The sequence below is a fragment of the Harpia harpyja genome, chromosome 6 (genome assembly GCF_026419915.1).
Source record: "Harpia harpyja isolate bHarHar1 chromosome 6, bHarHar1 primary haplotype, whole genome shotgun sequence".
Taxonomy (NCBI): domain Eukaryota; kingdom Metazoa; phylum Chordata; class Aves; order Accipitriformes; family Accipitridae; genus Harpia; species Harpia harpyja.
The window spans coordinates 9204104-9348282 of NC_068945.1; the positions used below are offsets into that span (position 1 = coordinate 9204104).

At 40.4% G+C, this 144179-nt stretch overlaps 1 protein-coding gene and 1 long non-coding RNA gene across 5 annotated transcripts; one reads left to right on the plus strand and one right to left on the minus strand.

Moving 5' to 3' along the window:
- Positions 1-13370: 13370 nt before the first annotated feature.
- Positions 13371-84027, minus strand: PRMT8 (protein arginine methyltransferase 8). Of its 4 annotated transcripts, none has more exons than XM_052789966.1 (11): positions 83725-84027; positions 82638-83050; positions 49638-49823; positions 43400-43555; positions 37330-37393; positions 33554-33696; positions 33076-33163; positions 29380-29495; positions 22371-22521; positions 16812-16933; positions 13371-14989 (listed from the first exon to the last, which is right to left on the minus strand). In XM_052789966.1, the coding sequence occupies exons 2-11, from the start codon at positions 82710-82712 to the stop codon at positions 14906-14908; spliced, it is 1185 nt and encodes a 394-aa protein (XP_052645926.1). In that variant the 5' UTR covers positions 82713-83050; positions 83725-84027; the 3' UTR covers positions 13371-14905. The 4 variants fall into 4 exon arrangements, with proteins under 4 accessions (XP_052645926.1, XP_052645928.1, XP_052645927.1 ...); XM_052789968.1 differs by lacking the exon at positions 83725-84027 and adding an exon at positions 83550-83566; XM_052789967.1 differs by lacking the exon at positions 83725-84027 and adding an exon at positions 83411-83429.
- Positions 81774-94878, plus strand: LOC128143084 (uncharacterized). Its single transcript, XR_008235601.1, has 2 exons — positions 81774-81973; positions 92414-94878. It is a non-coding gene; the product is annotated as an uncharacterized LOC128143084 (long non-coding RNA).
- Positions 94879-144179: the final 49301 nt, after the last annotated feature.

Below are 144179 nucleotides of genomic sequence, written 5' to 3' on the forward strand. Positions count from 1 at the left end.
TTCCTTGTTGATTTCTAAGAGTCTGCTCATCCAAATGAAAAAGACTCCCCTTGCTTTTAGTAGTGTGCTTAAGAACCCCTAACCCCCAAACCCCTAAAACCCAACTGGAGCAAAATGAGCATCCATTAATGAAAATCAGTAGGCTTTCTGTTCACTTCCCAGGGTTGCTTCTTGAAGTCTGTTACTGGTTGTGGAGGGATGAGTCACCTTATCAACTGTTATGTGTTATCCATCATGGAAATCTTCACAGAATTGAGTCACCTGTGTTCAGTCCTGGCTGGAGTTGGACTGATGCAAACCTCTAATTTAAACCTCAACAAAAACAACTGTTTATCCCAATTTCAATTAGGGAAGAAGTGTCATCAGTTTAAATATTGGCTTTGCTAATTGACTTTGAATGATCTGTTCCCCTGCAGTATGGTGTTTCCTACCCCATCAATATCAGAACTGCCAATATTTCTTCCAGCCTCTGTCAGCCTCAGGAAGACAGTTTGAAGGCTTAATTTCAGCTTTACTACCACTGACTCTAGCCTCACAAAACTCCAAATTCAGTTCCTTATTTTTTCGTTCCCTGAAGTTCATCTTCATTTTGGAGGAAAGTGACATGAGGTGTATCTTCTTTATGTGACTTCTACAGGATCATTTTTATTTGGACATCTTTCAGTGTGCACTGAGACCCTGCTAGCAGGATGTATAAAACATGAGGGTAGACAATGCTAAGGAGCAGCTGAATCCTGGGATGAAGGGGATTTCTTTTTCTTCATCTACTAGAGCCAAATCTGGTGTGGTCTAAGACCCAGGAGGTGTCTCCCATCTCAGACTGACAGCCGTGGCTGCTGCTGTTCCTTTTTGCAAGTCCAGCCAAAACCGAGGCTGAGTACGTATTGCGAAGATGCAGGTACACACACAACGCTAACATCAGCCACACAGACAACAGAGAGCTGTCTTGTCACCCATATACACACAAACAGCATTACCATAAATTTGAACACAGATAGCCCAATCCTTTTCTTCCTTTCCAACTGATCAAGATTGAAGTTTGCTGATGAAAATGTACACGTACACAACTCTATGACTTGCAGTCCTCTCTCTCCCCCTTTGCCCTCCCTCTCTCCCCAGGATCATGCAGAAATTTGGTAGAAAGATTTAATAAAAAGACTGGATAGCCTGCAGTTATGGAGTGCAGGCCTCAATCAGATAAATTCTGACCAGCAGCTTGCTTGCATACAGCTGGTCCCTTTTATTCTACCTTCACTTGAGTTTTTCCCATGCTTGTTCTTCCTCCATCCACCTTGACCCCTCCCTTTCTCTGCCCTTCATATCCCAAAGAAACAACTTGCCCCTAGTTGCTTTTTCCCCATTAGTCGCAGTTTTGCTACATCTGTACTCGCACACATCTTTTATTTCTTCTACCATTACCTAGGTCACTTTGGCTTTATGTGGTATTACTGATATAGTTACTTAGGGGCTGCTGGCCCTGCTAGTTTCCACTCCCCAAATAGTCCCTACTATTCCCCTCCAGTTATCTGTGAAGTTAGTCATGAAGATATCATATAACTCCCCCTTAACCACCTGTGAAGTCCAGTTGTAACTCACAGTGCTATCTGTAACTATTATCAGCTTCTCACTCTGTTATTATGTTCAGAGTCTCTCGCGTCATCTCCAGAGTTTCTTGTGGTCTGTTTGGTTAGCTCAGGCCAGATCCTAGTCATCTATCTGCACACCTTAACAAACAGCAATTATTTGTTGATTAATGCTCACACAAGATAGGTATGACTAATAAGGCTTTACTTCTGGACAGATTCTGCTGGCCAGGTGGTCATCAAGCTGGTGTGGGAATTGTCAGCTTCTGGTGTTCCTTGATGCTAACTGATCCTTTGTGTTGCTGGTTGCTGTCTTCTGACTCCACCAGGGATTTATACCTCCTGCCAGTATTTTTCTCAGATCCATCAGAAAGCTAATACTGGCTTAATAGCAATGAAGCTTTTTTTTTTTTTTTCCCAGTTTTGAATTAGCTTTAGCTTGCTTACAGCTCCCCCTCCCCCCCCAAAAAAACCAAACCAACCAAAACAAAACAGCTTTTTGGTAAAGATAAACCAAGATCATGAAACTGGACTCTGAGTCAAGTGTTCTCTTTTGGATTTCATAAGAGTTTTGGAAATATAGGTGATGTTTGTGTACTGAAAGAGAAATGAATCAAAAGGTAGTAGGCAGGGGAATACCAAGCAGAAGTGTATTTTGCCTATTCCTATTATGGTCTGAGAGCACAAAACCATCTTCATTTAGAAGTGACTGAAATCTTTGAATACAAGTATCTGCAATGCTACAGAACATTTTAGCTACAGAATGTTGTTTTTTTTCTTCTGTTAGACTCTTCCTAATAGTCTTTGGACAAAATTCATAGCTGGTGTAAGTTCGGTGACCATAGTATCTTATTTTAGGGATGTATATTATCCTTGAAAATTTCCCTTACTAGAGTGAAAAGTACCAACAATAGTGAATGAGAAATTCTGCTGAAAAATTGCTTCTTGCACTCAGCAGGCTTCGTCCTTCTCTCAAGTTCACTGATGTAACTCCTTGACTCACTAATGTTTCTTCTGGTGCCACCGCGTATGCAGTAAATCAGCTCAAAAGAAGTGCCACCTATGTAAACTCTTTGAGAGGATGATAGTTGGTAGGAGAAAGTGGGAGAAATAAATTTTCTCAGCCTGGTCAGGTACCCAATACTGACAGATCTTTGGGTATCACACACACTACAAAGCTCATTTGCCTGGGTATAACGCAGTGCTCCTAGCCCTTTGGAATGGGCATATGTTACAGGCTGTAAGTAGCAGTGGGCTGCACGGGGGACATAGATAGGAACTGCTGCGTGCCAGTCAAAACTGGTTCCAGCTTGCCCAGATGCAAGCCAAGCAACAGTAGAAAAAAAACATTGCACACTATAACCTTACCCAGAGAAGTGTGCAGCACCTCCCCACATAACATATTTAAGGAGTAATCTATAGCTGTTAACGTGGGGGACACTCCACACACAAGGAATGTGTGAGGAACAGACCACACTGGAGAAGAATTTGCTCCTGAGAGAACTGCAGCCAGTGGTCATTCCCCACGCTGGAGCAGGGACAACTAAAGAGGAGGACAACTGGAATCCCTATGCCCAAGACAACTGGAAGCATTGGGCACTGAGTGGCAGAAGCCATAATACTTGGGCTGGCAGAAAGTATTACGCGCACTGCCTCAGCTCCCGTGCTGCCTCTTGGCTCACTGGGTGAATCCTGACAGAGTGTGTACCTCACAGTGAAAATAAAGGAAGCTGAGAGTCAGGGGCAGAGGAGAGAAAAAAAAAGTACATCGCTATGTTTGTTTAATTGTTTGCATTCTTTTTCTTTCCCCAGTACCTGGATCAGGGATAAAAGATTTATGTTGGTTGGTAGTAAATTAACTCAGGTAAAATTCCCCAACTTCAGGCTGTTTTTGTTTGCAACATCTGTATATTGGCAGAATTTTCTACCATGTGAGATCATTATTGAATAAATCCGCTTCACCATCTGCACAAGTGGAAGCTTGTTTTAGAAAGCAGAAACATGCCCATAAAGCTCATCAGTAGCAACTTCCTGAATTCATCCACAGCTGTTGAAATAATGGGTCTTTTTGATTATTGAAATGACAGGAATTGCAATAGCACTCACATACACTTCTGAAAAAAACCAGAAAGATGGGTACTTTGACCTGTTTATACCTCAAACAACTAAAGTTCTTTTAATATGATACTGGTAAAAGACACCTGTTTTTTGTATGATGAAAATAGACATCTCAAGGAAAAAAAATCTGTAGGTTAAGTTTACAGTGCAGGAATAAAAGTGAATTCCTGTTACTTTACTACTGAGTTAATATGGGGAAGTACATACCAACTATCCTGAAATATTGTATCTAGTGACACTGATTCCTTCCAAATGTACTGGAAGTTAAAGGTCATCTGGTTAGTCAGATAAGCATTGCTTCTTTCCTTTCAAGCACTGAAGAGGAAAGTATTTCAAACAAGTTGAGCTATACTGGAAAACTGTGTTTAGCCTCTGCAGTTATCATCACTCTCCTTCTGATGCCTTTTCTGCAACATGCTCCTCCTGAGCACAACAATCATTGCAAGTCTTTTCCCATTCCCAGAAGAACCCAGATTCAGAGAGGCTTTCTCACTGGAAATGACTGATTTTCATAGCCTGAACAGGAAGGGAGTAGGGAAGCCAGTGGAACTGAGACATTCAAATAGAATATTATGTGGCTCTGAGTATTACTCAAGTACTCATATTACTTGAGCTGCTGTTTCTGTGTATGTGGGTGATGAGCAGTGACGACACTGCTCTCTGTGTTGTCTGTGTGGCTGGTGACATTAGTGGTGCACGTGTATCTGCACCTTTGCAATTTGTACTCAGCTTGAGTTTTGGCTGGACTTGCAAAAAGGAACAGCAGCAGCCACAGCTATCATCCCTCTGTGACACACTGTGTTGTGTGCCCTGTGTTTCCACATTTTATCTTGTGCCATCTTTATCTCGTGTGTTGCGAGATTTGTATTTTGCTCTGAGCATACATAATAGAGGTCTTTTCCAGGTCTTTTGCCACTGTATCCAGCTTCACCTTTTCTTGCCATCTTCTCAATGACCACATTGCAAAGTGAACATTATCAGCTTTAGAAAACCACAGTCTGCCTATTTGCAGGATTCAGTGCTCCTGCGTCACTAAGCTTAAATCTCGCCTTTGCAGAGCAAATCAAGTATATGAATCGGGAATGTGGATATTGCTGTACCTGTATAGCTGTTATTAAAGCTCAGGTGCTGTCTTTTTCAAGAGGGGAGAGTAGGAGAGTACAGGGTGGGTTTGCAACTTGCTGTCCCTGCCAGTCATTACTCCTCCATTTTACCTTTTATAAGTAAGTCATTAGAACTCTGCAATAAACCAGTTTATGTTACTGCCTTGGCAGAATCTCAAGGAGAAGGAAACAAAAGAAGACAGAGTTCTCTACTGCATTAGTGAACTGAACTAGCCCAGCAAAACCTGACAAATACTGGAGCTAGTGGGAGGATATGGGTAGGAAAATGCAGCTAAAAGATCACAGTTGTGAGAAAAGAAGTCTAGAGGGGTGGGCAGCCCATTTTCAGTAGCAGCAAGGTGTTTAATCGTCTCATCTGTTTGTAACTTCGTCATTAGATACAGATAAATGGAACTGGATGTGAACTGATTTACCATGATTCTTGGGTGGCTTGGGGAGCCAGTGCTGAGCTCAGTATTGCTGCAGCCAACCACCAGTTTGGATACCTCTGCTAGGGGCTGAAAAGCCTCAGGACTACCAGTGCATAGCTCAGAGAGATAGCACTCAGCTGCAAAGCTTGGTGTGGTTCCCCTGTAGGTGTGAGTGCACTGTTCTGTTTCTGCATTGCCTTGCTCCCAGTCGTTACAGGTGCAAATGACTGAACTATGTTGGACTGCACTACAAGACAGTTTTGATCAAGGTCCTTTGAATCTAGACTATGAAGGCTCATCAATTGTCATAGCAACCCTGTATTGTATGGTTTTGTATTATGAAGCTGTGATAAGGCTGTTGCTCATCTCTTTGAAATAAGTCATAAATCACTAATGCAGCTTCTCAGTGACAGGACTTCTTTAAGTATTATTCTAACAGAGAAACTGATTTGCATTAAATGACGTCTGTCAGCGGAGAAAGACAAACAAATGATGAGTGAAACTTTCTACGTGTATGCTATAGACATTTTTATTTGTAACCACACTGTAAAGTCACCTTCTACATTGAAATGCATTGGTGCCATTAAAAGCCCCAGGGAAGGTTGTGCAAGGAATTACTGAACTCAGATAGGACGTCTGAAGCTCTTGCTTTTGTCATGTCCATGCCCCATGTAGGGTGTGCTGTACAGAAGTTGAGTTCTGCTCACATCAAGGCAAATAGAGAACATAAACACAGATAGTTAAGTAGTGGACATTTTGTTTAATATTTTTTCATCATTGACACGATTCTTAGGGTTGTGTAGAACAGTGGCTAAAGTATCTTTTTGTCATTGCTGTGGAGGCAATGTAGCTGTGAAAACGTAGTATACTTAGACTTCCGTAGGGTGCCATTGATCAAGAAAGTGGAGTCATACAAAATCAGCATTACAGACATCTATCAAATGATTAAAAAATGTCTGCTGGCAGGTCTCAAAATATAATGCTAAATAAGCAATGCATGGTCTGTTGAGAAGGGGAATGTGTTTTATCAGATTTGCTGATAGCTTATAAAATCTCCATCCTTGGAAGTATTCAGGACAGATTTTACACAAAGCCACAGTGATTTGACACAGCTTTGGAGAAAGTTCTGTGTGGAGCAGTAAGTTGTATTAGAAACCTCCAAGGTTTACTTACAATCAGCATTTCTGTGATACAGATGGAAAAAAAAAACAGATGATCTTAGTTAAGCAAACCTTTCTGCATGTCTGCTTTGTATACCAACATTAAAGCCTAACAGTTAGTCTAAGACTGCTACAACACCTGCAACACAGCATCCAAGGGTGCTATGAAAGCACTCTGTGGTGCAAGACATTCGCAAGAAAGCAAATGTCAGTCCTATCTTCCAGAAGGGCAAGAAGGAGGATCCAGACAACTACAGGGCGGTAAGCCTTACCACAATTCCTGGGAAAGCGATGGAGCAACTAATCCTAGAAACCATTTCCAGACACATGAAGGACAAGATGGGGATCAGGAATAGTCAGCATAGAATTACAAGGGGGGAATTGAGCTTAACCAACCGGATAGTTCCTACAGTGAGATGGCTAGCTTGGTGGGTGAGGGGAGAGTCATGGATGTTGTTTACCTCAACTTTAGTAAGGCTTTTGACACTGTCTCCCATTAACATCCTCATTGACGAGGTGACAAAGTACCGCTTAGATACTTGGACAGGAAAGTGCTTTGAAAACTGGCTGAATGCCTGGGCCCAGAGGGTCTAAAGAAGAGAAAGCTCCAGAGGGATCTTATCAGTGTGTGTAAATACCTGATGGAGGTGGGGAATGAAGAGGAGGGAGCCAGACTCTTCTCAGGAGTGCCCAGTGACAGGACAAGAGGCTACAGGCACAAATTGAAACACATGAAATTCGTGTGAACACAAAATCATGTGAACACATGAAATTCACATGAACCCAAGAAAACAGGGTTTTTTTACTGTCGAGATGGTCAAACACTGGAATAGTTTTCCCAGAGAGGTTGTGGAGTGTCCATCCGTGGAGATACTCAAAACCCAACTGTAAACGGTCCTGGGCAACCTGCTCCAGCTTGTCCTGCTTCAGCAGTGGGGTTGGACAAGATGTTCTCAAGAGATTGGTAGATGACAGTAGTACTTTATGGCTCCTGAAATTCTGACTCTGTATAATTTTCAAAGCCCCATGGGCCTAGCAGGATCTCCAGGCTGACAAGATTTATCCTCAGTACCACAAGCAATTGCATGAGTGTGGACCATAATAAAAAGAACACATGACACAGAGGCAAATAAGAGATGAGGACAGCTTAGAAGAAAAGTTTGTTTTGGGTTTGGTTTTGATTTATAAGCGCATTCCCTTTTCTGTATAGCACTGAAGTACAAGCTAGAAACATCTCGAGATGAAGAAAAAGAAACAGTATATTGTGTCAGTACTGTTGAAAGAACAAGGATGGGGAGAAGATAACACAGTGTCAATGTTCTCGCAAGCAGAAGTGAATTTTGCATTTGGACCCATGAATATTAGGTTGGAAGGGTCTAGGCATTTGCCCAGATTGAGACCAGATGTCCCTCAGCTTAACAGAACTCCTACTTAATGGTATCATTTAGCAATAGAACTCAAATGGAAAGTTCTCCCAGAAAAAGTTATGCTTTAATGTCTCAGCTACATTTGTTAATGGGAGGTGTCAGACCAATTTACCTGGTCTTCTGAATATTTTCAGAAGTTCTTTTCTCAGTTATCTCCACATCTTTACTGGTAAAGGATACTTTCAGGTTTTGAATTCTGCCACTTCCATATCCTCAATTCATAGCTCAATATTTGTTGTCATCATGTGTTTCGTTGTTTTCTACTTGATATACAAATGCTATCCATCACATGCTGCTGCTTCAGCTTCTCACAACACTTACGTTGCTTGCCTGCCTACACTTACCCATAGGGAAGCAAGCAAAATAGTGAGCTAATTTTTCTGAGATGCTCTGTCAGTGGTGATAATAGCAATTATAGGATAATCAGACAATTATGGAAGTAAATAGCTTTTGCTTTAATCAGGTCTCATTAGCTAGTGACATTGATTTGTCATGCCGATAAATGTGAAAAATATGCCACTATGATGATAAAGTATTTCTAACTGATCAGCTTTACAAGTTACTGTTAATACAATGAGTTATGTATGCCTTTTTGGACTGCCGTTTCATGTTTCTGCATCAAAATGGTAGAGAATGTATGGTTTGTGATTAAATTCTGTTGTGACCTTAACACGGGGGTCCATTTCTGGTTCTAGGGCTGTGTTGTACTGGAAATGCTGATGGTTCATTTGAGGAAATGGAAATGGCTAGACATGAAAGCACAGAACTGAACTGCAAAAGAGGATGTTCTGTTTTCCACATGAGGATTCAGGGGTCAGCTCAGGCTTGATTTTGCTGACTGCTGTGCTTCTGAAAGAACATGTTTGATGATTCAGAGGAATGGCTTGGACTGTAGCCCAAACCTGTATGTTCTGTGAGGAATTAAGACCGATTTTTGGTTGTAGTTGTCATCTCAAAGCTAAGACTGTTTCTTTCTGTTTCACAATCACACTGTAGTTCTCTCCAAGCTTTCTCAAAAAATGCTATCTTCATATTGTTTGCATCATCACTTATCATCTCCAGTGTTTGTTTCTACTGAAAAATGAGAAAAATATCAAACATACTCAGAAAAGGGAAAGGGAGTCAGGGAAATTGTATCAGTACCTGCAGAGACTGGAAAGACAGGTAAAGAGAACAGCAGAGATTGTAACAATTTTGAGATAATAAAAAACCCTTTTCCTTTCCCTTCAGCAGAATCTGGACCCTGGAATAATTTTTTGTCTAAAGGACGGGTACTCTGCTTTAGCAGTCATCTGTGAGCAGTGATCTGCCTCTTTCTCCAGCTCAGCTATGTATAGCACATGTCTTTTTTACCCTTTTTGTGTCTATCCTCAGAAGCAGCAGCTATTTTGAGGAAACAGTCTACTGTCCTGGCTCACCTCAGTCAACATACTGTGCAGAAATACCAATATACTGGGGAATCTCTAGCTGATGATTCACATCCTCTTTATGCTAAAACAATATATGAAAAATGAATTTAATGTGGTTTTTTTCTTTTACAATAAGGCTATTAGAAAACAAACGTATTGTTAGATCAGATCTGAAACATTAGGTTTGTTTCTTTAGTTACTTTTGAAAAAGGTTTGTAAGTGCTGTAAATTCACACTAATTTTTAGGAAGTTTAGATATGATCTAAAAGATTTGTCTTCCTCCGACCTGCCTGTGTGCTTTGGGGATTAACATCTGAGATGATCTGTGAGAAACGTTGAAAGAAAATGTTTCAAAAAAGACTAAAACCCTCCCACTTTTCCAGTTGGAACTAGTCTCTGAATGCTTAATGCCTATTGAAAAAGAAATCACCTGGCTTTGTTGTATGTTCAAACTAGGCAAGTGCACACACTGGCATAAATTTACACCCCATATGCTAACCTGAAAATTATTGATAAAATGTGTTCTCCATGCCACCAACACAACATGGTAAGAGAACATGAAGTTCTTTTTAATTAGTGACCCTTGGAGTTACATTCTTTGCAAAACCCTTAGACACATTTGTTGAGCAGTGTGTGATGGCAGCAATACATACCTAGCCTCTGTTAGAAGGAAAAAGGCTGGGAAGGATTACAGGTGGATAGGTGGTGTAATTCCTATGAGAGGGTAGGATGCAATCAAGGCTTGTGTAGGGAAGAGAGGAGCTACCATGAGGGGACTAAGGTGCGAAGTAACTGTATCTTCCAGTATCTAAGTGAAAACAGAGCGGGGCTCTTCTCAGGGGCAAATGGTAAAAGAACAAGAGCCAACAGTCCCAAGTTATAACAAGAAAAATTCCAGTTGAACATAAAATGTTCCCTTGTAAGATTAGTACAGCACTGGAACAGCTGCCCAGAGAGGCTCGGGAGTCTCTGTTCTCAGAAATGTTCAGGACTTGTCTGGACAAGGCCCGGAGCAACATGAGTTAGCTCTGAAGTTAGCCCTACTCTGAGCAGGCAGTTAGACTAAAGACTTCCAGAAGTCTTTTCCATTACAAATTATTCTAAGCCTCTATGAGGTTCTATAGCAAAATAACTCCAGCTACTCTGTTTTTGGTGTCCCCTTTGCATTTTGAATGCCTTCTTTTTTCCCCCTTACCCGTCTTCTCCATATACAGCAGGAGTCATTGCTTGCAGCTAAAGTAATCTATTCAGCTGAGAAAGGAGTTCTGAGCCCCTCAACAAGGGAACTGACAGACTGGTAAGAGGTGGGTCACTCTGGTGCCTTCCTGCTCCACCACCCTCCCCACCCCTCTCTTCTGCTACTCCTGCCTGCAAAAGAAAAGCATGCTCACCAGTGACAGCAGCCTTCTAAAACCTAATGTCCCATTTCTGTAACACTCTTGGGGCTTTGTAATTTGCAAGTAATTATAATACTGTGTTGTTTTGTCCATTATACCAGTAACACTGGGACATGCTTTTGTTAAGTGAATCTTTCTTAAGTGTTATTTACACTTAAAAAAAAAAAAAAAAAAAAAGCTTGTGGTGTATTCTGCTCACAGAGAACATATTACATTTACCAGTATGCACAGTAGTTTAAGTTACTGATAACACAACACAGGCAGATTGTCCTCTATTACACTGAGTTCAATCCATATGAATTGGGCCACTTATAATGCTATTGACAAGATGTTGAAATGACAGCATATATATGTATTTTTAATGTAAGTAGTACGTGTGGGATGTATTTTACAGGTAAAGGAGAGTTACTGTTAGATTATCTTCTTAAAGAGGGGATTTATTCTTCATTATATACATAGACTACCATGTATACTTTATAAAATTACCTTCTAAGTGAAGGAAGTTTCTCTTGATTATTTACAATCAAATCTGTAGCTGGTAAATTAATTTATGAACTAATATTAAATTTAAGGCAAAACCTGTAAGAAATTATCTCTGAGAAGGTTCTTCAAACTAGCTTTGTCTCGGGTAATATTCTTGTCTATATTCTGGACCATTTCAACCCCTATTAAAAGGCTAAGGTAGTGTAAAAAGGCTCTAAACCTAATTCTGTGCATAAGCAGATCCCCAGAACAAGCCCTGCAAAAACCAAAGCAAACCAAACCTGTGAAACTTCATAACATCTGGCGAGGGCTAGTTGGTGCTGGGAATAAGAAATGCATGTGAGAATAGAGTCATACTATACCGTTCTGTAGAGAACCTTGGGAACACAGAGTGGCCCTCAACATTAGGGACTACCTCCCTAATCCTACAAGCACTGCAAGTGTGAATTGTGCACTGTGCCTTTTAGAGGCATGCTCACTATCTGGCTTTTGGGGATGCCGCTTTAGGTTTCAAGTGACAGGACAATCCCTGAGAACAGTTTTAATACTTTTGCCTTAAGATTAGAGTCAAGGCAGAAGCGATCTTCTTTCTCTTTTCTCCAGTGCTGTATTTGTTACTCATCAGGGACAGTCTTTTGTCCAAATACTGTATTTCAGTTTCTTTCTCATGCTCTATCCTCAACTCATGATCACAGAATCACGGAATGGTTTGGGTTGGAAGGGACCTTACGGATCACCTAGTCCAACCCCCCTGCCATGGGCAGGGACACCTTCCACTAGACCAGGTTGCTCAAAGCCCCATCCGACCTGGCCTTGAACGCTGCCAATGATGGGGCATCCACAGCTTCTCTGGGCAACCTGTGCCAGCGCCTCGCCACCCTCACAGTGAAGAACTTCTTCCTTACATCTAATCTAAATCTACCCTCAGTTTAAAGCCATTACCTGTCAGTGGGAAGGAAAAGAAAAGCTTTAAACATATGTCTGTTTCAGACGTCAACAGTCATTTTGTCATTAGTATTTACTGCAACGCTTTGAAGATCAGTGGCTTGGGTTCAACCCTGGAGTCCATGACAGACTTTCTTATTCAAGCCTTGAGAAGATTAGGCTCAGACTCTGTGGTAGTTACCCAGACTTGTTGGATTGCTGAGGAAAGCCTGTCAGTCAGTTGCACCTGGCCTGCAAGCTCTTTGCATACCTCTTTCACTAATGCTGACCTAACAGATCCTATGTATCTGAACTCATTGATGCTTTCAAAACCTTAGTGGTAGGTAACACCTTGGAAGCCTAAATTTTCTTTTTGATCACTGTGATTTGAAGATACTCAGCACTGCAGTAGGCACTCTCAGGTCTTTATGTGACGGAGAAATACATGGTATGTTTTTGACGTGAAGAAAAGCATAAGCCAGTTTCCCAGGGATGAATGTGACTGAAGTCTGGTCATCACCCCAGAACTGTGCCATTAACAATATCAGCAGGGACTTAATCTTGCAACACTGAAGTGAATGGGCACTTGTAGGCAAGGTGGCCACTGTTGAAGAGAGATCTACAGTTCACGGTCGTTAGGTGAAAGATGAGGCAGAAAGGACAGTACACAGCAGTGCTTAAAATACCTCTCAAACTGGTTAATGAGCTGTTCTGATCACATTTTCTTTGCTGTTTCTTGTCCAATGCTTTCTCTTGGGCAAAACCAACACATTCTCAGTAAAGGCAGGCAGACCCTTGTGAATTCTCTTTTTTTTTTTTTGGTGATTTGTCTTTTCTTTTTTTAAACAAGGTGGTTTTTTTTTCCTTCTTCATTATTCTTTTAATATTAAAGATATTAAAGAGTCATGCAGTGGGTAAGAGAAGTGGATGGTTTGAAGTGCTGTCAAAGTGTAAGTTAGACAAAGAAAGCAAGAGTCTTTCCTTTTCAGTTACAGTCAGCTCAGTGATTACTGGCAAAGGAGAACATGAAAACATTGTTTGAGTATCTGTATCTAAATGGAGGGGGCTGAGAAAAAAATCTGGTAGAATTCCTTACCTTAAAGTCCTAGAATCACAGAAGTGTTAGTGGAAAGGGACTTCTAGAGATTTTTCTGGTCCAGGCCATTACTGAAAGAGTAGCTGATCTAGCTATTAACTGATCCCTTGAAAATGACAGCACTATTTCACAGATAAAATCCTAGTCATTTTGTGAGGAAAGTTGTTCATCCTCATTCCAAGAAAATGAAAGAAAAGTACTTTAAAACAACAGTGATGAATTACACTGCAAACAGTATCTTTTACTGCTGAATTACAGTTTAATTTCATTCTACATAGATACCATGTGATACAATCCCTAGACCATAATCTTTAGACCATAAGAAAATGGAGGCACTGTACAGTTTTTGTGAAGGGAAAACCAATAGAAATACGTTTCTAAAAAGTGAAAAGTTGACAAATACTGGCAAAATACATCTTCAAGTATGCTTTATTTGCAGGTGATTAAAAAGATTTTTAGGCAAAAAACCTCGTCAATCTCATCCAATACATGATGGAACATGATTTAGTGCCTAATGCCAGACAGATGGGAAAATGGGTAGATAGGACTGATAATGCAGTTTTTGACAAATTACATGTGATTAAATGGTCAACATTCATATAGTAAAAAGACTTGATACATACGTATGAAGAATTATAAGCAGTTAATATTTTAACTGTAAGCAGGAGATATTGTAAGAAAAACAAAGGGTGTAAGGGGTTGGGGAAGCTACAGACATCTTAGTATCAGAAGCCATAGACATTTTTTTAAAGACATTAGCTTGTTCCTGCAAGTCACGGCACTCTTGAGAATAGTATTTGCAATTTAAAACTTATCTAAAACATCACCAAAAGGAAACACTAATTCCTATTTTTTTGAAAATTATTTTGTATTAAGAATCTTGCAAAGAACTGAAATAGGCATGGCCAAGAAACATGAATTACCCACCATTTCAGAGACTTTGCATTCGTCACATTTAAATACTAGGTGTCTGATTTCAGAAGGTCTCATGCAAAATCCAGCTATAAAAACTCACCACAGAATATTTTCAAGGATAAAAAGCTAATGTTTTTTAAAGCTCTGACAGACATCCAGTCATGAAGGTGAATTTTAAAACTAGTGGTCCACATTTTCCAGAGGACATTCAAAAAGATAGTTGTTGAACTTTCTGTAAATGCCCAGCTCTTATCTACACTTTGCATGGAATATTTACCAAAGCTATAACTTTGGACAGTTAATGGAATGTATCACTGCCTAGAGTAGTGCCAGAGGTAACATCATTATCTTGCCATAACTGCGTAATGAGAATTAAATAATCACAAAACAAATTCCTATTATGAAATGACTTTTTTTCTCATGTACACTATATATATTCATTTATATTGAATATAAGTCCAGTAATACTATCACAGTAATGTGCTGTAGTGGTCTTTCATAGTGAGAAAACTGCCCTAATCATCTTTAACATGCAAAGCTTGGAAGAACCAGAAATTCACAGTAAGTAGTACAATTTGTATATGCATCTTCTGCCATCCTAAAGTTAACCAGAACACTCAAGACTGTTGCTTATTTTTCCTATATGTTTGACAAAAGCTACAGTTCTGTATACTGTACATTCACAGTGGGATCCCAGCCCCCTGTACTATCTGCAAGAAGGATCAGGTTACCACTTTCCATCAGAGTAAACATTCTAGTATTTAATATAATAATCTTGTGAACAGTTGTTCCTAGCTTGAAGTTCAGCAGTTCAGGACTTGATAAAATTCTCCTTTTCATCTCTCTGAAAGGCTTCTTGCTAGCGCATTTTGTAGTCATTAGATACTGACATTTCACATAGCTGTCCTTTAAAATCCAAGTCTACTGTGAAATCCAGGTCACGCTGTAAAAAGATTTAAATGTAACATGTAAGTAGGACCAAAAGTTTAGTGTATGAATTCAGTTATCATTGCTCAGGTCGAACAGACCTGCAGATTCAAGAGATACCTACTGTGGTTTCCAGCTTCTTTTGTTTTCAAATGTTGTTAACACCCAAAAAGTGTGATACAGGATGTGTAATAACATTCACCATACAATTGATGTCTAGGGCATATTTGTGTATTCTTCTTAAGGCTGATTTAGTGTCCTGGTTACAACTAGGAAGCTTCTGAAATGCTGTGCTATCATATGTATTCTATAACAATTTTTTCAGGGTATCCCCCATTGAGATGCTCTTAATCTAGGGTAAAGGGCTTTCACACTAGGAGTTATTCCAGAACAGATCTAGTAAAATTCCCATTGTAGAGAAGCCCTCAGTCATTCTTCACCTTATAGTGACATGTTTTTTTGGAAAGAGGCACTACATAGCCCTACAAAGTGAAGCTGTCTCTACAAGCTTTTGAAAGGCTTCATGTTTCAGAAGAACAAAACACTAACAAATCCTTTTGAACCAAGGTGGTCTCTCTGTCTTTTGATAACTATCAAGAAGACATTAATTTTAGCACCTGAATCTGCATTCAGGTGCTTACAGTTGTGCAAACAAATGTGAAATATTTTCTTCATTTTTCCCTCAAAAGAAAATTGATACATTCAGCCCCAAAGAAAAAGTTCCATTCCCCCAAGGACAACATAAAGGTGGGAAACAGACTATTTTCCTCTACTTCCACAGCAACCAGTAGCTTCAGGAGTGAATGTGTTTGTTTTAATGCCAAATTTATTTTGTGTTTATTTCTTTCCCTGTATCAATACTACTATGAAAACCATACCCAATCTGTATGTGGTACAAAAAAGGAAAAGTAATGCAAGAAATGAATGCAATGAAATGTTAAGATTTGCTGCACTCAACAAATGCAATATTTCAACAGTTACAATAACTGCATGGATGGATTATAACCAGGTTATTTTAATGGCTGTATGTTGTAATAGAAAATGAAGAGATTCTGCTCAAGGTTTTTGGCAGAAAATGGTGCCACTGTTTTTCCCGGAAGCCATACTTCTCATGTCTTGCTCTTCTATACAGGCATGGGTTGTCCATCAGACAGTCTCCTTACAGTTAAAAGCAGCACTGAATAACTGACATACTTGGTGAGGGGTTCTGCCCATAGCAGAGAAATTGAGGATGTTTTCACCAGTCATGATAGTGTGCTTTAGCTTTAGCCTTAAATAAAATATCTGTATTTTCTGTGGAAAGCCACTATTTTTAAACAACCTTATCACTTGATTAGTGAGTTCAAGTACATTTGATGAGTGAGTTCATACAGATGTTAAGCAGAAATCTGTTACTTAATTTCCTAAAGGAGCGTTCTTGGGCACTGAGTGGGAAATCTGGCTATAGATGTGGAACTGAAGTACTTACTCTTGATCATCCTATGTTGGCAGAAGGGATCTTTTACCACTGATTTTAGTGACAGTATGAAGAGACCCTTGCCTACTTGTGTCACAAAATGTGAGCCAAGCTGATTGCAGAGGGCAGCTGACTTGGTGATGTACTTGAATCATTTCTTCCTTCCCATGCTAGCTTGTTTGCAGGCTGAGTTCTGTAACATTAGCACTGCATTATCATTGCTGTCACCAGCTTTGGTGAAGCTGTGACTAGAGCTCGTACTAATAAACATGAATTTAGAGCCTTTAGCATGCTCATTGTTTTACTGCTATGCATTTTATTTACTGTTGATTATAGTTTGTGATCAATAGAATCGGAATTAGAATCAGTGATGCTAACTCACCACATTTTTTGCATTTGGTTTCATGGATATAGTCCCATAGATTTCTTCTCCTCGTCTCACAGTTAAATAGTCCTCTAAGTAGAAGACAGTTTGCTTCCAGTGAGTATAGGGGGCATCAGGTGCTAAAAAATATATATGGGTATTATTTATAGAAATTTCATCTTTGTCTTACAAATCAAATTAAGACTTGGGAACAATTGAAAAAAGCTTTTCTTCTCATAGAATGCTTTAACTTATATACTATATTAGCAAACATGCTTTACAACAACACAATTCTATTGACTGTCAGTGGGTTGTCTTCTGATTTTTACTGGAATATGTCAGATATGAATCACACCCAGCAAGAAGGATTCCACAAAGGGGGTTACTGGGCATGATAGGCACTTTTTTGATGCTTTCCTTTCAACCCACACACACTCAAATTACGGAAGTCTTTACCACTAAGTGCTTTGAAAGTCAGAAGTCTAAATTAGTTCAAAAAACAATTACACAAAACCATGAAAGAAAGGTTCATCAAAAGCTATTAATCACAATGATATAGATGAAACCTTTGACTCATGATCCCAGAACAGCAGATTTTATAGTTTCCAGGAGGATACAGCTGGGGAAAGGCCACTTCCACCTTGACCTGGTTTTGGATTTTTAAAAGGCATATGCTATGGGCAATTTGCCAGAGATGGCTACTTGTCTAAATTAGTTTCTAGTCTTGCTTAGCAGAATCACTTTGATGACCTTCTGCTACAGATTTTTATTTTACTTATTTGTTTTTATTTCTGATTTAAATTCAAATCTTTGAGCAGTACCTAATGAACTTGCATTACTTCTTGTTCCTAGCATTCTTGCAGTTAACAGCATCTAGGAACCTAAGAATAGCTGCACAAGTTCAGAGACTTCCTGACCTGCCAAAAAAGCCTCTGATACATTTATTTTTCTTCCATTTGTTTCCCCACTCACTTTTTTGATGCGGACATGGGCCCACTGTATCGAATCACGCTAATTATATCTTAACACTGTTTAATAAAACAATGATTTAATTTCATTTCAACATCAATGTTTCAAAAAAATATTTGGCTTTAGAAATTGTTTGTGACTGGGGAAATAATGAAGCTCTTTTTTAAAACTGTCAGGACAGGAATTTTTAACAGTTCTTTTTTTCCAAAATTCTAGAATCAGAAGACTGATATAAACAAACTTTTGTCAGAAACTGTTTTGGCAAACTGATATCTTCCAAAGGAGAAGTGTTTTACCAGATAATTTCTGCCTATGTGTCTAGACAGTCTTAATGACTGTTAATCTCAATTGCTAAATGGAGAGATCTTCTTGCAGGAGTTCAGATCCAGAATCTGTTTTCCATTTGGACATGCCTCTGTAGAATTTCTAACTGAAAACATGTTAGACCAAAACTAAACTGAACTTAAATTTTAAATCATAACTGCTGTCTTGTACACACACATGTACATGTGCACATGCCTTTATGCAGAGCTATCTTCTCCTTAGCAAAGCCTGACATATCTGGAAACTTGTGCTCCATGAACAGAGTGTGTGTGTGTGGAATGTAGGCACAGGTCTTCAAGTCCACTCCAAATCACACACTTATTTTCTTCATAATTAAAAAAATGACATATCAGTGAAGTGGCACTTCCTCATGTCCTACAAACTTGGGTATTTTACTCAATTCAGTAGAGCTTTGCCAACAGACAGTAGCTGAGAATCCAGACCAGTCTTCTAGACAGTGGTGTCTACTCCTTCAGTTACAGAAGGCCAAATGAACTTTTTTATGAAGCAACTTGTCCCGCACCTATCTTACCACGATATGCTGAACAGAGGCAGAGAACCACTTCCCTCAACCTCCTGTCTACGCTAATGCTAATACAAGTCAGGATGATTGGCCAGATTTGCTGCAAAAGCATACTTCTAACCCATGTTCAGTTTGTTGCTCACCAGAATCCAAGAGTCTTTTCCAACAAAGCTGATTTCTATCCAGTTGGCCCAAGCAATAGCATGGAGTTGTTTGGCCCCAGCTGCAGGACTTTGCATTTGGCTTTGCTGAACTTTATAAGGTTCTCATCAGCCCATTTTGAACCTGTGTAAGTCTCTCTAAATAGCAGCCCTTTCTCTCCAGCCTATGCTCCTCCCAGTTTGGGATCATCAACAAATTTGCTGAGAGTACACTCTATCCCACCATCCAGCTCATTAATAAAGATGTGGAACAATACTGACCTCACTGTTGGCCATCTGTAGGATGCTACTAATAACTGGCTTCTGGTTTGATTTTGCTGATTGAGCCATTTTTGAGCCAGTTTTTCACCCATGTTATTGTTCATTTATCCAGTCTGTATCCCACCAATATAGCTGTAAGGATGCTATGAAAGGTTGTATAAAAGGCGTTGCTAAAGTCAAGGTATACAACAGCCACTGATCTTCCCTCATCCACACAGCTAGTCATCTAGAAGGCAATCAGGTTTGTCAGGTATAATTGGCTTTGGTAAAGCCATGCTAGCTGTTCTCAATCACCTTCTTGTCCTTCATATAGCTGGAAATAGTTTCCAAGTGGATTTGTGTCATAACCTTCCCAGGAACTGAGGTGAGATTGACTGGCCGCCTGTAGTTCCATGGATCCTGCTTATTGCATTTCTTGAAGATGGGTGTGATAGCTGCCTTTTCCTAATCATCAAGAACCTTCCCCCATCACCATGACCTTTTAAAGATGTTAGAGAGTAGCCTTATGATGACATTGATCAGCACCCTCAGCATACTTGGATGCCTCCTGTCTGGTCCTGTGGACTTGTTTAAGGTTCTGTAGTGCTGATGGCATTCCTTGAGGCACAACTCACATACTATCAGTTTCATGGTATAAAAACCCTTTTTCTCCAATGGCTGCAAGGCACCTCTCCCATTATTTTAGATACTTTGAATAACAATTAACTCTCCACATAAATAGTCCTTGTCTTAGTGCAATTAGAGAGGCACAACATGGGACCCAGAGGAAACCCTGGACCAAGTACTGTGCAAAGGAGTCACAACCAATTGGTTCCCCCAGGCTTTAGAGTGGTCCCTAGATCTGCTATACTTGGTGATATGGCTGTAGCCTCATTTGCATCAAAGAAGGTCAGAGTGACCTTTGGCTGTAGAAGAAGCTCTTGTCAAAAACACACAAAGAACTTGAGCATGGACTTGAAAACTCTTAAGAATTTCACTTTGCATGAATATCTGGCCAGCAGCTCTTCCTCCTTTGCATGTATGACATCCAACCTTTTTTATTTGGTGGGCCATACAGCCAGCTGGAGAAGTTAGCTACTGAAGTAAGATGTTCAGAGAATTGGCAATAAAGCAAAGAAAAGCATTCAATAGGAGAAATGTAGCATTTGCCAAGAGACAGGAGACAGAATCTGGAGACATAGGAAACCTCTCCAAGCAAGCCTCCAAGGAGGCTCAGCCACAAGCAGCTAAGAGAGATCTAGTTGCAGAAAGAATAATGAGAAAGAGCAAGTCATCAAAGCTGAAAGGATCCTAGAATGGGAGTGTATGACTAAGTATTCAGAACTGCTGAAGTAGCAGCCTGTGGAAGCTACAGGTAGTTTAGAGAAGCTAGGTTTTCAGGCACTGCTGATGAACCCCATTCTTGATAGAGGTTCAGAAATATTGGAGATTGTGACTCCCTTCCCCTCTTTTTTTATGACAGGTAGGCACAAAATACCTTGCACATACATTTGCTAGTTGAGATGGGTCTGCAAAAACGTCTCTGTAAGAAAGTTTGGCATACTTGGTATTTGCCCTAGGCTTTTGTCCAAATGTAGCCTCTTTTTCCTAATACTATTTAATCTCTCTCCTTCCTCAGGTTCTCACTTCCTGTGTGCTAAGGGACGCTAAGCCCACCTGTGGTGGTCTTGCAGAACATTTTCTGTCTAAGTGCCTGAGTGAGCCCTCTTTATTCCATGCACCCAAGAGGCAAGAAGAGGCAAGAAAGTCCTTACCCCAGCCACCTTTTTCTATACTGATACTGGAGCAAGTCTAAGTCTACTCTGCAGACAAGCAACTCCTTGCAATAACATAATGGGTCCTTTTCCTTGCCACTTTTGATGTCTATTCACTGGGATGTCTAAGAGTCAAGCAAAGAATGGCTGGGTTTGAGGGCCAGATTTGCTGATGGGACACATTTGACTGGAAAACATTAATCAAATATCCTAGTCTATTCAACAGATGTTTCTTAAAACATGTATGTTCATATGCACACATAAACCAGAAACGCATTCCATTATTCCTTTGCAGATGAAGCCACATTCTCAATGATATAAAAGACCTTTCAGGTAGTTCTGGCAATATAATTAGACCTCTTTTACTAAGGTAGGTTTCAGTTAACATCACAACACAGTAACTACACCTTTCATTCAAAGCTATTTTTTACAGAGAACTGGAGGTTTGACTATTTTACCTTTTAGAAAAGATTAATGGGCTGCCTTCTGCTGAAAAAATCAGCCTTCTGTGGAAAAAACAAATGCCTAAAACCTAAAGTGTTTACCACCGTAGATAATTTTGTTCAGCACGAACTCAGAAATAATAGCACTTCAGGATACCACCGCAGTGCCCCACAGATTGTTCATGTCTCCCTAGCTACACTTTGTTTCCCAGCACATACTGATGCCTATCATGGTGTGGAAAATACTATAGTATAACACATTTGTAGAATGACCAGGGAAAGATGGTAACTGAAATACATAAGAATACGAGGTACCAAATAACATCATCCATATGGTTATACTTCTAGAATCAAATATAAATAAGTACTCTAACAAAGTACTTTGAGATTTGAATCTCATATAAAGGGTTGAGAGCTCCTGTGAAGGGATAAAAAAAGAGATTTCTAATCGTATTTAACTTACATCAGGTCCCATTTACACCTGTCTGAGTTATGTAATGGTGCTAACTTTAACCAGCACCAAGTGTAATTTGTTGTTCTTGTCATTAAAGCAGTCATGAAGTTTTTACATTTCTTGCAACGCTGGCTGGTTTATTCACTCTGGTAAATGATGCCTTACAGGAATAGAGTTATTCCTTTAAATATCTGCTCACCGAGGTAAGTTAGAGTTTTACATTTGGGTTATTAGGGCCAATTTACATAAGCAGTATGTGTGTGGTTATATCTTGGAAAAAAACCGATGGTTTTGTTCTAGACTCTGAGACAAGCAAGAGCTTTTGTTGAGTTTCAGATCTGGGGGAAACTAGGATGCAGAGCTGCTATCTCTCACTGAGCCAACAATTCCCTGTCTAATCTGAGAAACTTGACACAGGATTTAGATATAACTGGTGATGGGCATAGACTCCTGGGTCATAATTCCCACTGAGTGTTAAGCTTGGTAGCCATTGTGAAATCCTGCCTCTGTTTTTGCAGAATTCCTACAAGCAGTTGTCCTTTCCCCATCTTGCTCACCTCCTCCAAAGTGACAATTGTTATCACTGAAATTCAAACCTGGTGGTACAGTAAACCTTCCTGTACCACCTGACCAGTAGCACTGATATAGTGATAGCAATAGAAATGAAATTAAAAGAAATACAGATTACCTGTAGAAAATCCCATCTTCTTGTGGCACTTTGTAAATTCAATATTAAAATAGGTGACCAAGGCATGAATGTAATCATTACGCTGAATTTGGAGGCAGAATGCAGAAGTAAATGCCAATTCTTCAGTCTTCACTGTATAAATATCTACTTCCTGTTTTGAGGAGAAAGAAAAAGACATTTACATGCAGATGTCTGTGACTCTAAGGTAAGTGTTAAGTGATGTACTTAAGTATTTTATTTAATAATTCACAAGACAACTGGCAGCCCTTTAACAGTGTAAGAAATCAATGGTACATCTGAATATATCAAATCATCAGCAAATGATCTCATTATCTAAGTTGACAGAGTGTGGTAAGAGAGGGCACTCACAGGAGAGTGTGTGTCCTTGGGAATGGTAGGGAGGGGCTGCAGGAGCTGGAGGAAATCAAGGTAAAAACGTGCTTTGACAAATATAGGCAAAATGGATGTTGAAATGGAGATAGAGGTCCCAGTTCTAAGACCTTCGATCAGTAGGGACTGTCAGCATGAGGAAAGATTGCACAGTTGAGTTTTTAATAAAAATAAACTTCTGATTTGTTTGAGCACCTCTGGAAGGGAATGTGCTTGACTGTGTCAAGCAGTCAAAACATCTGAGGCATGACAGGACCTGCTTTTTGCTGATAATGCTTTCTAGTCCTGTGTCAGATAACCAATTCCAGATAGTAAGCACAGGGATCTTACTCTTGAACTAGACAGAAGCAAATCGTGTAAATCGTACTATGGCTTGATTGCAGTAGTTGGGAGCAATGATGTAGTCTCCAAGATTACTTATTTCCATCAATATTTAAATCTCACTGTTCAAGGCTTAAACTGAGTTTTTTTAGGTGGATCTGATTTTCCCAGCTAGATACCGCTTTTATCTGGGTTGTTTCCAAAACTCGTAGTCATGATAAGGAGGATGTGAAGTCTGAAATAAATACTGAAATAAATAAATATTAATTGTATTCTAATGCTATGGGAAATGTTTCCTATCAGTGCACTTTCTGATATCCTCCTAAGTGTATTGGGCTTCACTGTCCTTATTGTCCTTGTCAGGGTGTATTTCGCAAGAGCCAGATACCCCCAAAATGTTTTTCTCTCTATTATTTGGAAAGTCAGTATGAACAACAAAACTGCTCATGCATACAGAGAAATAGAAGCTTTGTAGGCAGAAATCCAAATTTCCTCCACTCTACCAACATAAGCCAGGAATCATATCACTGACCTCACCAGCATTATGTCAGCCTCACACTGCAAAAACAGAGAGCAGAGTCTAGAATGCCCCTTAGAGAGCTCTTTTAGGGCACAAGAAAGGGCTCTTTTAGCAATTGCAGTCTATAATCTAAGAGAAGTCTTCAAAAATAGACATCAAATGATGCAGCCATATTTCAGTTACTGAGGTCTTTGCATGGACCACATACCATGTGTTTCTGAGACTTGAAATGAGATGATTTAAAGAAGCCTGTCTAATTAGCAACATTGTTCAAGAATAACTTAACCAAAATGAAAATTATTCTACTACATTGCAATGGCAACCTGAGTCACTGGTGTTTATAAGTGACCCATGCTTATAAGTGGTCATTTAAAGCTGGGATGGCCTTAAAATATTGTTCTTTTTTTTTTTTTTTCCCCTCATAAGAAGATAAAAAGAAAAAGGCATACTAGGAATAAGAATTTCTGAAGTCTCCTGGCAGACTTCCATAGCAGCCTGCAAAATTTGCTTTGACACACTAGGCTGGACTGGTGGGTGATAGCTGCAGATTTCTGTAATTTTTGGTGGCTTTCTCATGGTATCACTGTGGGGAAATTGTGAATTAAGTCCGATGACGAGGCACATGAAAGGGATCTAGCTCCCTCTCTCTGAGCTGTGCTGGCTGTGCAGGCTAAAATGGAATCAAAAGCAGTAGGAAATATATTTATTAGAGAAGTTAGTGGGAAAAGCTCAGAAATATTGAACAAATGTGCTGGATAAAATGGTGGCCACTTTTGCAGTCGGTTTTTTAAGAACAGAAACATGCTTTTTTTACTATGCAAGATTTGAGACAAATGTGGGGTTTTTTAATTAATTAATATAGTTTTGAAACTGGCCTGATCCTGTTTTGATGACGTCTTTGAATTGTACTCTGGCTACTGTATATTCTTATATTAAATGTCACTGCTTACTGAATGTTAATTACAGCTAACAGCACAGGGGACAAATGCTATCTTTGCATAAAATAAGTGGCAAAGTCATGATTTATCGGATTTCATTCAGATTTCAAAACAACAAAATGGGCATATAGTTAAGCAGGGATCTGACCAAAACACAGCTCTTAATCATACAATAAAAAAAAAAAAAGCGTTAAGCTGACCAACAATCGGAGTGTCAGAATTATCAGCTAAATAAGGAGGTCCGGATTGTGGCTGACACCGCATGAAAGAGCGTTAGACATCCCATGCTACATGTCCTTGTTGCAGAGACCGATAGAGGTCCAGTTTTTACATTCACTGCATAAAGAATGGTTCTTGGGCTGTCCTGTGGGACAAATTGCTTTAGGACTGAGCAAATGATGTATAGAAGATCATTTAGAAATCACAGGGGTGATGAAGTGAGGTTGAGCTGTGGTGTGCCAGCTGCTATGTATTTCTTGTTTGAATGGTATCACCCTAGCTGAAGGCAACCTAACTAACGAGAGGAACAGCCCTGAATCAGGTTTGCTGATGGGAAATTGCCGACTTGCTGCCTGACCCGTTTCCTCATGCAAATCATAATTAAGATCGCTTCTAAAGTGCCACTGCACCTCTTTTCTGATCCTCTTCCCAGCCAGTCAGTTTACTCAGCTAGGATTGTGTGAGCAAGGAGATAAGTTAAAGATTCAAACCTCAGTGAATGTCTGGTTTTGGTGGGCTTTTTTGTTTGTTTGTTTGGTTGGTTGGTTTTGGATTTGAAGTTGGGGTTTTCCCCCCTTTCCTCTCTTCCATTGCACCAGCTGTCTTGGTTTGGACAAAGAGGGAAATGGTCACGCCAACATAGGATGTGATGGTGAAGGCAGAACTAACCATAGCAGGTAACTGATATACGTAGAAGCTGGAGGACAGGTGGCATTGGTCCAAGCAGTATTGCCAGGTTCAGGAAAAGGATTGATCTGAAGGCTGAGAAACAAAATTAATTGCGAGGGAAAGGAGAAAGGGCCAAACCCTCTTTTCTGACAAGCATTGAGAAAATGACGTATATTGTCACTTGCGCACATGCATGCAGTTCTGAGGAGCGCAACAAATGCAACAGCCCCCAAAACAGGTTCACTTTTCCAAAAGAAAATGATTTTTCTGTTTTCTTTTTTTTTAAAGAGTGCAGAGAACTACAGTATTAATGTGGGGAGAGAAGAAACAACATTAAATTCTGGGTGTTTCGGGGGAGCAGTGAAAGGAAGAATGGAGTATCTGAGCTATTGTTTTGACTAGATATTGCAGCATGTGTTGGTTTTCTACTAGATAAAATAACAGGGAAGCAAGTGTAGCTATGGCTTCTAGATAACAGACACCTCAGCCTCCTGCCAGGACCCCTCTTCTGCCATCTTTTCCTGTTTGCATAGAAGGAAATGCCTGAAAATTACTACTGTGTTGTTTGTTTGGGTTGGGTTTTTTGGGGGGGAGGAAGGTTGAGTTAAATCTGAGGATGCTGAAAGTGAAAGGAAAGACTGTGGGGAGAACTGCTGGAAAGGTAAGAGTGACAGGGAAAGTCACTTAGGAAAGGGAAGGAAAATGTGAAGAAAAGAGTAGAGAAGAAAAATGAGAAAAATAGAGCCGTGTTTGAAGAAAGATGGAAAATGAGTGGCATAGGTGCCTCTTGCTTTACTTTAGGAGAAGCTGGGAGAAAGGAATGTGATTAGGGAGTTCGCTGAAGATGCAGTGGAGCAAGAGAAAAGTCTCATGAGGAACACCTTCTCCTAAATCTCATGGATGAAGATTACTGTGGGAGAAGAACATGGGACTCATCAGAGCTCACAGACAAGTGCCTCACCTGTGTGGATGGATCTCTCTGAGCAACAGTACCTTTTTCCAGTACAGGTGAATCATGATATTTCCAAAACAGTGGAAATTCCTCAAAGAACTGGATATTTGAGCATATAGGTCAATGGTTTTTTTCTATTATGCTGTGTTCTCTGATAAACAACAATGTTGCACAATTTTTTTTGTGCAGGGAAGGCAGTTTGTGCTTTAAGTAGCATTAAACTGTGAAATCTCAAAGTGGTGCGTGACCTGCAGGAGCTTTAAACTGTTTCTGGAAAGTGTGGGACAAATGGGAGCATAAAAGTAGATTTATTTCTTTTATTTTTGTTCTTTCTCTGTGGCTAGATAGGGGAAGATATTCAGGAAAGTCCAACAGTATTTTTTATTATAAACTGGATGTGGCATGTTCTTCATTCTTGCTTGGTGTTGTGAGTTTTTGCCACTCTCTCATTGCAGGCTTTTCTACAGCTGTGTGAACAATTGATTTATTGTTATCGTAGTCTCTGGTGCTGACACCAAATCAAAATTAACATGGAGAAAAAGTTTTGGGTCAGCCCAAACCCATTTGTACTTCTCTAATGGGCAAAGAGATCAGAGAAGAAAACACAACTGTTTCACTGAGTTTGAAACAAACTTTTCCATTTTTTCAGGCAATGTTACTGAAAGGAGTACGCCCTCAGAAGGACACTTTTACACTTTTCCTGAGGTCAGTTATTGACTCTGGTGGTTTGAAGATGTTTTGGTCCCACTACCCTCCCTGGCTGATTTGGTTTGGAATTTAAACAGAAGACTCCTACTTGCCAGGAAAATTCCTATGCCCCTGGGATATATTTAAGAGATCATTCAAAGGGGGATTGCTTCCACAACAGAGAAGATGCTGTATTCCCTGCATGCAGCACCCCCCAGTGCACCTGTGCCTTAGTGGCTAGAGTTCCCTGAAGGGTTCAAGACTTGGGTTACATCCAATTCCTGAAGAGTACAAATGAGAAAATTTTACTCAAGTCTCCAGCATTCTAGATAAGTGTCATGGTTACATAGCATGCAGGCGTTGTTGTCTTATTTTGCTGATTTTGCAGAACAATTCAGAGCATCTAAATCAGGAATTGAAATAACTGCAGAAGCACAGGGCTCTGACTTTTCTGTTAGGAATGCATCTAGTGACTAGTCCATCTACTGACTAATGTACAGGAACCCAGACACATCTGGTAGGCACCATAAGTTAGCTGGCTTTGGGTTGAATACACCCCTAAAAAAAATGCCTCTGTGAATCTGAGTAAGCTATGCCATCTTGAAATGCTATAATAAAACATTTGAATAATTAAACATTATTGCTTTGTTTATTCTCAAATGTTTTCTTAGGCTAATATTATCTGAATTCACAAATATTGTCAGGATCAAAGAAATGCACTTTATATAAATAAACCATGTGCAAAAGTAAATTAAATTAAAAAAAGAAATGCAGCCTCAGTTTTTCCTGCTTCCATATTGCTAGCTTGAAAAAAAGCCTCCCTCTTTCCCACCTTTCATTGACAACTTTCTTGTTTTTTAGTGATCAGTTTGTGAGATTAGGGACAGATTCTGGAAAAGAGAGTCATTTGCTCCCAAGGTGCTATTACATGGTAAAGCACCATTCAGTGTATGGACAAAAGATGTTAGGCCATGTAGAATTAAATATAAAACCTGAATACGAACAGTTTGAAAATTTTTGTCGTCTTAAACCCAATTACTTTCAAAGACCTTCTAAAGAAAGCATTAGATTTGCACTTCATTTAAGGGCATGCGGCTTTGATAACCTTTTGTTCCAAAGAAGCCAACCCATTTTGCCACCTGATCTCTTACTCTCCAGACACATTTTAAGCAGTCTAAATTGCTGTTTATTTTGTGTGTATTGCAATTTTAAATTGCTCTGGCTCAGGCTGTTTTTCAGACACAACCATCTTGTGTTCTGCTCAGTGCAGATGGACTGTGCATGCATAAGTACTCACACAAGAGTTTCTACTTCTGTTCCTTTTTGCTGCTTTCAGTAAAGGTTCTGCAGACTAAAGGTATATCTTTCCTTTTTGCATACGGGAATACTTAATGCTGTGTTTGCTACTGGCAAAAAGTGAAAGGGAAAAATTAGAACTGAGTCTTTGGGATAAAAGAGCACACTCTTGGATTCATTGACCTGATCCTACCACTGCTACCAATGCGGACAGCCTTATTCATGAGAGTAGTCCCACATGAGGAGGATTCCTTCACATGGAAGGAATTTTAGAGCTTTCATGTGTTTCTGCAGGCTATGGATTCTTAATCTGGTCTTGTGAACAGGGAGTAGTGACCATTCTGTCTTATATGTAGAACAGGGTACAAGCTAACCTCCGGCTGCAGATGTTGGGGCTGGAAAAGCACAGTAACATTCTGGATAAGGTTAAGAATTAGGAAGTTATACAAATAAATTAGGTTCCAATTCTGATCTCATGCTTTGGAGTAAATTAGAGTTGTTTCATCAGAGCTGACCAATTCAGAAACTGATGCTTGTCTTTTTTACTGCAAACAGAATTAATTTACCCCTTCTCCTCAGCAGCATTCCATCAGTAATTTCCAACCTCTATTTAAAAGAAGGTAGGGCAATTAAAATTCATATCTAAATACACCATGTCTCTATTTATCAATATTATCACATGTATAATTTGTAAGAGTCTTAAGTTACAGTGAGCAGTAGCCAGATGAGTACAGAGTCACATGGAGCATCTTGCTTTTGAGTGTTCCATAAGTGATCAAGGTATCAATGTTCATGCTTAGCTCAGGTAACAGTATTGGGCATGTGCAACATACTAGTACTGACTAATTTAAAACGGCACAACTTTCCTTCTTAGTGTGATAGCATTCTATGATGATGGCTTCTGCAGCTAGTTAGAAGCATACAAAGAGAATAGTAAAAACATAAGCAGCAGGTCTCCAAAGAATCCTACAGTTAGGTGTAAACATTCATAATTAGGTATATTTGGAATTACCAAACCTTTATTAAACAGGCATTGGTCACCACTTGCTTTGGATCTACTATGTCCACCAAAGGCTCCTTCATGGCAACATCCCTAATACAGGTCATGTCAAAGCCGTACACATTCTCCCACCCTGTCAATGCAAATGGATGTGTCAAAGATTAGCAGTAATAATAAAAATATTTTTTTGTTTCTTAAAGCATCTTTCATTTGAAAGAATTTCTACTATCCCCTAACTTTCAGCTCTCCTCTTTAGATCTTTGCTCCCTGCCCCAGTTGTCTATGTCATCATTGCTATTTTACAGATAATGCAATTGTGGCAAAAATAACCCCTCAATGTATATCTCTGAACAAGTGGCCCTTGGTTTTGGTGTTCCCCAAACTGTGTTATATGAGATTTGTCAATGATTTTCATGGCTTTAGACATTTGAGAGTGTTGCCCAAAATCATATAATATGTCAGGTTGAGACTTGGGAATTACTTGGGATTAACTAAGGTTAATCTATCCTTTCCTATCCATTCTGGTTAATATTTCCTTTTTTTATAGATTGGTATTCAATCAGCAGTTTGCATGCTGTTTTAATTATTTAAGTAGTCTTAGTTTCAGCAGGTGAATTACTGTCAGGAGTAGAATTACAGGTGTGTTTCAATATTTGGGACATCCAAGTTTTAATCTGCATGTACATCATGACAAAAAAGCAAAATGTCGTCTTTCTAAAAGATTTAAAAGCTACGCTGATCTTCTATATTTGAACTGTTCTTCTGATTGTGCCGATAAATGCTTCTTATCTTGCTGAGGTTTTTTTTTCCTTTTTTTTTTTTTCTTGAACAAAATGAAAACATTGAAACATTGAATAGGACACTGGCTTTGCTTTTAAGATTGCTTAACAAAATGAAAACAAAAACCTCCAAAAAAGTGAAATCTTAGTCTTATGAATCATATGAGTCAAGGACCATTCAGTGCTCCATCTGAAAGTGTAAACTGAATACTGTGAACATTTAAAAAATTGTTTGAACACAAGCAAGGTAAACTGATAAACAGCAATAGTGAACATGTTCAAAATGTCCCATTTTTTCAGAGCATATGAGCATAGCATTTGAGCTACTGGTGTTCCCAGAGGACTATGACTGAAAACGTAGTATGAGCAAAAAATGTGTGTATTTCTAAATTGGAACAAATCTGGATATGAACAGCTCTTTGATACGTCATCTCTTTATTGGGCTCAATATTTCAGGGGAGCTGGTGGTCAAAACTTTCATTTCAGGCATCATGAGCATGTGGGAACTTCAGATTATACTTATAGAAGCCATATGTTTTTACGTGGTTACTCAGAAAAGATTAACTAGGAAACCCTGAAGGAACAATTTATTAACAGAGTTGTTGGGGCCTCCATCACTTGATATACTTCAGCCTACATGGGATGTCACAGTCTGTATTAGACAGAGACCTGTCGCAGGAGTTAAAAGATAAAATTATATGTTTCACATTTTGCAGGAAATCAGAGTGATTGACTATAGTAGTACTCTGTGGCATTAATGAAGTTTGAGAAATCAGAAGTCAGATTTTTTTAGAAACCTCATATTGCATTATTTCTTAATCAATATGATGGTTCCTGAGTGCCCTTTGAAATGCTCAGCCTTGCATCTCATATGAAGCCAAGACCCTATCCACTTTATGAGAGAAAAAAGAAAGATGAAACATGGAAATGTAAGGAGAGACCATCAAGGATTTATAAACTGAAAAGAGAGACAAGATGGTGGTGCAAATAGGTAGTGAGATGGAAATAACTGAAGAAGACACAGAGGTATAAAAAGTGAGGGGGGAAGGGAAATCAGAGGTCAAATCAGAAAAGTGTCTTAAAAGAAAGTAACATTTTAGAGGAGAAAAAGAACCCGAAACATTTTTTTTTTAAATGATGAAAAAATAAATGAGTTGAAAACAGGTATATTGTTTGTGAGAAAAGAAAAAGGCTTAAGGCCTAGAAAGGAAGGGGTTCAAAAGCAAGGTGAAAGAAGGCATAATGGATTTTTTTAGGTCTAAATGGGTTTGATTCCTTTACAGAATGGATGCCTCATACATCCTTTTGAATCTGTAAATTTTGTAAGGAATGTAGCTGTCAAGGTCATCACGTAACTGAGGAGAAAAATCTAGGCTGTGCTTGAGGAGTAGATATAATTCTCCCTGGCACCTACACAGACTTCTTGTCACTGCCCCACTGCACTGGGCTTGCTTTTGACCCAAAATGGCAGTTTTGACCCATTGGCAGTTCTGTGTATTGGCACTGAATTTGATGACAGAAAAACCAAAGTTTCTTTTGTGAGAGGAGCTGAGAGGCAAGGAATGAGGAATTAGGCATTTTCATTTAAAGGTTGACTGAACCCACTAATTTTACGTAGGCTTTTTCATGTATCCTTAATAAAACTGCTTAGGAATTTTGTGATTTTTTTTTCCCCTAATGGAAAATGCCTTTAAGTGAAATTGACCAGATCTGAAAAATAAATAAAAGCCAAAAAAGAAAAAAGAAGAGTGAATTATGTAGAACTTACTCATTTCATCAAAACTATTATGACCAAATAAATCCAAACTTGGGTGACCTGGGGGACAACAAGTTGAATGTGAACCAGGAGTATGACCTTGTGGTGATGAAAGTGAACCACACGCTAAGATATGAGGAGTGTCCAAGAAAACTGGATTTGCTTAGCCTGGGACAGCAAAGGCTAATGGTGGGATCTAATTGCTATCTGCTGCTACAGAAACAAAGAAAAAGGCAGATTCCCTTCAGGTAACAAGGGACAATGAAGGCACGTTTCAGCAAAGAAAATTCTGACTGGATATTCAGAAACATGTTTACTTCTGAGGGTGCTTCAGCATTGAACAAGTGCCCAGAGAAGCTATGGAATCCCCACTTCTTGACTTCAGGGCAGGGCCCTGAGTGACCCACTTTAACTGTGAAATTTGGCCTGCTTTGAGCAGGAGGTTGGACTATGTGACCTGCAGAGGTCACTAACAGCACCAGTTAGTCAACAAAACTTCAAGGACACCCCCCCCCCCATTTTAAATGTAAAGGAACAGTCAATTTTATGCATCTATGAAGTAAAACAAAAAAGTTTAGAACTTTTTTTTCACATTAACGTAAAATGGAAATTTCTGATCCTTATTTTTAATTTAAAAATTATCACATAAAGTGTTTTAAAAAGTTAAAAAGCATTTTTTCTTCTCGACAAGCTTATTAGTGATATCATTTTTTCTAGGCTTATTTCTTAACATTTACAATTCATTTGCATCTTACTAATTTTTCTGTTCTTGTTATTTTAACAACAAAACCCAGCACCTGGATGGCAAAAGAATATTACCAATTTTAATGGCAGTTATGTGGGATGATGTATTTATCAAAACAACAACAAAACTAAATCTCCTAAAATCCACATTTTAAAACACAGGTAGAGGTATCAGTATAAATCTAAGCAAGGTCTACATCAATTTATTAATGCATCTTTCCTTTGTGCACTTTAAATTACTGCAAGTTTCCTGAATTTATCACCAGACTAGAGTTTTCTCAGTATTCGTGTTTATATTTGAATTCTGGCCTGGTCAGCATGATTTCTTGGCTTTTGCAAAACTTTGCCAGTGAAGAGATTACAGTAGGCTACTATAAATCAAATATTTTAGGGAAATAACCACAGAAAAGTGTTACTGTTAGGCGTTTACTCACAGTGAATTTTGAAGTCCTTGTACTGTCTGTCTTCAATTGCTACCACGTACAAAGCAGCTCGGTCTGGAAACATTAGCCCTCCAGGTTTCTGTTGATGAATTGTGGGGAAATGGATCTCGTAATCTATTCACCTGACAAAGACATCACATTTTGAACTGCACATACAAAAACCAGACAAGCACCCCTTGCATGCCTTTATTGTTTTCCTTCAGATTGTCACATCAGCTTTAATCTCAGCAACTCTTGCAGCCTGTAGCAATGTCATTAGATAGTGTCTATACGAATTTTACCAGCAGTTAATCAAAAGCAAAGCTCTTTCACAGAGATCCCCTATGTTAATCTTTGCATTAAAGCCTAAGAAATGACACCTGGAGATGTAATTGTGTCTTGTTATGGTGACAGTAGGAGAGAGAAGGCTTGTAGTCAGAAAATAAATGATGATTGCTCCAGCAAGGAGTATGACATGCAGAACACCTACCAGCCACTTGTCTCGTGCGAAGATGACTGTGTTTAACATTGACTCATAGAACAGACAGTAACCCATCCACTCGCTGATGATGATGTCTACTTTATCCACAGGTAATTCAACTTCTTCCACTTTACCTTTAAATATTGTGATTACTGAAAAAAGAATCCAAAGAAATACGTTTCACATAATAAAACACCTAAGTTCCTTACTGGTGAATGTCAGGCTGACCTTTTCAGTATGATTCTCTTCTTGAATGCCTGTAGATAAGGGGTGACTCCATGCGACTCAATGGATTTTACACTATTTTAAAACTACTTGCAGTAGGCATAATAAACAGAAGTTTTAGTATCAGTATAAAAGGAAAAAAAAAAAAAAGAAACAAACCCCAAACCGAAACCCAAACCAAATAAAACCCATGTATAAAAAACAACAGAAAAACAGGCCTTACCTGGTTACCTGCATGATCTCATTTTACATGCCCTTTGGAATTTGGAAGATTTCTAGATCATTGACCAAGTAATGCAAAGAATCCACCTAGAATCCTTTAAACATCCCTGTAGGGTTACAGATACATGATCTCATCACTGAGATATTAGAGATTTATGGAACTAGGATCTAATTCTCAACTGTTTTCCAAATATATTATACTGGCTTCACAATGAGGAAACTAAGGTTTATTTCTTCCATGAGTTCTGGGGAGCTGACTCAACTGAGGAAGTCAGATCTAGCCTGACAGTACACAAACAGGAAAGTTTGTACAAACACGGTTCTCTCATGAAAAATAATTTTTCATTCCTTTCTGCTTCATGATTGAATCTTTTATAACATACTGGCATTCTCACTCTGAATCTTCTATGTGGTGTAGACTTGCATAACTTTCCACAGTTATCTAAACTGACTGTTGGAAAACAATGCTGTCAGGTATTTTGTCACCAAAATAGTTTCAAGGAAATTAAAAGGTTGCTAGAAGTTTGATGTGGTAGAATACCAGATCCTCAGAGACACTATTACAACACAGTGCATTAAGTTACTGGCAATACTGTATATTACTTACAGGAGACTGAGTATGCACTGCAAAAGCAAATCAACAATCAATTAATATAATTGGTTGATACCAGAACAGGTATTTTGCTTAAAGTAAAATTAAATGCTGGTCCATATTTAGTTCAGTTGTAACAAATAATTTTGTTTTAGGATCACTACACAATTCACCAATCATTTTTGCATTTTTTTAAAAATAGATTTCCTATTTACAAATGTAGTCCCAATTCTTTAGACAAATAATTTTCAGCTTGGGTTTGTCTGCTATTTATATTGTTGGTTGCAGTGGGTAAAGTCTCGTGGTTCCGGATTCTTCCTTGACAAGGTAACTGATGCACTTGAAATTCAGGAATAAAGTGAGTAGGGAATATTTTACTTTCCATTACTAATTGATAAGATTACTGTATTACTCTTAATAAATGGCAGGTTTTAATGATGGCAATTTTTATTGATGAAAGTTGTCAACATTCAGTTTGAGGAAGATGAATTTCATTTAGCTACAACTAGGTTAGCTGTTTAAGAGTAGAAGTGCGGGTTGAGTGATTTTTTAGAACTCAGCCCAGGGAAAATGAGGTTTCGTGCTTCCAAAATACATGCAGTACTAGTATTACCCTAACCAGATGTGGCCACTTTATTTGCATAGCAAACTTTTAATCCAGACTGGCCCCCTAAGCAGTTGGGAACACTGATTCAGACTGGTGACACAAAGTATCAGCTGGTAAGAGCAACCTGATTGGAAAAGAGCAGAGTTCTCTTCTCCTTCCCATTCTTTAATCTCCTTCCTTTCACAGTTAGTAGCTCAACAGTTCATCTGTTGTTACACTGAAGACTCTTCATGTCTATAAGATCCAGCCACGAGTTCTCTTTAGTTCTCTTTTCTCCCAAGAACTTTCACTGCCACAATTCTTTTGGAGTGAATTTTAGCACTGTTGACAGCTGCCAGTGACACACCTGCAGACTTTGAAGCCCTCTGTTTATACCTAGAACAGTCACAGTGTAAGCAGCAGCAGCACAAGTTCCTCCCACCTCCCTTCACTTTGATGAAACATCTTCATAAGGCATCATGTGGGAACAGATTGTGCTGTCCCCAGCTGTATTGTATCTGTTCTGGAAACAGTGGGTTTTCTCTTGGTTCAGCCCCTTTTGCTGACTCTGCATTTCTCTAAACAATTAGGGGGAAAAAAAGAAAAATTTCCATGAGCAACAAGATCCTTTGGCTCAGTACCTGGTTGCATTAAAATAAAAGTGAATGTGGGTCAGTATAACGTGTGTAAGTGTAAATGTTAGTTCAGTTGTGTAATTTGTTTTTATTGGAGACCAAACTGCAGTCGGACAGACTGCTGAACCTGTCCAGGCAGGTCTCCTGCCAAAGGGGAGGGGTCTCTGCTTCCTCCTCCACAGTTTATCCAAGGACTTGCTCCTTGGAGAAACAGGAGGAAGAAGCAGAGATAAATACCTTCTGCAACCTCTGGAGCACACTGGATCCTTCTTATTTATTCTGACAATGGTCCCTTCACGCACAATTCCTGTTGCTGGAAATCCAAACGTGAATTGATTTGTGGTACGCTGTTTGTGTACCTATTTGATGGAAGGCCATTCTGAGAATATATGGGCTCGGCACCAAAGGTGCAGGATAACCAAGCTGAGGTCAACACCTCATTGTTTTAGTACTTTATCCCTGCTGGGGAGGAGAGTATTTTCTGGTCCTTTGCTTTCTTCTTTTTCTGAACCAAAAGTTGCATACACTGGCTGGCCTCTTATAGCCCACGTCACTGCTGTTTCTTTCCCACCGCACCACACCACTTGAATACGTATACTGTACAAAAAATTCTCCTCCCAAACAGCTCAGTGTAAGTCAGAAGCTGCCAGTGACACCAATAAAAATTAGAGCAGATCTAAACCAGAACAGAAGTCTATTCCTGCGCATGTGCTAGCATAGCACCAGTGCAGACACAGCTAAAAGTGGGGGCAAATGACAAAGTCTAGCCAGTTTAAACAAGAACTGTCTCACAGCCTCAGTTAAAAAAAAAACAACTTATATTTTAGGTTGTTATGAAGCTATCTTGTGTGCAGTGATTTGGAGGAGGAGTGAAGACATGAAACAGAGTTTGCTGGAGATGATTATTTTTTAAGAGTTTTCAGTAGGTTGGGGGTATTTTTAGTATTTTTTTTGAATTGAAATGTTTCCATATCCCTGGAAATGTCAACAGTTTTCTTTTCAAGAAAGAAAAAGTTTTCTATGATACTCTTATTCTGAGAATTGAACATTTTCATTTGTGTGTGTTTCAATAAGTTTTTAAAAATTTTTTTTTTTTTTTAAGTTGGAAGTCAGAAGAAACTCTTAGTGAAAAATCTGTATTGATATGGAATACTTTTTGCTTTGAACCTTATTTCAATTTGAATGTAAGTGTGTGTGTGTCGATTCTATTTTAAGAGATAAGGTGGAATTCAAATGGCAGAATTAATTTGAAAAGTTCAGCTCTAATATGGGGCCTTCTGTCTGCTTTGCTAAATCAAACTGCCTGCTCATGAGTCCTATTTGCTTCTGTTGTCTGTAAGCCTAGAAGTAATGTCTCCCATGAGGAATTGTAGTGCCTAGAATGAGGTGTTTAGTTTTGTATTTACATAAGTAAAATAAGTAAAACTACCATTTACATATAAACCACACAACATAAATTAATCAGAAAAAGCGAAACAGTTATCTTCTCTGTCTTCTGAAGAAAATATTTTTATATATGCCTTACTGTTGTCCAAGTGGTTGGCCTTGATAATTTTTTCTGAGTAGTCAGATATACTTGAGCATTCAATCTAGGAAAACAAGAAAAAAAGAAAAGCAAGAGGAAGACTAATTATGTGTTAGAGATCTCAGCTATATGAATAAAACAAAAATCTACTGAAGGTAGCAAAGACTCTACAGACCATGTAATCATTGATAAAGAGTAAATCAAACCTGTGTGGGCAGGATCATGATCAATGATATCTTAGTATTTAAACTGCTGTCTGTGTTTGAGTTCAACTGGCTTATATAGAAAAGACTGTTTTAAAAACTCTTGAAATGTGGCAAAAAGGGGCCCTAACTCCAAAATTACATAATTTATTAATCATATTATTTAATTTATTCCTGCTACTTCAAATATTGCCTCCTCCCCCCAAAAAATCTGCTGAAGGGAATGAATCAGCATGGTGCTACATTTCCTCACGTTTTTTAAAACAAAATGTATTCAAACTTTGTGAATAAGGTTAAAATTCAAACTCTGCCAATACTGCTCTGTGTCAAGACACAATTGCTTTTCTCCATGAAAAATCTATCATCTTTGGCAATGCATGCTATCAAAAAAGAATATAGACATTTTACACATAAGAAATGACTGAAATTATTGTATTTACAAAAACATCCAGATCTGAGTATCTTTTCCTACGACCAGTTCTGTGCTTTTACTAAGAAAGGAATTACAAAGTACCTTCTAGTTTTAGATTTGCCCTTAAATTTGTTAAAATCTGTGTTCTAGCATAAAAGCCCATGTTTGCAATGACCTTTTATATCTTTTAGAGAAATACTGCATTCCATGAATCCCTCTGGTTCTTGTGCCCTTTTAAAATCATGAGGGCCAAAGTTGCTGGTAGTCACCGAATCAGTTCCTAATTTACCTCTTCCAAATCCGACATTAAACTGCCAGTAATTCTTTGTATATTCCTTGTCTCTCTAACTCCCCTATGGGAATGTCAAATAGAATTATATTATCTCTAATGAGGTGGTCAATACGTCCAGTGAATTTAATTTAATCTCTAAAAGCCAGACTGTGCTTGACCTCTGTGATGGCACTAGCAGATGGCAGGATAGCGGATGGAAGGACACACAAATCCCTTATTCTTTGTATATAGCCCATGAAACAGCTAGGCATAATAGCAGTCATAATATCAATCCCGGTCCCCATGGGAACATGAGCCTTAATTCTACTTAGCTTGCCTGTGGATGTAAACCGCTCCTCAAGATGTCTGACTAAATGGCCTGAACATAAACCAAAACTGGCATGTAGAAAGGAACATCAGAGTGCCAGTTCAGAGAGTCCAGGGAAGAAATCCCTTGGGGAGAACTCCGTCCTTTTTCTCCATCCAGCTTCTTCTTCCCTTACTGTAAACTGTGTAGACTATATGCCTTGTCTATATTTACAGCCATTATAACATACTCATTTTTCCTGTCTATATTCACATCTGCCTGGCATTTTCAATTCCATTGCTCATTCTTTCTGGTTGTTTTGGGTGATTTTTAAATAAAGCATGGGTATGTAGGTGTTTGGAAGTGGCTTTCCAACCTTTCTAAAGAAAAAGATGCAAAGAAATAAAAAGTTCTATTCCATGAATGACTACAAGTTTCCAAAAATCAGCTTCATTCTCAAAAAAGCAAAATAATAAAAAAAACCCCACTCAGATGTTCCAGGAAGGAATATATATTTCAGAAAATAAACTTGCTTTAGGGTGGCTAAAGCTGTTTGTCTCTATTTTGACTTGGACTCCATACTGTGGTACAATTTTATTTTAAAAAGCAACTCATTTCAGAAAAAGAAAATACTGAATTCTGTAGGGGAAGAAATAGGAAAAAAAATCAGTGTTGTCAGGTTTTTCCCAAGTTCTCTTTCAAGTCAGTGATCTGCTCAAATCTGTCCAATTTAACAAAGCATTTGGATTTTACAAAAACTGTGTGTTCCAATATGTCTGTACCTCTGTTTACAATCATAGAATGGTTTGGGTTGGAAGGTACCTTTAAAGATCATCTAGTCCAACCCCCCTGCCATGGGCAGGGACACCTTCCACTAGACCAGGTTGCTCAAAGCCCCAGCCAACGTGGCCTTGAACACTTCCAATGATGGGGCATCCACAGCTTCTCTGGGCAACCTGTGCCAGTGTCTCACTACCCTCATCATAAAAAATTTCTTTCTCATACCCAATCTAAATCTACCTTCTTTCAGTTTAAAACCGTTGTCCCTTGTCCTATCACTATAGGCCCTGGTTAAAAGTCTTTCTCCACCCTTTATATATTGAAAGGCTGCAATAATGGAGCCTTCTCTTCTCCAGGCTGAACAACCCCAACTCTCTCAGCCTGTCTTCATAGGAGAGGTGTTCCAGTCCTCTGGCCATTTTTGTGGCCCTCCTCTGGACCTGCTCCAACAGGTCCACGTCTTTCTTGTACTGGGGACCCAGAGCTGGATGCAGTGCTCCAGGTGGGGTCTCAGCAGAGCAGAGCAGAGGGAGAGTATCACCTTTCTCAACCTGCTGGCCACTCTTCTTCTTATGCAGCTCAGGATACAATTGGCTTTCTGACCTGTGGCTCACATCCAATTTTCCATCAACCAGTATCCCCAAATCCTTCTCTGCAGGGCTGCTCTCAATCAATTCATCACCCAGTCTGTACTGACATTGGGGATTGCCCTGATTCAAGTGAAGGACCTTGCATTTGGCCTTGTTGAACTTCATGAGGTTCATACTGGTCCACTTCTCAAGCTTGTCAAGGTCCTTCTGGATGGCATTCTTTCCCTCAAGTATATCAACTGCACCACTCAGCTTTGTGTCATCTGCAAATTTGCTGAAGGTGAACTCAATCCCACTATCTATGTCATTAATTAAGATATTAAATAGTAGTTGTCCCAGTATGGACCCCTTGAGGGACCCTTGAGTTTCTTCACCTCTGTCTAGTTCTGTGTGTGTATATTCATCTCTACTTTCATTTTACTTCTCAGTCTTCAAACTAATGCTGCAAATGCCTCCTCTCTTACTAGGGTCTTTTTCTGAAACAGTCACCATGTTCCCAGATTTCCTTTTCCCCTGGGCTGTGTCCTCATCACCACCTTTTTATCCAAATCAGCTAACATCTGACATGTGCTTTCATTTTATCCGTCTGTTTAACTCCTTCTTACCTACACTGTCGCATTTGTCTGAAAATACCATAGAATTCAGATGGTTCTACTGCAGTGACTGTCCTGAATTTTGTATGACAAAATGCAGCAGATGAACCAAGGTTTCAAGGGATAATTGAATGTGTTTTTCTCTCCCTCACTCACCCCTCCCAAGCACCAACAGCCACACGTCAATCCTGTCTCTACATGTCTTACAACAGCTCCCCAGTTAGATGAACATCATTGCACGATCTCCTGTTATCCTCCCACAATGTTAGGGGTCAGAGCACATGAAGAAAGAAGAAGAAAAACTGAGGGGGCTGGTTCTGTTCAGCTTGTAGAAGAGATCCCCCCAATCCAATAGCTATCTTCAACTATCTAAAAAGCGCTTTCAGAGAAAACAGTCACACTCTTCTCTGAAGTGCACAGTGCCAGGACAAAAGTCAGTAATCATGAGCTGCAGCAAGGAAAATTCCTGCTGATTGTAGCACTGGAATAGGTGCTGAGAGAGGATTTAGAGTCTCCATCCTTGGAGATTTTCCAAACTGGACTGGACAAGGCCTTGAGCAACCTGATATAGCTTTAAACTTAAGTCTGCTTTGAGCAGGAGGTTGGATTAGATACTTCCAGAGGTCTTCTAAACGAAATCTTTCTATGAGTCAGTGATTCTATGATTTATGCCTCTTGAAGATCCAGAGATGATTCTAGCAGTTGACTGAGGTAGTGGCAAGGAATAAGTTCCAACAGTGAGTAAGAGGGGATAAAAGAACCAGACAGGGTAGTGGATGAATTTGAACCTGAAGAAGGGAAAGAGTGAGAAAGACGAGAGTGATTTCAGTGGCACTATAGTCAGGAAACCAACACTCTGCATTTGTTAACAGTTCGCACATCATGCTATTTGAAAAATCACTTCTAACTGTAGAGAAGAAACTGGAACATCTCAGCTCTATGTAATAACTCATGACAAATGTTTGCTTTTTTAAAAGGAACACTCACAGTTTCAGTTGGCACTCTTTGCCAATAGGACCATAAAGTCTGAATTTGACTGTAAGATTGCCACTGCCAGATCTCTGCAATATCTGCTTTTCCAACACAAATACAAGTCTGCAGCTTGCTGTGTGACAGGGTTCATGGTGAGGTAGCTCACGTGACAAGAAGGTTGAAACTCTTAGACTATAGCAGAGGAGTTTCACACCTTAAGTGAATTCCTTTGAGAGCTAAGTTTCCCAGATAGCACAACCCCCAGCTTCAGTGCTGAAAAGTCCATGACGCTGGTGTGCCACTGAGCTTTATAAATGCCTGAAGTACAGCCTGAACTGTAAAGAAATCCAAAGCAAAAAAAGCCCCTAAACCCAACAACCTGTGGAAAAGTATTTACTTTTCTTTTACTGGGTGAATTTTCTGCCAGTGAGCTGGCTGACTGTGGAATCAGATAAGCACCAGTGCCAGCACAACGGAGGGAGGAAGACCATATGGCCAGGGATCTGGGAGATAGGAAGGTGGGAGCACAGCATCATCATTTTGTATATGCTTATACTTTTACAGCACTGCAACATCCTTGTGTGAGGCCTGCATTCCTGCATCAGAGAAGGCTACAGGTTTATTCTCCCTGAGGCTTTGAGATAATAAATTCTGTACTCAGTTTACAAGAAATAACATTCTAGCTGACAATTCTGTATATTAAGCCTCATGCTTAAACTCCAAAACTTTTGCTAGCACCTTCTGATTTCAGCTATCTATACTTCCAAGCTCTGATACTCTGATACTCAGATGAGGCACTCAGAATTAACACTGGATTTTGAAAATATAAGCCTGAGAATTGAATGGGAGTCCTTGCATTTCATGTATCTTTACCAGTAATAAAGACCCACACTTTAGATACTCAGTGACATCAGTGTCTTCAAATGCACAGATATAGCCAACTAAGTTTTAGTAAAGAAAAGAAGTTTGTCAAAGACGTACACAGAGAAATAGAATCTAGTTCCCCTTTTCTATGTTGTGTTGTGTCTGCAGGGCAAACAGAAGTCCAAAGCAAAAAGAAAATGTACTTGTCATTTTAGAGTCAGTACAAATAACTTTGAATATACTTAGGAAGCAAATCTATGCTCTCTCTAATGACTTCCCTGCAGAGAACTGCACATTCATGCTCCTAAAGCTCAATGTATTTAAGGTAATCATTCCTTTCTGCCTCTGAAAAGCATTATTATTGGCACAGAAAACATGCACGTGCTTTCTTGCATGACTCACTGAGTTGTAATGTACAGGGGAAAGTGTATTAAAGAAATTTGTTTCCAAGACTACAAAGTTGCAGAACATAAGAATTTAAAAAAGCAAGATAGTTCCTTTGTCCCCTCTGAGTAGGAGTGAGTCCCTTTAACATTTTTTTGCAACCAAGAAGAAATGTGAATATGTATCAGATCACCAAGGATTCCACACAAGGGAAGATATTATATCTTGATTTGGAAAAGGCACACTACTGCAAGTCATAGAAAGCAACAGAACTCCACTGAAGTCACTGTAAATCAAGTCATACAAGAGCTTGGAGAGAAGAATTTCAAACCAAGACAAGTAAGAAAAGGTAAATCACCAAGCCAAATTCTTAGGCATGTAGTGATAGGACAAGGGGTAATGGCTTTAAACTGAAAGAGGGTAGATTTAGATTGGATATAAGGAAGAAATTTTTTATGATGAGGGTGGTGAGACACTGGCACATGTTGCCCAGAGAAGCTGTGGATGCCCCATCCCTGGAAGTGTTCAAGGCCAGGTTGGATGGGGCTTTGAGCAACCTGGTCTAGTGGAAGGTGTCCCTGCCCATGGCAGCGGGGGTGGAATTAGATGGTCTTTAAAGGTACCTTCCAACCCAAACCATTCTAGGATTCTATGAAAATGCACAAACTCAAAATATGACAGAAAGTCTTCTTACCCCATATACCTTCTTGGCTCCTGCCTTTGCAGCAAACATGGAGAGGATTCCTGTGCCACTTCCAACATCAAGGACAATCTTATCTTTAAAAACATGTTTATTGTGATACATTGAGTTTCTATAGGTTAATGTGCGCACTTCATCCTTTAACATTTCCTGTGATGAAAAAAAACCCATCGTGTTATTATTTGAAGTGCCTATATGCATTCAACACTGCTGCTGACTGCATTCCCTTATTCTAATTTAAGCATTATTAACACACAACCTGAAGAGTTTTTCAAGTACTTTGGGGTGCACACATCAAAGCAACTGTAAAATGCTAGCTACTTAGAATTGAATTATTAAGAAGAAGCATGATGTCCTTTGCACAATTTTATTTTTCTAAATATTACTTCACTGTTACAATTGACAACCAGAATGTAATCTAACCACAGCACTGCTTTGCACATAGATAGAAGCCATACAAAAATTCAAGGTTTCACTTTCTCCTAAATCATGCACAACCTAGAACCTCAGTGGAGGGACTTTCTGAGGTTCCTCTTTGAACACAAAAGAAATCGTTCCATAAACCATTATAAGACAGCGGTCTTGATAGCCTTGCCCAATGTGATGCAGAAAGTCCATTGTAGAGCTTAGAGATACTGTGCTGTACGGTACTCCCTTACTGCTCTTCTGTTCACTCATTTATATGACCATTTTCCAGAAGATACTAATGTATAACCTAGACCACTATCTCACTATTTTAAGATGTCATTGTTAGGTGCTGATTTTTGTTTCATTGATAGCACCAGTACATGCATTGCATTCTATTGACACCTCGTTCTCAAGTGTGCATTTATCAGCCAAACTATATCAATAAAGAGCACTGAGGTCAAGATCCAAGTGCCATTTTTAAGAGAAGTGTAGGCCATTCAATACACACTTTAATTTTCTCAAAATGCTTCTGTTAGGTCTAGAAGGCTGAATCTTTGCTTATACTACTGCCATCATTTCATAGTTTAAGCAAGTAGGCAAATGAGTTTTTGAATTTCAGGATAAAAAGAATCAGTTCACTGCCCAGCAGTCTGAAGCACTAGTGCACTGGATTGTTACATATATCAGTTGCTCACTTACCTATTTGGGCATGAGACTATACGTAGTCAGTAACTAGATGAATAAAAGGCTATTTTTATCATCATAAAACATGGTTTGGTATCAGGCAAAGAAAGAGGCAGAGGAACAGTCCAACAACACTGGAAATGTGATGGAGCACACCCTCATGGAAACTTTCCAAATATATTAAGGACAAGAAGGTGATGGGGAGTGTTCGTCATGGATTTGGAGATGACTGACCACCTGATAGCTTTCTATGGTGAAATAATGGGCTCTGTGGATGAGGGAAGAGGAATGGATGCTTGTTTGTCTTGACTTTAGCAAGACTTTCAACACTGTTTCCCATAACATCCTCACTGAAAAACTGATGAAATATGGACTACATAAATGGACAGTGAAGTGGACTAAAAACTGACTGAACCGCTGCGCTCAAAATGTTGTGATCAGCAGCATTAAGTCCATCTGGAGGCCAGTCACTATTGGTGCCCCCAGGAGTCAATACTGGTGCCAATACTGTTGGATACCTTCAATAACCTGGATGATGGGACAGAGTGCAGTCTCAGCAAGTTTGCAGTTGATAGAAAACTGGGAGGAGTGTGTTTGATTCACCAGATGGTTGTGCTGCAAATCAGAGGGACCTCAGCAAGCTGAAGAAAGAACTGACAGGAATCTCAAGAAAGTTGACAATGGGAAATGCAAAGTCCTCCTCCTGGGCTTGGCTGGGATAGAGTTAATTTCCACCAGAAGCTGGGAGGGGGCACAGCCAAGACAGCTGACCCGAGCTAGCCAAGGGGATTTTCGATACCATATGACATCATGCTCAGTATATAACTGGGGGAGCTGGCCAGGGGCAGGGAGGAGGGATCGTGGCTCAGGAACGGGCTGAGCATCGGGTTCCAGGTGGTGAACAATTGTGGTGTACCTCACTCGCTTTATATATCCTTTTATTAGTACTATTGTTATTATTATTTCTTCTCTTCTTGTGTTGTCCTATTAAACTGTCCTTATCTCAACCCACAAGGTTTTACCTTTTTCTTCCAATTCTCCTCCCCGTCCCACCAGGGAGGGGAGGAGTGAGTGAACGACCACATGGTGCTTACCTGCTGGCTGGGCTTAAACCACGACAGTCCTGCACATGGGGAGGAATAACCTCATGCACTAATGCAGGCTAAGGACTGGCTGTCTGGAAAGCTGTGTTTGCCAATAATGACCTTGGGAACCTGGTGGACAGCAGTCTGAACATGAGCCAGCAATATGCGCTTGCAGCATTTTGGGCTGCACTAAAAAAAGCATCACCAGCAGGTCAAGGGAGGTGGTTCAACACTGGTGAGACCACATCTGATGTCCTGTGTCCAGCTCTGGGTTCCCCAGGACAAGAGATGTTGAAGCAGATCCAGTGAAGGCCCATGAACATGATTAAGGGATGGGAGCATCTGGCATGTAAGGAGAGATTGAGAGACCTAGGATTGCTCACCCTGGAGAAGAGAAGGCTCAGGGGATCCTATCAATGTGTATAAATATCTGTTGAGTGGGGGAAGAAAGGAGGCAGAGACAGACTCTTCCCAGTGGTAACCAATTAAAGAATAAGGGGCAAAAATGACATGAACAGGTTTTTCAGAGCCTTCTCCAATCAGGTTTTAAACATGTCCAAGGATGGAGGCTCCACAGCCAGCATTTTACCAATCTCACAGTAAAGAATATTTTTTTCCAGTTGAGTGTGTGCCCATGACATCAACCAGCTCCTTCAGCCCTGGTGGAGACAGCCCATCAGGTTCCATAGACTCACGTATGTCCAACTTGTTTAAGTGATCCTTTTCTGTTGAGGGTAAGTCTTCCTCCCTCTAGACTTTGCCACTCATCTTAGTGACCTGGGATTCCTGAAGACAAGTCTTACCAGTAAAACCAGAACTGAAGAAGTAATTTTCCATGTCCTTTGTCACTAGATACCCTGCCTCATTCAGCAAGAGTCCCACCTTTTCCCCAGTTTTCATTTTGCTGTTAATACACCTAGAGAAGCCCTGCTTTGTTACTCTTCCCATCCCTTGCCAGATTCACGTCCAGATGCAACTTAGCTTTCCTAACCCTGGCCCTGAAATTACTTCTGGGTCACCTGACCCTTCTTGTACCTCTTGTATGCTTCTTTTTTGGTTTGAATTTTGTCAGAAGCTTCTTGTCCAATCACGCAGGCTTCCTGCTGCCACTGCTTGACTTTCTGCATGTCAGGATGGACTGTTCTTGGAGAAGGTGACCCTTGAAAATCAACCAGTTTCCCTGGACCCCTCTTCTCTGCAGGATCATCTCCCATAAGATTTTTCCAAGTAGATCCCTGAAAAGGATGAAGACTGCTCTCCTGAAACCTAGGGTTGTCAACAAGAGAAATAGCATGGATGCTGAGAGACCATCCATGCTCTCAGGATCCTGAACTTCATCATCTCATGGTCACTGCAGCCAAGCCTGTCCTGACCATCACATCCCCAGCTGGTTCATTCTTTTTAGTAAGTATCAGGACCAGCAGAGCACTACACCACCACCCCACGCCTGCCATTGATTCAGGTCATCTGTGCCAGGAGTTTATCATCATGCATTCCAAAAATGTCCTGGATTGCTTATGTCCTGTTCTGTTGCCTTTCAACAGATGTTGGGGTGATTAAAGTCTCCCATGGATCAGAAATCAGACTCATGTCTCATGCAGACATGAGACTCCTTTCAGTTGTCTGAAGAAGACCTCATCTACTTCTTCCTGATCAGGTGGTCTGTAGCAGACACCCACAACAATGTCAACCATGTTGGTCTGCCATTTAATTCTGACCCATAAGCTCTCAGCTGGAACATCATCTGTCCCATAGTGGACATGAGTTCGTGCATTCAGCTGCTCTGTCTCCCTTCCCACCACCTTCCCAGTCTGTCCCTGCTAAAGAGCCTGTGTCCAGCTATTGTGGCATTCCTGTCGTGTGAGCAATCTCACAGCATCTCTTTGATCCCTGTGAGACTGTAGCCATGCAACTGCACTGCACACTGACCTCTAATTCCTCCTGTTCATTTCCCAGGGTGCATGTATTAGGGTACAGGCACTTCAGAGAGGCTCTCTGTCATGTTGATTTTCCAGAAAAGGTATGAGAGCTTCCTCCATAATGCTGCCTCTTAGTACTTCTTTTTTTGTGTACTTATACTTGGGGTGTGCCCCTTCTGCTCTGCTTTATTGACCAACTATGAGGTCTTGTCCAAACCACCCTGCATCTTTTGCTTACCAACTTGGTCCACCACTTCCCCACGTGACTGTCAGTCATCATCTCTTTCCTCTATCATTCTTAGCTTAAAGGTCTCCTCACCAGGTTGGCCAACCTGTTGGCAAAGACACTTTTGGCCTGGTTTGGCAGGTGGATTCCATCTCTTTCTAGCAGACCTCAATCCTCAAAGAGGGTCCCGTAGACATAAAAGCTGAAAACTTGTCATTGACACCAGCTGCACAACCAGTTGTGGACCTGCAGGAGCACTTCTCAATTCCTTACATTTGCACTGTTAGAACTGATGCAAAAAAACACCTGGCACACCTTGCTGTTGATCATCATCCTAAGAGCTGTGTAGTCACACTTGATATGCTCCAGGTCTCATATTGGTGCTCATGTGGAAGAGCAGCAGTAGTAATCCAAGGCTGGTCTAAGGGCTGGACAAATGTCAGCAGTCTCTCCACAATGTCGCAGGTCCAAATGCTTAGACAGCAGGTCAGGTCAGCAGATGGGGGCCTCTGTCCCCTGTAGGAGAGAGCCTTCCACTACTATCACTTGTTGCTTCCTCCTAGTGCTTCTGTGTGGCTCAGGACCAATTGGTTCTGATGCTTCATTGGACAGAACTTCCTGCCCTTCATCTACAATGAAAGCACTGAACCTATTCTGTAGCTAGAGATCTGCAGGTGGATCAGAAGCCTTCCTCCAGTTGCCAGACGTCACAAGTTTCCAGCCTTCACCATCAGAGGAGTCTCCACTTCCAAACCTGGTAAGTACAGACTCTGACTGCCCCTCCTTTCAGTACAGTTGGGGATTTAGGCTCTTGTACCTTCAGGATCTTGGAGAAGATGCAGTCAGTCTCTTCCTCATGTCCCTGATGCTGCAAAGTCTGCCAACCTCCTCTAGCAGCTCCTTTACTTGTTGACACAGATCCTCTACTAGTGCACACCTCCTGCAGGCAAGGAGGCAACCTCCCACTTTCCAGCCTCAGCAAGAGGCCCCAGGTACTCCCTGAACTCTCTGAGACCTACAGAGCTGCATCCTTCCATGAGGAGCTCAATCTGATTTGAGGTCTCTGATGTGACTTCAATATTTCTCTTAGGTCTCCTTCCCACTCAATTGTTCCTCTATCTTCTTCCATTCTTGGATTGAAGACACTGGCAAGATGTAATTGGCAGATAGAAATCTTCTGTTTATGTGTACGCCCCACAAGCAATTACTAGAGTAATGGAAACAGATACTGTTTGTGATGTGGTTTGTGAGAAGTGCCACTGATATCACATTGTTGGCCTTTTTGCATCCTAGTCTTTAAGATCCCATCCTCTTGGGTGATGTAAATACAAGATATTGGTGTCTTCTTTAGAATTGGTCAACTTTTTGATGGTAAATATGGTCCACTGTGTATTTTGAATTCTTTACAGGAGTGTATTTACTGGAGGCTATTGGGCTATATGTTCCCGTTAATGCAGCCTGTGCATTCAAGTAACATGCCAGGAGTCAAGAAATTACTTGGCTTCTCATGTCAGTTGAGTAGCTGTTCTGCTGGCATCTGTGCTCAAATATGTAAGAGAATAAAAGACCTAACTTAGCAATAAGGTAGTTTCCATGTGTGGTTGGGTTAGTTTGCAACCTTCATAAATGCACTAAATTGATGCACTCATGCAGATCACCACTGTACAGATAGCTAATATAAGCTCTGTGGAGAACTCATACGTAAGGATCTAAGTGGGACAAAGGTTTTGAGTACAGGTCTCTAGAGAAGTGGGTGATATCTTTGGCACATAACCAGATTATACAATCTTCTGAGAAAAGGCAGAGGAATATAATAATGAGCAAGTGGGAGGGGGATAAATAACTAATAAATCAAAGAAAACATGATGATGATGATTATTATTAATTGCTGAAATAAAAATAAATATTACCTCGTGAATTCCAAAGTGAGCATAGGAATCAAAGTAATAATCCCTGGATGTCATCTCTTCTGGATTGATGAGCTTTGCCATCTTGCCTCGGCCCGGGCAGCTTGGTTGCAATGGGACATGTATGACAGATTGAACTGGCTTTGGAACAACAGTAGGCTGAGGAGGCTGGGATGGGATGGGACAAACCTAGGAGAACATGGAATATTGTTAAGAGGCATCATTAAAAGAAAACATTTCTCTCTCTGTCTAGCGTAGTGATATTATTATAACTAGCCAGGAGATAGTAAGACCAAAGACATCTGGGGTATCATAAGTGAAATTTAGGCTGCCGTCTGTCCCTGACTCTTTAACTTACTTGCTCTGTTTTGGAAAATTTCCTTAATGGCTTTTTCCTTGATGTTCCTCTGCAGATACCTACATCAGTGTAAAGTAATGGCAAATTATTGGTGTTGGCTGAAGTGGGTGACTCCAAACATTGACACAAGGCAGTTAAGAGCTAGGTTTTCTCCTTTAGTGTCTTTTTCTGTGAAACTGTCATAGCTTTGTGAGAGGTAAGTTGTAATAAATAAATAGTTCCCCTGCAAAGAAGAGCTCATAATCTAAGGATTTTGAACACAGTGTTGCCAACAAGAAGGACAGGATTCACAATCGATACTTAATTGTCAAGTAATGTATCTGGCTGTCTTGATGAGGTAGGTCTGAGAAGGCTCACAATATCTGGAAGTCCCTGACACTATCTGAAAGTCTCTCAGCATGTCCAGAAAGCACTGTAGGGAGCTGTGTGGGATATGTGACCCCTTAATTTAGTTTCCTGTTGTTGGGAGATGCAGGAGTTATGGGTTACCAACACCCCCTGGCCCACTGCGCTTAATTTTTCCTTGTGTATTGCATCTCCAACACCAAAATTTTAATGGAACCAGAATTCTTACACCCCCTTGACTCAGATTTGACACCTGTAGGATCTAAGACAGAAGCCAGAATATTTCCAAACATGAGACACAAACCATGGTCTGGCCCATAATTACATCTACAACTTTCATCCTTAACATGAAGCAAAATGCTGAAAACTGAGAAAGACTGAGCAAGATGCTACAGCTTCACATATGCACTAAGTCACCTGCAAATTATGGGTCAACAACTTCATATATTAGGAAGGTCAATCCTACTTAAAATGTGTCACCTCCTCTTGCACTTTTTTTTAATTTTCAGATTTAGTAGTTTCCCAGTGGGGACCAGATTTGCCTGAGCCTCTCCTAGATACTTTCATAAAGTTCACTCTGTCTTCTATAGCTTGATACTGCGAGACATCAATCCCCTGTACTCTCTCTGAATAGCATCAATTAACCTAGCTCAGTTTACTACAAAAAAACCCCCACCACATTTTTTTCCCTTCCTCATTTGAAGATTTAAGTGTGTCATCTTTTGATGGTTTCTTTGGTCCATCTGTGAAAAATGAATACTAGTGGTTTATGTTCCTGTAACATCTTTCATCCCCAAAGATCCAGAAATGCTTTATTTATACATCTTTTCTATTTCTGACGTTTTTGACTTTATCACCTCACCCAGTTCACCTCCCACATAGAATACAATTGTTCCCAATTGGTATTTGTATTTCTGTCCTGTCTAGTTTTAAAATGTCCATTTGCAGTCATTTCTCTTAAGAGACTATTTCATTGCCTGTTCATTGCAAGCAACACCTTGACAGCTCATTCTGTCAAGGTGTTGCTTGTAATATTCAACCCTTCCAAATTTAATCCTGATACTTTTAATTACATACTTGAGGTTATATCCTAACATTTTTCTCCATTGGTGTACACACTATCAAATTTTTGCAGTTACCTTGCCCTGTAGTCCGTTCTGTATTTGTCTGCTGGATTACAAAGACTTAAACTGTAGATGTTTGGAATTCTGTTTTAATTTAATATGAACTCTGTAAGGTCTTACACTTTTTTTTCTCCTAAATCTTGTCCTCCACATCATTTTACAAGCAAAATATGTAAATATAACAGTCACTGAACTCTTCATTCTGTTCCTGTCTTAGGTAAGGTCTCCAGATACAAGACAGTAGTACATCACAGGCAATTGCTCAAAAGCTACCTACTGGTGAGAAGATCTGTCAGTTTTTTTCAATGAAACCAAAGGGGTATTAGCATTTCTATTGCTGTCAAACTACAAATTCAGATGTGGTTCGCTGTACAATATAAAGCATATTCTACAGGAAAAGAGGCTAGTCTTGAAGGTGAATCTTCTGTCTGGGTCTCAGGAAGTATCAGTTCTGCTCCTGGCTGCATAAATTTGTCTAGACAGGGTTATGAGAACAAGGCTTATCCTGACTAAAGATACGGAACAAAACTAAATTCAGCAACTCAGCCTAGGAAAGTTGTCTGAGTGATTTTGTTTGCTGTAAAGGAATTAACATTGTTATCTCATAGTCTGCAAGACAGCTGAATTCTGCTACAGCCAAGGAGTGGCAAGATAACTTTTATTAAGCTACTGAGGCAGTATTAGACCTTTGACTCACAGTACTTTTCAGGTTTATCTAAAGTACCTGAAGACTTACTGCTCTCAACCGTCCACCTACATCTCTGCCAGAGAGAACATATCCCATGTAGCAGAAGAAGTAGAAGCCTATTAGGTCTGCTTCTCAGCTGTCTTAGCTTGTAGCCAAGCAGCCTGTGGTAAAATGTGTTGATGGTGGTTGTGTGACAATGTTAGGCTGTGAATACCATTAGGTCATGCACTGTCCATCCTGTGCTATAGGTATAGCCTCATGCAGAAGGGGTAGCAGAAAACTGGATAGGGGTGGTGATCTTCTCAGCCAGCAGCACTCTGTCACAGGGACCTTAAATCAGCTGCTTCATTTCTGGTTTAGGCATATTAACACAAAAATTAAAATGATGCAATTTTTTGCAGCATCTGTAATAGCCACTACTATAATTTCTGTGTGTAGCACTGTAATTCTGAAACTCCAAGGCAAGGTCACAATCACAAGAATAATTTTGTGAGTGGGGCTCAGGAAATCCTTCTATCATAGATTTGCTATAGACACTGTGAACAATTTCAGTCAAGAGTAACTCCTGTCCTGTGACAACAAATACCTGGGGAAAGCATATAAACACAGTGGACAATTACAAAATAAAGAAATGTAATGAAAGCTATTATTTCTATCAGAAACAATAAAGTCTTCAGGTGTACAGTTCTGTGCTTGCTAAACTAGAAACAACTAAGCTTTTAGGCGTATGGTATAACTGCTTTAGGAGAAAACATGCCTCCAAGAGAAAAGCTATCAAGGAAAGACAGCTTCCTGTATTCTTTCCAGAACTGAAAAGAATCCTTGATGTGATTTACAGGCTCAGCACATATATACCCTACCTTCAGAAACAACTCACCTTTTGAGTAACTCCTGAAAAGGGAAAGCATCTGGGCTGGGTATAAACCTCACATCAATGAAAAAAATCTAACAAATTCTATCTGAATAAACCATGTTTATTACAAATACATATTCCAGCCAGCTGCACACAGTTGCAGAACACTGGCTGCTGCTAATGCAGATGAAGTCTGAAAGAATGCAAGCAGCTACCTCAGAATCCATTCATCACTGTGCCAAACATGCAGCCCTCTATTTTTCCATCTCACATTTGCTACTGAAGATATAGTTGGAAGGTCTGAAGGATGTGAGAAGTAATCTTTTTCTACCATTGCTATGGTACTTAGGTCCTGCTGCTCTGTATCATTTCAACGCTTAAAGAAAATTAGGGAAATATTTTCCTACTTTTAAAAATTAAATACAGTTTCTTTCCTCTTCCTTTGTGGACAAGGTTGGTAGATTACAGATGCATCAAGGATATTAGCACAGGACCGCTTTTTTAAAAGCTTTGAAATCTTACAAAAGGCAAGATTCATAACTCTCATTCATTTCTCAAAATCTCACATCTGAACATCTTGACATAGGTTTCTAAAACACATATAGGCACTTCAGTGATGGATGTGACTTTCAGATATGTGGAGTTGCCCATGTGCATCAATGGAAACTGTTGAAACTCTTTCTTGAAAACTGGACCTAAGTCAACATGGACTTACGAAGCTATTTGGATGTACAATTCCCATAATACAAAAGAGAACTGGGTATTCAAAAATCATAGGCTATTTTGAAAATTTGAGCCTTTTAGATATATCCATCTGCCTACAGAGAGGCAAGATGGTGAAATACGCACAACTCGTTTCTTAGGAGGTTTGTGACAAAAGCTGAGGTGTGTAGAGTAAAAAGTCTGCATTAGGTACAAGTCTTCAGGAAGCATGGCCTTCAAAGACCAGTAAAGAATGTTTGCCTTTCATTGTAGATTTTGTTTTTGTTAGTGGAGGCTTTATGTTGTGATATTTCCCAAAATCAGGATGAAATAGCCAGTTCCTCCGCAGCTATAAATCTACTTTCTGCTTGATAAAAATTGGGCTCAGTTTATTTTAAATTGCAGATAACTATGAGTTCAATGCAACTGCAAATCTCTCTAAACTCGAAAACTGCAAATCTAGCCAGACAGACTGTAAAAAAATTGGGAGAGAGAACTGATTCTTAAAACTGCTTGCTTTGAAGCTACTCCTTTTTCAGCCACTTCAAAGTCAAGCACTGCTCTGAACTTCCTACATGGAGTGTGTGAAATGCCAGATCAACCTGTCATAGACAAACCTGTCCATATATTATCAGCAGGAAATTCATTGTGCTTTACAGACAAGTATAGCTTAGAGTACGTTACAATTGCTACATGTTATCTCTAAGGTAATGGTGATAGTAAAAATATTGTGAAAACACTGAGGCATGTTCTGAGACCTGAGGCTCTATTGTTTGCTTTAGAATAAAGCCTCTGTCCAGAACAACTGAGACTGAGCACTCATACAGGGAACTTGATTATACACTAAGTGTCCAAATCCTCAAAAAGTCAAAGTGAAAGATGCAAGCAGGTCTTCAGTATGATAAAGGCATGGCTGGCCTATTTAGGCTGCAGCAGAAGTAACACCAAGTAGCAAGAAGGAATGCAAAGATGACAAAGGTTTGCAAATCTGTTACTTGTTTGAAAGTTAAAAAGGAATTTAGATATCTACATGTAAATACAAGATAGGAACTGCGATATTTTTGTGGATCTGACCCAGGGTACTATATACTGTCAAGATTCTTAATGGGGACTATGTTGGGGAAGAGCCAGAATCTTCTTAGTGACAGGTCACAAATTAAGGAAACAAATTTCCAGTTGGGTATAAGGGAATAATTCTTCTCCCTAATAGACTTTAAGCACTGAAATAAATGCTTAGAGGGTCTGTGGGGTCTCCAACCTTGTAGATTGCAAAACTCAGCCAGAGAAGGTCCCTAGCAGCCTGATCTAGCTTTAAAGTTATCTTTTATCTGAGCAGGAGGCTGGACTAGATGACCTCCAGAGGTCCCTTCCACCCATATTATTCTATGATAGTAAGACATGGACAATTATATTTGTACTATGCAGGAGACACAGGTGGCAATGGCATGATAAGCTTATAAACCTGAGCCTACTGTAGATTATGGGGTGAGTTATAGATTTGGGGTTACAGATTTGTACACACAATAGGAACCAAACCTGTTTTCATGATATTAAAGAATGCAAACTATGAGAAGAATGCAAGGACATGACACTCTGGAATGAAAAGCTTTTGAAGCTATGTGTAACAGAATTGGACTGAGATGATAGGAAATGAGATGACCGAATGTAGGGATGGGAGTGACAAAAGTCTGAGCAGTTCTAGACCATTCTGTGTGCCAGTGCAGGTAATAAAAATGCTCTTCATCCAGCCTGCCCTCTTGACTGCTTACTGCATATTACAGTGCAGCTTGGGTACAGGAGTAAAAAACAAGTGACAAATTGTAGTTACAGATGTTGACATTTAACTGAAGTTGTGTTCCTTTTTATAAAGGTGGAGATTTTGCAATGTGCGTAGAGTAGAAGGTTCAGTACAGGGCATGAACAGTCCTAGTTCAGCATAGAACAGAAGGAAATATGAGAGAAACCTATTACTATTAACTGAAATTTACTCTTTGCAAAGTACCTTGTGAAAGGATAGCAAAGCATTATTTAAAAAGTGCTAAGAGGTACCCTTCTTTAGGACAAGGTTGCATTTTTATTATCTTTGGCATGTGATAGACCTACTGTCTATTAGTGTTTTAGATTTCATGTCACAGACTTCACTGCAACACCTTCTTCGTTTACAAAATCCCTGTTACAAGGAACAGCTGGAGAGATGCCTTGTGCTTTCACCTGCACTCTGTTGTGTAGAGCAGATGGTCTATCATTGGACTGTTTGTCTGAAGCCCCTTAAGCCTCATGAGGAGTGAGCTAAGTTGCATGGGGGGAGTTTCTCTAGTGCTGGCTAAAGTCTCAAACCTCCTTCTACTGAAGTCAGAGAGTTTCGCAGCTTCAGCTTAGGGGTGAATCATGTTTTAGAACCGTTGCCCTCTGGTGGATAATATTAAAAGTGAAGTCCAGCTGGCAGACGGCTAAATTCATTTTTCATTTCATGGGGTAGAGACAACGTTACTGCAATCAATAATCTGGAAACCAATCTCACATAAAACCATGCTGTTCCCTCCAAATATACAGCATATGGATTTGTTACAGTGTAATGGTCTCTGTTACATGAGTCAAGAATCTGAAAGGTGGAGAATTAAATAGAGGAGAATTTTAAAACTCATGAAGAAGGCAAGCTGTGCTGTTCTGTGGCTAGATGTTCTGTGGTTTTGTTTCCATTCTTCAGTGTAATCAGGAATGGAAGAGGTGGATATACTCAAGCACACTGGTTATTTTGACACAAGATTGACACCTATAAGCAAATCTGGCAGGCTGAGAAATAAAGGCTAGACCATCAGGGCTACGGTGTTTCTGACAGACATTCCAGACTTCTCAGCTTTTTTTCTGTCTCAGTACCATGTATCAGGACAGTGAGGAACAGCGTGCTTTCTCATAAAGCTCTTCTGAATTTGGTGCCTTGCTAAGAAGTATGGTTTTTTTGGTGGTTGTATGTTACAGCAGCCTTTCTCCTGTTCCAGAATCCAGTCTGAAAAGTTGACTCTGGTGTGTAGATCACAGAGCAGCGCAACCGCAACCAGCAGCCTCACAAGGCCAGTGGCTCTCGAAGGTTGCAGCTTCTGGTCTTGTACAGATTTACAGCTACATCTGACATGGTAAGACTGCATGTTCCTGCTTTCCACTGGGGCATCCCATCCCTTTTAAGGATCCATGAAAGGCAAATAAAACCAAATGATTAAAAAAAAAAATCCTTCCTACCTTCCTATTGGTTTAAGCCTCTCCTTTTCTGACTAAAGAAGGTGAGAATTTAATTTAATTTCATCATTTTCCATTCATTTGGTAGAAGCTGAGCCATTACAGTAGTGAAAAACAGGAAGGTGCCTTAATGAGTGGTCCTCAGCCTATGAATATTGACTGGGTGAAATTCTGATATCATCACAGGAATTTAAAATTAAAAACTGAGGTCAACTGTGAGAGCTAAGAATGTTATTACCAGCCATATGTTACATAACTGGTATTACTTCTATACAAATTTGAAGTGCACCTAATACCTAAAATAGACATTAAAGGCCAGGGAGCACTTAAACTGACTGATCACCATGGAATACTTTTCCTTCTCTTCCATTCAGTAGGTATAAACTCTCTTGTATGTTTTCCTGCAACAGATTTTCCTTCTGAGATTTCTGGTTTTCAGCAATTTTGACAGATCTTCTCTTTGCAGCACTACATCCAAAACTCTCTAGAACAAAAGCAATCAAGATGCATAGACATAAGAAGGCGAAACAGCCTGTTGTTCTGACAAGGCTATTAGAGGCTTAGCTTTTGTGGTAGTTCAGAGGGAAGGTCTGAGGTATGTCTATTGCAGGTCTATTGTCAAGAGTGACGAAAGAGGAAAAGCTGACAGCACAATGTTCGATCTGAATTAGGCTACAGCCTCTGGGAAATAAAGAGCTTTTCCAAGTTTAGTGTAATTTTATTTCCGATTTGCCTTTCAGGGAGTTTCAAAAGGGGAAGAAATATCTCTGCATTAATAAAATGCATCAGGTCTTCCCGCTGATTTTAAAATATTGGTCACAAACTCAAGGAATAGAAAAATAAACCATACCAATTTAATTCCTGGGCATTCACTGCAGAGTCACCTCTATATTTGGTAGTGGCAATTGTTAACATTAAATGCTTACTACTTGCACTGATGCTGATATTTTAATGTCCCATCTGGCCTGATCAGGCAAGCACTTCTATACCAACAAGAAGTAACACTCAGCTATGGTGTGCTGTTCAGGGGCCAAACTCACACTACCACTTCCAACTCCCATTCAGGTTTGGCATGGCAGAGTGAGAAAGTTGCGAGGGTGTCATATTGCTGGAACAGCACTGGCTTAAACTACAGTTGTTAGTCTTTCCCTTCCCCTTGTATTCTGCAATACAAGTAGTCAAATAGCACCAGTCTTGCCTCATTTTTTGAGAGGGGATGGAAACCCTCAGATTTATGTGTGGCTGTCTGATGGAGTCTTTAAGTCCTGTCAGTCCACCACTAGTTCTAGGGCACCTGGGTACTGTGAGGCAGTAGTTGGAACAGGGGTAATAGTTTTTCCAGTGTGGACATGAGCGCTGATAGTTCAAGGTTCCTGGTGAGTAATGTTCTCTGCTGCTTACATAGATTTGGCACTTTGCAATCAAATAGGATGAAGAAATTGTTCCATGCTATGTTTCCCTGGGAGTAGCTCAAAGCCTATATTGTTATTTAGCAAGCCATGATTCAGTTCCTTTTCCTCCTGTGATGTGAGGCTCAGTAAATAATGAGCCAGTTTTCTAGGATGGCCTTTGCACAAACTTGTTGGACTAGCTGGGAAGAGGATCTAGGTTTCTCACTGTTCTGCGTTTGTTGGCCCCTTCCCTTCTATGTGCATCAGAGGGGACTCATCAGTGTCACCTTAATACTTCTTTTCTACAGTATAGCTCACACTGTAGAATTCTCACTGGAGAATAAAAAGACTGCCCTTTCACTTCTCTGCAGAGTCCAACATTCAATGTGCAAGGCCCTATAAAAGAAGCCTCCATAATGTGGGGTGGGTCACCCAGGTAAGCTGAGGTAACTCCACATAAATTCTGAATTACAGACCATTTATCATCATGGCTATGAAGCCATGAATGGTGCGTAGGGACCTATAGTCAGAACGTTAGGGGCCTGTTAACAGATGGTAGTTAGTTGTATTTTAAGGACGACTAGGCAATTCAGCTCTTTGGGGGGGGCAGAAATAAAAATTAAGGACAATGTCATTTTCTGAGGCATGAAACCCTAGCTTTTTTAGCAGTTGTTTTCACTTTGTGATCAACTATAAGCCAGGGAAGACATGCTACTGTTATCTGGAAGCAGTGAGCAGAAATGTAAACATGACCGATGGTTTTTATTCATCCCCAAGTGAAGAGAGATATTCATGTGCCAGCTTACTTTAAAACGCCTCATATCACAAGGCACAGCTTGTTGTAGAAATAGCAACAGAAGTTATAGGAGCCTGTACTGAAAATATCAAAGTTGAACGCAGTGAAGAGGAAGAGTTTGTTGCAGACCATTGCATAAAGAGTTATGAAGCTACAAAGCCAGAGAAGTGTGAACTTTCCATGGTGATTTTCTTATTGGTTGCTACTATCATTGCTGCTGCATAAGTGCCTGCATTGCTGAACAGAATCATGGTTCCAGTGATGTACAAATAAATAACGAGTGATACAGCCCCTTATGAGAAACTACTCAAGATGGACACAAAATAGAAAGGAAATAAAAATAGCTTGGTACTTTAAAGCTACTTTACATCACCCTGGCAAGTGCATGAAAATCTTTTGAGAAAAGGCGGGGGGAGAAAAGGCCCCACTATCAATGCTCATGTTGCATTTCTTGTAGGGGAAGTAGCTGTACCACTGGACAACCTCATCCCCACCCCATCATCATCTTGACTGACTTTCTTGTGACAGGGAACAAGAACCAGAAAGTGCTAATCAACTATAAAACCAGTTATTTTTAGGCCGTTTCTCAGTATCAGGCAGTAAGCTGAAATTCACATGAAAAAGTAGAGCTGTGCTATTTTTAGAGGCTAATTATTAACAAAAATAACCAGAGTATTCTATCTGTACAAATTATTTTCTTAAATTAGCAGGAAATTTAATGGAAGCCCTCCTCTGCTTAGCAAATTTCTAATGCACTGATCCCTGAAAGCCCCTTTGCATCTGATATCCCAGTCATTCTCTTCCCCTCTCACTGAGCTTCAGATGTTTCACAACGGTTCTAGGAAGACATTATATTCTATAGGCTTTGCTGAGCTTTAGGATTGGGGAGAGGAAAAAATTTCCAACTGATCACCTACTCCATGTCCTAGCTAAGCTTTTGATCTACACTTCAGTGTAGTTTTAGATGTAGTTCAGCTCTAGAGGAGGTCTCTACCTAAGAAGTATCCAGGTTTATCCGTTATTACTTTTTAACCTCTACAGGATAAATGAGGACAGAAAGGAGAACAAGACTGAGAAATGGCAGTTCCTGAGTTGAAGTGCCAGAGAAAATCAGCATACTGACTTACACAGTTCAGTGCCACTTCAGAACTACCAGCAAATGGGCACCAACACTGAGCAGAAGTCCCACATTTGGCACTTTCATTTGTCAATTAGAAAAAAATAGTCTGTTTCCCTGCACAGAGCAGACACCCTGCTGCTTCCTTTGGAGCTGTACTTCCCTGGGTGTTAATATGTTATAGCACAGATTTTCTTTTGATTACCTGTAATAACCAGGCTGGCAGGTTTTTTTGTCCTCTGTGTTGATTTTAAGTCCATCTCACTGTGTGACTTTTTGAAGGAGTCAGCCATCTCCTAGTATGGGTTATCAGCCTATTGCATCCTCTTGTGACCTACTAAACCCCAAGAGGTAGACTCTCTGAATCAACCCCTGAAATGGAAGAAGGCTCACTGGAGATGGGCAAGGGTGATGTGCCCATGAAACTCAGGGAATAATGCAGCGTGTGACTGACCACAGCTGTCTCAACACAAAGGGGATTAGATGGTGGCCTTTGTTTCAGATAAGCAGCTATCAACAGTTGAGTGGATCAACTGGTGGTTTAAATGTTTCCCCTGACTTCAGTAAAAGAGCACGAATGTCTCCATGAGTTAGAAAGACTTGCGTGGGGGAAGTGATTACATGGCTCAGGCCAACATAAAGGATAAAAGTTGAACAGCTAAGAGAATAATTTCAATGACAGCAACGGGCTTGAGCTGCCTTCAATTCACATATTCCTTCGTGGTGACTGGGGACACACAGCATCAAGACAGTAAACATATTACAAAAAACAGTAATGGGAATCACATTGGTATTATGATTGAACTGCAATTGCAATTCCTATATTTTGTTAAGTGTAACTTCCATTTGTATTGTCTGCAGTGTATTTTGTATTACTCTACTAAATCAGAAATCCCGTGTAACATCAACAGTTGTCAAATAAGACATTAATAAGACATTTGATATTAAACATTACACCTTCCATGCATGGAATATCTAAAAGAAACTGGTCAAGAGAGTATTGGATTCTAACACCTATCTGTAACTAGTATTTTCATTTGTAATCGTTAGAATAAAACTCTTGTGAGGACAGTCAAAGCTTTATTTTTATCGGATGTAAAGGGCCCAGCTGTAAACAAATAATTGGGGAGAAAACTGGCAGAAAGCCTTTAACTTGTGCTTGGGAGCCCCAGCTGCTAAAACAAAAATAGTAGCTTTTCTGCTTCACAAGCATGGTTAAGTGTATGGTGGGAGGAAAGTTCTGACTGTTCTCTCTTGGGCACCTGGAAGTTCAGGAGGACACTTCCCCTTGAGATTTACAATGAAAAGTGCATCTTCTCTTCCCTCTCCGGGCTTACCTTGGAGTGAGAATGTATGAATTTCATACTGAAAGGTTTCAGGTTAGTTAAAAAATCACAGAGAGTCTACCCTGAACTACCTCCATTGCCATTCATTAAGAAGCTGCCTCCATCCTGGCATTTGCTGTTACCATTCGCCTTCCCTTTCTTGCTGTTGCCATTTTCATAAGGGGTTGGGTGTTTTGAGTCGGCACTTCCATTGATACTGATCCATAAGGCAGCATATGTTATTGTGTGCTGAGAGTGGGCCCACAGTTGGCTAAGGCTGAATGGAAATCCTTGCCTGATTTATGGACACAATGTCGAATGCTTTGTCCACAACATCCAACCTGTGACTGTCCGGACAGTTGTTCAGTGCCTCTTTGCAACAAGCAACTGCTACTTGCACCACACAGTGTCAGCTGAAGCTGAATCCTTCCTGCAGGTGTCAGGCACGCAAGGGCAGCCTGCATTCTGCTACCCCATTTCTGTAGCTGCCACACATCCTTTCAAGCTTTTCTGTTGACATCTGTGTGGGTTCTGATTCTTCCTTCTTGTTGTGAAAAGCTTTGGGTCTGCCTAGTGCATTCACAAGAGCACAGGGGCAGCAAGATTTGCATGTACGTGCATGAGTGGTGCATCTTTCCCTTTACTTATGCAGTAATAGAGAAGGAATTCAAAGGATTGCAGTAGAATCACCACAGACTGAAGAAGTGTCTTCACGAGCAAAAGGGAAATCACTAGAGACAATATGAGCAGAAAATGTAACCGACAGCAGAAAGATCTGTATAACTGGGCTTCTGTTCAAATTAGCATTGCACTGATGCTGTGTAAATAGGCTGATCAGCACAAAGACTGATGTTCTCTGATTGAAGTGCTTCTGACCTGTGATTTTCACTGATTCATGTGACTTTTCTTAACCTGAAAGGCTTAGAGTGAATCTCAGCTTTAGAAAGGTTTTTACTATTCATAGTTGTGACGAAACCTTGAAAACACCGAGTAAAAGTTTTCGGGTGCTGAAAGGCCTATAAAAGGAACACATTGACGCAAATTCAGTGTCTTTTTTTAGCTAGTCTTAGCACCTTTCCACACAGGAGGTTGGCATTATTGTTCTTTAGCCACAGTAAGGGCACAGCATGATGTACAGCAATGCAAAATTCTTTATTGCACCAACCCCATCTGTGTTCCAATGGTGGAACAGGCCTTCAGTTTCTCTTGCCTTTTGACATGCTGGTGGATGGGCCGAAAAAAAAAAAATCCATCAAAATCTGTGCATTGTCAAAGATAACTGTGAGTCAAAGGATAGGACTGAAAGTTTTGCTTGCTAGTTTTCTGACCATTAACATGATTTAAGAAACAGGAAAAAAAAAAACAAACAGAAGAGAGAAAAATAATAGAAGCAAAACCAGTGTTTCCCTATAGCCTGCTGCTGGCCATGTCACTGAATTCAGATCTGCCAAAGCTGATTTATCTTTTTCATGAATCTCCGGACCACAAGAACAGCATTTGGCTCACTCCAGTACTACTAATATCTCATTCCCAAGAAAGAAACCTTTTTCCCAGTTTGTCTAGTGCTGGTTGTTGGAAGCTACAATAATTTAACATGGAGAGTGGGAGAAGATTCAAGGTGATTCAAGGTTTTATTGACACAGAACAATGCTTTTTTTTTTTCCTTTTTGGAACATATCAAGCTTCTTGGGATCCTGTTTCTTTAAATATTTCTCCTGTTCAAGCAATGATTAGCAACTGAGTGGGATAGAGGAGAAGAAGCATCAGCTCTCACTTCTGAACTGGCTGCGCATTCAGAATTAATAGGGAGGGAGAGATTTGTGACAGGAAGAACATTCCAAAAATGTGAAAAACACAGAAAAAAATGGGATTTTCTATAGGACTATGAATCAGGGGAATATGTTTTCAGAACTGCCATACAAATGAAAAAACACTGTGTTTGGTCTGTTAGTATTACTGACGGTTGGCAGCTGAGCCACCCTAGGCTCTGTCTAAGATCAATAGAAAGAAAGAGGCTTCTTCAAACTATGATCCAGGTTTGAGATAGGCAGAGCTGCCATTCAGAGGTGTTTGTCTCTGTTGATCAGACAGGACAAGTAGCCCACCAACTCAGACACCTTGTTAAAGCATTTGAATTTACGTGAGCAGAATCCAGATCTTAGTTCAGTCATTTAAAGTAAAATAATAACAATAGAAAATAATAAAGATTTGTTGATCCAAAGATAGAGAACATCAGGACCCTAACAATGAGTTGTGCGTATTTGTTAAAATAGCACGGAAAACAAGAAGATCCCAAAAGAGTGACTTGAGTAACTCTTTAACCTTTTCAGGAACTTAAGCATTGCAAAATGCTTGTAAAAATGGGTTTTCTTGAGACACTGAATCACTGGAGGTAAAACCTTTCAGCATCAAATAAAAACCAGTGCTTATTTTTCTCTTTTACTTACAACACAGTAATTTTCAGCAGAATTCTGAAGCATGATGCGAGTCAGAGGAATGCACTGTTCTGCCACCAGCAGCATGACTGACACAAATTGTATATCACAAGGAATAAGGTTTCTTTTGAAGACCATACCGTGAAGAAAGATCTAAATGATTAAAAGACGAAGGAAGAACAAAAGAAATTGACAACAGCGTCTCCCCTACCTCCTTAAAAAGGTCCAAATAAGTAATACCATCTTTATTCAACACAGGATTTCTCACTAAAAACAGATGATTAAGTAGGATTTTGATCTTAAGGTGGTGTCAGAGATAGTGAAGTCATATCCAGCAGTTAAAAGACTTAAACTAATGCCAAGTGCTAAAAGCGAAATTTAGAATTGTTGGCAAGTATATTAATTAATTAAATGTCTTTATTTCCTTTGTTCTGGATTATGCAGACTGTACAATCCAGCAACTGTAATAAATCATTGGTCCTTTTCATTTTATTGAGACCACAGTTCGACAGGTGTAAAAGAAAACATAGTTAATAGAGATGTGAACATACTCAGCATTCCACAGGACTGAATGTTTGAGGAAACCCAGGGACTGTGTTCCTTTGTTACAGATTCCTAAATTTACTGGATTTCTTAAATATCAACCAAGGAAAGAAAAAGAATGCAATGCATAAAAAATATATATAAAGATCTTAGATTTCCAATTTTATTTCTATCTTGTGTTTGATTTCACGGAATCACAGAATCACAGACCAGTTGACGTTGGAAGGGACCTCTGGAGGTGATCTGGTCCAACCCCCCTGCTCAAGCAGGGACACCTCAGGCCAGTTGCTCAGGGCTACGTCCAGATGGCTTTTGAGTTTCTCCAGGGAGGGAGACTCCGCAACCTCCCTGGGCAACCTGTGCCAGTGCTCAGTCGTCCTCACAGTAAAAAAGTGTTTCCTGGTGTTCAGATGGAACCTCCTGTGTTTCTGTCTGTGCCCATTGCCTCTTGTCCTGTCACTGGGCACCACCACAGAAAAGAGCCTGGCTCCATCCTCTTTGCACTCTCCCTTCAGGTATTTATATACATTGATTATATCCCTGAGCCTTCTCATCTCTAGGCTAAACATTCCCAGCTCTCTCAGCCTTTCCTCACATGAGAGATACTCCAGTCCCTTAATCATCTTCTTGGCCCTTTGTTGGACCCTCTCCAGTATGTCCATGTCTCTCTTGTACTGGGAAGCCCAGAACTGGACACAGAACTCCAGGCGTGGCCTCCCCAGTGCTGAATAAAGGGGAAGGATCACTTTCCTCAACCTGCTGCCAATACTCTGTCTAATGCAGCTGAGGATACCGTCAGCCGCCTTTGCAGCAAGGGCACATTGCTGGGTCCTGTTCAACCTGGTGGCCACCAGGATACCCAGCTCCTTTTCTGCCAAGCTGCTTTCCAGCCGGGTGGCTCCCAGCAGGTACTGGTGCATGGGGTTGTTCCTCCCCAGGTGCAGGACTTTGCACTTCACCTTATTGAACTTCATGAGGTTCCTGTCAGCCCATCTCTCCAGCCTTGATTAGCTTATTCAAATTTATTTGGACGTAAAATCAGTGTTTGAGCTATTTTCTGGTTTTATTCTTCCTCATGATTTGAGGTCAACAAACAAGGAAATGGGTAGAAACAGGAATCACATACCAGATTTCCTCTTTCTGGCAAAAATATTAATTCTCCATTGTTATTGACTCTTCTTATACCCTTATAACTCACAATCCCCTTAGTAGAGCTGAGAGTGGCAGTGGCTTTTAAGAGAAACTTTGACCCCCAGTGGCCTCTGTGTTTTTAATAGGGATTAGACTTCCACACCTCTGAAAAGTCTGCAAGTAATGAAAAATGTCAGATGCAGTCAAGAGGCCCTAAATATAACATACAGCATGGAAAATATAAATGGTGCTTAATAGAATATGATTAATATTGATGTTCATTATCATGAAATATTATAAGAAAATGTATTGCTAATGACTTAGGAGAAACTAGCTGCTAGAGAACTGTTCTCATTCTTTATATAAAAGGTACTCTGTGCACACAGTACAATTCAGAATTGCTAAATCCTGTTGAAAAATGTCACCATAACTACGTACTTGTAGCATTTATTTCTGTCCTTGTAAGATTGTACTGGTCATGGATTTATGTAGGGATATAACTTTGGCTTCTAAGAAAGATAGGTCTTGATCATACATAATGAAGAGCGTAACAGTGACTTCATGATTACTATTACACCGAGATTCTAAATGAAGCAAAATAGACACCTTATTTTTTAAGACTTTAAGGACTTAATACATTATCTGTATTTGGCACAGTTAATCTACAAGGTACAACTGATTTTTCCATTCATTCTCTTAGTGGATCTATAGTTATCTGAAGTATTTCAGTATGGTTTAGAGTCTTAAGCCACTTAACATAGGGCTATCATATTTGTCTATGATTGGACAGAAATAGTATACATTTCAGGAAATGTCAGACCTGCTCACAGACAATTGTGGTTTGTATGTGCTAAATCCAGCACATGTGTGAGTCATCAAACTTATGGTACAATATGCACAGTAAATCCCAGACTGGTTTAAATAAACTACAGACTTGGTTTAAATTATACTAAAAGTTTAAATTATACTGCAAGTCCCAGACTTGGTTTAAATTATACAAATGTGTGTGGTGTGCGGAACAATCATAATTCAAAAATACAGGATTCACTTGGCCATTCCAATTGTAGTATAATCCCAGGTAAACCTTTCAAAATCCCTGAATTTAACCTATACAAAATACCTGTGCAGAACTAGAATAAATGTCTAGGCAAGTACAGGCATACAGTATAGCTAAGATGAGGGCCAGGATTTCAAAGGTATGTGGAAAGGTATGTGGAAGGAGAGTGTCACTCCCTTAAGGCTATCTGGTCAAGGACCTTTTCCAGTGCAACAGGGACAGTAGTAAGAAAAGGAGGAAGCCGTGAACAAGAACATATGAGGACACAAACCTGACTGACATGATAAGGAAGGGAGTGACGAGAACCAAACCGGGTCAGTCACATCAACTGATAAGGGCATGTGAGAGTGTGAGAAAGTTTATTCCAGCGAGGTTACCTGACTGGGGACCTGTCTGTTGGGAAACTAAGGGGGAAAGGGGGAAACCACGAGCAAAACACGCCAAGACACAGACCTGACAAAACAGACGTGGAGACAATGGCAAGAAACAAACCTCACCACGCACACTGACTGACGGGCGATCAAAAAACCACAGGTACCATTTCCAGGAAGACCAGCCTGGACTTTGCAACTGACAATATTGCATACCGGGGGACCCCGGCCCGGGAGGAGTGCGGGAATGGACGGAGCTGTAGGGACCCATGGGGCGGGGGACACGCAGGGGAAGGGGCAGCAGGGGGAACCAAGGGGGGAGACAGAAAGGGGCGTAAGAGGGGCGGGTGGGTGGAAAACGGGGCCGGTCAGCACGCTTGTCTGGCCGAGCCCCGTGCCTGATCGACGCAGTCCGTCCTAGCGCCTTGTACCTTCCTATTAAACCTCTTCTGCAGCGTCTCTCTGCGGATGCTTACTCTCTGTCCCGTGAACGTGTGCTGCAAGGACTGGGTGCCAGCTCCCGGTGAGACCTGCGTGGGCACGAGGGGAATTCGGTGCCAGCTGCTGGGGTCAGACTGGGGGGTGAGCACCCCCGGCCTGTGGTGCCAGCGCCTGGAGCGAGCGGGGTCTCCGTGTCAGCTCCTGGAGGCAGTGGGGGTCTTGAACCTCCAGCCACTGGGGTGGGAACGGCGTCTGTTCCCCAAACCAGCTGCCCGGGTCACTGCCCCTGTGCCTGGTGCCGGCTGCGGGGGGAGGCTCTGCGTCTTCCCCAGTTCTGGTGTGCCTGGGGTGCGCACGCCTATTCACCAGCAAACTTTAAGCTGGACTAGCTGGTGACTCAGGGGGCCTAGGGTCCGGGCCAGGGTCCCCCGGGCAGGGGGTCCGTGCAGGTACGCCCAGGGGGACTTGTGAATGTGGAGCGCACGAGGGACAAGTCTGCGAGTGCTGCGTGTTTTTGCAGCAAGCACCAAGCCGGACCAGCGGGAAAGTCAGGGACCCTGTGGGGCGGGTAAGGGGGCCCAGGATCCAGGTGGGGGTGCTGGGCAGGCAGAGGGGCCATGCTGGTAATCAAGGGATCTGCAAACGTGTGTGTGCTTGTGAACCTGGAGAGTGGTGTGTGCATGTGTGCCTGCACTAGTGCCCACTTCGTCCTCTGCCCACTGGAGAAAAGGCGGGGGCTTGGGTGTCTGTGGATTGTCTTTTACGTGAGTCCTGTATGTAGGTGCTGTTGAAGGTAACGCCTTGTCTGTGGCAGCCTGTGTGACTGGCCATGTCGGTGTCCTCTGCGTGTGTGTGTGGGCAGATACGTGCATAGCCTCATTACTTGTTGAACCTGCAACCAGGAAAGTGTCAGCCATGTCCCTCAGCCTGGGCAGAGGCTCTGGGTCCCCAGGCACCCGGTTGGGCTCCAGTGGCCAGGCAGGAGAGGTCCTGGGCCAGAGTGGCTGGAGGAGGCGGGCCGAGCTTCTTGCATCACTTAACCGTATGTAGGCAAAGAAGTATTCAGAAATTTACACCTATGGTTTTCAGAAATACCCATTCAGCTCAGTGTCTTCCCAGTTGCTGGATCCCACTCTCTGCAGCCTCCAACCTGTCCTCCGAGGGGTTCAGCAGTGTGATACAGGCCTAGCAATGATCAACTGCCCAGATGTGCAACCCTGGCTTAGACTCCTGAGAAAAATCCTAAGTTGTAAGAGGGAGCTTTGACAAAGCCTGTAGCATAGAGCCGTGAAAGATAAAACAAAGTGAAATGCAAATTTAAAGTTCAAGGATTCAGGAAGAAAAATGATAATGTGAAGAGAAATAACATGCTAAAGGATTCTAAAGATGGCAACAGCAACATGAAGTATAAACATGAAGTAACATGAAACAACATGGATGTTCCCAGCAGCAGCAGAATCTGACCCTTCACCACCTGCTTCATGATCACCTGGTCAGCAAAGACTTTTTGTGTGTCTTATGTTGGGAATGATAAGCATATTAGTGCTTTGCCTAATAACTTGTTAATCCTAACTGCCTTTGATATGTTAGACAATAAATAATTGCTTCGTACGTTTGAGTTGAATATATTCTGCCTACAAGAGATTCTCTGGGCATGGTGAAAGGTGCTTGAACAGAGTGACTCAGAGGGAGTGATAGTAACAGTGCCTCAATTTCTGAAGAGGTTTTGAAGAAAAAATATTTTTGAGAACCAGGCTTTCACTTATTTCTCAATGTATTTTTACTGGCAAAAATGTTCCAATCCATGACCTCTGTCATGCATTTTATGCATTTTAATTGAATTGGTCTGACTTGCAAGTGAGCTCTTATTCTCTGACTCTGAGATATGTAGGTGTTACAGAATTTAAGAAAACAAGACCAGTTATATTTAATTGCTGAATCAAAGGTGTGAATGCTGGGAAGTGATCTAAACTGAAACAAGACAAATATTTTTAAATGCTCCCTTTCTGAATTGGGAGTTTGTATTCCTAACAGCTCACCAAGTTAGTTGAATTTAAACTTACTTTGTTAGCGCTATATTTGAAATGTGAGCTTGTTATTTCAACTTGAAAAGGAAGGCTATATCTTCCTGTAATTCTCCACAACTAAACTGAATTTTGTCAGAACACCCATACAGAAGAAGACAGTGAATATAAAGGATGTTACGGAATGAAAAGCTAGGACTTTTCTGTGAAACTGGCTTTTTAAACATAGAGCTTCTCTGTCAACAGAGATAGATATATATATAAACATTTGATGTGGTATAAGACTTTAACCAGGATTTTATAATTTTACACTATATGAGCCCACATTGGCACAGCAGTGTCTTCTCTGACATAGTTTTAATAACACTGACAACCTGGGTGCACAAAGAAACGAAAGTCACAGCATAATATGCAGTTTGAATTTATGTAAATATAAAACATTGTGTGTATACATATAAAGACACATACACATACGTAATTTTGTAAGTAGGCATATTAATGTGTGTTTAAGGAACTGCATACTTTTCTGTGTGGCTGAAAAGACAAATGATCACAATGTTAAGGCAGTTATTGAATTATTAAATACAATAGTCTTGGTCATTCAGAACTAGTGTTGTGTATTGCATTTGCATTTTAGTTCTAAGATGAGGAGCAGAGTAACTTCCTTGATTTGAAATAGCGTAGGAACTTGTGTCAGTGTGACTGGGTATCTTGTTGGCAATTCATTAATTATCAGACTCTGGAACTACACTGGATATGAATGTTTTTTTAACGGTGATGGTATTTTGTAACCACATTGAAGAAGCTAATTAAACTTAAATCCCAAGTTTAAAAAAACCCTGATAAAGGAAAGCTGCTCATAAGTCTGCTTAGTAATGGACAAAGAAATATTAATCTTTCTTCAGACTGTAAAGGCAAATGTGCATACTTCTGAGACTGACTAGTCCTCATTTATAGCAAGGACGACATATATGTCCTTAAGCAGTCTGTAAATTTAGCCTAATGAAGTACATTTGCTCATATTTGGACATTAAACATTATTTGGTCTTGGTTTACCTAGTCTGAGAAATTTCATTGTAAGAGACTGAGATTAATAACCCATCAACTCCAGGCTTAGGTAGCGTATTTGTTCTCAAGAGGGCTGCAAATACCACAATTGACTTCAATGTGTTTTCAGCAGTTATTTAAGAAACCTGGATATGTATCTAACATTCAGAACACAGGTAATCCCACTAGTTCCAGTGGAATTACTTTTGCTCCATATTATACAAGGTGGATGAGGACTGTTTTTAAATATCCTGCCAGTCAATGGAACTTGATTCTACAATAAATAATCATGCTGAGTGCTACAGACACACATGAGCAAACCAGTGTGTTCAGCATTTCTTGCATTATTAATAGAACATTTACTGAAGTGTTCAAAGATCTTCAGCAATTTATGTTAACTCCAAGAGGTTCTGAACTACACCTGTTAAAAAGATATCTACATAGTGCATGTCAAAAGCAGTTGTTGATAGTCACATTGATATAAATCAGGCTTGTATAGCTTCGTGTTAACAAGCGAATAAGCTTTTGCTATTTCAGACCCATCTTTTAAACACAGTTAAGAAAGGGATATGAGAAAGTATACTCCTAACATTGTTATACAATCATGAAACAGAATGACGAAAACTCTATTCTTGAGCAAAACCACTGGTGATTCATCCTTTTAAATACAATTTTATATATAGATGTGAGCTGGTTTTGAATCTATATAAATCACAAATAATTCTGCTGAAACTGTTGCATTTACTGAGGGTAAACCTGTCTTGAGATCAGAATGCCTTTGTTTCCAGTAGGCATGGTTAGAATACTCTGTTTTACCTGGTGGAAATAGACCTTGCAAGCATAAATATTTTTGCCTTCCACTTTACAAAGTGACAAAGACATATTTTATGAGCACTAAGGAGCATTATTGGCTTTCTGTTGAGAAAGGAACAGACCTATCAGACCTATAGAAAGATGGCACAGAGACTTTTTTCTTCAATAAAATAATTGTACTGAGGCTACAAGAAAGCATGTCTTCTATTAAAAAAAAATCCTAGAAGAATAGTTTCACATTTTCATGAAAATCTCACAGTAATAAGCGAAAGCACCTTCTTTGCTTAAAAAATCCTTATCTTTGTCTCCCAATAAATTTATCTGCTTAAACAAAAATTCTCTTGGAAAAGCAGGACAGAAATTGAATGTCAAATACAGAGAAAACAGAAACATAAACCCAATTTTGAATTGGACTAGCTTTACAAGTTCTAGGCTAACCTTCATTAAAACTGTATACTCGCTGTCACAGTACTAGTATTATAATTCATTAAAGTATGTTTGAAAAATCTAAGAAGTGTGAGATGGAGTTTGGCACTGGAGGCTTGAATTAACCTCTTGGTACTGAATGAGAAACGATTGGTAGCAGGACACATGCTTCAAATGGCCTTCAAAATGACAATCAGCTTTTTGATTTAACAGAATATAAAGATTCAGCAGATTAGATATTAATAGAAGGATAATGTAGTTAAAACAGCAAGCTAGGAAAAAGATCTTCTCAGTAATATGTCAAGTTCAGCAGTGACAATGTGCCTGCGATCAAACATGAGGTGAGGTGAGAGCCAGTGTGAGTGCCTGAGGTAGAACTGTGGTGGGTTGGAGCTGAGCTGCTGCTCAAGATCCTGACGCAGAGACTCGTGAGGAGTGCCACATTTTCTCCTCGCTCTACTCATTGGAATGGTGATTGGAGTGGGTCTCAGAAAACAGTATGTGTGTGTGCAAGGGTATGACAGTGGGTGAAAAGCTTTCACTGCCAGAGTCTCTCTCTCTCACAGTATGGTAAGTCAGTTATTTGTGAGATTAACTGTTGATTAACCATTTGTGAGACAATGCCGGTAAAAGCAAATTTCTATGAAGAATTTCAAGGAAGCTTTAATACACACACCTTGATAACCAATTAAAAACAGTCTTGTGTTTTTCTGGGTTATGTTCTTTCCTCATTCATGGTTGGTTGGGCTGAATCACAGGACTAGAACTACATTCTATCTCTTCTTATTCCATGACTGACTAATGTAGTCAAAAAACAGTCAATGTTGTTTTTATTCTCTCTTTCTGACAGAGAAATCGAGGTTTGCATTAGACCTTACCAGCTGTTGCAACCCCCCCTATTATTTCCTTATTTACAAGCTGTAAAAGGGTGAATTGATTCTCTCCTGATGGCCTCTTGCTACCTCCACCTACAGCTCCTTGATTCCTGACATTTGTTGAATCCGACAACGGGACAATGAAGCACAACAAGAAAATATTCTGCAAGTACATAGGCACAAAAAGGGAGGCTAGGGAAAATGTGGGCCCATTGCTAAATGGAACAGGGGCCCTGGTGACAAAGGATGTGGAAAAGGCCAATGTACTCAGTGTGTTCTTCACCTTGCTCTTTACTGCTAAGACCAGCATTCAGGAGTCACAGTGTGATTCTGTGACTTTTTGATAGTAAATTTAAGTATGTATTTCTACTGTTCCTGCTTTTATGGAAATGAGCAGCTTCTCTGGATGTTGATTGTATTTCCCTATCTTTCCTTCCTGCCTTCCTCCCTCCCTTTCCTTCCTTTCTTCCCTTCCTTTTCGCCCTCCCTCCCTCCCTTTCCTCCTTCCTTTTCTTTTCCACCTTCACAAAATAATTTCATTATGACCTCTGACCTCCAGTAAATTTACAAAGCACATTCTGTTTCATGACTAAATATAGTATTTTCCACAACAGGGCTTTTACTTGAGGGCAACTTCACGTTTGCCACTCCTAATCCCAGAAATCTAAGAGATCATCAAATTTACACAGAGCTGAAAAAGATTTAGCTGAAATTGTAGTCTGCTACATACTTTCTTGAACAATAAAATACGTTCCCTTTTTTTGTCTTCTCTGACCAGTAACTGTTCTTGTACCTCAGTTTTATTTCAAATGCTTGGTCTGGTTCAGGTTTGCAGAGGATCTAGTGAGTTATATCAAAGCCAACAGAACTGAAAGGGTAATGACGGCCCCTACCTTTTTTTAAGGCTCAACAATACAATAGGCAGAGCATCCCTAACAATCGTTGAACACCTCCTGCTGCCTGTAAATTCAGCTACTCCTAACACCGTGACTCCTAAGGAGGCAACTATATTATGATGTGGCTAACACTATTTCATTTGATTTCCTTCTGAAACAGCTGTTCCACCTGTACAGTTACACAAGATGCAAACTGTGGGTAAGAAGCCATGCTGCTTTTCAGATTTGACCTCTCTCTTTCTAGGGGAAAAAAGAAACGACTAACCTAAAATACCAAAGTAAAACATGCCAGATACACAGCTGGGCTCAGCCACAAGGGACTTCTGCAGAATACACTTTATTGACACTACCTGGCCTTGTCCATTTAATCAGTTAGTCTTCTGCTACAAAGTTCTTTCAGTTAAGAAAACATTCTTCCTTTCCATTCTTGTAACATTTCTGCACAGCTTCTAGTTAAAAGGAGGTAAGCAAGATGCTATATAATACAGTGGTCATGGGCCTGAGAAGATGGCCTGTAAGAAGAGGTTACTGAACTTTGCTGAACTTTGATCTATGGAAAAGGAGGCTAAGGGACAATCTAATAGCAGCCTGCAAGTACTTGAAAGATAGTTAAAAGGAAAATGGAGGCAAACTCTTCCCAATAGCAGCAGATGAGATAATGAGGTGCAAAGGTCACAATTTGCAGTTTGGGAGGTTCAGATAGGACAATAAGAAAAACTTTTTCACTGAGAGGTCTGTGCAGCACTGGAAGAGGTTGCCTAGAAAGGTAATGGAATCTCCATACTTGGAGATTTTCAAGACTTGGCTAGAGACAGCAATGGCCAACATGATCTAATGCTGGTGACTGTTCTACACTGAGTGTGAAGTTGCATGAGATGTTCTATAGAAGTCCTTTCTAACCAACATGTCCGTGTTTCTGCAATGCCACTGAGTGTGATCCCTATTTATAAAGGACTCAGTGGTGTTAATCCTGATTGATATATCCCAATGTAACTGAGATTAGAGTTAAAAAAAAAAAAAAGTATCCTGTACTTCAGACAGGATAATGTCTAATATAGGGCACGATCATGAGGTATATGGTCCTCAAATAGAAGTAGTTCAAAAGGAGTTATGGGAAGAGTTAATTACTTCCCTATTTGTGACTAAGGAAAAGAAAATCGGTAGCTGGTCTTTATCCCAAGCTGGGGTCAAGCTTCAGGGCAATGGATTGATGAATACTACAAGGATGCAACTAGAAACTGAAACAGATGGCAGGGTGTCCTCTCCTCCTGTCTAAGTAAGAAGTTAAGGTCCACAACAGAAATAAGTTTGGACTGGTGGACTGTTGTTGGAAGGCCCTGGCTTGGTCATACATTATTCTGGGCTCTGAGACTGGGTTTGAGCTTTCTGGTGCTATTAGAAGTGATGAAACCTAAGTTGTATGGTCAGAAAAGGACAAGAAGGACAGAAGAACTGCTAGGCCACATGTGACCCCAAGCGTGCATTGTGGGCACTGAAGGAACACTTCAACACTAAACCGTGGAGACCACTATATACCATTGCTTCCCAACCAGTGTATGTTTACTTTCATTGTACTGGTACAAGAGAGGGAAATGCTACTTTTTCTTTTAAAAAGAGGAGGGGGAACTTTGACAGAATGGTTCAGATATACTTGGATCCTTGGACAGGACAAGAGCACTAGGAACTTAAGTGTATGGTCCAGACTAAACAGTAAGCTGAATGTGAAGCTTGCCAACTGCACTATGATGAAGTTTGCCACTATGAAAAGCTGAGGAGGAAAGTGGTATAAAACCATGTCTTAGAAAACTCATACCTCCATGCCCCCTCTTCCAAAGTTGTTTTTTTCCCCATCCTTTCTCAGAAAAGCTTAAGGAACGCTTTTTCTGTGAATAATGGCTAGAAAAGGTGGTAATGCCCCTTTTTAAACAATAATTTATTCTGGGAGGAAAAGGCCCGGGTACAATGCAATCCTCAATACATGCAAACTTAAGAGCAGGACAGGATATTTTAAGTGAGGGAGAACAGTATTCTCCTCGCCTTCTTTATTGTGTCCCTGTCTAAAATTTTAGCTAAACATTTTATTGCCACCATAATTTCCTTGCAAATGTTTTGTTACTGAAATATTCTTTTCATTTTGGGAAGCGAAGACATCAAGGTTTTATTTATGATCACCTAACTTTTCACACTCAAAATACAAAGCAAAATGATTTTTTATTTCTGCATTTAACAGAGTTTTCAGAAAAGCAAACTTGGCAGTGAGTGCTTCTTCAAGTGAGCCTGCCTCATTTCCAATTCTGTTCGCTAAATCTCCAAATTGTTGATGCAATAAAATCAAGATAAATAGATTTTCTATTCCAGATTTTCAAACTGAATTTCTGTTTTTAGAAATATGCAGGTTATGGAAGAGACAAAATTTTACATACCTTTTAAAATTTGGATTTTTTGAGATAGATTTTTCACAGCTGAGACCTGAAAAACCTAGCTTATGAGAAATAAATAAAGCCATCATCCTTCATCTTTCTACACCTCTTAAATCTCAGCTGAACACTGAAATACTAAGAGTGAAATAGTGCCCATCCTCTCACAGTCACTGTGAAGTTAGAAAGTTGTCTTGGCTCCCATGGAACAGCTTGAAAGCAATAGCACGCCAAGAGACTCCATGGAGCCAGTCAGTACCTGTTCAAGAACACAGGAAAGAGCCAAGTAGGCTGTGATTAGTTAGCAATTGCTCCATTCTGGCTTGGTGAAGACACCCTTGTGGCCATCAACTCAGCCACTAAGTGGGCAATTTCCTCTTTGCTTCCTTGAGATGAGTGCTTCTTGTTTCTGTTGCTTGGAGGTTATTCCCAAAGAAGAAAGAAAATTATGGAAAAGACAATCCCCTTTTATCCTAAGCTTTAGATCAAAATAAAGCTGGCATTAAAGGTAGTGAGCAGGACATCAGGCAGCAGGATTCTCTGTGGAATCAGAGGTAGGAGCAACCAGTTTGATCATTCAGCCCCATTAGCTGTTCATCTTCTCATCTGTCAATGGACTGAACTTTGTTGCAAACTCAGAAAATCTTATGAAAAGATTTGGCTCAATGCTTTTTTACCTTTATGTATTTCTCTGCTCTGCCTGTACCAGTAAGGGCACAAGCCTTCATCTTTCACACTCAGGCTGAGGGTGAAGCCCTGGAAGGCACATGAGTCAGTCTTGCTAAGCTCACTTTCGGCATGGAGGTAGAACAATTACAAAGGTGGTCATCTACAGAATTTCTTGCACTCTTCGCTGAAGAATTTGGTGCTTTTCACAGACTGAGGCTGGAAAAAAGAGTCATTAGGGCAACTTCTGTGCAAGGGAACCTCTCTTTTAGCATTGCCACAATGACACAATATGATCTGGCCCATGATGTCAACAAGATGAACCCCTTCTAAAAAATACCAGTCTTCTTGACACTAAAATGTTGTTCACTAGAACAACCCTATGCTAGCAGATGATAATCCGCACTAAGATATCTTTATCTTGAAACTCTGCTTTGAGTGATTGCTGTTATTATTTAAGCATAAACGTTTTTTGATCCTTTTTATATTATTAATGCCAACCAAAAGTTATTTCTTCAATGGGGCCAAAATATTATGGTCAATGTCTTGAATATTTAGTATTAAATTTGAGAAACGAATGGAATGCATTTAACTACACTGAGATCTTCAGCTGAGCTAAATTAATGTTCCGCACAGCTGAAGTTGGTAGGAGAAGATGGCTCAGGGCCATGTTTCTGCTCCCCCACTCCTGAATTGGCTAGAAACCAAAAAAGCCCCCATGACTGTATTAGAACTGCCTTGTTACTAGTAGGAGCATTGTACAGGATCAAAATGTGGTGAAGTGGAATACTCCCAGCCTTAACTCAGAGCAGCCTCTATAGCCCTTGGTGATTTGACTACACCCACAATGAAAGATTCTTCACTGACATCACGGGTCAGCTTTCTGACCGTCTTGTCAGCAGTGCAAAACACCTAGAGCACGGGCCACTGATCTGGTCTCTATAGCTACCTATACTACTTGCACACACCAGCTACCACAACTTTTGTTGTTCAAAGTTATGTGACATAGGTATGTGGCACACCACTCAGTAAGGTTGAAATGTATGTCATAAGCTGCTTCTTCAGCTAGCTACCTGACACCATGCCAGATCTGTCGTGACTTCTGTTAGCCTAAGAAGGACACCACATAGCAGCGCTATTTCTCTCTTGGGTAAACATCACCCACTCATTAATGTTTATTCATATATGGTGTTCTAAGCAATTTAATAACACCAAATAATAATCTTCTACAGCACCTTTCACCAATGAATCACCGAATTCAACAGTATGAATGGGAAAGCTCAGAGGGATTAAATTATATCTCCAAGATCATCCAGTGTAATGGCCAGGAACATAACTTACATTTACTGAATAAATTCAGTCCACTGTTCTCTGCCAGTACACTCTTGTTCTGCTTCTGTTCATTTGTACTTCGATAACTTATTAAGGAGAAACCCCTCTTCCTACTCATGAATCACAAACAGAAGTTCATGATTTCAACAGATTTTATAATCTGTTCTCCCCTCAGTAGTGGTATGGCTAGATTTCACGCAGATAGGACACTGTAATCTCCCCACTTCTAATAGCAGAGCACTTACTTTCACAGACCTGGATCTCAGGATACTGCGCCAGTTACTCTCATCTGTATGGGAAAGCATGTCTATTATGCCCGTTAGCCCAAATCTTCCAAGGAATTTATTTTTCTAACCAAACCCCAAGCTTTGTATAATAGGACATACAGGAAGGACTCTATTTTGCTACCATTAATAAACTACCTAATGTCTCTATTCTTAGCAATGAAACAGGCATCTTTTCTCTCTACAGACACTGTGAAATCTTAGCATAAGAATTGCCTTTTATGAAGTTACTGTGCAATTGCATTGTACAAAACCAACACAGTTTCAGGTTCTAGAATTGTTTCAGTCAGCAACTAACCTGTTACGTGTAGATGTATATGTCTGTTGGATATGCACACAAACCCTGGCACTTTGTGTTATTACAGCAGTTTGTGCTTATTGCAGCTTTTCAGTACTTAAAAGGGGCTTAAAAGAAAGATGGGGACAAACTTTTTAGCAGGGCCTGTTCCAATAGCACAAGGACTAATGATTTTAAACTAAAAGAGGGTAGATTTAGACTAGATTTAAGGAAGAAATTTTTTACAATGAGGGTGGTGAAACACTGGAACAAGTTCCCCAAAGAGCTGGTAGATGCCCCATCCCTGGAAACATTCAAGGTCAGGTTGGATGGGGCTGTGAGCAACCTGATCTAGTTGAAGATGTCCCTGGTCATTGCAGGGGGGTGGACTAGATGACCTTTAAAGGTCCCTTCCAACCCAAACTATTCTATGATTCCATTCCCTTCACCTGGCATAGCTTCACAAGCTACATTCAGGCACACTTCTTCTGAAATCTCATTTCTTTCTATTTGTTTCCCATCACTGATACCAGGCCTACTGTTAATATGGCTCCCATTTAATACGTTTAAAATAAATAGACACAGAAACCAAAATCTGCAGCAGGTCAGCACCTTGAATTTTTCAGAAACTTCGTGCGTATGTTCTACAAAGAACAGTTTCTCTTTCGTTTTCTGTCTGAGTGCCTTTAATTATTTGCAGAGAACTCAATTCTGGATGTTATTCATGCAGTCAGTCCTGTTTTACTTAGACAAGTCTTCTTTCATGACTAAAGATACAGAGGTTCATTTTTATATCTCGAGGAGGGATTCTACAGCTTTTGTTCCAATGGAACTTCTCTTAAAGTACATGGGATGGCCGAGGGGAATAAAGATTTTCTGAATCTTTTTTCCCCTGTGCACTCCAAACAAGGATCTGAAACCATTCTAGCAAGCTTCCTATTAGGGGGACCCCTATGGCCTTCAGTGACACTCTAAATAGAGCAGACTTATGGTTTTATTCCCCTTGACTTTTATTTTTATACAAAGCATTGTGTACCCTCAGGCTGCTATAAACACATACAATAAAATACTGGTTCCACTTAAACTCTGGCAGACAGGCTGATATCAGGCTGTTATCAGCACAATAAAATTACAAAACTATTCTGAGCCTGATCCAAGATCCAACAACACCCGTGGCAACACTTCCACTCACTTAACTAAGTTTTGTATCAAGATATAAGGCTATGGGGATACTGGTAATGTAAATGTGTGTACAATCTGGTACCATGGGAGCACACTTCTCTAAGTTTCCTGATAACACAAGGTGTCTTCCTTGACTGGAAAGTAATGCTAGTGAGCTATTGCTTTTCTACTGTCTTCTATTCTCATTTGAGGAAACAGTGACTATTGTCTTACTGTAGCTTTGGTATTCCCTTGTCTGTATTTGTTGTCATCGTTTCTTTAAGCTCTTTAGGCTAATGAGCTAGCACTATGGTCATCAGAGGGTAGTTAAGGGAATAAAAAGTTTCTTATACAGTGTTCGTGTTCTTTGTGTTAATGTATTTTTTAAAACTGCCCTAATACTGAAACAGTATACTTGCCATATTTGACCGAAAGTTTGATTAATGCTCTTAGTTGTGGTAGATTTAAAAAAAAATAAAAATGTACTATGAAGCTGTAACAAAAGTAATTGGCTCAAATCAATCTGAGTAAGAACCAGATGGTTCTGGAATGATTTGGAAGTGGGGCATTTTGACCATTTGTTAAATGTTTTACCTCTTCATCTCTCATTATAGCTGACATTTTTTACATCATGCCTATCACCATCAAAGTACCTCAGAAATTTAGTCAGTATCAAACCATGTGTATTACTGGTACCCCACTGGTTTCAAATGAAGCAAATTTATACCAATTCCTAATTTTCTCTGACATTGTGGTAAGCCCAAAAGTGAGATGCTTTGTCCTGTATTCCTTCTGTCACAGAACATTTGCTAACTTCAGGAGAAAGTTAGAGAAATACAGGTTTGAAGGTCAAACTGGTATCATAGGACTTTGCTAAATATAGATGCTTGACGAGTGAAAGAGCTTCAAAGGTCTTCGCGTATTTTGCTTGGTGCACTTCTAAGTCTGCATGTACGCAGACTATTTCTCTCAGTACATAACAGATCTTAACATCACAAATGTGAAAATTAATAAAATAGACAATATCTTAGCAGGTGTTATGAATGTATCCCTTTTCTTAAGGTAGAAGCGCAGCAGGATATGCCTCATCTGCAATATTTTCACAGATCTGTCACTGGATAATCTCTCCTCAGATGGATAATCTGAGGAGAGGAAGCACAGCATTTTAATATTCTCCTAACCTGTATGCAGCATTGGAATGAAACTGTGGTTAAGAAAGCCTTCTCCATAAAATGACATTGCAGTGTGTGCAGCATTGCACGAGCAGGAAGACAAAGGCAGTTAAACAACAAAAATGTACTAATAGCAAATTGAAATAGAAGAGGAATATTTAGGAAGCTCCTCTTACCTATTCTCCCTGTCTAAAGACAATTTCCATTGAAAAACAGCTTTGAAAGGAACTGGCTGTGCTTGCACATTTCTCCTTGCAATACTGCCCAGGATCCTGGGACCTTTAATGCAATATGTGCTGTCAGTACTACGACAGTTTACAGATGTGCAGCCAGACTTCATGCTATTTATAGATGCCTCTTCTGCAAACAGTACTCTACAGGGTAGTAATGCAGTAGCAGGCATGTTCTTTGATGTAGTGTAGACATCACATTAATTTAAGAAAAATTCTGCTCTTCACCTGGCATGGCAAAGGAGGCATATGTATGAAGGTCAAGCAGAGAGCATGCTATTAGTAAGAGAAACGTGGAATTCATGAGGGAGCAGGACACCTACCGGGAGGGCTATCTGAAAGGAGGAGGCATTTGCCAGAGACATGGAAAGAATAAACGAGAGAACAGTCATGTGCTCACACTGAAGTGGTGCTTTTGGTCCTTATTACCTCTGCAGGGCAACTGGGGAGGAGGGTCAGTTCCCCCCCTGCACGTAAGGGCAAAGCTGCCGAAGTTGGTTGGGGTGCAGTGTCCTCGGGGGTCTGTACATGGCTGCGCTGCCTATCGCTTAACCATGTGTTAAGCGTTCAGTCAGAGTGCTAGGCGCAGTCTATTAATAGAAACGGGGAGTTTGGCACACGCTTGCACTTTCGCCTGTCTCCTTCTCACATGCTCCCAGAGAAGCTGGGACTGCATCCTGCATCCTTCTGCTTTTCCAGATCTGAGACCTCGCACACTGCTGTGTCCCTTGAGAAGTCTCGGTGAGGTCAAGACAGCCCCAGACAAGTAAACGAGGGCTGCTCAACCCCAATGTTGAGGAAACCGAAGGTAACCGGCGCGGGGGGGGGGGGGGGCGGGTTTCTTGCAGAAAACCCGAGAGCTCGCAGGGTGCCCTCTCGGCCCGAAGGCAATGCAAAGCCATTCCCGACACGGCCCAGGCCAGCCGGGCGCGGGGAGGAACGCTCCTCCCGCCCTCCGCCCCCGCCTCGGGCACGGCTCCGCTTGGTGATACCCAGGGTGCCGCAGAGACACGGATGCTCCTCACGTCCCCCCGCACGACCCCAGCAAAGGCTCCCCGGCGTTCTTCTAGGCGAAGAGCCCTCAGAGCCGGCCAGGGCGCTGTCGCAAGAGACCGTCTTTGTCCCCTTCAGCCACCTCGAACGCAGAAAGAGCCGTCCCCCCCCCCCGTCCTCCCGGCCCCCGCACGGCGCCTCACCTCCGCCCGGCCCCCGGCCCGCTTCTGGGGGAACCAGCCGTAAAGCGGCGGCTGCCGGGCGGCGGCCCGAGCGCCGGGAGGGTCGGGCGGGCTGCGACGTTCTCTCTCTGCCCAGGGGGAACGGGGGGAACGCGGGGGCCAGGCGCATGCAGGAAATCATAGCGGCGCCGGAGGCCGGGGCTAGCCGAAGGAGCCGGGAAAGTTTATCTGCGCTTCGTGCCGCGTCTGCTCGGGGCCGGGGGAGCTCGGGCGCCGGGCTCTGCCTCGCATCCTTACCTCGGTGCTGTCGGCAGCGTTCTCCGCCATTTTCCTCCTCAGGAGCAGGCAGCGGGAGGAGTGTTTCATTCCCATAAGAGCTAGCCAAGGGGTTGGGGCTTCGGGGTTGGTGTCTCGTTTTGTGCTTTGAAAGATCGCCAAACGCGGGTGTGCGCCAAAGGATAGGGAGAACAAAAAATTACGGAAAACAGCAATAAGTCAGTCAGCTTTGTCCTTTCTGCGTAGTCCACGGGAATGTTTGTCTCCTCTTAGCATTGGGAGCTCCTCGGGCACTTTCAAGTCCTCTTCTTTCTCCCCTCTCCTCCACCTCCAGCGAGCTCTTGGGATGGGCAGAGAGAGGCGGCACACACGCTTCAGGTTAAACTAAAAGGCTGTCGGGCTGTGAGTCCTCCCCTTCAGAGAAAGCAGTCGGGCTAAACAGGAGAGAAGCACCAGCTAAACTGAACTTGGGCGTGCAGTGACCAGCTGGGCATCTTTGTGTCCTGTGGCTACTCTTCCAGAGGCAGAGGGAGCCAGAGACAAAGCAACAGGACAAGGAAATCATAGCCCTTTATTTTCCTTCTTTGGGCTTCTTTCTTTCTCTCTAGGTCTCAGGAAACTTCCTTTAAAGATGGTCACAGAATTTGCCACCCTCTTTCTATGAATGTCGCCTGAAATAGCAATCCCTCCTCCCCCTCCTCCCCCTTCCCTCCCCCCTTCCCTCCCCCCTTCCCCTTCCCCCTTCCCTCTCCCCTTCCCCTCTCCTCTCCTCTCCTCTCCCCTTCCCTCCCTACCCCTTCTGCTCTTGGGCAGAGCTTGGTGCCCTTCTCTCGGAATTGCATTCACGTGTCTTTCGTAGAAAAAAACATCATATCAAGCCCCCCCCCCCCATCGCCTACACCCTCTCACACACAAGTACGCATTCACACGTACGCGCACACACGTTGTCTCCCTCTCACACAGACATGCACGATTTTTTTTTTCTCCCCCATCCCTCCTCTTCTTTTGAATCAGCAACACTTTTCTTTGCAAGGACTCTCGGCAAGGCTCTTAGAGAGCAACCGAAGAAGTCTGCTCCAGCTTCTTTCCTCCAAGTTGAGTAGCAAACCTGCTTTCTTAATATATCTTCTCATTTGTGTGCTCCCAGCTAATGTTTTACTTGAAGTTTCAGCAGGATCCACACTCTGTCAGATAGCCAGGAACTAATAGAAATACAGTCCTGATCCGGATGCAACTCCTGCTGAAAAGTGGGGAGGGAAGGCGCGGAGGGAGAGGTCTTGCTGGGGAGGGAAGGAGCCAAAGGTGGTTTGAACTTCTTTTTAGCCTTTTCCTAATGACATCTTCCTCTGTGGGAGTGCATTGCCACCTTCCCCACACATTTATCTTGCTATCACTCCTCCGGGCACTTTCTAGTTCTGAGTTGTCAGCTGGGAGGATGAGGTTTACCTCACTCGTGTTGCTGTGGGTAAGGGCGGGAGAGGGGGCGTATTACATAATTAATCCTTCCAACTTCACTTTCCACAGCTCCATCTCCAGCCCACTGTTCTCACGTTTCTGTTTTGTTTTTATACGGAGGAGGTGAGAAAATAATGCTAGTGTGTAGGTGTGTGTTGCTCGAAGGATTTCAAGGACCAGAACAGGATTGCTGCTCTCTGAACAGTTTGAAATAATTTCCTCTGGGGGTGCCAATGGAGACCTGAAGAAGAGGTTTGAAAGATTACTTCTGATGCATATTTTAAGCACATAGCTAGCTCAGATGCTACATCAGTAACAGATTATGATAGGTCTGGGGGTTTGAATTTTTGTGCCCTGCAGCCTATTTTAATGTCTTTTAATTAGAGTTTATCCTCAGCTGACCTCTGGAATACTGACATACCATGAAGTACTGCCAAAACAACAGGAGGTCCTTGGGCACACAGGAGGCTGAAATATCCCTGGGGGTGGGGGAATGGAGGTAGACAATGTAGAGAATTAAAGAGCAGAGAGCAAAATTATTCTCCTACCTCATGGGGATGAGGAGGTGGGGCCAAGAAAATTAAATAAGCAAATTTCTCCCTTTTACTTGGATGACCCTCACAAATTCTTGTTCAGACACAGATCAGTAGGTATGCAATAGATTTCAAGGATTTGTAATAAAACACATAGAAGTAAGCAATCCAGGGAAGCAGAAGGTGCGTGGTATGCTGAAATGTCAAGTGACAATGAGAGTATGCCATGTAGGGCACAATGGTACCATATGAAAAGGTTTCAGAATGTGAGAGTGTTATAGACAGACACACATGCCATACAGCTTGAGACTGGACCTCTGTGAGATACTTTGCAGAGCCATTTGATCATTCAGTTTTTTACAAGCCTCTGATTTCCTGCTACTCCTTTCAGCTCACATTTATTCTAACACCTTGAGTTCTTTCATTAGCTCCACACCACTGCTAATTTTTTCAATAATCATCCACACCTCCTTTGTTTATATTTCACACCTTCTAGGCACGAGGCTCAAATAATGGCAGAAGTTGGAGCAGGCCATTCCCCTTTTCTTTGGGACATTCATAGAGCTCTTGAAGGTCTTAAAACCCTTCAAGCGTGAAAACCCTTATAGCCGTTGCCGATAGAGGCTATTTTAGAGTATTCCAAAGCTACCCTCACAGTCTTGGGCTATGGAACTTTTTCTCATTAAGTACTTCAATTTCTAGGTGGAGGCATAAGGGAAAAAATAATCTGCAAATAAAAATTTAGTGTCTCTGCAATCTTTGTCACAATGTTTTTCTCTGCTCTGTCATGAATATCTCATGGTTAGTGAGTGCATGAAGTTTTAGTCAGTATGTATTTGGGCTAACCTACATAGTTTTAGTGTGTCTTCTCTATTTTCAGGTGATACACACAGCTAAACTTAGCCTAATTAAATCTTTTAAAATAAACCAGTGTTCTATATAGAGAAAAAGATTTAGATTTTTCAAAACTACTCCAGGACATATTTTCCAGTTTTCTCTGACAGCTGGGTCTGTATTTCTGGTACAGCTCAATCACTCTTTAGTCAGCTAAATGAGGCATCAGATTTTCAAAAGCACTCAGCAACTGGCAAAACTGGCACACAGAGATTTAATATATCCTTCTTTCTTCGGCTTCAGATACTGCGTGACTTGTCCTGGCACCTATTCTTGTCCTCCTCTACCTCTTTGTCAACACAGATACCTGACTGCTCATCCTTGAACATGGTGCTGATGCTTTACAGATACGAGGAAAACCTTCCAGTCTCACGGTTTCCAGCATAAAAGGATGAATGTTTTGGTCCTGAACACCTTTGGAAATCTACCAGATGGTTGGTGTCCCCACTCCTCCTTTTATGTTCTATATGTGATTGAGGAAACTGCTTTGAAAACACACACCATTTGCTCTAATCTGTTTTATTCCAAAGGGAAAATTATTTGTCCTTCAGGACTTTTTTTAATCAGTCATGGGTAGAAGTTATTCCTTGCAAGAATCAATTAGCAATTAAGAGGCTGAAAGCAGCGTGTTTACACATACAGATGTCTGTGTGCACACACAGGTACTTGGCCAGTCCTTCAGTTTGAACACGGGCCTCAGCGCAAGTTCCTCTTGATACTGAAATTCACAGGAACACTGAACTTGAGGAATATGAGCTTTCATACTGGTTAGGGGACAAATTCTGCCCTCAGACATGTGAATAAAAATCCTGCTGACATCTGTGGTTACCTAGGGGTGATAGTTGGCCATTGGAACTGAGCTTGGGAACATATTTCTGATCCCTTGTTTTGTTAGATCTCAAGAAAAAGAGTACTGTCATGAAGAAAATGTCATGGTAGTAAAAATGCATTTGTAACAAAGCCAGAAGATGTCAAAACATCTTCTGAATTTAAATATATCATGTATAAGTACATGTGAAGGTCACAAAATATTACAAATGCAGTGGGGTGGTGCTGAAGAGAAAATGGAAAGGGAAGTGTTTATTACTTCAGATTTCCAATAATAGCAGCTGTGGTTGAGGCTGCTTTGCTACTTGCTGAGTGTGGCAGTAATGCTGTGCTGGCCTTCAGAAGATTCAGACTTATTGCCAGCTTTGTCATTAGCTTGGATGAAATCCAAATGTCTGCATCTGAGGTGGGATAATCCTGTACATTGGTACAGACTGAGAAATTGTGTGATGGAAAGCATCTGGAGGTTACGGGGTAGGGGTGGAGCTAGGTTGAATATGACTCATCATGCTTTGTCACTGCATAAAAGGCAAACTGTATAATTATCTATCTTAAATGGAAAGTGTCCAGTAGAGCAAGGGAAGTATGATTCTCTAATTGGCACTGGTGAGACTGCATCTTTGATTCTGTGTGCAGTGCTGGGTCCCCTGGATCAAGAGGGAGGTGGATACACTGGAGATAGTTCAGTAAAAGACTACTACAATGGTCTCTTAGGGCACTAACCTCTGAGGAGAGTTGGGCTTGTTGGCTTTGGTGAAGAGGTCAAGGGGCACCCAGTAGTGGTTTATGACTAGCTTTAAGGATTGTAACTTAGATGAGCCAAACTCCTCTTGGTACAGTCAGATGCTATGAAAAAGGACAACAGCTGCAAGTTGCGGCTTGGGAAGTTCAGATTCAATATTAGCAAAAGAAGTGTCCCTCCACATAAAAAAGCCTAACCTTTCTTTGTGCTTTATATATCAAGGAAACCCCCCCTTTTTTTTTTCAGTTGCATATCTGTGCATGAGGATAACATCAGTGAAATATGGGATCTGCTAAAGATAAAGCTGATAAAAACTTTCTCTCCCAAAAGTAATTATTTGGGGAAGAAGATGGAATGAAGTTGCTGGTGTGATGATTCCAATTGAAATGGGTAAGAATTGCTTCAACCAGTGACAATTTGGCATCATTTCAAGTAGGAAGCAATACCAGTGCTCCTGTCAAACAATGGACAGGAAATATAAGGATGAGTAAGGAGAGTAAGAGAAAATATGAATAAGGAAGGAGGTGAGGTGGAGGACTGGCAGAAGAGGACTGGCAGAGAAGGTGAAAAAATGTGTAGTAAAGTTCTGCATAGGGAAGCACAGGGTAGCCATGGTAGGCAAAGAAAAGCAGCAATGAAAAAGCTGAAGACAGGAGAAGGTAAAATAGAATAGCACTTTGTGTCACAGGTAATATTCATATGGTCTGGATCAGTGTTAAACTGTTACATTTATTACACTGGAATGTTCTGTCGTATAAAACAGAGTCCTTCCATTGGGTCTTCCAAGCCCTCCTGCCACCCCCAATTCTGCAGCTTTGTCCACCTCTTCCCCAATCACTTATTCACAGGCCATAAGGAAGATTAAACCAAGAAATTTCACCTTTCTTAATATCTTGCATCTTGATGAAGGGAAGAAGACAGGGCATAATCAGTCTGAAAAAGACTTCATCCCTTCTATTTGACCTCAGACTTCAGCAGAAACACTGGGCTTTGGGTGCCTTTCTTTCTTGTTTGTTTAGAAAAGTAGACAAGGGCTTTACACAGAGACTGGGGGCAACCATTGGGCACTTCCTAGTTAGATGAGAAAATACTGTAGCAAAAATCTATTCCTGCTCCAAAGTCCCCACCAAATTTTGTTATATGATGAAAAGAAGACATGGGGCAGGATCCTTTTGTAGTATCACTTTGCATTGTTCTTTCAAGTTAATAGCACTATATGAATTGATAACAGCTGTGATTTTTGCCCTTTAAGTGAAAAACTGCCATAACTGATGAGCCAAGGCTAACTAGTTCTCATAATTTTTTCATTTTTTTCTTTTCTTCTGCAATCTTGAGAAATTTACTGGTTTTGAGTGATGTTAGTTCTTTACCTGTTATTGAAGGTAATATTATTGGTCAGAAAGTCACAGTGATTTCCTTTGCCTCAAAACATACATTATGTTTGGCAATCTCTCCAACCTCTTCATGCGTCTTCTATCCGCACTATATCTCTCAAAAATGCCTGTAGTTCAAATATTTCTCTTATTTCCTGCAATTCGCTCATGTTCATTCTGAAGATGCTGAAGTGAATTCTAACTGACACTGTGGATTTAAATGTCTTATTTTATTTATGCTGTTCCTTCCTGGTCCTTTAGCTTTCCTCATTAACTTTTTTTTTCCCATGTATCATCATCTTATCCTTCTTCATGAACACTAATGCATTCCAGCCTTCTCCTAGGAATCACTGCACTTTTCAACCATTGATGCTAGGTTTGAGTGAGGAAGGGTTTATCAGAAGCTAAACTGATCTGAGATACCCACTACCACAAGCCAAGAATGTATGTCCAGGGCTCAGATAATTCAGTGTTAAATTATAGAAACCTTGTCATGAACTGAACCCTTAGCTATGCTTACAGATAATGAAACACCAGCGAACTATCTTGTCCCTTGCAGATTCATCACCAGAATTTTTTTATTTTTCTAAGGTTGTATGCTTCATTTTATTTAACAACAGAAACTCTATTTTGCAGTCAAAAACCTGAAAACGTAATCTAAATTTAACCAAAATGTTCCTTCCATTTTTTTTTTCATTGTGAGTGCTAAACTCTTAAAAAGTTGTAACTGGGTCAGCTGGAAGAAATTCCTATTCTGACAACTTCTATAAAGGCCACCAAAGTGGGTCTGCAATCCTCTGTGGATTAGAGGAGCTGAGCAGGCTATTGAGAATTGAGATTACTCCAATGGCAGAGATAAATGGGCATAATGTCATGGTATGTTAGACGCTGACCTGCGTAAGTGGTAATACGACCTTGTTAATTCCCACCTCACTTTTTGAACCATTACAAATCACATGCACTCAGAACAGACAACAAAATACCTCTGAAGTTTGATAGCAAAGTAATCTTCATCTTCAAGTTATGAGAAGCCTAAGAAATATTATGCAAAATATTTTCCCATACATGGATATGCTGGAGGGAGTCCACTGAAGGGCCACAAAAATTATTAAGTAACTGGAGAGCTCTCTCATACAAAGATAGGCTGAGAGCGCTTGATGTGGGAGGTGGTAAAGAAGATGGAGCCAGACTCTTCTCAGTGGTACCCAGCAAAAGGACAAGAGGAAATGGGCGCAAATTGAAATACAGGACATAAAAACATAAGGAAAAGATCCTTTTTTACTGCGAGGGTGCCCAAGGACATTTTGGAGTCTTCCTTAAACATTTAAAACCTGACTACAAATGGCCCCAAGCAACTTGCTCTAGTTGACAATCCTTTGAATAGCTGTTGGACTATATGATTTCCATAGGTCTTTTCCAACCTCAATGATTATGTGTTTCTGTGTGATTCTGGAAGATCTATGAAAATCAGTTAGATGGCTCTGTCAGGTCTGGCAAATAGCTGTCTTCTTGCTTTCTCTTTCATGTTACTCCTGAAGTCTTGAAAAGAGAAGATTATATATGTATACTCTCATACCAAGATGATTTGATAAGTGCAGCCAATGCTTTCACAGGAAAAATATGCTGACAGAAGTGAAAGACTGTTGCTTGCATTCTATTCTTGAGTACTCAGGGGAGAGAAGGCTTGTAATTTTGTTTGAAGAGCTAAACCTCATTATAACACCATCCCCCATAAGCTATCAATGGGTAGAGAATATTGCATCTGGGCACACAGCTTATCAGAAAGAAAGTGAAGTAATACTCTCAGAATCATGAACCCATCTTTACTGAAATGAAATGCAAATCACCAGCTTCCATCCTATCTTGGCACTTTCTGCTCTTGTGTGATAGCTTTTAAGAAACTTTCCTTTCTGAGAAAACGCTACCTTCTGCCTTATATTGTTTGCTGGAATCTGAGACGGAATTTCTGTATTTAAATAAAAGACCCATTTCTGTTTCATCTGCCGTGCTTTTCTCTCCTGCTGGATTATAGCATGCTTAGCAAGTCCGAGGTGAAGACCAGATAAGTAAAAATGTTCCTATTCATTCAAACAAGATGTTTTGTTGCTTTGTAAGTATAAAATCTTAGTTGTTTCTTTTCTTCTTAGGCTACAGTCTGCGCTTAAACTTTTAAATTGCTGTGTCACATAGGGTTAAAGGAATTTAACTAGACCACAGATTAAGTTGCAACAATTGAGATTACTCCTCTCTTTTCTTTCTTTGCCCAATGGCAGACACTCTGTAGTCTTGGTTTCTGTCACTTTCTGGTTTTCACCCATTCTTAAACTTCCTTTTTTTTTCTTTTCTTTTCTTTTTTTTTTTCCTCTCACCTTTTTTGAGGGATAGACTATTGATTTCTTGCTAGATTGGAAAATGCTAGAGGTATTTATTTGCCTTCTTCAGTCATATGCATAAGGCTTTGGGAGTATTCTTGTAAAGCATTTTATATGGAAGATCTATGAAATCACTTAGATGGTTCTGTCAGGTCTGGCAAATAGCTGTCTGTCTTCTTGCTTTCTCTTCCATAACTGTCTTATACAGTAAGTCATGCTGCTATGTGTCTCACTTTTTCCTGTTGTGAACAATTTTCTTCAAACACATGCACATGTGTTCAGCTGTCACCGTCGACAAGCAACCAACTATAACTATGATAGTGGGTTGGCATTTTTTTTCTTCCTAGTTCGGTATTTTCATTCCTCTTCCATTAAGGAAAATTGCCAAAATGCTCCTGCCTCCCACTAAAACATGAAAAATAAGAAATTCTGATCAGTACTAGCATATATTTCATGAGCTGAGAACACTGTAGCTTATTTTTTAGAACCAGTCTAGAACTTAGCAAAAGCGAGGTCATACTTCTTTACAATGTTGCCTGATGATGGTCCCCAATAAATTAAATACAGTCAGGCTTTGGCCAGGTTATGGTGTAGAGTCAGCACTCTGAGGTGCCTAAGATGATTTTTCTGGCTGCAAAGAGAGCTCAGTCTCCTGGGTTATTGGTCTGGTTTTAGACTTTGGCAATTGATGTGGCTGTGGACTTTGGCAGAATCTAGAGATTCTGCTAGGTCATCTGTGGTCCCTGCCAGATTGAAGATTGACTTATTTATACTAAACTCTGCATAATACAGGTATAATTGTGTGACTTAGGTGTTAATGGTGCCCATCTTCTTTCTTTCTTCAAACTCAATGAAATAGAAGATGGTAGAAGCAAAAGAGCCAAAATTGAGAAGTACCTGAAATTTATATGTGGTATACTTGTGTTTTCTGTCAGGGAAAAAACATTCCATGAGCAGTTCATAATGGTTTTGCTTGTAGTGTTCAGAAACCTGCTTGATATAATAAAAATACAGGTGTATTTGGTATCATTTGTTGAAGTTAGAGAAGTCAGTACAGCAGAATTGTTCACAGTTTGGATGACAGTGAAAGCTTGCTTCTGAGAAAGGAAAGAGAAGGGGAGCAAGAACACAAATAGTACTACAAAAGGCAAGGCAAAGCTTCCTTAAGGAAAGAGCTTTTGATACTAGCTATTTTTGTTACAGACGTGGCCTTAGAGGAGCCCTTCAAGCTCAGAACCCCATTGGTCTAGGTATTGCCCTTCAGATCCTGCTTTGGTAGTTTGCCACTAAGTAGAGGAGAGCAAAGCATTATTTCCTTGATTCTTGCTTTACACTTGTGCCACAGAGCTCAAGTGAATTATGTGCAACATACAACAAATTCCAGGAGGGCTGGGCCAGATCCAGTTTTCAGGTGTATTTCAGTAGCTGACAGGATCTTCCTGTCCGTCAACCTAAGAACTGGTATGCTAGAAAAAACTTGAAACAAAATTCAAGCTGCTAGATCAAAACAGTACATAATTAAAAATGGAAAAAAGGTGATGCAGAATTAGTACTCTTCTTGCTACTAAGCTAATTTGTGTGATCCATTCCTTTTCATTAGGAACACTACCTACTACAGTGTGGAAACAACAAGAATAGAATGGATGGTTTTAACAAGAAGGGTAAACCACTGCGACTCCACATGAAGTTCTTATCTTTACTGCAGTCTTGGGACCTGCAAGAGATTTGACAAAATATGTAATCTCTTAATGACAAAAAAAATGTAAGAAAGCGGCACATTCTCTCCCTCGCACCTAGTACCTTCTGGAAATACCTAAAAATGATGCTTTATAAGTAGTAAATCCATGTGTGTACCAGCTTCCAAAGGACTACCAGCTTGGTGAGGAGGATAAAGGAAACCTACAGCAGTCTAAGACACAGAGGATTCATGTTACAAGAAAATTTAAGGCACATTTTTAAAGTGGTATGTGAAAGGTCACATTCATTCTGTAAGAGTATGAGCTCAGGAGGAATTTGAGACATACTGGTCTCAAAAATAACATGCTGTTCTGTGTCTTTTGCTGTCAGGATAAATGAAAAAAAAACCCAACAAACTTAAGCCACAATGAATCCTATAATGGTCCCTTCAAATTATGGTCAAGCAGAAGTATAAACCTTGAAGAACAATTTTAATGGAAAGCTTATTGAAGTTTCTAACACTTATGGGTGAAATACACACATGGTTAGGAACATTAGATTCTCATCTTGCCTCTGCCCCAATTTACTAGATGATTGTATCTATCTTGAATTTTGCAATCTATAATATTAATATCAATATCTAAGTTAATATTAGTCTATAATATTAGCCTGCATTTTGGGGTGTGGAGAATTAGTTGATGGCTGTACATGCTTTGTGTCATACATGTTTAGAGACAACAGAAAAATGTCCCTAAGTGCAAAGTATTATTGAAAGCACTTCTTATACATGACACAAGGATGGGAGAGACACCCTGGTTTATCATTTCAGGTACCGTAATGGGACATCATCAGGTATTACAATGATATTTGTAATATCATTGTAAACACCCATACACTGCAAACTTATACTATACTAATCATCCCATACATTGCAAACCAAATGTGCTTCATTGTCCAGTACAGTCTTACAATTTGCAGTACCAAAAAGCAAAAAGTCCTCAGACTGTGGTTTGCAATAGGAAGAGAGCAGAAGAGATTGAGCACATGGTCAAGTAGAGTATTGTCAAATAGAGTAGCCTAATCTTGGTTACTCCGTAGGGATGAATGTATTTTATAAGTTTTTAGATTAGATTTTTAATATTATTTTGCCTCTCTGAGTGATACTTTGCCATACTAAAAGCTGTTTTTTCTTCAGCACAATTATAGTTGTGAGTGAAAGACACAAACACTTTCACACCTGAAGACACCCTAAAAGGAAAGCAATCATGAATGACCCTTGTGGCAAGATTTATGGAATTTTAAGTTTTAATTGTGATATGAGATTGAAATTGAAGTTTGTCCTATAGTTTGTGACCATTGCAGAAGCCTGTGAAAACTATAAAATATAAGTGTACTAATCAGGATATTCCAACGTGGCTTGTTGCTGTGCTCTCAAGCCTGGTCATCCTGACCTCTGAGCCATCAGTTCGATGTATACTTACAGCTAATTTAAAATATAGTTGTTAAAGACTAACAGTTCTGTATGTGTAGTGATGATGATTAGTGTAGTATAAGTACTGTCTGTTACCAAGAAGTGTGTTGCTGATGAATGAATTTAGAAAAATTTTAGTTTTACTGTTTACAAGTGGCCTGATTTCTCTCAGTTTTCTAAGCACTGTCATTCCAGCAATCTCTAATTCCCTAAGTGATATATAATATACAGATATATTAATTTGCAACAAGTTACAGTCACAGTGTAGCATCTTGGCTGTGCCAATGTGCATACTCAGCACAATCATGAATTCTGTGTGACTGAGGAACTCTACAGATCATTTCTGCTGCCTGAGACAAGTAATTTGAGACAATGGATTGACATGATATGAGGTGGTTAACTGAACTCCTAGTTGCCTTCACAACAAAGTATTTGACAAACTATTCCAGAAGCTCTCCAAGTGGGAATTTCAGACAGTCCTGGAGATTTCCCCAGACAGTTCCTGCTGTGTATAAGCCAATTGACAAGCACTATTAGTGTGGTATTGTCTCAGAGATGCCCCCAGGTAGTTGCTACTGAAGAATTGACAAAACTGTACATAGATAAGATACTTGTGACTTGTCATTAGAACTGTTCTTGCAGATACAGAAATGGTCGCACATAACACTTAAGACATCTAGACTAGGTTTACACACATAAGACTGTGTGCCAGTTGTATTATAAGAACTCAGCAGACCAGCAGTTCAGTGAGTCTCATCTGATTCAGCTGAAGATGCCTTTGCAAAGACACTTGCAACAGAGACTTACAGTGTCACTGTCCGGACAGCAGCTGATCAACCTGTTTGAGAGATTTGATTTCCTATGTGAATATTATCTTATGCAAAAAATCCCAATAAATCAGGTTTTTTTAACAAACAGTCTGTCTTATGAGTGTCTGTAACAGCCATTCTCATGTACATCACCTCCATTAGAATGTTCACTGAGAGAGGGCAAAATGTGTGGGGCCAAAACCCCATGAGAAACTGGGACTTTGGCTCAGAAACAAAATTCCTTACAGAGAGGTAAATACCTACTGAGCTGACATGACTAGAATAATTAGATTGGTGTTGGACGCACAGAGTTTGACCTTTGATATACTGCTATGGAGTTGTTAGGGATGTAACTTTTATTAGTTAAAGTGCAATTAGGCAGGTGTTACAAAAACACGTGTAATTGGCAGAAATAACAGAACTTAACTATTCAAGGATATTTGCCTGGCAACTCGCTACACTAATCAACATACAGCACCTCAGAGCAGTCCACCAATCATAAGGTTAAAAATCCAGAATTTGCTCATCCACCTCGGCCTGAAGGGGAGAACTCTACCTTCTGGAATGCCTAACTCTGGAGAACCTCCAGGGACACATGGGACCAAGCTCATGTGGACAGAACTGACATTCTTAACAGCCTACTCCTCCAGAACACTAACAGTCAGCTGCTCCTCTTGTGAGCAAGGAAAGGGGAAATAGCAATAACCACTGGTCTGCAATGTATAGTGTTTTATGCATCAGTAACTACTCTTTCACAAAGGCAATAAATACCCAAATTCCTTCATGTGGATCCAATTATTGCATAATAATTAATGAATGCTTTAGTCTGCCCTGATCTAAAATGCAACAAAATCCCATGCACTGTGTTCTGGAGAAAGTGGCAAGTTGGGGTTTTTGTTTTGTTTTTGCAAAACGTGCAAACTTTTTGAGGTAGCTCTGTACTGGCTTTGTAGGGAAGGTCTGTTTTCCAGAAAGACATGCAATTATTTCCATTGAGACTCCTAGTTCAACATCACAAAGATCAATTTGAATGTGCATGCCAGAGTGGAACAGAACCAGAAATTTGCTGAAGCTGGTAGTTATAGAAATTACTGTCCTCTAATGGGCATTTATGTGAACCAGTGTATGAAATGATTTGGCGAGCTCAAGATGCAGCTCAACAAGGCAATTTTCTCAACAGCAAGGCCAGTTGTCCATTGTTGCCTTTTTTGTTTGCTAGCCCACTTGTCTGTGTGGATGCAGGTTGATCCAGATCAGGGCACTGATTAGATTTACAAACCCAATCTTTCTTTTTAAAATTTTTTTTTTTCATTTCATTCTCTAAACTAATTCACTGTATAGCTGAAAAAGAGCTGAACTAGCACAAAGTTGGAGCTGTTGGAGCGTAGGTCCAAAGGGCAAGGTACAGAAATTTTCCTTTAGCAGTAAGAAAAATGTGACAAAACCCACAGCTTCAATCCTGTACTAATGGTGGAGGTAGTGATTCCTTAACACCTGTACCAACAATTTCAGTAAAGATTCCAGTATTACTCTGAATATGCCAGTAGGTTTCTGTACATGGCCACTGAGACACTGACTTTCTCACTTTTTATATGTTATTCTACCATCTAAGGACTGACTTATTTCAGAACGAAGGACTGTGGGCTTTCTGATAAGATCAGCTCCTTGAAAGGAACTACCATATGAACATCACCAGGGGAAGGTGTGGGAATAGCACCTAGGGAGGGATAAGAACGAGGAGTTTTAAACTGCCCAGAATTTGCATCCTGAGTGTTCCTGCTGCTGTGAGTAATACTGAATTGCTGAAGTTCATTGTATTGATGCATTTCTGCTGATTATTTATATTCTTATTGCTCCACCCATAATATTCTGCATAACCGAGAGCTCCATGGATAAATCTCAGCTTCCTTTTTTCATATTATTACATTTATTTTCCAAAATTTAAATAGACATCCAAATTTCCATGCAAGAGAAGACATTTCTAAGCATATCCCCATGCCTTCATACTGTCCCCAGGTTTGTGGTGTTTGGGGAAAACTCAGAGCACATGAGCCCTTCAACAGCCCTTCAGACTGTTTACAGCTCCTGAAAGCTCCCTCAGGCCCTTGATCACAGGCTAGATACCACAAGCATATACTAAATGGTATTAAATGTCATTGTTTCCCAAGAGACCTTGAGCCTGCTGGAGGTTGTCTGTACAGGAAAGAACTCTGGTCTAAGTCAGCATTTATGGCTGCTTCAGTGGGACCAAGCAAGTGGAACAGGAATAAGATTATGGCCTGTCAGATGGTCTTAGGGTAGTTTCTTTTTGAACTACATTTCTGATGTAGAAATGTTGATAGAATTTTTTTCAATTTAATAAAACCATTAATACTTTTCTTGAATAGAGTTCATTTAATTAAAGTCTTCCTTCACTGGCTGAGAACTGGAGCAGAGTACAAATTCTGGAAGCCTAGAGATCTGTAAGCAAGCCGTATATTTCTAAGTGGACACGTACAACTAAACTGAACACAAAATGTTCAGCTAGTAGGTAGAAAGGTAAGGGTTGTTGCTTTATTCAGAAGCAACCTGAAAATTATACTTCTGAATCCTGGTGAGGACAACTGCTAGGTCATTCAGACTACTGACCACTAGGCAGGTTATCTTGCATCTTATGCCTGAAAAATCATGGCCACAAATACCAGTATGCTTTCAGGAGCCAAATATGAAATTGTGTCTAATAACAGTACAGGTACTCCTGAGGATAAGAAGTGAATGAGAGATATTAGACAGGAGTGAAAGAGAGGATTGCTATCTTCAAGGATACAGTGGCTATTACAAAATCATGTAGAGATCCGTGATCATTATTGCACAAAAGGAGACTGGAAGAGTTCGGCTTGTTTAGTATACCAAAGCAGAGGCTGAGAGGAAAGGAATTACTCTATCAATACACTAGGACTAAACAGAAGACCAGGGAAGCAGTGTCTCAGCTAAAGGACAAAGTTGACACAAGAGTGAAAAGGTAAAAAGTTGCCATGATTAAATTTAGGTTAGAAATTAGCAGTAGTCCTCTGAGCAGGAAGTCTGGAACATCCAGCTGCTAGGGGCAGCAAGGCAAGCAATCTGCCTAGTTTTAAGATAGTGGTCAATATGTTATGAGCATTTGCTGGGATAATATAAATGGATGCATATTTTTTTTCCTTGCCATACTCAGCACTGAGAAGATAATATAAGAGATTACAGAAGAGATCAATGTCAGGTCATTGCATCCAAAAAGAATTCCAAATTAGAGGCTAGAGAAATTTTTACATGATTTTTCTATTTTAGTTTGAACAATGTAAACCACAAGGCTACAATCAGCCAGTAAATTTTGCTATTCCTGCATGGAGAAAAGCACTCTTATTCACAATACTTGCAAGTGATTAGCTCTAGGTGCTTCTTTAAGATTCCCCATGTGTAAGAAAACTTTTCTGCCATCTCTGAAAGAAACAGCTACTGGGGAAGTAGCATGGCATGGCCCAAAATATAACAGCTGCATAGAAGCCTCCCAAGTTTATGATGTCGAGTATTTTGGATTCAGGTGGGGGGAAAAGAATTTATGTCATGCTGCCCATCAACACCAACATCAGGACTTTTCCACAAAACATCAGCTCAAACTTTACCATACAGCAGATGAAGACCCTGGAATTTCCTAGCAATTGAGAGTTGAGTGGGGCTGGCAGGAATACAACACCCACAGCACTGGAATAACATCAGTGAAGACACTGCCTTTGAAATAAGGCTGCTGGTTAAAATATGGCATTATACTTTGCAGAGGCCACCATCCATTCCTCTCCATGTTGAAGGAATATATGAACAATCTTATTGACCTCCACAGCAAAACTTCAACTGTTGACTCTCCAGTCATATGCACAGATTTAGAAAATCAAAGCTTAAAAGACATGAAAATCCTTATGCTTTTTGTACGCTAGGGCAGTTAGCACATATTTTCAGGGCTTGTCCATGAGTTGCCACTAAGAAATTTCCCTTTGTTGTAGGTATCACCTCTCCACCTTTACATGGATCTTGTAGAGCACCAACTGGTGGGGACTTTTTGCTTCATTATTGTGCAATATTCCAACTGCCAGTAACAATGAGATCATTACAGTGACACATGATAAGCCACTCTGCCTGAAAACCAACTGAGTATCAACATCATCAACATTGAATTAAAGACTGGCCAGAACATGAACAACATTTTGGGGTGAGGTGGCCTCTTGTTCAGCCTCATTGATCCCTAGCTCCACAGACATGTTCAAACTTCTTCATGGTGCCCACATTATTGGTGCAGCCCACTCCCCTAAAACTCATCTCACCCTGGACTTCTTAGGATGTGATCAGCAAACTTGTAAAGTGGAAGTGTAAGCCTGATTTTTAAAAAATTTTATTTTTATTTAATATTCTTTCTAGTCACATTTAAACTTGCAGTAGTAATTTCATTATCTCTTATTTTAAAAGTGTACTGTACAGGAGGGCCAGAAGGGACTGCATAGCCTTGAAATACTGGCATTTCTTGGTGGGAGGGGAGGAGCGGAGTGAGTGAGCGGCTGCGTGGTGCTTAGTTGCTGGCTGGGGTTAAACCACGACACCCCCCCACCCAGTGGGATGGGGGAGAGAATCAGAAAAAAAGTAAAACTTGTGGGTTGAGATAAGAACAGTGGAATAGAACAGAAAGGAAGAAACTAATAATGATAATAACAATAATAGAATGACAATAATAATAATAAAAGGATTGGAATATACAAAACAAGTGATGCACAATGCAATTGCTCACCACCCACTGACCGGCACCCAGTTAGCTCCTGAGCAGCGATCCCTCCCAGACCCACTCCCCCCAGTTTATATACTGGGCTTGATGTCACATGGTATGGAATACCCCTTTGGCCAGTTTGGGTCAACTGTCCTGGCTGTGTCCCCTCCCAACTTCTTGTGCCCCTCCAGCCTTCTTGCTGGCTGGGCATGAGAAGCTGAAAAATCCTTGACTTAGTCTAAACATTACTTATCAACAACTGAAAACATCACTGCGTTATCAACATTCTTCTCATCCTGAACCCAAAACATAGCACTGTACCAGCTACTAGGAAGACAACTCTATCCCAGCCAAAACCAGGACAGGCCCTCTTGGGGCTGCCACAGGATGGGGTGTCCATTTCACAGGAGTCACTGTTCTTCTCTGGACCTGTAGAGATCGGCCTTTGATGGGTTGCTGGCTCTCCCTGCCAGAGAGGCCAGAGGCTGCAGTGAGCACTCAGAATACTTGACTAAGACTTTGGTGGTCCTATCTCTAATGTCACTGCTACTCTACACTTACTGTCACAACCAATACTTGTTTTACTTATCACTACTCTTGTATTACTAATTGTAGTAATCACTTACTGAATCTGCAACTTACAGTATCTTGAAGGGACAATCAAGGGATGGAATGTAGTGATCCCAACGGAAAAGGCACTGAACTTCAGAGCTGGGCTCTGGAGGCAGGACAGCCTCAAGTGGAGTGGAACATGATGCCGGCCTCCCAGGCCTAGGAGGTATGGGCGACTGGCAAACCACACCAGCCTGCTGGGCTCTGGAGGAGGGATGACCTCACGGGGAGTGGAGCACCACACCCGGCCCTGAAGACAAGGCAGTCTCAAAGGGAACTAGCCCACCTGCCGGGCCAAGGAGACTGAGCAGCTTCAAGGGGCACAGGCCTCCCTGTTGGGCCCCAGAGGTGGGGTGGCCTCGAGGGGAGCGGAGCACCACACCAGGTCCTGGCTGCAAGGCAGCCTCAAGGGAAGTGGGGCATTCTCCTGAGCCGTGTTGACCAGGCAGCCTCAAGAGGAACAGACCTCCATGTCAGGCCCCAGAAGCAGAGCAGCCTTGAGGGAAGTGGGTCTCCTTGCTAGACCCTGGAGGTGGGGCAGCCTGGAGTGCCTTGGAGGACAACAGGCCTCTGATGGACCTTGAGGCAGGGCAACCTCAATGGGAGCGGGACACCACTCCAGCCTACCAGACCCCAGAGGCAAGGCAGCGAAGAGGGGAGTGGGCCCCCCACCAGGCTGGGTACACCAGGTGGCCTGGAGGGGAGCAGCCCTCTTCACTGGGCCCTGGAGACAGAGCAACCTCAAGGCAAGCAGGGCACCATGCTGTCCCACTGGGCTCCAGCGCAGGGCAACCTTGAGGGGAGTGGGACACAACACCATGCCTTGGAGGTCCCCCGATAGGTCAAGGACACTTAACCTCAAAGGGCCAGGCCCCAGAGGCGGGAAAGCATCGAGGGTAGTGTGTCTAGTCCAGGAGCTGGGGTGCCCTTGACACAAATGTCCTCTCCAGCAGATCCCAAGGTGGGGCAGCCTCGATGGGAGTGGGGCACCACGCCAGTCTGCAAGGCCCCAGAGACAGGGTGTACAAGAGGGGAGCTGGCATCCCCACCAGGGCACAGAGGCAAGGTTGCCTTGAGAGGACTGAGGAACCACGCCAGCCAGCCATGTCCCAGAAGTGGGGCAGCCTCAAGCCCTGGAGGCAGGGTGCCCAAGAGGGGAGTAAGGCTCTACACCAGCCTGCCAGGCTGAAGAGATGGGATGGCCTTGAGAGGAGCAGGCTTCCTCCCTCACCCTGGAGATGGGAAGCCTCGAGGGAACCAGGTCTCCTTGCCAGATCCCAGACGGAGGACAGCCTAGAGGGAAGGAGGGCACCATGCTGGCTCACTGTGCCCAGGAGGTACAGTGACCTCAATGGGAGAGGGGCAACATGCTGGTCTACCTGGTTACAGAGGCAGAGGAGCCTTGAGGGGAGTAGGGTACAACCATAGCCTTCTGGACCCCGCAGGCATGATGGCCTTAATGGGAGCAGAGCACTATGCCGGCCCACAATGCTCAGGCTGCACAGCAGCCTTGAGGGGAGAGAGGCACCACCACAGGCCACTGGGTCCCACAGGCAAGGCACCCCAGAGGGCAGAAGAGCACCATGCCAAGCTTCCATGGCCAGCAGGCACTGTGACCTTGAGGGGAGCAGGGCACCACACTGGCATTCCTGGTCCCAGAGGTGGGGCAGTCTCAAGAGCAGGAGGGAACCACATCTGCGGCCAGGGCCTAGGAGCACCACACTGGGCCCCACAGGTGAAGTGGTGTCAAAGGGAGTGGGCCGGGTCCTAGAGATGGTGTGGCCACTAGGGAAGGGGGCCTCCCTGGTGGGCCAGGGAGATGGGGCAGCTTTGAGGGGAGCAGGGCACTATGTCAGCCCACTGGACCCTGGATGTGGCATATCTTTGTGGGGATAGGGCGTCCCCGTTGGGTCCTGAAGGAAGGGTGGCCTTGAGGGGAGCAGGCCTCCCAGCTAGGCCCTGGAAGCAGAGTGACCATGAGGGGAGTGTCCTCCCTGCCAGGTTAAGGAGACCAGGTGGCCTTGAAGGGAGCAGGCTTCTACTTTAGCCTGCCATCCCCAGAAGCCAGACAGGGTCCAGGGGAGTTGGCCTGTTCTTCCATCCCTGTCCACTAAATGCTGGTGAGGATATACTTGGAATGCTGTATCCAGTTTTTCTCCTCTCCCTCCAGTCCAAGAAAGATGGGGAGAAGCTGGATTGGTCTAGGGGAGGGTTAACACAATGACTAAGGGGTGTTAGAGCCCATTTTATAGTTGGAGTTGAATTTCTTTATAATTATGTGAAGGGTAGTTTAGAAGGATGACAGAGCAAAACTCTTCTCATTTAGGGTAGATGATACAAGAAGGACCACGGGGCTACAAATTGCTTGGGAATTTCCCAAAACTTGGGAAATGCTGGTTTGATCTTAGAGGAAACAAAAACATTCATTGAGTAGGACAGCACTGGAAGATGTCACCAAGAGAGGCTGGGTAATCTCCATCCCTGACCATTTTCAAGATTCAGGTATGCAAAGCCAGACACCTGATACAGTGTTGGCAACAGTCCCACTCCAATAATGAAATTGGGGTAGAGACCTCCGAGGTTCATTTCATTCACTCATTCTGTGGTTCTATGATTCTTGCATTATTAGCTGCTAAGTGTTTCTTTATTTCACTGAATCTTATTATATAACAAATATTATTAGTGGCTTCAAGCTTAAAATTTTCTTGCATCACAAATTCCTGACAGAAGAACACCAACTAGGCCACTGAGCTTAGTATGACACGAAAAGTCATATTTCGTAGACAGTACTATATACAAATGGTGTTTCTGAAACAGAAATAAACAGAAAAAGAAATGGAAATAGTTCATTTTTAAGTGTGTATGTGAATGAATTTCTTAATATCATTGAATATTAGGAATATCTGGGATCCAAAAGAACCATTAAGTACACACTTTAACATCAGGCTTTGGTCTCATCTAATTTATGTGCCTAAGCATCCTTCCTGGCCAGGTTCTTCTGAACTGAGGCTTAAAAAAACAGTTTAAGAATATGGGCTTGATCTTCTCCCAACCTATCATGATGTAAGAATGATGTAATAGGTTTGTTAGTGAGACACTAGTGAGCATCAGATCCACTGACCACAAGGCCAATTAAATAAATCACCTTTGTCTTACTGTCCACATACAGTGAACTGCAGAATGTAGGTAAAGAGAAAAGTATGGACAGTGGAATGAAACATATGTTTCAAACTGTTCTGGTCATCTAACAATGTGCTATAGAATACCACGGAGAGTATCTGTTAAAATATGGCTAATAAAGAGAGAGACTCCAATATGACTCTTAACTATATTTTATCTTCTTTGGTTTCTTGACACAAAATATTTTAAAATTTGGCTTTTTGTTGTAGAAGATTTCAGTTTCAAAGGTTTCCAAGTGAAAAGAGTAATCAGTTCCTATGACAGAATAATAAATCTGCCAATCTCACTAATTTAGATTTAGGATTTTTCTTTGCCAGGTTGCAGTTGATATTCCATATTGACGTCTTTAAACTCAGGATTTGCATTTTCACAACTAGGCACACTCTGTTGCCAATATATGTTAAGTAATGTCACTGTATATTTACCCCAGGGAATAATACTAGACCACTATAGCCGAATTCAATCACAGAAGTGATGACAAGTCGGTTTGCACCTTAACAAGAGAACATCACATTCCCAAAAGCAATGAAAAATTAACTGCTCATCATGCCACATGCACTGCAAAGTAGAGCTGTACCATGTAAAATTGCATTATTTGTGTTAATTGTATTACTGTGATCTTTTTCTTGATTAAATCTAAGCCAGTAGAATACGGTTTTAATTGCTAAATGTTGATGCAGCTCCATTTTGACTCCCTTCAGCCCTGCCACTTCTCTTTAAGACCTGCTAGGTACTTTCTGCTTAGTGTCAGCATCTGCTCCCTTCCTTTCTACAAGCTCCCCTTGTTCCATGCAAAACCTCTATCACCTACTACAGTTTCTGGTCCAAAGGCAGATAAGTGTGGGTAGGCTGACCTTGAACAGAAATTAAAGATTAACTACTTCAATCAAAAATAAATGTTGATTTTAACAATCAACTGTAAATAAAGACAAATGCAGAAATCCTAATTAAACATGAAGGGCCTGATTCTCAGATCCCTTGAGCTAAAGGTAGAAGGCACAGGCCAGACAGCACCAGAATGTTTCACATACGCCACTTCTGAGGAATTGCTACCACTGGAGCTAATAAGAAGTAGGGCTACAAAAGCCTTCCACTAGAGGATGGTGAGAATGCTTACTCCATTTCCAGATTATACATCTTAATGCAGTCTTTTAGGCAGTGAATATTGGTTATGTAAGGATGTTTTGCAACACCTCATAAAATAGACTTACTTTTTAAAACTCCTTTCCTACAAACATAATCAAGGATAATGAAGAATATAACCACAGTAATGAAAACTAAGCAACTCTGAGACTCCTTAGTGATCCTTAACTTTATCACATTTCATTTCAGAGCCTCTTATGTTACCTTCCCACACCATTTTAGTACTTCCTTTTTATATCTTAATCTCTATTTGAACGGAGATTTGCTTCTTAAATAAGAACCGTGCAGAAAAATCTGCCCCAAAAGGAAAATACAGACACAGCAGAGAAGAATTCTAGACTCTAAGGGTTCTACACTCTACTGCTAATGATAAAGTTTTGGCAACCGATGCTAGTCCAATGAGCTGGGAAGCTACAAATGAAACTTTTCTCAATGTCTGTGCTTTCACGGGAGTGAGATGAAATATTGGTGGTTGCTCCTCCCCGATCTTTGAACCTTGTAACTTGTAGATCTGACTTTATGATTTCAACAGAGGAAGTTTAGCCAATACTATCACTCTTTGCTAGGTGCTAAAGAGAGCTTTTTCTTCCCACAGTTTGAATACCTGCTTTGCAGTGCACGTAGAAGGGTCTCACTGCTGTCTCATTTTAAGCACACATGGAATGCTCTAGGTTGGGACAAAACCCACTCCCCTCCCTTTTTCCATGGAAAAAAGAAAATTAAAAGTAAGTAATGGTATTTTACTTACCTGTCAGAAATCATCACTCACTGCAGGTGAGTGAGCAAAGAGGAATTTTAAAGAAGAAATTAATATGCAGTTCTGCTTTAGAAATGGCTATCAAAAAATGGCTCTTATGCAGCATATTCTTCTTGACGATGTTGCAGGAAAGAATGGGACCATGATACATAAGGCACAGATACAAAATATAAAGTACACAGGGACTACCAGATTCTCAACTCCTGAGACCCTTCCAGCCTCTGTAACAGAAAGAATCATTAACGCCCTGAGCTATTTTAAACCCAACTAAACCCCAATATAACTTCAGCGTTATTGTAAATTTGCATCTTTGATTTCAAGGTGAAATTTAAATTCTTCGTTCTGAAAGAAAAAACAGGCCAACCCACCAAAACTCACTTAGTTTTTAATCTAAGCAAATATGCTAGAAAATATCTGAGACAAAGCATTTTTTTTGTGGAGAGAATCATACTTTCGGAGTCTGTGTGAGGATTGTGAACACAAACATGGTTTGTGCATCACTGTCAATGGGATGACTTCTACAGCCGGTGATTGAACACAACCTTTCTTTTGCAGATGCAATTTATTATGGTCTTTTTCAAGAGTACAAGTTTTCATCAGATCATAAGAGAAAACACATGACCCCAAAGGAACAGCAATTTATTAACACAGCAAATGAGCTAAACAAATTAGACACACACTACTTCATCATACATAAGTCTCAGAAAAATTTCAAAACACTGCTTGTTCCTACTCCAAGTATATATTTCTTTGCTTTCAAAACCACTGTTCGCAGCTTTATTTGTCTGAGTTCTGTTTAAAGAACAGAAGTGCAATCTACAGTATTAAACACCCAGCAAATAATAAAATTTATTAACTACATGCCATTAAAATAATCAGCTAAGGAAAAGGAGAAGCTAGACCATACCATAATAGATTACTTTTTCAAGTCACTGCAGAACCTCACAATGCAGAGACATCCAGTGACAACTTAATTAAGAACCTGGGTCTTCATAAGCAATCTCTGGTGTTTCCTTTCTAAAGGAGTATATAGCATTACCCAGCTGCCTTCTGTCCTTGCTGCTAGAAACTTTTCATTGAACCACTGAATAAAAAGAAGACAACATATGTCAGTTTCTAAAACTCTCCAGTTCACAGCACATTTTAGACCAAACCACTTTCCTTGGCAGACTATGCTAAGCTACAAGGTTATCCACTGAAGTGGTTAATGTGAAGGCTCATGTTCCCTTTCATCACCCTTACTCCCACAACAGATGCTAGTAGGGTGGTGGCCAAGAGGGTGAGTTACCGACTGGAATCTCTTGAACTGACAAAACAATAGTCAGGAGATTTGTCTGTCAGAGGTCTTAGACTCCACAAAAACTAGTTTGCAGAGTATTTCATCTCATATAATGCCAAGTTCAGTACATCTTCAGAAGGGGTGGCCTTTTCATATGCATGTACTCCTTTGCTTTAAAAAGACTAATCCCAGAATATACTGCCAGTCATAAATCTAAGCACTTTGTTACCTGGAGAACTACCGTTGTTAATCACTGATTGTGACTCCAAATGTGCAGGCATTAACTAATGTGAATCAGAGAAACCTTTTTTTTTTTGAGAAAACAAAGACATCGATTGAAAATCACTTTCCTTGGGAAAATATGTTGGGATGGGCTCTTTTTCTGACAAAAGGAACTTTTGCTATTGGCTACCTGTGCATCTCTGAAAATGTAACTCTTTTAAATGTAAAAACTTAAACTGTAAAAGCCATAAGTTAAATATTAGGATTCTCTCAGGAAAAAAAAGAGGTTGAGATTATATAATCCAAATAATGTTTGGCTTTCAATGCCATTGGAAAACATATTTTCTCTTCAGATGTAACCAGGCAAATTAAGCTTTGATCATAATTTTTCCAGATTTACTCTGAGAATTTGCCCCTAAAAATAAACTCTGAAATTAAATCATTCTTCACGAGTGTTATGTTCTACTTATGAATGTTTTAAAATGAGATAGAGCTTCTCACAACCTCATAAAAATCCATCAAAGCCAGTGATGATCAGATTCTGTGTAGAATACATCAACTGACAATGTGTCTCACTGTCTTCTGTTCAGGTTTCTCCTGTTCCCATCAATGCATCAGTTGCCTTTGGCAACTAGTTCTGTATCCTCTAGATACAGAAAGAACAGTCACTTCATTTGAGTTGGTTCATTTGGGGGTTCTTAATGTTTGATTTATCCAAAATGGAAAACCTGACAGATGTTGTTCAAAAAAAACCAACCCCAAAACAAACCTATTTTTTCTTTTCCATTAGATCAGGCATAGTGATCCAAATCAACGTATTTCTGTTCTGTATCTATAGCTAATAGTTATCTTTCTTACTAAAGGATTCCTTTTCAGTGCAGGTAATTTGATAAACTACTTTATTCTTATATAGCTAACATCTTTACAGCAGCTTCACTCAAGCATAAAATCAATTAAAATACTTTCTTTGAATTTTGAGTTGAATTCCATTTCTTTTCAAAATGCTGCTTAACGTATATGATGAATAAGAAGGTTTTTCATCTACCAAATAAGAAATTCACCATTTCTGAAGGCAGTATAAATGACAAAAGTAAGAATCTGATCTGAGTGCTTTAACAGTCACGTTTTAATGCGTGATTGCTTTAGCAAATTTACGGAGACAATGTGTCTTCTTAGCTAGTGAAAGAAAGGCCTATGTTATACAAACCTAGGAAGAAACCATCCTTATAGAAGAAAGTAGCTAAACAGTACAAAATGAACAGTACCATGTGAATCAAAGCTTCCTCCTTCCAGATATTTTAGACACACTCAAAATGAGTCGTTTCATTTATCTGGATTTAATTTATTCTATTCTGCAAAACGAGATGAAACAGTCTTCTCTTACAGATCTCACTAAGGTATTTCCAAAGGTGATTTATGTAAGCCTATTTATGCTGATGTTGCAATTCTTACATGAAATAGATTGGACCATTTGTAGCTGTGGATCAGCAGCAGTGCTAGATAGAAAAACCATGTTACAATTGGTTGAACCTGTTTAAAATTAAGAATTGCTTTAAGCTTTCTTTGGGAAGGTGGAAAAAGGCCAATAAAATTCCATGTGCAGACCCCTGATAAATCTGTGGGGACACAAATTCTGAGCTGGAATCCAGTGTTTTCACAGGAGCACAGACTACATTTAAATTTAAGTCATGTTTCTTATCTAAGTTTCAAACAGTAATCACTCACAGGGTAAAAGCAGATAAAAAAACATTTGTGTATTTTCAGAAATTGCATACTGCTTTATTTACAAGAACTCGATTATTTCAGCAGCAAACTTAGCACTCCCTACTCCTTACTTAAGTCATGTGCTTAAGCGCAGCATGACTCTGTGTAGTGGCAGGACTAAACCTTGAGTAGTTATCAGAAAGGCCTTGGATGAAACAGGCTCAGAGAGTAAACAGAAGTATCTTGAGAGAGCTCTGACAGAATAGAAACAAGACACTTTTGCAGGAAGGAGGTAGGAAAGTCTGCACAGCTGCTTCCTTCTTCACTATTGAATGATTTCAGCCTCTAGAGCTATCAGGCACTATCTGACCAAACCCTAAATTCCACTTAAAATAGCCAGCTGATTTTGATATAAGCATGCTTTTGCTTGACTTGCCAAGAGTTCTGAGGGAGCCTCATAATTACGAGACACAATTAATCTCATATACAAAACCTCCTATGCTTTTTTGACACCTACTTTGTAAAGTGTCTCTCACTAGAGAAAACCCAGCAGAAGCATTTTGTTCACTGTGACTTCCATTTTAACAGTTATTCAGTATTGCCTTGCAATACACTAAAATGTCATTTTTTTCATTAAAGGCACACGGTCTTCTTTTCAACTCCTCTCCATTCTCTGCACTTACAATAAGAGTGTTGGGATAATCATTGGCTTTGTATAGGAGTCCTTTTTGTACACTGCATTACACATATTAGCTATAGATTTTATCTTGGCATTCAGCATTCCCACATAGTTTGTTCGTCAGTTCTTTTTCTGTAATGCATCAAGCGTCAGGGTTACTGTCATATGCATGTTTGATATGAGCATGAGGACAGGAAAGAAAATGAGGCTAAGGACCCCATTTTTTCTTTTTATAGTTCCTCCAGTTTTGTTAGGAATGTGAAAGTATCATCAAGAAGTGAGCAACTGTTTAACCGCAGAACACTCTCTACTGTGAGAAGCCTCTGATGTTATCTTCATTAGTTGAGTCTCTTCCCCATATTTTGGGGTTTTGGTTTTTGCTATTATTTCTTTTTACAGATTCAGTTTTGATGCCTTTAGCAATTCTGAAGCCATTATCTTTTAAAATTTCTTTTTGAGATGCACCAAAATTTCTCCCCCACAGGTAATAAAATTCTGGATTAAGAGTCAAGAATCTTCTGCTTTAAGGACAATCTTTGATATCTAGGAGCAAGAAGTGCTAGAAAAATGTTAATGTATTGATATCCAGAAGTGAAAACATCTAATCAAAGTGCTGTGCCAATAATCCCAGTTAGAAAATACATATAATCTAAGTCTTTCATTAAGCACTTCTATTTGGAAATTCTTAGGCATTTGGTCTTATACACTCATTAATTAACACAAACTTATGTAATCATATATAACTAATGATCTTAAAAAGTGACAGAATGACGTATCTAACTTCTTCTGCTTGTCTAAAGGGATAGACAGAATACTACTTGTCATTTAGGTCTCAGTGCATTTGAAGGAAGCTGTTCTGTGGGCTGCCTTGAAAGTTTCTGGAAAGTGTCTGAGCTTATGCAATCCTTGCCAAAGTCAATGCATCAAAACCCAAACTCTTCCATCTTCATGTAATTCCATAAAGCTCTAGCAAGTCAGTAATTTTTAAGAAGAACTTTCTCCAAACATGTCTTTTCTTTTTTCCTGCAGCAACTTCTTCCTTTTTTTTCTTCAAATTTTTACTCAGATATTGAAATGGTTATTCACATTTGACTTGCCATAAATCATGCTTCTGGTAAGCAAAAAATAATGTCAAACCAATTTAATTTCTGTTATTTTATATTACTTACTGGCTTTTTTTTTTAAATAAGAATCATGATTTATTTATTGAAAGCATAAAAGCAAGACTAATTAAAGGAAGTAACATTAATAATTTTTGTGACACTGGATTCTGTCTTTTCAGAGTACTTTGAGCTGAATAACTAGTTGGGATCTGGCCAATGGGAACTGATGAGGCGCTCTGTTTTTCCTAAAGTAAAATCACAGGATTGGCAGTAATTGATTTCAAAGAAGGTTTTTACCAAAGGTCTGGAGGCAAAAATCTCTTGTTATTGACAGAATTTAGACTGGATCAATTTAGACCAAAGTCAGGTTTCACAAAGAGAACAGTGCAATGAAGTATAAAAGGAAAGTACTTTTTGTGCTTATCTTTTTGGACTGACTATATGAGAGAGGCATGAGAGGCAGAACTTCAAACTCTAGCTCTTGTGAGACAGAACACATACTTATGTGGTAAGATTTCAAATAAATAGCATACAAAAGATCTATGAAATATTTCTACAGTGTCTGACTAGCAATCATATTTAATATGTCTTAACCTTTATGATTCACTCCAAAGTTTTTTACAAACAACTAAAATTGGACTGCTGATGTTATTTGATGTGGACCATGATGGTAGACACTCCAGTGAGAAAGTGATCTCACAAAGACAAAGTTAATGAATATTCAGAGGATCCCCAAAATTCTAAGAGCCTAATTCTGCAGGATATTTCTGCAAATTCCCACTCCTCTCAGAAGGTGCAACTGATTGAGGGTACTTCCAGTCACCTTGTATATCTCATAGATTTTTTTTGTGCTTATAAAAATATCTGAAACATGCTAGGCTAAAAATAAATGTTGTTCACTACCTTTTACTAGTGACACAAAAGATAACAAAACACAGACCATGTAACTGGGAGATGCTGAAAAATTACAGAAAAGCTGTTGGTGTATTTGAAATTCATGATTTTTAGGAATGGTTCTTTTTTTATAATATATGATTAGCAAGGCAGGTGTTCTGCCCCTGTGGGGCGGCGAAGTGCGAGAGATGGTTCTTTCTGGATCTCAGTAAGAAAGACCCAACAGCAAATGGCTTACTAAAACCACAGTTTACATAAGATGGAATATGAAGAGGAATATAGATAGCAAGTATATCTTGCATCCCTTCAGATGCTGGACATCCTGCATTCATACAGCATCAGACAAACCCCAGATGGATTTCTTCCCCATGGCATGCTACTCAGATTCCATCCATTGAGAGTGATTCCTCCGGTTTGGTCTTTCAAGCTATTACTTATTTTCTTAAAAGAAAACAACTATATTCCTGAAGGATGTTCACATGATAACTTCTTGCTGTACGTTTAGATAAAAGAAAGGCCATACAGGTGGCGTAGTAGCCAGTATTGAGTTTATCCTGTGTTGAAGGAATTAGTGCAGTATAACACAAGCCTGAAGGCCACACTGTACTTGTAGCACAGCACAGCACAAACCTGGGCCTGTTCAGGTAACTGTTATGTGGATCACTAACTCCTCAATGTATAGCAGTCTCCAGATCAGGATCATTACTGCAGGTAATTTTTATCTGAGACATTAATAAAAATAGGTGATTAGAGATACGTTTACCTGAGGTTATCCACTACATAAATTTATGTCTCTGCAATTACAAATACATTTTAGATAGCGGAAATGAACATAATCACATTTTACTTGCATTTCCCTCCTAGTATTTACTTTTCATAACACTTTAATGAATATGTGTCATTTCATTCTTTAAGTTACCTCTGTTCTAACATCTGACTACTTAACCAAAGTCAAGCACCAGTCATTACGCAAGTGGTTATACTTGAAAAAGAGAAATTTATTCCTTCTTCAAAGGCTAAAGTTTTCTTAGAGATAAATTGTCTGATTTGGATGTACACTAAGTTCCCTGTACAAAGTTTTCATTGTGAAAGAGTCTTTAAAACAACTGTAGGTATAAGAGACTTTTTTTTTACACTGTGCAAAAAGCAAAATGCATGGGAATCAAAAGATGGTTCTTATCACAGGCCTGGTGAGTAAGAAAAAAATTGAAAAGAAAGGGGAAAAAGAAAGGGGGTGAAGCAAAAGCTGCACACACAAGCAAAGCAAAAATACAGAATTCATTCTTTACTTCCCATCGGCAGGCAGATGTTCTGCCATTTCCAGGAAAGCAGGGCTCCATCATGCGTAACAGTTACTTGGGAAGACAAACACCATAACTCTGAACCTCCTCCCTTCCTCCTTCTTTCCCCAGCTTTTATTGCTGAGCACGACACCATATGGCAGGGAACATCCCTTTGGTTCGATGGGGTCAGCTGTTCTGGCTGTGTCCTCTCCCACCTTCTTGCACACCCCAGCCTACTTGCTGGCAGGGCCATGTGAGAAACGGAAAAGGCCTTGACACTGTGTAGGCACTGCTCAGTAATAATGAAAACTTTGGTGTATTATTGACATTGTTTTGGTCACAAATCCAAAGCATAGCACCAAATGAGCTGCTATGAAGAAAATTAACTCTGTCTCAGCCAAAACCAGTACAGTGTATCAACAGGCACCCACATTTACTTTCCATCCTCCACTTAATGAATTGGATTGAGTAGGTAGAGGCCAACTTGTTCTCAGTCAGGGCTCTAGCAAGGCACTGTCAATCATGTCCATGTGGTTGCAGTCTCTAAAGAACTACAGAGAACTTAGTAACCTTTCAGGGTCTTGGATCATTGTGACCCACAGGGTGTATGTTACCCTCTGTGATCATACAGGGTGACTCAAGCTAGGGCCATCCCTGACAGTGGAGAGATTATTACTTCTGAGTGACTAACATCTGTCAGGTAGTCCCCAGAGAAGTGGAAAAGATTACCCATATCTGACAAATATGTCCCCATGCCCTCACCCTAGTGAAGGGTTTGGGGAGCTATGGTGGGGGCTGGGGTCACTGTGGCTGAAGGTGGTATCAAAAAAGTCTATAGGGCTGTGACCTGCTTATAGGCCACAGCCTCCTGCAGGTTTTGGAGGTCATTCTAGAGCTGCAGGATAGCCCTAGGCTCCTGCTCATGCCGAGGGGCTAGGATCCATGGTGCTCAGCTCACAGCTGAAGATGGTCTGAGCTAACAGATGGTGGGCAAAACACTGTCAAGATTACAAAGTTACAAGCTGGTCAGGGCAAGCTGAGCCTGGTGATGCACTGAGAACCCTGACACACAATGACTGGTTTCTTGACCTACTACAGTAGATTCAAGTGGGCCCTCACTCTATAAAGGCAGAGAGTGGGCAGGCAGGTAGAGGGAGCAGCCTGGGAACTGTTGCATGCTACAGAGGCCTTCCACATGATAATGAGAATACTATGTAGAAACAGAATAGGACAATCATGTAAATTCCAAGACATCTCTGAAGGCTGTTGAAAAGAAGTTGTGGATGCCCCATTTTTTGAAGTCTTCAAAGTCAGGTTGGATGGGACTTTGAACACCTGATCTAGTGAAAGATGTCCCTGCCCATGGCAGGCTGGTTGGACTACATGATCTTTGAAGGTGTCTTCCAACCCAAACTGTTCTATGATTCTATGATTCTAAGGTCAGCTGTTGTGAACTCCTGTTCAAAGCAAGGTTAGATCCAACTGTGAAGTTAAATCAGCTTGCCGAGGTCCTTATCCACAAAAATTCTTAGAATCTCCAGGAATTCCACAATGTTTTGGGGCAACATGTTCCAGTATTTGACTACCCTCACAGTGGAAAAGATTTCCTGCCATCTAATCAGAATTTCTCAAGTTCTAGATAATGTCTCATGCACTTGTAAGAAAAGTCTGCTTCCAACTTCTCTGTACCCCCCTAGTAGGTACATAAGTGCAATAACATGTCGCCTGAGCCTTCTCATCTTAAGACTGAACAAATCTAACTCTCTCAGCCTCTCTCTGTATGCCAGAAGCTTCAGTCCCCTGACCATTCAATGCCCCACCATTGGACTTGCTCCAGTATGTCAATGGCTCTTGCAATGTGGAGCCCCAAACTGAACACAGTTCTCCAGATGTGGTTACACAACTGTGGAATGGAGAGGAATAAACACTTCCCTTGACCTGCTGGCTACATTGTTGCTAACACAGCTCCACTATGCCCTTGGTCACCTTTCACACAAGAGCAAATTGCAGAATCCCCAAGATCACCAGCTCATTTTCTGCAAAGTTGCATTCTATCCTGGCAGCTCCCAGCATGTATTGCTGCACAGGATTCTTCAGTCACAGATGGAGGACCTTGCATGTGCCTTAGGCTTGTGTCATTTCTCCGGTCTGCTGAGGTCCCTCTGAATAGCAGTTCTACCCACCATCATAATGCTCTATATAACCTATGTCTAGAGTGCAGGAAGCAGCAGCAGTTTCTTCCAGTCCTTTCTGCTCCTCCTCTTTCAGTCAGATGAAGTAGCTGTTCCACTGAAGATATCTGTGTTAGATTCCAGTACCACAAATTTATTAGTACATAGAATAACCAGAAAAAATGCTGTTATTAAAATTGAATCCCATGCTAAAATAAGAAACTCTAGATCCTGGTTGATACCCTAGGTCATGTGAATATTGCAACCTTGAGTCTTTTTTGGCTTCTTCTAATAAAACTTACTTTGGCTCGGAGGTTTCTCATGAACCTATTTGGCTTTCAGTGGAAAAAAATTTCCCTGCTTCAAACAGAAAGCTCTCCTGCTTTTTCTAGAACAGTCCTTCTAACACAAAAAATTTTAGAGCTGAGTAAGTTCATCTTTACAGCAGCTAGAGCACATAGCAAAGTGGAGGTTTTTTATATATGAGTTAAAGAAAGGTGGCAGTTCTCGTAACACTCTTGTGATACTTGTACGACGATGTCTGACACAGCTCCTGTCCTTACAAATTGCTTAATAGCATCATCAGTCCAAAGAACTACACAAACTTCACTGCAGATGAAAATCAGGTTTAGGTTAGCTTCCACTTTAATTACGGACAAACTGGCATTTCCCCACAAAATGGTCAAAAGTGGTCAAAAACAGTACTAGTACCAAAAGATGTGCTCAAATTCCTTACCTCTTTGTAACACTTAAAATACAGCACTTTAATACTTGTCCAATTTATAGCCTTACAGCTAAGTCTGAGAACTTCCTGTGATAAATGGAACATGTTGTTGCCCTTAGACTACCAGGTAATATGATGCTGTCTCCACTTCCTTGTTCTTATTTATACATGCATCTAAGTTCTTTTTCCTATGATTTTTTCTGTCAAAAGAGCAAATTATATATCACAGCAAAGAGCATTAAATAAAAAAAGACACCAGATTCTACCCATCTATATTCAGGATAATCCTGATATTTTAGTGGACAATTTAAGATTTATCGTGGCCTGGGGAAATCAAAATCTGGATTTTCATTGTTCTCTCATATACTTCCTCCAAGTCCCTGTTGTTGTAGTAGCAACAAAGACGTTACACAACAGGAAAAGGGAGAGGAAATGTAAATTATAAAAATTTGAGAAAAGCTGTGTCTACTAGATAATCTCTCTGTTATAGATTAATAGAGAAAATATGAATCAGCTTTAAAAAAGGGTAAGAGCAAGGGCAGATGATAGTGATGGTCTTTACCAATGTCTCAAGAATAAAAACACATTTTCATAATGCTGACAAAGACATTCAGCAAAGAAGTTCCACATAATCTGTTTTCTTCTCTGATGTTATCCATATGCACGATCAAATGGTGCTTATTGATGGATATATTGCAGTATTACTGCCAGTTATTCTTACCACACAAAGTCCCGTTAAAATCAGCAGAAGTATTCTAAGCAGTTCAGTGAGAATCTGAGCAGTAAGTTTAACAGAGTTCAACTACTACTAGTTGAACTAGTCATACTGCACTAGTTGTTTTCACAATAGTATCTTTCAAGAAGCAGCAATAATCATATCAGCCATATTTGATAGTGCATACTTGATAGTTTTGACTAGGCATATTAGAGCAAAGGAGCAGTCATCAAAATAATAAAATACTGTTCAAAGTAGGCTATGACCTTACAGTGAAACAGAAATTACTTACAATGACTGGAGTTCAAAAAAGGAGACCTGACAGAATACAAAACATCTAACAGAACAGAAATTCCTGACTGTATCATACTGTGAAAAGATAATGAAGACCAAAATGGCAGTGTTCAGAACCATAAGCACTTAAATTACCTTTCCAAACTGTGTGTGCTAATAAATACATGGACAACTGTGTGCATGACACATACATATAAAATATACAAGTATGGTTTTGAGCTTTGCCTATAAAATTACTTGTTAACATATGAAAGATCAAATCCCTTCCTAGAAGGACTGACTTGCAGATGCTAAATTTGCAGAATGTTCCCCATGTAATTCATATCAGTTTCTGAAATCAGAAATACTGCACAGAATAAATAAAACTAAATAAGAAACAAGTAACTGCATTTACAAGTGACTCTACTACTCTTCGCCTACACACAGCAATTTTAAAATGTATGAATAATTTAAATTTTCTCTCCACAGAAATGTAGATTCCTTTAAGTAGACAGAAGGATGGATTTACCAGTCACAGTAATGGCATTTCTAACTATCTTGTCTATTCACACAGAGACATCCTCATGCACATTTCTTAGAAGTTTATACAAATTTTGAGCTTATTTTGAAAGTAGGTTATACTTGGGAAACTGGTTGAAAATAATCAGACTCACAGAACATTTTGCCAGTGATCTGTTGTCAATTTAAAGATACACTGCATTTGTCTGTATTTGAACCACTTTTATTTAACATTTTATTTTGGAATACAAAATGCATTGGCAGAGTTTGCCTCTTAGGAAGTGGATATACACATTTTAGAGAATAGACTCTGAATTCAAAATGATCTTGCAAAATTGTACTCTGATATCAAGAAAATGCAGTGCAATGGTTTACAAGCTAAACTTGAGTCCTTAATTTGACTTGCAAAAAAAGGCAAAATCATTCCAGAATGTAATGCTGTCTGGATTATAAGGAAAATTTGGGAATTCATTTTTGAAGATAGTGGTTAGGTGACATCACATCTATTGGAGAAGAAGAAAGATGAAGAAAAGAAAGAAGAAAGAAGATGAAGAAGAAGAAGTAGAAAGAAAGAAGAGTTGTTTGGAATTACTTCTGGAGGTCTCTAGCCCAACAATCCCACTCGAAGCAGGACTATTGCTAACACTAGATCAGGTTAACTGTACCCTTTTGACACTTAACTATTCACTATTGGCACTTGAAAACCTCAATGGAAGGAAATGTCACCATTTTTCTGGGTCACCTGTTCCAGTCCTGTACTAACCTCCTGGTGAAAGTATTCTTCCTAATGTTTGATCTCAATTTCCCCAGCCACAGTTTTTTTGGCTGTTGCCTCTTGTTGTCTGGCACTATTGAGAAAAGTAATCTGGTGTCATCATCTTTGTTAATCCCATTCCAGTTCTTATGGGTTGCTACATATTGGGTTTTTGTCTTCTCTTTGCCAGAGTAAACATCAGCTCCTTCAACTCCCCTTTGTAGATCAAGGCCACACCATTGTGGCAGCCCTCTGCTGGACCCTTTTCAAGTTTCTCCACATCCTTCTTTTATCATGAGCTCTTCAGCTCATGGCTGACTGAAGTTCCCTGAAGTCATTACCCTAATTACGTATGTTTTAAGTTCTTAAGAAAGATAGGCAAGATCTTTGGGATCCAAACTTCCAAGAGAGGGAACCGGGTGCTCTACTTCATCCAAAGTCAAATGAGCAAAGGAGGTCTTCTAGCTATGATAGGAGGGTTCTAGTGCATAGCCCAAGACTGCATTTTCATAGGCTGATTACAGATAAAAGATGCAAAGTGGTGTCTTGCAGGGCTGTCAGAATTTACCATAGACAGATCTGCATGTTTTATTACAGAACAGGCTTCATTTTCAAGATGGTTTTCAAGAACCAATATATGCTCCAGCAATTCAAATACTCTGTCATGGTAAAACAGATTTTTTGTTAAATGGTAGAATTCTCATTGGATTTTCTTGCCTCTGTAGCTTAATTAACTGTCAAAATGTCAGTTTTTGCAATAATTTTTCCTTTCCTTAAAAAGCAGCATTTACAGGGAACATGGACACCAATTTTACTTCTTGAATTTTTGATCCTGCTGCATTTTGCAGTCAAACTGGATCTCTCCCCAGTTTTTACTGTTCCTATTAAGTGAAAAGGCTCTGATCTACAAACCTTAATCACAAGATCAGTGCCTTGAAATCATCCATGCTGCAAAAGCACTCCACTTTGATCTGTTTTGTCTTGACACAAAATAGTTTATTACAGCCACACACTTGGCACTTAATTAAGCAAACAGGTGCCTGTAAAATAATGGTGAAGTCTATGTTTTGGTTGATATACAATCTTGTGTTCAGAGCAATGACGACACTGCCATAGATTGACACAATGTGACACACTATGTGCTCTACAGAATAGGAAAATGAGGTGTGGGCCTTGTACGTGGATTCTACATATGCTTTTGTGTTCACATGCTAAAAAAGAGTCCTTCTGTTCCCCACTCTGGTTTATTTATTTTGACTGTAAATTCTTCAGAGCATGGGCTTTCTCTTCCCTGAGAACAATCTGCACTAATCTCATCTGATCTTCATAAATAATAATTTAGAATAAATATAAGCATAAACAGGTACACTGATGTAAAGCGTAGCTTGCTCAGGTACTAATACAGTGAGTGTTTCATAAAGCATGTGCCACTCCCTCACTGATTATTTTAAACAGGTGCATGACAGACTGGAAGAGAGTCCAAGGGCACACTTGCTGGCAAAAGAAAGAGAGTTCTTTTTATACTTAGCAGGGAGAGGGAGAACCTAGGAAGTTACTACAGTGCCTATGGTCTTTCTAATCCAGACTGAAGAGTGTTACAGGGAAACACCTCTAATGGAGTAGCAAAGGTTTGGTCCCAAGCTCTGCTTTATTTACACTTGCTACTGATTTGGAAAAGGGAATTTAGAGCTTTTACATCAAAACCCCCCAGGACATGGCTTGCAAAATCAAACAACAGGACTTCACAGGTTAAAGAAAAGGATGTTACAGTAGAGAAAAAAAAGGAGAAAGAGGAAAAACTGGGGAACTTGGAGACATCTAGCTAATTTTAACAGCTTGAATTTTAATTAGGGTATGATTTATTGCATTCTATATTCTTCAATTCTCAGAACAGGGCTGGAGCATTTTCTAAATAGCATTATACCTTACAAATACTCCACGGACAAAGAAACCGGGAAAACAATAATGCTAAATGATACCTCAAAGGTTTTGTGGAGAGCAAGTTGAATATATGCTTGAAATATGATATAAAGGGAAGGGGATGAAATAATGTACTTTCGAACAGCATTTTGCAAAGCATTATTTCTTATGCAATTAAGGGCTGATACTCTGCAAAGTTCTTAAACATATGCTTAACTTCAAGGCCGAGTGTAGCTTTGACTAAAGTGGTATGTTTGGATTTAACTGCAGGACTAAGTGTTTAATTTGTTCAAGAACTAAGGAATCTCATGTGATTGAAACTAAATCACGCTAAATAAATAAGCAAAATAAACACTTCATAGTAAGAGTGAGTGTAAGATTAGAACCCAGGCCACCACACACTAGACACACTTCATAATGACGTTGGCTTGATCCTCTTATATTCTTATTCTTTTTTTGTAAAACACAGAAAGAGAAAAATGAAGCTAGAACCAATATTGACATCACACACAGTACTGAGCATATCTATCCTAAAGATGTTAGCTGTTACATCCCAATTCCTGTTTCAAAGGAAAAATAAAACAAAACAAAACAAACAAAAAACCCAACACAGACCAGACTGACGAAACAAAAATCCCAGTCACATTGATACCAGCTTTGAAAGCATAAATGTCACAATAACCTGAGGTTCTGGGATTCATTCTGCAGTCCTGACACCACATAAACAGAGAAACAAATGACTCAGTGTCATCTAGTTAGTATTTGTTATTGCAGTCAGACTCATGACATTGCTTGGAAGCAACAATGAGAGATTTGACAACTACTAGAAGGTGGGACATTGAACAGTTGCACATTATCTGTCCTGAAATATTAAATTTGGTTATCATCTTTTGGAAACCTTTGCATCAGTCAAGAAAAATTCAGAGAACATGAATTTTTCATTCTGCAAAAAGCTAATAGTCTAGTGTTCTGTTTTTAATTAAAGCATTAAGCTGGACAGATATCCCCTACTCATACATCAGTATGTCAACAGGTTATAAAGTAAGATTTCTTCTTGGCAGTTGGTAGTTGTTTGTCCTGAACCATGACGGTTAAGAGCTCTTGCACTTTACTGTAGGAAAATAGGGATAGTCATACATGAGTGTAAGTATTTGTCGTGGTTTAACCCCTGGCAGCAACTAAGCACCATGCAGCAGCTCACTCACTCCTCCTGCCCCTGCCCCCCCAGGTGGGATGGGGAAAAGAATCAATAACAAGTAAAATTTGTGGACTGAGATAAGAACAGTTTAATAATTGAAATAAAAAATATACTACTATTACTAACTGTAATGAAAAGAAAGATAACAAAAAGAGAGTGAAATATAACCCAAGAAAGACAAGTGATGCACAGTGCAATTGCTTATCACCTGCTGACCGATATTCAGCCAGTCCCTGAGCAGTGATCCATGCCTCCCGGCCAACTCCCCCCAGTTTATATACTGGGCATGATGTCACATGGTATGGAATATCCTTTGGCCAGTTTGGGTCAGCTGCCCTGGCTGTGTCCCCTCCCAACTTCTTGTGCTCCTCCAGCCTTCTTGCTGGCTGGACATGAGAAGCTGAAAAATCCTTGACTTGGTATGAACACTATTTAGCAACAACTGAAAACATCAGTGTGTCATCAACATTAACCTATACTAAATCCAAACCACAACATTATACCAGCTACTAGAAAGAAAATTAACTCTATCCCAGCCGAAACCAGGACAGTATTTTCCCAGTCACAGCAAATGTATGCCACAACATTGTTCAGTGAGAGAAAATTCCATAGGACATAGCAAATTTGCATTTAAATGAATGCCTTTTATTTCTGCATTCTAAATAAAATGAACCATCTGCAGCTAGACAATGATCTAAAGGTAGCATGACCCAAAGGGCTCTGAGGTACAATATAGTAGTTTCTTTTGATATTAGCAAGCAATAGACTAGGTTTGTTCAACAGTTAGTATCTCATTCTGCTAGAAATGCAAAATCTGATTATCTGTCTCCTTTCTGCACAGGAGTAGAATTTCACTCTTGAGGAACTGCCAGAAGAAAAGTCCATGATTTTTATGAATATTTATTATTTGCAGATGTTCCATGAACAGCTAATAGGACTAAAAGAATTATAAGTACTAATTGTACTGGTTTTGGCTGAGACAGAGTTAATTTTCTTCATAGCAGCTCATTTGGTGCTATGCTTTGGATTTGTGACCAAAACAATGTCAATAATACACCAAAGTTTTCATTATTACTGAGCAGTGCCTACACAGTGTCAAGGCCTTTTCCGTTTCTCACATGGCCCTGCCAGCAAGTAGGCTGGGGTGTGCAAGAAGGTGGGAGAGGACACAGCCAGAACAGCTGACCCCATCGAACCAAAGGGATGTTCCCTGCCATATGGTGTCGTGCTCAGCAATAAAAGCTGGGGAAAGAAGGAGGAAGGGAGGAGGTTCAGAGTTATGGCGTTTGTCTTCCCAAGTAACTGTTACGCATGATGGAGCCCTGCTTTCCTGGAAATGGCAGAACATCTGCCTGCCGATGGGAAGTAAAGAATGAATTCTGTATTTTTGCTTTGCTTGTGCATGCACATTTTGCTTTGTCATGTCCCAGTTTCTCAGGATGACAACTCAGGTTTGCTGATTCCCAGGTCAGGATTAAGGTGAAACGACACCAGGGATCCTTTAACTCACAAAACTCAACTTTTATTCTCTCACAACAAGAACTGGCATGCTCACCACAAAAATTGGCTTGAAACTACGTCAGTAAACTGTAACATGTACTAACCATACATCAACAAACATATACTATAAGCCTCGCTTATTTGGGGATCAATTCAGGAAAGAAAATAAGGAGAGCCGTCCTGTTGAGTCATGAACTTCAGAGCGGACCCCCTTGCTTTCTAGACTCCCTCTCAGAGAGGAGTGTAGGGGTGGCTGGATCCGCTCTTAGTCCCGGACTTGGTCAACGGTTTATGTCTAAAGGGATGAGATGTAGGGATTACCGGGGGTTGGGGGATGGGGGTGGCAGTGGGGGAGCGGGGAGAGAGAGAAGAGAAAGAGAGAAAGATTTTACCAGTCCTGGGTCCAGCATTGGTCCAGCCAGCCTAAGGGTCCAGTTCCTGTGGGTTTGTGGACGTGAGGCTTTAGTTTGTGTCCTTCTATAATCTCCTTGCCCCTCCTTCAGGCGGTCACTCAAACTCATTAGGCTAATTACGTGTCATGCACGGTTTGTGCGTCCAGAACCTTCGGAAAACAGGTCAGTGGGCTTGGGAGTCATTTGGGGAGTAACTTCTCCTGCCCTGCTCAGCGTATCAGAACAGGGAGGAACTTTGTACCCTCTGGCATGCCCTCTGCGCCCTGTTGCGAACCGACTTCTCACCTTTCTCACCTGCGGTTCGTTGCGGTGTTATGCAGAGTTTGCCATTATGCAGAACTTGCCCCACCACAATGTTGAGACACTAACACTTTCAGGCCCTCACGTGCTTTACCTATTAAACTGTCTTTATCTCAACCCATAAGTTTTCGCACTTTTACCCTTCCGATTGTCCCCGCATCCCACTGCAGGGGAGTGAGTGAGTGGCTGTGTGGTGCTTAGCTGCCCACGAGGGTTAAACCACAACAGTACATTTTTAGTTATTTCCTCCTCCTCAACACCAATATTTCTTTCATAACTGTTCCCAATCCTGCATTATGTTCTTGTACCAAATATTCTTGGTATATCACATATGCTTGGATAAGGAGACTCACAAATACTAGTTAATTAAGTCAGTTAGCTGTGCTACTGAAATTTTATCACGAAAACAAGAATCCTCCCAAATCCTCCTTCCATGCTTATTGTAATGCTGTAGCTTTCAAAACTCCTTCTACGACTGCCTCTTCCAAGCCAAGTGGGTCTACCTTGTTAACTGCTTCTCACACAGAAATATTCAGCCTATGCTTCTCAACTTCCCATCATTTTTACTGCATGCCTCTAGAAATGTCCCATATATATGCTATTTTGGAATGATCAGAGCATTCCTGAGAAATGTACACCACCATACTACACAGAAAACATACTGCTGACTATAAGGTGATCTTACAGATGATCACTGATTTTATGTCTCTGAGAGGGGAGAAGAAGTAGAAATTTGGCCTGAAACACAGGGTGATCCTACATCTCCCATCCTATCAATCCCAAACCCTTTCATCATATATCCTTATACCTCCAAATCAGAAGACCAATCCCATATTCCTGTCACTGTGACTCATCTCACCCAAAACAGGAATTAACCTTATTCACCCCTACCTTGCACTGCTATGTTTCCTCAGTTCTTTATCCTACACTTCCCTGCTTCCATGTCTCTGTCCTTATCTGGGTGTTTAGCACCATCTGAGTTCCTGCAGAAGCTTTAAAGCGTCTAAAGATGTCAACTCATGTTGGGAAACATTACCAACAAGCAGAGATCTTATCTCTGAGCAAGGCAGCTCCTACACTTCAACAGTTGATAAAAGACTGTCCTGGTTTCGGCCCGGATAGAGTTAATTGTCTTCCTAGTAGCTGGTACAGTGCTATGTTTTGGGTTCAGTATGAGAAGAATGTTGATAACACACTGATGTTTTCAGTTGTTGATAAGTAGCGTTTAGATTAAGTAAGTCAAGGATTTTTCAGCTTCTCATGCCCAGCCAGCAAGAAGGCTGGAGGGGCACAAGAAGTTGGGAGGGGACACAGCCAGGGCAGCTGACCCAAACTGGCCAAAGGGGTATTCCATACCTTGTGACGTCATGTCTAGTAAATGAACTGGGGGGACTGGGGCTGTGGGGATCGCCGCTCCGGGACTAACTGAGTGTTGGTTAGTGAGTGGTGAGCAATTGCATTGTACATCACATGCATATTCCACTCCTTTTATTATTATTATTATCATTATTAGTTTCTTCCTTTCTGTTCTACTAAACTGTTCTTATCTCAACCCACGAGTTTTACTTCTTTTTCGCAATTCTCTCCCCCATCCCACTGGGTAGGGGGGAGTGAGTGAGCGGCTGCGTGGTGCTTAGTTGCTGGCTGGGGTTAAACCACGACAGACACAAAATGGTGTGGGTGTGTGGGGTTTTTTTGGTGGCTTTTTTGAGGAAAACTACACTAGAAACAAAACAGAATTTGCTGTACAATAAAACGCTGTGTGTTGATTGCAATATTCTGTCATTTCCCCTTCCTTTCCACTGGTACTGTTATCCTGCACATGAGAGACATCAGTTAAAAACAAATTCACTGTATCTCTTTGAAATTTCACACTAGAAGACAAAACAAACCCAAACCTTTGGGAGAGTTTTCTGGAAAATAAACACTGGGAAAATTTTAACATTTTTGCTAGCTCTAAACCACTGACTAATTTTTTGAGATGTTTTTAAAATCCTGATATGATATGTGGTACAAGAAAGATTAGGGCTGTTTATAGTGAAGGTAGGAGGTGTTAAAATTGGTTCCTGTGCTGAAACTCATTGACTACAGAACAAAGGATCTTTGAATTCCTTGTGAGACTTGCACTTTCAGAAACCTCTCAAGGAAATTCATCCAGGTATTGGAGAAATTAGTTAGACAAGCAGATTCAGAAGTGGAATATAGTATTTTATGGAAAGCTGTATGCTTGAACAAAATAAATGCCCAAATGTAAACATAAACAGTTTCTACCTGTTAAATGTAGTGGGAAAGAAGAAGAATCTGCACACTCAGATTTTTAACTTCTGATCTAAGGCACACAAAGAGTAGTGATGGCAAGTGCAAAAAGTACTTTAAGAACACGATGCTCTCAGTCTCAGTGACAGTTTGTTCTTCTGCATAACATGACTTAAGTGTTGTTTGAAAGACAACATGCATTTCCAGTGGGAAAACAAAAAAACAGACAGCAAGCCAAATAAAGTGATAAACAAAAAGAAAGATATACACTTCACATTAGAATCAGCAGATACATAGTCTTGAGAAATGCCTAAGAAGAGATGACAGTGCTGAAGTAGTGAAATCCTCAAAAGGTGACAATAAAATTTAAACTGCTGCTATGAGAACAAGGAGAGACCAGGAGAGCACTCAGGTTAAAATTGAAAGGTCAAGTGGGAAAGGTGAATGTACTATTTTACAGAAAAGATTTAAAATGGACATCTCAGGTACTTAAAATCAGATTGTACTCACTTACTTAACTAAAAACTGGATAACTGTATGGAATATTGGAAGTTCTATTCCAAAAGTGATTATATAAAAATTGCACCCTCCTACTCAACAGATTTGATTGCTGTGTTTATTCAGAGTCAGATCTATTTACCTCAAAGACAAAAATATGCCTTTACAACTTTTTATTCCTGTCCTGTCTCCTTGCAGAGCCCACACAATTCAGCCAGTGGTCTAGCTGTTATTCATTCTTGTGCAACAGCTAAACTTCTTTGCAAGTTTCAGCCAACTATACTTGTAAGAGCAACCAGAACACGGATTCAGTGCAAATATCATGGAATTAAATTTTACAGTCTGCACTGTGGAGTAGGCCAGAAAAGATCTTACTGGTTCCTCCTGGTCTTAAAATCTGTATGTAAAATACTGATTTCCCTAAAAGTCATGGAGTTTTACCACTGACTTCAGTCAGACCTAAACATATGCAGACATAAACTAATTCTCAATGTCTTTCTGTCATTTGTTGGCTTGAATGCAATTTACCTCTAGCAAATGAAATTCTTTGGTTGGCAGTATAGCTGTTAAAGAGACTTCCTCCAGATTCTCAAACATCCTTCACTATTTGCAATATTATACAAAGGTATATATTTACAGAAAAGATCTAGAATGGACATCTCAGCAAGGTACTTAAATTCAGATTGTACTCTCATATTTAACTAAAAACTGGAAAAGATATAAGTATTCCAATTACCTATGCAACGTGCACTATAGAGATTCAGCCCTTGATTCTCTTCATTATTCTCCATTCAGTCTCTTAGCCTTCCCAAACTGACATGTGAAGTTTTTCGATTCGGTGTAAATGTATTAAAGTTTAGAAAAGATGATTTGGGATTGATTAACTTAATTAAAATTCTCTATTGCCAGCCCAAGCTACTCCTCCTGATAAAATGCAGAGAAAGTCCCACTCCAAATCTGCCCCATCATGAAGAAGAAAAAAATGGACAATATAATTTCTGATGTAACTGATTATTTCTCAGTGCAAAATAAAGACAACATGAGTAAAGTGCTTCCATCTTCCAGCTGAAGAGTCTCATGAAATGAAAACCTGTTCAGAAAACTGCATAATCCTAGAGAAAGCATATGTACTAAACCTTAAAAACATAATGTCTAACATAATGTATAGGTCAGAGCCAAATTTCACTTCACGGTCAGGAACACACACTGACACTTGGATCATTACCAGCAGCCAGGCCCAAAACATTCGGGGTGTAATAGGCCCCGATGGCTGAGGCCTGGTGTAAGCCAAATAACGGCACGTTGTAGCTGGGCCCTTTCTGCCATACTGGCCTCCTACATTCCTGCTCTCTGCACCCCAGACGATTGTGCAGGCTGGCACACTATGCGAACACACCTTTCAATTGCAGTGTAGACACACGCGAAGCAGGATAGAGAAGGATCTAGGCATGAACACAAAAAGCGTGAACTGGATGTTTTGAAGAAGGGGGAAGTGCACAGAATGGAAAGGACGGGAGAGACATGATCGAAACAGTTACACTATCTGAAGCAGCAATGTTAGTAAGGGAAAAAATGAACAGCAGGAAGAAAAAGGCCAAGGAATTCAGGACATGAGAGGGTTTTCTAGGAAATGTACTGCTGTGGAGATGCTATGGAGGGAGATGTGACAGAAAGTGGCTACAACTCGATGAGATCGGTATCTGAAAGGCATACAAGCCTAAGTTAAAGGTCGAAAGGTGTAGACTGCAAGTGGAAGCGGTCCGTATTACATAATATAGCAAGAGGAAAATATCCAACTTACACAAATTTCTGCTAGCAGGACTTAGGCTAACATTAAAGGTGAACAAGTTTTGAATCTTTCAGACAAAAACATCTGCATAAGAAGTCAGAACTGAGGTCAAATAGAGCAAATAAAAAAGTATCCGAAAATCCTGCTCCTGAGAGCTAAAAAAAAATACAAATTTTGTGTTCAGAGTGATGGGTTGGAGGCAAAATGACAGAGAGCTGGGAATATGAATGCGATTAACATAATGAACTGAGTACTTGACTAAGTGGCACTTGAGACATAAACATTAAACTGTAATAAAGGTAATTTTCTAACTGCTGCTAACATACAGGGCATGGACCAAACCTCTCTTGTTACATACAAAAAACTAGAGAGAAGCCTCATAAACTGTTTTTGCTCAAATAATACTGTTGGGGGAGAGAAGTAAACAGGAAAGAGCTGAAGTTTATCAAATTGGCAACCATATCTTTGATTTAAATCCAAAATGTGAAGGTTTTTTTTTTTCATTTTTCAAAATCAGCAAATACAATCAAGTTGTTTATGCACATTTTTAACTCAGGAATTATTTTCAAAAAGCAGTATTAATTTCCCTATGCTTTTTTCCCACCAATAAAAAAACCCCACCCAAAAGCAAATCTAAAAAACAAACAACCCACTCTCCCTCAACACTGTAGTACAGCTACCTGTTTCAAAGTAAGCTATAGCCAAAAATATTGTAATTTAAACAGTAAAGAAAGTTTCAGAAAATTTCACTGAGGTTGCCAGAAATAGTAATCTTTAAAGCAAATGCAACATTTACCTCAAAAACACTATGGTTAGTTGGGAACCTCTAGTGAACCTTTAAATACAGGGAAAACAGTTTTGCCTGCCTTGCTGAGGAAGCCTTCCATCTAGCTCTGGATCTTCCCACCTTTGTACTGAAATAACAAGGAACACACAGATGCTCTGCTAGCTGTGCAGCAAGGATAGTAAAGTATTTTAAGGGATGCTACCACAACCTTTTCTGCGGTAGTTATTTGATTCTGACATAAGATAGATAATCTCATTATTTTAAAGACCCTACTAGAAAAGCAGTTTAATACTAAATGATTCCTCTTTGTTTTAGAGGATATTCAGCATGCAATATCAAAAATGTTCAGTTATTCCAATAGGCTTCTCAGGTCAGCACTAAAGTGTTTTGCTTTAGGGGGCAAGTCTTGCCTCCTAATTATGGGCCTAATTTTCTTCTCACTGACATCAAGATTAAGTTCATTATGGTCAAAAGAGTTTCACTGCAGTATTGGCATGAGGGGAATTATACCACGGAAATCTGCTGTAGCCAAACCTAGATAACAACTAAAAGCCTCTTTTCCCTTGCTTAGTAATTCCAGCCAGCTGCATATGGTCAAAAATGTGTTTTACATGGTGCTTTTAAAGCTCCAGCCAATCACGTAGGAAGCTCCTAAAAATTACCTGTTCTCACCTCCCTACTTATTATTGTGACTTAGAAAACCTTAATTAAGCCATTAACGTCACCTTTTTCTGTCATGGGTGCTTTGTTTGCTGAGTTGTCAATCCTAGGTGAGCTAGTGTCATGGAATACAGACTTAACCAAATATAGATATAGACTATTGACTGTACTGAAACTCAAAATGCCAGGCATCTGTATTTGGCATTTTGAGAATATTGTCGTTAATATTTTCCATTTTTATGCAATTCTAGATTTATCAACACATAATACTAGCAAGCCTTTGTCAACTCCTCAGCTAGCTCCAAAACTGCTCTGTGGTGGCAGTTGAGAGTATACATTTTAAATAAGAACAACTAAATGAAAAACGAGACAATAAGACGAAAGTAAGCCTGCTTATTTGTGGACTTCTAAATGAAAATTATTGCAAGGATAAGTGATAAATGAAGAATTATTTGAGTCTAAAATAACAATGTCTTTCTTCCCTGCTATGAGAAATAAAACGAATGTACAGAAAAGCATGGTAAGCAATGATGTATCTATCCTGATTAGTGAAACCAAACAGATCCATCCAGTAATTCTCAAAAAGAATGTTTGACATTTGGATACAATCTATAAGGAAATTAAATTATATGGGTCAAGGTGGGTGAAGATGGACCACCTGTATTAAAAAGCTCTCGCATAAAATGTATCTGAATTTATATATTTAAACATATCATAAAAGACCATTAGTCAGAGCTTCAGTGACGTAAACTGGAACAGCATTACCGATGTCATTGCAGATATGGTGATTTATACCAGAAGCTAAGAATCCTATGTAGCATGGTATATTCTATCACTGCTGAAGTTTTCAGGCTAAGTAAAAAGAGTGCATATACACAAAGGGACCATTAAGACCATAATACATTTTAATAAAAATAAAAAATTAATTATCTGCTATGTTGTAGGCTTTTAAACAAAAAAATAAAATTTATGAACTCAAAGGGTATTCTAATTAAGGAAAATACATCCAAATTGTTCAGGACAGTGCTCATAAACATCTCATAACTAAACAGTAAATTCTGCCAGCAACATGTAAGGCCACTAATTATTCTTGAATGGAAACAGGTACAGAAGCAGGGTAAGAACAACAAATGTGATTCTGATACCATAATCAAAATGGAATCTGTTCATTTTTATATAACCCGAAGATGAATTAGGGGGAAATAAAAAAGGGTGATGATTTTAATCAGTTTTTCAGTGTCAGCACCAAACATTTACTAATTTCATAGCACTCAGCTTAGACAATAAAAACAGGGCAGTGAGAGTCAGGGTCTGCTTTACTTTGCAGCCATTCAGTGATGTTATAGTACCATTTAAAACCCCTACAGAAAGAGGCTGCTCTTTAGCTTGATTAGACTTATCTTTGTAGATATACTACCTTTTTAAGTAAAACCAAACCAACCAAAAAAAAGCAAAGAAAAAGAAGAGGAAAAAACCCTAAATACATTGCTGTCCTAAGAATGCAATTACTATCTTTTTCCTGTTTTAAGCTTCTTTCTAATCAACTACCTTAGCAACTCTTTTGATTTCACAGGGACTGAACTGGGAAACATTAGGACTTGTATTAATTGGGAGGGGTATGACAGTAGGATGTGTTCAACATACAGAATGCATTTACAAAATGCTATAGACTACTGTGGTGTTTCTGAGGAACTGAAGACATTTAATTAATAACATGATAAAACTGAGCTCTGCATATCATAGGAATAACTTTAAAAAAAAAACATAGCTGCAATCAGAACCCTTTGGGATTTGGCAGAGATGAGTAAGCAATGGCTATTTTATCCACTATTACAAATCCTTGCAAGTCAATAAATAGCAGTCAGTAGTACTGAAAACATTAATAGGAAGCATACTGTAGAGAAAAATGCTGTAACATTGCAGACGTGGACAGAACATCCTCATGTTTCAGGGTTTTTCATGTCTGATTTGTGTTATTCTATATCAAGTCTAACACTGTCAGCTGGATTCTTGTCCTAGATCTGCAGTCCCCTGTAAACCATTTGCTGACACACTAAGAACTGCTTTGTCTCAACACATTCAAGTTTGAATACTGTCTAGAAGGCATCTAAGATGCTACAAAAGCTCAGTGTTTCTGGAGTCAACCTGTCGCCATCTTCATATAGTAGCTCATCCAAGAAGGAAGTCTTGAGATTAACAAGTACCAATTTTGTGAGCGATGAGGGTGGCACCAAGCTGAATATCACACATCTAAGAATGGTCAATTGCTCATTGTTGACCCTTTGAGAAGCAACATGTGTTATTTCAGCTCCCTGTCAGAAGCAGTTCTGACATAAACTTACATAGAAACTATGGTGGAAAAGAGACATATTCTCTGAGGAGAGATCACAGGGAAAAGACCTCTCTTCCTTGCTACTGTCCCATATTCTACAACCTCCTCATATTGTCAGTCATCACGTTCAAAATCCTAGTACTTGCCCCTATTGCTCTTGGTTTTTGTTCCGCTGATTCTCTCTCTCATTCTTTTGTTGGTCATAGCTAAGTAAACTGCAAAGACACTCCTTACAGGGCTCAGAGACTTATTCTCTGTCAACACACTGCTATCTTACAGATGGACCTCTGTTTTCACCACAAGGTATAGAAAATTCACTATATGTGAGTAAGTTTTCAGGTGTGAATCATGAAGTTTGAACAAAAAGAGGAACCGTTGCATTTCTTTATGTCTACTAGAAGGTAATAAAGGCAGGAAAGGAGCGGGCAGATTCCACTACTAGATCTGTCCAAGAGTCAGCTGTCTGAATACGTGTCATTCTTGTGAAAAGACTTGTAAAGAGTTCTTTTACTATTACAATTCCCAACCAGAATGGGATGTAAAGGTAAGGAGTTCTCTCTTGCACTCTGTAAAGGGCTATATGTATTGGTAGTATGATATATTAAACAATATTAACAGCAATTGATTGTTTGACCTATAGCTCATAAGGTTTTGGTGTATTCTAATTACACAAACAATTTTACGAAGAACCAAGCTTAAGCCTCAGGTGAAAGGATAGTCAAAAAAGGTTTTGCTAAAAGTTTAGCTGTCACACCTTGAAATATAATCTGGAATCTGAGCCAAACTGAGTTTCCTTCCTATTGTCACGAGCAACAAAATTCTGCAGAATAAATTAGGAACTCACTGGCATCTATGTAAATGTACCACCTCAGTCATGTTCTTGTAACAACACCCAGGGAATTCTATTGAGTTCCTGCTGTAAATGATTGTCTACTAGGTCAAAAAGACTGATAATGTGAAAGAGAGCATATCATCACTCTCTCCAAGTGCTCTCATTGCTCTCTTCAGGCTTTGAAGGAGAAATAGCGATAAAAACTAGCAAAAAGAGGTGTTTTAGTAACTAAAGGGAGGAAACAAATCTCTGAATATACACAGGGAACAAGCCCATTCAGTAAGAAGATGCCATTTTCATGTAGACATTTATCAGAGTAGACTGGCTACCTGAAAGGCTCTTATAATAATACAGCATAATGAGGCCAGTTGGAGGTAATAACTGATAACAATTAAATAGACTAGCCAAATGTATCACAACATTTTCAGCAGAAAAATTACACTATTCTACCTAAGAGGGAATGTCCATATTGTCCATATACAACCTATAAAAATGTGAATATTTTGAAGATTTTTATTTTTTTCAACCAGGTTTTCTTTTACTTTCAGGTTTAAAAGTTTATAAGGTAAAATTGCAAAATGCCTAAGTGTATTCACTGAGAGTTAACTGTTCCGATTCAATTGACACCGAAGACTGATTCACTTCTACTGGGTGTTCCAAGATATTACTACTCTCTATTTCCTAGTTACTACAGATTGCCAGAGATTCTCATGTCCATTGTAGGGTAACCAGGATAGATATGAGCCTCAGGGACTCATGTTCATGGTCTGGTATTGTAACACAAATCCATTTTAACCTGTTTTAAGACAATATGGTAGACCGTGAGACAAAGTGACTAAAAATTATGCCCATCCACTTCTGCAGGCTCTGTTAGGGAATGTTAATCTCAGCCAGAGGAGCACCATGTGGGCAGTATAATGATTTACATGTCACAGCTTGTTCATGAGAATTAGAAAAGTACCTTTTGGTCTTGTTTATCTTGGCAAGATGGTAATTTTAGTTAGATCACACCTGATGGCTGAAGCTGAAGTAGTAATAATTAGCCAGAAAATGACTTCTGGAATGGGGTCATTCAAAAATGATCAATGATATCTGGACTTTCAGCTGCTACGTGTAATGGAAACTGGGCATAGATTAAATGTTACATAGGATACTAAATAAGGAACCTGGAAGATACACTGGCAACTGGTGAACAGCCATAAAGCCAACTCTACTTTGCAACATCTTTAAACAAAAACCTTATAAAGTCAATCTCCTTTTCATCACCAATATATCTTCTAGCTAGGTCTATATGCAGAGATTACCATTGATTTTGTTTGAACAATCTCAGATTACTCTTAAATTTCAAGCAAACACAAAAAATCCTTTCCCAATACTTTGAAAAAGTTTTTAAAAACTTGTATACTGATATTGTAAATTCTTGTAGGATCTTTCAGGTTAAGGCACCTTCCTCTCTATACCAGTCAGGCCAGAGTGCTTTTCTCTCTAACACTAGTCACTGAAGTTCATCTCTTCTAAGCAGACACCTTGCACTACCAGCTCCTCAAATGGCACATGGTTTGTCAGAGGACCACCTTGCCACTGCACTCTGCAGTGCTGGACATTGCAAGAGTGGTCCAGGGTCCCACTAAGGCTTCATAAACGGGAAAGGCAGTCCCTTATTCACCATTGATTTCATAATCACCCTTAGCACAAACACTTCAAATAAATAATGAACCTATTTGCAATAAATTTAAATATAAGCAACATGATTGCAAAGCTTTCCTGGATTATCGACTGCCCCCATCTCTTTAAAAATAGTAGTGTCTCTCAGGGAAGCCAGATGCAGTCACATTCCAATCTGAATTCAGTGCTTGATTAAATCATAAGCAAATCATCAGACTATGATGAGCAAACCACCCTCTATACCAAATGATGTTAAAATCATCAAAGCAATGTCAAAAATTAAAATCTCAAAGCGAAGCCCGACTGAGCCTAACATTTTCTAAACATGCATGCGTTGTTGATTAATATATCTTACACAACCATAAAAAGTAGACCAAAGCATATGACTTGTTAAAGTCTGCTGGCTGAAACTGCTGGTTGATTACACTCATATTCTGGGGATCATGAACAGATTTATGGTAGCTGGCTCTAACTCAGTTTTTGAGGGATAACATTACAACTTTATTGGGTCAGGTATGAATACTCAATAGGCAGGAATACCAAAACACAGGCACTAGCATCAAAGTGTATCAACACATATCAACATCAATAGAGGTACATAAGAAGTATGTCATTTTAACCAACAGAAGTACATAAAGGCAGTATAAAAAGCTACCCAATTTCTGGTAGAAAATACCCCTGCACAGGTTAAAATGAGTTACGTATATGGCTTTATGACAGCTGCCTTTCAGTCAATAGACCTTCAAGAAGTTACATTAGAATAATATATATTTAGACCTATATTCTGTATATTTTCAATTTGCTGCAAGACTTGAATTTCACTATAATCAAACTATAATCTCCAAAAGGAAACAATCCAGTAAAGGTTTACCATGTCTCTAGCTATTAGGAATCACACGTATAAAGATCTCTGGAAAAGGAAAGAATAAAAATAAAAATTTGGCAGAACTTACGATATAAGTAGGCTGCTGGCTTATTTCTCAGGCTAGTCAGGTTTGGTACAATGCTAAGGAATAAAAGGACACCATAATCTGCACACAATATTTCACATGCAAATTTATGAGATCTGAAAATAATGCCAGTAGATTAATAGAGGCCTAGCCCACTCAAGGAATATTAGCATCATTTTACAGACAGACAAGCTGAGGAACCCTGCAGATCTGTGACTGCTGCAGATCCAACAAGCAAGTGCAAAGAGCAGAAATATAATGCAAGATTTCCTGCACTCCTTTCCCTAAAGAGAATGGAAAAGATAACAGAACAACGTCCAACATTTATTAAAAGGCTAAACTCCAAACTACTTTATTGTTGTTTCTTTTTCTTCTCAATGCAAACTCTTATTTTCAGTCTTTCGTTACATACTCTTAATCATAATCACCTAGCAAACATATATTCCTCTGTCACAACATTCCTCACAGCTATATTTGGTCACGAGCTCTTGAAAGCCCAAAATATGTATTTCTCCCCTTAGACCCATTTTGTCTCAAAGGATGAAAACCAACAATTTGGGGCAAAGACAAATAAAGAAAAGTATGCACAGGTGAACTGTGCTGATCTGTTCTGCAGCATCATTAATAAGAACAGAAATGCAAAATGGCAGCTTCCTAGGTACTCTCACAGCAAGCAAAGAGCAAAGACTACATGAGAAAGTACACAGAGAATGCAATATCGCCTTTCTCAGATGCCACAACACTGACTCCAAAGAACCTACTTAAATACCTACTTAACTTTATAGCAAATAGCTATATATGAGCATTTTTTGCAGGGCTTATGTGGTCCCATTAACACAGCAGTGAATTTTAGTCTTATGGAACAAGCTGCATGTGAGCTCAGCACATGTTAAAAATGTAATCATGTACATATAATTTGCTACATGATGTTAGGATTTTACTCTCCATCACTCTAAGGTACTTCTAAGATTATTAATGGGCAAACAATTGTTTATTTGATACTGTGAAGTATAACCTCCTCAAAGTCTTACAGGTACATATCCAAACACATATTCCCTTGCTATTTATTCACAGATGGGAACAGGCTTTGGAAAACATAACTTTAAAAAAGGAAGACTATGAATGATAATAAAGACCAGTAAAAAGACCTTTGAATAAAGTTGTATCGTGCTGCATTCCCAACTTTATGCCTAAATTAGCTAAGTTGCTCTACAAAAGATGCATATGCAGCTTGGTTTTAATACCACCATGTAGAAAAAAAAGAAAAAGCTCCCCAAAGCTTGAACTATAAGGTCAAACTCATCCGTTGCCACGGGATGGCCAAAGTCAGTGTAATGAGTTGTCAAAAAGTTTCCAAATCAGCAAAAATCTTTTATTACTATGTCTACCCTGCGAGATGAAGAGTGGCTGAGAAGTGACCAATATACTTCCTGTCTACATGGCTGGGTGTAATTCACATCCAAGCAATCTATACTCTCAATTAGAAATGAGCTTGGGATCTGTTATACCTCAAGTATGCAGGCCACATGACTGACAACAGGATCCTGAGTACGCTCAGATTCAGTCCCCCTCCAAACACTTACAGAACTGGGTGTAAGTCTGAAGCGTGCTCATGTGTGCAATATGCACGTTAGACAAATCTGGACTTGGAAATGAGTTTAAATCTTCGCTGGACATACAAAGGTAGGTAAAAAGACTGTTCCTATGCTTACAGTTAGATGCAACCAAAATGCCTATGTGATGCACAGAGCTTCATATAGCTCCTTTTGCTTTAGGGGAAACTTCACCTTAAGATCAATGTGGAAGCAGTCATTTATTGTGATTAGCCAGTGTTCTGAACAGCTTTGACAAAGCACTAATTATTCTGCTAACAGACCAGACACAGAGCTCTAATTTTAACGAACACAGCCTCAAAAACAGCTTTAAAAATACATTTACTGCCCTTAATAAAACAAGCTTTGCTTAGAATGACTCAGTCAGTCTACAGTCTTTTTTACACTCATTTATTTGACCTTTAATCACCCCAACTTCATTGAGAATGAGCTGGGAAAGGAACCATAAGAGAAAGCAGGAGATGCTCAGAGATGGACAAGACTTGCAGCCTGCAGCAGATTCCCAGCAATGCTAGACATTCCTACTCTGTAGCATTGCTGTATCCATTGGACATTCACACTGTCGTCCCTTGCTTTTGATTCTTTTTGCAACCTACTACTGCAAGCTGAAGATTCTTAAGAAAAGCCCAATAGATTTATAAATGCCAGTAAGGACAGAGCAAGAACCACCTCCTTTGGACTTAAACAAGGAGTATCATCACTGTATCCAGGTGCATAGGTTGGCCAGAAACATGGGGGACCTGATGCAATGGCAAATCCATCAGAAGTTCTGGAGCTATGTACTGGAGAATACCAGAATTCTTCTGTTGGAAGGGTCATCAACACACTTAATTTGGAGAAGAGCCAAGTAGAGGTGTGGCAAGAGGGAACATCAAGCTCAGGTATATATTTTCTTCAGACAAAGGGGAACCATCATCCTGAAAAATCAAATTGGCAATGTATCCCCAGCTCTTAGCAAAATCCAAAATGTTTTGAACTCAAAGAAAAAGTGACCTTTTATAAATATTATTTCTCATCAGTTCATTCTGAGCACTTGACAGGCCTGTATATTGGTGTCATGACCTTGCCTCTTATACCACCAGGCTTTTGCTCCAATTCTGAAAATCATAGAATCATAGAATAGTTTGGGTTGGAAGGGACCTTTAAAGGTCATCTAGTCCAACCCCCCTGCAATGAGCAGGGACATCTTCAACCAGATCAGGTTGCTCAGAGCCCCATCCAACCTGACCTTGAATGTTTCCAGGGATGGGGCATCTACCAGCTCTTTGGGTGACCTGTTCCAGTGTTTCACTGCCCTCATTGTAAAAAAGTTTCTTCCTTAAATCTAGTCTGAATCTACCCTCTTTTAGTTTAAAACCATTACCCCTTGCCCTATCACAACAGGCCCAACTAAAAAGTCTGTCCCCATCTTTCTTGTAAGCCCCCTTTAAGTATTGAGAGGTCACAATAAGGTCTTTCCGGAGCCTTCTCTCCTCCAGGCTGAACAACCCCAACTCTCTCAGCCTTTCCTCATAGGAGAGGTGTTCCATCCCTCGGATCATTTTTGTGGACCTTCTCTGGACGTGCAACGCCACTCCCTTGCTTGTTCAGTGCCCTTGCAGGGTGTGAACTGGACAGATGCTTCCTGCAAGACCATGGTCTGTGTTATTTGTGCCTTTGCTGAAAAACACCCTTACAAACATCAGCAAGGAAATGGTTTGATGTGATGTTTCTTTGTTTTCAAAGCTTGCAAACAATTAATTAGTTAAATGGCAAGAAAAATATTACCAGAAATATTACCATCTGAGAGATGCCTGGGAGGATTCTCGGGTGGATCCCAGAGGAGCAAGCTTCCTCCAAAAAGAAAAATCATCTTGGGTAGCTGCCTTGGAGAAGTCTGGGGCTGCTACCCGGGATCTCATGTCCCTAAAAGGTTGGTCAAAAGCCTCCGGGAGTTGCTGGAAGGAGTCACAGGTGGATCCTGGAGGGGAGAGCTTCCTCCAAAATAGAAAAATAAAGGGTACCTTCCTTGGAGGAGTCTGGGGCTGCTACCTGCGATCTGAGGGATCAGATCAAGGGAACGAGGGGTTGCATACCTCCCGTTTCTTTAATTTACAAAACCTACTTAGTGTTTGATGTCTAGTTGATCCTGCAGAGCAGCCAGTGGGAGACTGCTGAAATCTGGGAGCATCCCCTGGGTGCATGATTATGCCCTTGCAGAAGCACTGCTCCTGAAATTACAGAGCCTGCCTTAGTTGAAAGAAGAAAGCAAGAGGGACTGGGAAGAGACTTCTATTTTCTTTTACAAACGGTGCTTGGGGAGCACATTTCCCCACACAGCTGGAGAAACCACAGTGCGATAAAGGAGGCCAGGAGGGAGCCAGTCAGGGTACCCCCCAGGGAAGAGAAGCAATGTCTGGATGAGGAATGACCCCACCAACCCAGCAGTCAGGACACTGGCTGCAGCCCCAGCCCTGCTGGTCCCCACTCTCTGCCAAAGGCTGCGTGTGAAGCAGGAGCTCAAATGCCACCTGAAGAACAAAGAGTGGAAGGACATTTCTGCGTGCGTGAGAAGTGCCCAGCTGAAAAGCTTCAGAAATGGGGCACTTGGATGCCTAACCCTGCCGCCTCCCCATTGCTCCCTGGGGAAGAATGCCTAGTTTTGTAGGGAACTTATGCTACCCAAATAATAAGATGCAGCAATCACTATGCTATTCAAAATGCGAGTGTAAAACTTTGGAAGGGTAGGAGATCCGCAAGACTTGTAAATCCTGCCCATGAATGTTAAGGAAATAGGCAGCCACTTTTCTAAGAACTTTCTAACTATTTTTCAGTAATCTGCTTCTTCTCTTTTGAACTACTGTCTGAAAATTGCTTCTGTCAAAAAAAATCTGTTAAAACAGAGAGTAAAGCAAAGTTGGCACCAAGTATTAGAGAAAGAAAGGTGAAAGTAACACCCCACTGTAAGCAGCAGCCCCATGTAGTTAGTACTGGAGACTGCTGAGGCCATAAACACACAAAAAAACCCCACCACTACACATTCTATACTTTCCTTAAAGCTGGACAAGAATGAATTTATTTGCAGCTTTCCTGTTGCCCCAGCATTAGTAGTATCTTCAAAGTCCATTTTCTTACTGCAACAACACAGCCCAGGGATCTGGCAGACTCCGCAGGAAGAGGAGGAGAGGAGCTGCTTGAACTGCCATTCCACTGGGCTTCAAGTTCCTCTTGCTCACAAAACCTGATCACTAGAACATCAGACAAGTGTCTAGTACCCATGTCAGACCACCATCTCAGCAAGGGCCTGCTCTTCTCTAGTCCTTACTTCCATCTTGAAAGCCGATGAAGGAGAGAAAGGAGCAGATAGAGAAGCTCACCCTCTCCTTGGCTTCTCTGATACTGGGAAGAAGTTAAGGGAACAGAACAACCTCATAATCTCTTCCTTCTACAAGAAGGAGAGTAAGTACAGTGGAACGGCCCAAGTAGCTTTTTCTGCAGTATTTGAGAGATTTATAAACTCTGCCTGCAGCAGGGTGGCAGTCCTCCTAGGTCTTAAATGTTATGCTTGCTGGAAGACACACTAAACTATTGTCTAGTTCACTGCTTGTAGGGCAAAACTAACTATAGTCCAGGCAACAGACAGCTACAGTTGGCTACCTAATGAAATAAAGCTCATAGCTAAGAGCCACCAATAAGAGAAACTGTCCTATGAGAGCCTCCTGCATCATGATTTCTGTTGTTCCAGGCAGAAGGGACTTGGGAGAGAGGGAGGGATATGGCCTAGGGCTCTGGGGAGAGGGAGTGATTTGACTGTGGGAACTGGGGGACAGGGAGCCAAGTTGCCAGTAGACCTGGGGAGAGGGAGGGCTATGGCTGTGGGAACTAAAGGGAGAGAGGTGGACATTGTGCGTGGAAATTCAGAATTGCTTGATTTTAGGGATTATCCAAATCTCTTTTCACTTCACAGCTGTCCTGGTTTCAGCTGGGATAGAGTTAACTGTCTTCCTAGTCATAGTGATGGTAACCTCTCAACAGACTCCCAAAGAGGCTGAAACCACTTGACTAAGTGGTAATGTAAGGGAAAACGCCACTAGAAGGCATTAATGCTGCAGATGAAAGCACTGGGGAAAGGGATGGCAAAGAGCAGGGCTGCTCGCGCAAGCTTAGCTTGGCTCCTGCATGGGAGCACAACTGCAGTCTAAAACCCAGCCTGCACTGTAAGAACCAGCACGTACAGTGGAAGCGTTTTTCCCAGTAAACTTGGCAAGCTCTTGTGCCTGTCATCAATTATATGTTTCAGCTCAAAGGTACAAATTTTGCTTCTGTCCAGTTACTGACTGATGGGTCTGTTAAAAGCCTTGTTGCCAGGGGTTGAACACCATGGCAAGTCTCAGCTGGGGACGGGGAAGTTGTCACAGCTAAAGGGATCAGGAGGTGTCTGTCACCCTCGTGCCCACCCACGCTGCCAGCTGGAAGGAGCCAGCCCTTCGCTCTGTGTGCGTGCTCTGGGAGAAAGGCTGGAGAGCAGTGCTTGCACTTCCTACCTGACATACGCGTTCAGCAAAGCCTACCTCAGCTCCAACCTCAGGCTTAGTATTCCCCCCCCACAAGCAATGATTTCACAGTTTGGTTTCTCTACACGCCTTGAGATACACAAGCACAGCTGTTCAAATGTCTACATAAGCAGAGTATCCCACAGCGCTTAGGGGGCAAAACTCTGTACTCTGCACAGGAAGACAATCTGAGCCTTTACGTGGATGAACACAAGCCACTTGTCTGACAAGTGACTTACAAAGTTGGAGATTTCAAAGCTTCTGACACCAACAGCTCAGTGTTCAGGCCCCAGGAAAGAACCCTTCTGCCCTCAGGTGGCAAGTAATCGATATTTAAAGGAGCACAAAGGTGGTAACTTAAAACAGTGCCCAACACCTCTTTCACGAGCATTAAGTGATACAGTGGACATGAACATCAAATAAAGTAGCACCTGAGCAGCCCAGTTTGATTGATGCAAATTGTTTGCAGAGAACCCTGAAGTGCTGTGGACAGAAATAGTCCAAGGTTAGAGCCAAACACCACTGTAAGCTCCCTGAACACAGAGAGTGGAACCCAAGTGCACACATGGAGGAGAAGGCAGCGGTACCTCTGCACGCAGGAGTGCTTTGCTCTTCTGAGCCTCCTTCTGTGATTTTTGGTACAGATTTTCAGTGACGTCCTGTGGCTGTTTCACTTGCTCCACAGTGTCCATCAAGCTCACTGGAACAATGCCGAATGCATAGAAATACTAGAATGAAACCAGACGGCTCAAATGCACGAAGCTTTTTCCATGACTGCAGCTCCGAGGAGGTCAGCTCTAAACTAAACCACCCTGAAATGGTGGGAGCCCAGCAGCGTCTGCACTGAGGGCTGGCTGCTTCCATCCCACTGAAAACAGCCAGAGCTACCATGCATCTCAGGAAAAGGAAACTCACAGCCTATCCAGGGAGTTTGTTCTCATCCATGCAATTTATCTCCTCACACTATTTTTGCTGGAAGAGAAACTTCTGGTGACCAAGAACAAAAGACTCAGTTGTACATTCCTTCCTCAAACTCCCTGTTTCATTGGAGTGATGAGATTTCACTGTCTTAGTGCGCAAGCGAATCTACAAGCCTTAATACTGAAATCCTCAGGTCATAAAGCACACACTCCAACAAGGTGCATATTTGAATATAATCACTATTAATGTATTCCTCTGGTAATCCAAGTGAGTACATGCTGAGGGAAACTAAGTGTGGAACAATGTGCTGAACCACTACAGAGAATCCCTGTGGAAATTTAAAGACACAGTCTTTCTTTCTCAGCCAGAACATCCTTACAACTCATTTCTCTCCAACCCCCTGGTCTAGTGGTGTTGGGATTGGGTTTGGGGGTAGTGGGAGTGGTGGTTCTTTACGCTTGTAGACTGAGGATCATGTCCCTTTTTGGGTGTCAGAAGACACTGAGAGGAAGAAAAAGTGTACGTTTCCCCGTGGTATGTAGCGTTCCTCTCCAGGGAGGTTTCAGATCATCTGAAGCTATGACTGGTAAGTCATTTCTGCTGAGGAGCATGAACAGCTGCAAATTAGACACAAACTAAATTCCGTCCTCAAAATCCAGAGAGAGGAACAACCAGACCATTTAGTGCAGCTGACTGATACCTAAGCAAATAAACACAAACACACTTAGAAAGTTGGAACTGGGAAGAAAGGATGACTTAATGTCAAGTGATATGGAAGACACTTAGAGCACAGCATTCCATATGAGAGACCAACAACGTCATTCCACAGCAACTGCAGCCAACTCAATTCAGAGCAAAATTTGCGATCAGATGAAAGCTATTGGCTCTGATTTTTCAGTTAGGGAAAGATAAAACATCCTCAGGTCTTCACAAATTCCCCTCCCCATTGGTCCATAACTTCATTCCTTTTTTGAAAGTAAAAATTACTGAAGGTGAGACAAAGACTCTTCCCCTCCTCTTCTGCCTGGCTACCTAGGGAATACTATTCTACAACTGCCACAAAGGACTAGCTCAAGTGATAAACTTTCTAATGGTGCTTGTTGATGACATCGATACTGAGATGATGGGATTTGAGGAGGGAGAGGGCAAGGGGACACTGCTTTTTTGTAAAACCAGGAATTTACCCATTAAAAACTGCATTTAAGGAAGAAAAGAACATTATGTTTACAAAGTCAAATATTTGAAACTTAGAAAATACCAGAAACAAAGGTTGCTTGTGTCATTGAAATTGGGCCCTTTTTTGCTATGAAGGATACAATCTTGGATTACATCATTGCACATGTATTTTTTACCACAGGGCCCCATTTTATCCAGTACACAGAATGGACAGTGCCTATGGAACAAGTATCTCTCTACAGTTTTAATCTTCATTGTTCAATGTATGGTGAAAGACCTTATTTACTGAACATTACTCCCATTTTGAGCTGAAAAATAAAAATGCCCTTTTGAAATTTGCTGTTATTCCTTATTTTCAAGTTTCAAAGCATTTGTCTACATGAACAGAATATAGCTTCACACTCCCACCTGAGATGACAGGGGATACTACCTACGTTACACAAAGGATCCGAGAAACATCCGGATTAAGGTAAAAAGATATCACCTAATTTTAAATGTCCAATTGGTTATGATAAAGACCTATCTTTAGGAACATTTTTGCATTACAAATATATTTGCTAGTTATTCCCAGTTATTACAATTGTTAAGGCTTAACAACAGTTCTGTAATTAAGTGTCAAAAGCTCAGCCAACCACCTAGAAAGAGTGGAACATACGTTTAATTATTACCTAAAGGACTAGTTCAAGCAATGATTTTTGCATTTTCTAGCACTGAAGTGTTTGACTTCTCAACCTTACTAATAACCCTACTAACAGGAAGCAAAATGTGCGTTCGAGTACAGTAAACCACACAAGTATGATTTTTGCGGGTACAATGAACTGTCCTGCTCACAGCTAGGCTATGCTAGGATAAGACTCCGAAATACCTAACCAAAGATAGCCAACTAGAAGCTGACGATACAGCTAAAATATTCTATGCCATGCTAAAAGGACAAATATTGCAGTCATAGGTTCCTTTTACTAGCCCTGCTCACTCTCTTTTAGCCAACTAATTCCTATTTTCAAGATAAGCATCAGCTGGGAATCAAGAACTGTAGTTTCTTTTAGCCAACAGACAGAAAGTCATCCTAAGCCTTCACCCACGCTCAGTGAAGAGAGAAACAACCAAGGGCAATCTTGTCTTTTCAGGTCTTTTCCATCTGATCTTTTCTCCCACCCACCCTCTCTGTCCATATCTGCTTCTGGTTCCACTGCTGCTGGACCCCCACACTTATTTTACTTTATGGTTCTCATGCTGTTTGACTTGCCTCATCCCTTGCTGTTAAGCTCTTTCTCACAGCAGTGTTTT

Coding starts and splice junctions, on each gene's coding strand:
- PRMT8 (XM_052789966.1), bottom strand. CDS start 82,712: ATGGGAATGAAACACTCCTCCCGCTGCCTGCTCCTGAGGAGGAAAATG. Junction 29,496..33,075: donor CAAGGACTTCAAAATTCACT/GTGAGTAAACGC, acceptor TTGCATTGACAG/GGTGGGAGAATGTGTACGGC. Junction 14,990..16,811: donor AACCAAATGCAAAAAATGTG/GTGAGTTAGCAT, acceptor ATCTTTTTACAG/CGTGACCTGGATTTCACAGT.